The sequence below is a fragment of the Pyrus communis genome, chromosome 16 (genome assembly GCF_963583255.1).
Source record: "Pyrus communis chromosome 16, drPyrComm1.1, whole genome shotgun sequence".
NCBI lineage: Eukaryota > Viridiplantae > Streptophyta > Magnoliopsida > Rosales > Rosaceae > Pyrus > Pyrus communis.
In genome coordinates this window covers 8,231,079-8,351,012 of record NC_084818.1, presented here as the reverse complement: position 1 = coordinate 8,351,012, position 119,934 = coordinate 8,231,079, and the positions used below count along the sequence as shown (strand labels likewise).

At 37.4% G+C, this 119,934-nt stretch overlaps 15 protein-coding genes across 20 annotated transcripts; 8 read left to right on the top strand and 7 right to left on the bottom strand.

Annotated features, from left to right (window-relative positions):
* Positions 1-4,008: 4,008 nt before the first annotated feature.
* On the top strand, positions 4,009-7,216 carry LOC137720510 (uncharacterized). 3 transcript variants are annotated; one of them, XM_068459587.1, is made up of 5 exons: positions 4,009-5,013; positions 5,343-5,556; positions 6,224-6,305; positions 6,738-6,804; positions 7,053-7,216. In XM_068459587.1, exons 2-5 carry the CDS (start codon positions 5,424-5,426, stop codon positions 7,125-7,127), a joined length of 357 nt encoding a protein of 118 aa, XP_068315688.1. In that variant the 5' UTR covers positions 4,009-5,013; positions 5,343-5,423; the 3' UTR covers positions 7,128-7,216. The 3 variants fall into 3 exon arrangements, with proteins under 3 accessions (XP_068315688.1, XP_068315690.1, XP_068315689.1); XM_068459589.1 differs by lacking the exon at positions 4,009-5,013 and having other exon boundaries at positions 5,024-5,556; positions 6,914-7,216; XM_068459588.1 differs by lacking the exon at positions 4,009-5,013 and having other exon boundaries at positions 5,029-5,556; positions 6,933-7,216.
* An 822-nt stretch (positions 7,217-8,038) lies between these two features.
* Positions 8,039-10,778, top strand: LOC137720509 (vacuolar protein sorting-associated protein 24 homolog 1-like). Its single transcript, XM_068459586.1, has 6 exons — positions 8,039-8,392; positions 8,599-8,675; positions 9,137-9,239; positions 9,394-9,515; positions 10,061-10,252; positions 10,336-10,778. The coding sequence occupies exons 1-6, from the start codon at positions 8,281-8,283 to the stop codon at positions 10,414-10,416; spliced, it is 687 nt and encodes a 228-aa protein (XP_068315687.1). The 5' UTR covers positions 8,039-8,280; the 3' UTR covers positions 10,417-10,778.
* Positions 10,779-12,059: 1,281 nt separating this feature from the next.
* Positions 12,060-15,719, top strand: LOC137720056 (serine carboxypeptidase-like). The gene is made up of 9 exons (XM_068459060.1): positions 12,060-12,493; positions 12,772-12,940; positions 13,268-13,387; positions 13,625-13,768; positions 13,855-14,005; positions 14,335-14,423; positions 14,549-14,807; positions 14,924-15,057; positions 15,197-15,719. Exons 1-9 carry the CDS (start codon positions 12,141-12,143, stop codon positions 15,323-15,325), a joined length of 1,548 nt encoding a protein of 515 aa, XP_068315161.1. The 5' UTR covers positions 12,060-12,140; the 3' UTR covers positions 15,326-15,719.
* Positions 15,720-16,226: 507 nt separating this feature from the next.
* Positions 16,227-19,053, top strand: LOC137721044 (uncharacterized). Its single transcript, XM_068460164.1, has 8 exons — positions 16,227-16,465; positions 16,772-16,845; positions 17,129-17,170; positions 17,554-17,595; positions 17,771-17,854; positions 18,343-18,430; positions 18,657-18,754; positions 18,842-19,053. The coding sequence occupies exons 1-8, from the start codon at positions 16,267-16,269 to the stop codon at positions 18,866-18,868; spliced, it is 654 nt and encodes a 217-aa protein (XP_068316265.1). The 5' UTR covers positions 16,227-16,266; the 3' UTR covers positions 18,869-19,053.
* Positions 19,054-19,798: 745 nt separating this feature from the next.
* LOC137720988 (U11/U12 small nuclear ribonucleoprotein 31 kDa protein-like) lies at positions 19,799-21,934 on the bottom strand. Its single transcript, XM_068460118.1, has 2 exons — positions 20,982-21,934; positions 19,799-20,094 (listed from the first exon to the last, which is right to left on the bottom strand). The coding sequence occupies exon 1, from the start codon at positions 21,851-21,853 to the stop codon at positions 21,065-21,067; it is 789 nt and encodes a 262-aa protein (XP_068316219.1). The 5' UTR covers positions 21,854-21,934; the 3' UTR covers positions 19,799-20,094; positions 20,982-21,064.
* A 1,108-nt stretch (positions 21,935-23,042) lies between these two features.
* LOC137720907 (uncharacterized) lies at positions 23,043-24,927 on the top strand. The gene is made up of 2 exons (XM_068460028.1): positions 23,043-23,199; positions 23,910-24,927. The coding sequence occupies exon 2, from the start codon at positions 23,937-23,939 to the stop codon at positions 24,726-24,728; it is 792 nt and encodes a 263-aa protein (XP_068316129.1). The 5' UTR covers positions 23,043-23,199; positions 23,910-23,936; the 3' UTR covers positions 24,729-24,927.
* Positions 24,928-25,345: 418 nt separating this feature from the next.
* LOC137720821 (protein FLOWERING LOCUS D) lies at positions 25,346-30,043 on the bottom strand. Of its 2 annotated transcripts, none has more exons than XM_068459927.1 (5): positions 28,201-30,043; positions 26,847-27,608; positions 26,702-26,747; positions 26,453-26,574; positions 25,346-26,166 (listed from the first exon to the last, which is right to left on the bottom strand). In XM_068459927.1, exons 1-5 carry the CDS (start codon positions 29,945-29,947, stop codon positions 26,132-26,134), a joined length of 2,712 nt encoding a protein of 903 aa, XP_068316028.1. In that variant the 5' UTR covers positions 29,948-30,043; the 3' UTR covers positions 25,346-26,131. The 2 variants fall into 2 exon arrangements, with proteins under 2 accessions (XP_068316028.1, XP_068316029.1); XM_068459928.1 differs by having other exon boundaries at positions 26,453-26,571.
* Positions 30,044-31,891: 1,848 nt separating this feature from the next.
* Positions 31,892-47,018, top strand: LOC137720820 (exocyst complex component SEC8). 2 transcript variants are annotated; one of them, XM_068459925.1, is made up of 28 exons: positions 31,892-32,217; positions 32,313-32,369; positions 32,795-32,898; positions 34,192-34,404; positions 34,697-34,870; positions 35,414-35,518; positions 36,947-37,056; positions 37,501-37,668; positions 38,437-38,593; positions 38,688-38,794; positions 38,899-39,203; positions 39,328-39,491; positions 39,628-39,743; positions 40,117-40,187; positions 41,384-41,514; positions 41,616-41,665; positions 42,499-42,599; positions 43,097-43,209; positions 43,384-43,491; positions 43,767-43,964; positions 44,185-44,270; positions 44,798-44,984; positions 45,095-45,172; positions 45,390-45,491; positions 46,025-46,099; positions 46,219-46,314; positions 46,403-46,452; positions 46,541-47,018. In XM_068459925.1, exons 3-28 carry the CDS (start codon positions 32,857-32,859, stop codon positions 46,626-46,628), a joined length of 3,195 nt encoding a protein of 1,064 aa, XP_068316026.1. In that variant the 5' UTR covers positions 31,892-32,217; positions 32,313-32,369; positions 32,795-32,856; the 3' UTR covers positions 46,629-47,018. The 2 variants fall into 2 exon arrangements, with proteins under 2 accessions (XP_068316026.1, XP_068316027.1); XM_068459926.1 differs by having other exon boundaries at positions 32,308-32,369.
* A 134-nt stretch (positions 47,019-47,152) lies between these two features.
* LOC137720822 (kinesin-like protein KIN-UC) lies at positions 47,153-56,525 on the bottom strand. Its single transcript, XM_068459929.1, has 22 exons — positions 56,153-56,525; positions 55,924-56,024; positions 55,695-55,817; positions 55,363-55,548; positions 54,561-54,782; positions 54,301-54,463; positions 54,061-54,210; positions 53,652-53,740; positions 53,260-53,472; positions 52,967-53,101; positions 52,683-52,817; positions 52,144-52,323; positions 51,676-51,852; positions 51,207-51,326; positions 50,904-51,032; positions 50,698-50,836; positions 50,492-50,584; positions 49,973-50,098; positions 49,411-49,536; positions 48,957-49,100; positions 48,749-48,877; positions 47,153-48,000 (listed from the first exon to the last, which is right to left on the bottom strand). Exons 1-22 carry the CDS (start codon positions 56,439-56,441, stop codon positions 47,852-47,854), a joined length of 3,318 nt encoding a protein of 1,105 aa, XP_068316030.1. The 5' UTR covers positions 56,442-56,525; the 3' UTR covers positions 47,153-47,851.
* An 8,294-nt stretch (positions 56,526-64,819) lies between these two features.
* LOC137720741 (glycerol-3-phosphate dehydrogenase SDP6, mitochondrial-like) lies at positions 64,820-69,194 on the bottom strand. 2 transcript variants are annotated; one of them, XM_068459857.1, is made up of 7 exons: positions 68,671-69,194; positions 67,582-68,055; positions 67,127-67,458; positions 66,520-66,680; positions 66,156-66,411; positions 65,513-65,811; positions 64,820-65,408 (listed from the first exon to the last, which is right to left on the bottom strand). In XM_068459857.1, coding segments are annotated over exons 1-7 (1,890 nt in total). In that variant the 5' UTR covers positions 69,038-69,194; the 3' UTR covers positions 64,820-65,407. The 2 variants fall into 2 exon arrangements, with proteins under 2 accessions (XP_068315958.1, XP_068315957.1); XM_068459856.1 differs by having other exon boundaries at positions 64,820-65,811.
* Positions 69,195-71,761: 2,567 nt separating this feature from the next.
* LOC137719966 (vacuolar protein-sorting-associated protein 33 homolog) lies at positions 71,762-77,453 on the top strand. Its single transcript, XM_068458948.1, has 22 exons — positions 71,762-71,879; positions 71,995-72,034; positions 72,132-72,212; positions 72,490-72,684; positions 72,807-72,917; positions 73,052-73,117; positions 73,372-73,479; positions 73,600-73,644; positions 73,992-74,048; positions 74,489-74,586; positions 74,818-74,869; positions 75,007-75,063; positions 75,207-75,269; positions 75,355-75,461; positions 75,567-75,689; positions 75,778-75,859; positions 75,986-76,056; positions 76,146-76,226; positions 76,493-76,550; positions 76,651-76,712; positions 76,829-76,922; positions 77,075-77,453. The coding sequence occupies exons 1-22, from the start codon at positions 71,827-71,829 to the stop codon at positions 77,156-77,158; spliced, it is 1,788 nt and encodes a 595-aa protein (XP_068315049.1). The 5' UTR covers positions 71,762-71,826; the 3' UTR covers positions 77,159-77,453.
* Positions 77,454-77,820: 367 nt separating this feature from the next.
* LOC137719965 (U-box domain-containing protein 14-like) lies at positions 77,821-81,575 on the bottom strand. Its single transcript, XM_068458947.1, has 4 exons — positions 81,099-81,575; positions 79,700-79,816; positions 79,136-79,549; positions 77,821-79,045 (listed from the first exon to the last, which is right to left on the bottom strand). The coding sequence occupies exons 1-4, from the start codon at positions 81,363-81,365 to the stop codon at positions 77,963-77,965; spliced, it is 1,881 nt and encodes a 626-aa protein (XP_068315048.1). The 5' UTR covers positions 81,366-81,575; the 3' UTR covers positions 77,821-77,962.
* Positions 81,576-85,175: 3,600 nt separating this feature from the next.
* On the bottom strand, positions 85,176-85,613 carry LOC137719749 (SKP1-like protein 1). Its single transcript, XM_068458779.1, has one exon. The coding sequence runs from the start codon at positions 85,611-85,613 to the stop codon at positions 85,176-85,178; it is 438 nt and encodes a 145-aa protein (XP_068314880.1).
* A 5,248-nt stretch (positions 85,614-90,861) lies between these two features.
* LOC137720843 (ras-related protein RABF1-like) lies at positions 90,862-93,977 on the bottom strand. The gene is made up of 8 exons (XM_068459950.1): positions 93,691-93,977; positions 93,316-93,392; positions 92,776-92,859; positions 92,519-92,613; positions 92,218-92,323; positions 91,444-91,533; positions 91,260-91,346; positions 90,862-91,061 (listed from the first exon to the last, which is right to left on the bottom strand). The coding sequence occupies exons 1-8, from the start codon at positions 93,713-93,715 to the stop codon at positions 91,005-91,007; spliced, it is 621 nt and encodes a 206-aa protein (XP_068316051.1). The 5' UTR covers positions 93,716-93,977; the 3' UTR covers positions 90,862-91,004.
* A 25,440-nt stretch (positions 93,978-119,417) lies between these two features.
* Positions 119,418-119,771, top strand: LOC137719748 (uncharacterized). The gene has a single exon (XM_068458778.1). It carries the CDS (start codon positions 119,418-119,420, stop codon positions 119,769-119,771), a length of 354 nt encoding a protein of 117 aa, XP_068314879.1.
* Positions 119,772-119,934: the final 163 nt, after the last annotated feature.

The following is a 119,934-nucleotide window of genomic DNA, read 5'->3' as shown; positions in this document are numbered from 1 at the left end:
TCTATGTCAAGAAGGAGAAATGCTCCTTTGCCACAAAAGAAGTAGAATTTCTTGGCCACAAGATAAAGGAGGGGAAACTTATGATGGAAAAGGGCAAGATCAAGGCCATTCAAGAGTGGGAACCGCCGACCAAGGTACCAACACTACGATCCTTTTTGGGGCTAGCCAACTACTATCGGAGATTCATAAAAGGGTATTCAGCCATAGCGGCACCCTTAACAGACCTTCTTAAGAAGAATAAGGCATGGGAATGGACGGACCAGTGTCAAGAGACCTTTGAGAGGTTGAAGAAGGCCCTAATGGAGGAACCTGTACTAAGGTTGCCCGACCTTAGTAAGCCATTCGAGTTGCACACTGATGCTTCCGACTTTGCCATAGGAGGAGTGTTGATGCAAGAGGGACATCCGATAGCCTATGAAAGTCGCAAGCTAAACAATGCCGAGAAGAGGTACACGACCCATGAAAAGGAGATGACCGCCATCGTCCATTGCCTTAGAGTTTGGAGGCATTACTTGCTTGGTACTCCCTTCATCATCAAGACGGACAACGTTGCCACTAGCTACTTTCAAACCCAACAAAAGCTCACACCTAAGCAAGCAAGGTGGCAAGAGTTCTTAGCGGAGTTTGATTACAAGCTAGAGTACAAGCAAGGGAAGGAGAACGTGGTGGTCGATGCTCTAAGTAGACGAGTAGAGTTAATGGCTACGGTACTCAAGCCGCAAAGCCATCTCTTGGGCCGTGTCCGAGAAGGTTTATCACATGACGTCCAAGCCAAGAACATTGTGGAGTTTGTCAAGGATGGGAAGACAAGAAGGTTTTGGCTTAAGGACGGCTTACTATACACCAAGGGTAAACGGATCTACGTCCCAAAGTGGGGAAGCTTAAGGAAAGAAATCCTGAAGGAGTGCCATGACTCAATGTGGGCAGGACATCCTGGCACTCACCGCACGTTGGCTTTGGTGAGCGATGCTTATTATTGGCCACAAATGCGGGATGATGTAGATTCATACGTGAAGACTTGTCTTGTGTGCCAACAAGACAAAGTGGAACAAAGGCAACCGGGAGGACTGTTGGAACCACTTCCCACCCCATCAAGACCATGGGAGTGTTTAACCATGGATTTCATCACACATTTGCCCAAGTCTGATGGATGTGGTTCTATCTTCGTCGTGGTCGATAGATTCACCAAGTATGCCACTTTCATACCCGCACCTGTGGAGTGCACAGCCGAAGTAGCTGCACGCTTGTTTCTAAAGCACGTGGTGAAGTATTGGGGTGTTCCGAGGAGTATAGTCAGTGATTGAGATGCTCGCTTCACGGGCAGATTTTAGAATGAGCTCTTCAAGCTACTTGGCTCAAAATTAGACTTCTCCACCGCTTTTCATCCCCAAACCGATGGACAAACGGAGCGGGTTAATGCATTGTTAGAGACTTATTTGCGACACTATGTTAGTGCCAATCAACGAGATTGGGCTAAGTTACTTGATGTTGCCCAATTCTCTTATAACTTGCAACGTTCGGAGTCGACGGGGAAAAGTCCGTTCGAGTTGGCTATAGGGCAACAACCCTTGACCCCGAACACAGTCGTGACTGGCTACACGGAGAATAGTCCAGCCGCTTTCAAAACCGCTAAGGAGTGGTAATTAGCCCACGAACTTGCTCGAGCTCATTTGGAGAAGGCTTCAAAGAAGATGAAGAAATGGGCGGATCGTAAGCGAAGGAATGTGGAGTTCCAAACCGGCGACCAAGTCTTTGTGAAGCTTAATGCGTCTCAGCACAAGAGTACTTGTGGCTTGCACAAGAGCTTATTGAGGAAATATGAGGGACCATTCCCTATCATCAAGAAGGTTGGCAAAGCCGCTTATGTCGTGGAACTCCCACCCCGTCTCAAGTTTCACCCGGTGTTCCATGTGAGCAACTTGAAGCCTTATCATGCAGACAATGAGGAACCAAGCCGAGGTGAGTCTCATCGAGCACCCCCTTTGATGACGGAGGCATTTGACAAAGAAGTGGAGAGCATCGAAGCCAAGCGTGTCGTGGTGCGACCAAGACAACCAAAGCATGTGGAGTACTTTGTCAAATGGAAAGGGCTACCATACTCCGAAGCAACATGGGAGAAGGAGACGTCCTTATGGCAATATAAGGACCTGATTAATACATTCGAGAGGCAAGAGTCGACGAGGACGTCGACGGCTTAAGTGGGGGAGGATGTCACGGGCCATATGTTACAAACAAAAGAAAACGCCCAAGACATCATATGTCTAAGCCCATAAAGCCTTGTTTTCATAGAAGCTTCCGGAACCTCCCGGAAAAATCAAGAACATGACGGAGCGTTCAAGATAATCTAGGGCATTCCGGAACAATCCCCACAAGTGTACAAATTCAAGTCTCACCTAGAACAATCTAGATTAGGCAAGTTGTATCTAGAACTATACTAGATATTTTTGGATGTAAGTAGGGAATTCTAGAACCCTCCATTGAGGAGGTTACTTAGGCCTATAAATAGGAGGCAAGGCCATTTGGCCAAGCATCCAAGAATTGTAAGTAATTGTAAAGTTCTCCTAAGTTTCAATACAAAGCTTCCATTCTCCCATCTTCTAAGTGATCTTAGCATTCTCCAAGCTATCTTAGCTTTCTTTGTGATTCAATCCGGGGAAGCGAGGCTTCAAAGGCTTACTTAGCTTGTTCATCGAGGTTTTCAAGTCTAAGTGCCTCACGGGTGGAAGGCTTAAAGAGTCATCCCGTGACACTAGGAAGTTAGGATTGATCATGGAAACCAAACAGGTCGTAAGAATTTCCTACCAAGGTTAGGTGGAAAAGTGATTGTGTATCCATAAAATAAGTCACATAATTCCAATAACTCCATAGAAAAACGATTACAAGTTTATAATTTTCAACCTTAATGCCAATACTTCATAGAAAAACGATTTCAAGTTTATAATTTTCAATATATTTTTGTGCTAGTGGTAGATTGCTTGAATAGTCAGGGTCTTTCTATTCTATTCAATGTGTCATGTGTTTAACGACTTAGTGTAAATTGGGGTAAGAATATTGCTTGTATTAAAAAAAAGAAAAGTGACCAACTCGCAGATTAGGGCTTAGCTAAGTTCATTAGAGCAGTATGGTACATTCTCTGCACCAAAGTTCGAATCATCATTTTCGTAATTTAGATAAATTAGTGTAATTATTTTATCATTTGCTAAAAAAAAAAAGTCATACAATGAGCTACTTAAATAATTCAGTATTAAAACATTTCGATTAAAAGTAGAAACGAACGTCACTAACTGTAATATTAAGTGACATGAGAACAATAGAGAAATATTTGATCAACGATAGAACAAGATAATTTTGCATCATATGTAAGGAATTCCTTGGTTCAGGTTGAAGAAGCAATGTCACTCGACCATTATCAAACTGACTGCAATCTTTATGTCTGTGAGAATCCCACAGAAGGCAATAAGTCATTAACTAAATTGGAATCATTCTCAACAAGTTCATATGAAGTAATTTCATTTTTTTATTTTTTTATCAAATCAGAGTGGAGATCGAAGGTCTTAAGCGACGGATGCAGCAGAACAACTCAAAAAATAAAGAAGCACTTCGATTAAAAAAAAAAAAAAAAAAGTAAAAGTGATTGAAACAGAAAGGATTTCTGTGGTAGGTGAGACGAAAAAGTAGTCAACTACTTAATATAAGGAAAGTGTGTAGAAATCCTTTTGGGAAAATTACAAACTTTGGCGTCAAAATTAAATTTTGGTGTGCGAATAAATGGAGGACATGGTTTCCTCGTTTACTTAATTGCGTGGAAAGACCTTGGCCACCAATCCGAGAAGATTTACTTTCCGGATCTTTTTCATCAAGATCACTGAAACAAGTGATCCGAATTTTTTAAATTTCATTCAAATTACTCATTTATTTTGACTTTTTTAAAAATATGTAATAATTTTTTACCATTGAATGAAATTTAAAAAATCCACTTGATCCAATGACGATGGAAGAGATCCAGAGAAGATCTTTCTCCACCAATCCGACTCACATCCACGTCGCCAACAGAGGGTGACTGGAAACCATTTCTCCAAGCTACGTATACCATAAACAAATAAATAAATCCAGAAATTAATATTATAAATTGCTTTCTTCTCCATTCATCATAATCCAATCCATACTTTCTCTGTCAATCATTGTAATCTCTCAGCGCTTACAGTGATACGTCCGGATCAAGGTAATTGTTCGTCTTGCATTAAGTATAATTTCATCCCTTTTTCCTTTTCGAATCTCTGGTTTTTTGGTATGAACTGTGCTTGTAGATCTCAAGTGGGGTTGGGTTTTTTTTTTTATTCGACTTTTTTTTGGAATCAAATGCTAAAATCTTTGTGGGTTCTTTAGCATTCGGGATTCCGTGAACTTTTCCTTTTTATACGAATCTGTTTTTTATTTTAAATATTGTTAATCTCCTTTGGAATTTGCCTTTAAAGGGATGTTTGTTTAATTAACAGTGGAATAGATGAGAAGTAGATTGATTAGTTTGGGGGTGATTGATTATTAGTGGTTAATGAATGCAGATTAAGTTATTTTGGTTAATCCGGTGTTGGATTATCCGATTTTATGGATATGAAAAGAATTGTTGACATTTTGTTTTATATCGAAAGTAAATGTGAAGAATTTGTTGTTTCCATGAATTGGGTTCTTGTTTAAATGATCATCTTGTAGTTGGGTTTGTGTCGAATTAGGACGCGGTTCGATTAGGTTTTATTTGTTTGCTGAAAGTTTAGGGGTAGAGGAGGCTACCCCATCCCAGGCAGGGCATACCACAAGCCTTACAGAGGGGTCTTGGCCCCTTTTTAGGTTTTTACAGGTCGCCCACCAAGAGGGATTTCCGGAAGCGGGACTCGAACCTAGGCCTTGGTCTAGGGAAGAGAACGATCCTTACCAGCTCAACTCAACGAACCTAGGGAATAGTTTTTTGAGCCTCGTTGTTTTGCAACTTTTGTTGTCAAAGAATCAACTTTTAAGGTCCGTATAGGGTTGCTGGATAACTGCTGAAAAGCATGTACATAATGCTCGCTTTCGCAATTAACACGGGCAGTAAAATATGCAGATTTGAATTTGGAGGCTCTGATCTTTGAAAATAGTAAAGCTTGAGGAAAGTAATTTTTGGAGATTTGAACATGGAAGACTTTGTGATCGAATCAATTATTTGCAATTGTCGAGATTATGCTTTTAAATAGTCTGTATTGGTAGTTACTTATGTTTAACCAGCATCTGTCATCTCTGTTCGACCGCCTGTGGAGGTTTCTTATGCTAAGCAGTAGTTGCTTCAGAAATTTTGTCTTTCATTTCAGCTGGCCGTGTCTGTTAGTAAAACACTGGAAGTTGCTTTGCAACACTTTACTGTCGTTTGCATTAAGGAATGGTCACTCGATATGGAGACAATGTCAGTGAATACTGGAAATTCCCATTCCAATAAAAGGCAAGCGTCAGAGCATTCGGAAACTACTAATGAAGAAAAGAGGCCTGCGGTAAAAGAAGTGAGCACTCCTGTATTTGTTAATCATGGTAAGTTCGTGGATATTATGGCAATTAAGTGCTAATACTGATACATGTAAGACCTTTCCTACTTCGGTAGTAAGATTAGACTAACCCTTAATAAGAAACACTTGAATATAATCGATCTTATTACAACATCTATTGGGTTGAAGATATTCAAAATCCCTTAGGTTATAGAAAGGTACAAGATATTCAGAATCCCTTTATTCATTCCGGAAAAGTGTACAAAATTTTTATTTTCATGCTTTGTTGATAAAAGGAATGAGGGCGAGCCTTGGCGCAAGCCTTGTTGGCTTGGGGTCGCCCTTATTGTTGATAAAAGGTACAAGAATTGATATTTGAACAGATTCTCTTAATCTTTTCGTTTCTCTTTCATCGTGGTATCATTTCATAAAAAGTAAAAGCTAGCTTTTACAATTTAGTAATACCTATCTTCCTTTATAAGGGACGTCTTTCAAATTTGGATCTCCGCCCATGCAAGAGCTTTTTATGGTTCTTTTCTGGTTTCCTTCTGTATCATTTCCTTTCTTTGGGGCTGGGGAAAAGTGTAGTAAGAAACTATTCCGTCTGCCCAGTCATTACCATATCTCAGCAATTGAAAACAACAATTTTTTATTTGTTTTAGTTGGTATTAATCATTTGTTCATTGGAGATAATCGTGCTTTTTGTCTCGTAGCTGCAATTGCTTGGCATGAGAGGAGAAAAAAGTGGGTTGGGAATCAGCGGGTGCAAAGAGCGGAAAAGGATCCAATCATAAGGTATTTTCTCTTCACATAACTTCTTGTAAAGTAGAGAAAAAAGTTGGACAGCAGAATTTTTATAAGATCTAAGCTTTTAGCACACCTAAGAAACATCATGACTTGTACTTACATTTTAGCAAATTCGACTTTTATTTTTAATGCTAGTTAATTAGAAACCTCTGTCCCCATTCCTGAACTTCAGTTGGCGGGTTTATGAAAAAAAAAGGGTGCACATTTTCTGTTCTGGCATTTTATATGTGTGTTTTCGAATACTATCTTTTCTTTCAAATTTAAACACCGACATAAACCGAAGAAGTTCTTGCAACATTAAAATGGGGTTGATGGTTAATGATATCATATCGTTGGCTTTCTCCGATTATTTCCTTTGAATTCTAGCTAGTGAAAGAATTTCTGGACTCCGGAAGATGATGCAATCAATTTATTTTGCAGCTGGTCAACATCATATGAAGATCTCTTGTCGACAGATGAGTCTTTTCCTGAGCCAATCCCCTTAACTGTAAGTTTTTCATTTTCTTTTTCCGAAAAGATTGTTCTACGCGTTTCACATGTAGAATCTGGATTTATGATATTTTGTTACGACTTTTTCTTAGCGCCGTGAATTTTAGTTACCGGTGAACTGTGCAGGAGATGGTAGACTTTTTAGTTGATATTTGGCACGACGAAGGTCTCTTCGATTAGACGATGTGGAGACAGATAAAAGTTGGAGAAGGTCATTAAACCCTAATACAATCTAATTTCTTGTAGCTGATCAATCACACAAGGTTGGATTCCGGAAAGCGTTGCGATGAACCGAAGCAATATCCTTTTCCGGTTTCTTAATTCTTTGGATTGTAAAATCTAGATATTGTTCAACATTTACCACTTTAAATTGTGGGGAAAAGAAAGACTAATGCAGTAATTTCTTTTGGGAATACCAGTTAATCAACTGAAGATACAATTTTGGTAAATGATTAAAAGATGGAGTAGGATTCTCGTCCTTCCAAATCGATAATGTTGCTTTTGTAGTCGTTAGATCTACAATCATTGAAAATGTTTGGTGAGTATTTACTCTTTTCTTTTATGCAACTGAAGGTATTTATTCTGTGTTTACTTATTTGAAATGAAAAGTGGGAGTCTCACGTTCCATTTTGTAATCAAAATTATAGGGTGGTGTTATGTATAGTTATACACCTTTTTTTTTTATCTCTTAAACACCTTTCGTTAATTTCTGACTTTTGATTTTTTTATAATTCCTTTAACCCGACATCAAAAATTAAGAGGTGTGTGGAAGATAAAAGAGAAGTGTGTGAATAGCACCATTCCAAATTATATTGATTTGGAGTGGTAATCTCATATCCATTCGTTGCTAAAATATGAGTTTTGTGTATTTATTTTTTGAATCGTTTCAATTTCTAACTTTTTATGTGTTTGGTAAGCACATTTAATTGGGAAAAAATGTGAAGTTTCTCCTTAACATCGGGAAAATGAATACCTAAAATCAATAACCAAATTAATTGTTCTGATTTCTTTTCCTTACTTCTCCTGTTTAAAGTTTCTCGATTCCTTACTTCTCTCGTTTTAAGTTTCTCGATTTCTTACTTCTCCCGCTGTCTCCTGTATCCCTGACTTCCGAATTCACAATTTTCCCATTTAAATAAAACATTTCGAATTTGAACAGATCCTTTTTGGTAAAAATAAAAATAACATATAAAAAAAATAAATAAATAAAATAAAAATAAAATAAAAAGAAGAAGAAGAAGGAGAAGAAGGTAAAAACGCGGGGAAGGAACCGTCGGTTGGTCGTTGCTGGCTGCCGCTTGGAAAGTAAACGCGGAAAGGAAAAGTCTCAGTGGAGGGAAAAACGAAACAGAGATACACACCATACCATCGGATTATCCGATTGGATCTTAGAGAAACCAGAGAGAGAGAGAGAGAGAGAGAGAGAGAGAGAGAGAGAGAGTTCGAAACAGCGAGAAAAAGGAACGGGAAAAAAATGAACAAAGTCAAGAGCTTGTTGAAGCCGAAACCTAACCCGTCGGAGCAACTCAGAGAATGGCAGCGGCGCCTCCGCCATGAGTGCCGCAACATGGAGCGCCAAATCAGAGGCAAAAGCTTCCTCCTTTCATTATCTTTCTTCTCGTTTTCAAATTACATGTAATTTTGCGTTTTGGGTTCAATTTATTTGGTGCGGATTTCTTTTATTTTGTTCTTAATTCTTGTCAATTATTTGAATTTTTGGGCTGAGATGGGTTTGTGTGTAACTGTTGATTAATTTTAGTCTAAAAAGAAAGATGGGGTTTTTGTTTCATAGATATACAGAAAGAAGAGAATGCTGTTCATAAAACTATCAGAGAGGCTGCCAAGAGAAATGACATGGCTACAGCCAAGGTACTCCAAATTTTAGCTTTACTGCTGATCACTCGATCGTCAATAATTTTAGTTGCAATTTAGAAACACTGGTTACACAAAGCCTTCTTGTCGAAAACTGGAAGGGGAAAAGCTTTGCCTTCTATTAGCTTATGAAGGTTCAATGAATCGATAGTCGTTCTGTTTCAGAGGGTTTGTGGATTTTGGAACTCAGTGTCACTAATGTCAAGATGGTTTGTGTTCTCGGAGTTTGTATTGGTAGGAATCTGTTTCAGCTACGTTATGGTTTTGGGCCATTTGTAATGAAGTTCTTAAGTGTAAACCTGAATGCGGGTGTTTTTAGATTCCCTGGGATTTTCTGTGTAGGATGGTAGCGATGTGGTCTTTACGTTGAATGTCTGCTACTTGTGTTAGCTTATTGTTGTTTTGATCATCGCGTTATGCATGTTCTATGTGTTGATCGACTTGTGAATTGTGTTCAGGCACTTGCAAAGGAAATTGTGATGTCGAGGAAAGTTGTGAATCGGCTTCATGAGAATAAGGCACAACTGAATTCGATATCTATGCACCTTGGAGAAAGTGTTGGTATTGCTTCACACACATAAAATTATTATTTTAGTTCCCCTATGCTTATGTTGTCTTGAATTTGTGCCTAGCATGTTACTCTTCAATCCACCCTACCCCCTTCTCCATTGTTTAAATCAGCTTTATGGTATTGATATGTTGTATGTGCTTGCAGCACTTGCCCGTACCGTGGGTCATCTGTCAAAAAGTACAGAGGTTATGAAACTTGTGAATAACCTCATGAAAGCTCCAGAAATGGCCATCACGATGCATGAATTTACCAAAGAAATCACCAAGGTAAGATACCTTAAAGTGCTTTTTGGGTGGCTGTTAGAAGTTATAACTCCCCCCTGATTGCCCTATAGTCTCAAGTGTCGCACTCGTGTTTAAGCAGGGGATCAATCTCTTGCTTTAATTTTGTACTTATTTATTTCATGTTTGTTTATTTGGCTTAAAATGTTATACAGGGTTTCATTTCACATAATTTACAGCTGGTTCTATCGAATAAATGATTTGATTGAAATATCTGAACTCATTTTATGTAGAAAGTTGGGTGTTATTATTTTTTATTTTCACTTATTTAATCGATGAACAATGAGAGTGCTGAATGTTACAAATTCTTTTCTATAACATGGAGAGAACGAATTATATCCGAGTGCACCTTTTGACTGGCTCCCTGTTTTGGGAATGGTATATTTTTAATGATGAGGAGAGACGAGACTGAAGCATATCTGAAGCTTCAGAGTTTTTGCAATGTGGAATGTGTTTACGTGCCAGTATACTGTCTATATAGCTGCTTTATTCTTGAAATCTTTAGATGTAACACTCTATTGGTCATACAGGCTGGCGTGATTGAAGAATTCGTAGATGATGCTCTTGATACGGCATTAGATTCAGAAGATATAGAAGAGGAAACTGAAGAAGAAGTTGAAAGGGTCCTCAGTGAAATAGCTGGTGAGACGGCTGCACAGCTCCCAGAAGCTGTGCGGAAGGAGAGGACAAAGGTAGCAGCCCAGAGAGCCAGTGTGTCACAAGTATGTGTCGTAGACTCCATTTTTATATCTTTTCGTTGTTCCTTGCAAGATGCATTGAAATAACTTGTCGTGAATCCGTGCAGGAAGAAGCTATAGCAGAGGGTGCAGACAATGAGGAAGAGTTGGAAGCACTGAGGGCGCGGCTTGCCCAAGTGAGATCGTAAAATTTTCATGTAGTTCCCGCAGTTCGTTCCCTTCTTATTAGGAAAACTTCTTTGTGTATTTGTAGAGGCATCTTAAAGTTCAGAAGTTTATTGTTTTCTTCATTAAGGGCTATAGACACAGCTTGCTTTGTATAAATGAGACAAATGTTGTAGGGCTCGTTTGGAAGTGTCTTTAAAATGACTGAAAGCGTTTTTGAGGAGAGTGCTTTTGGAACCCAAAATACTTTCACTAAAAGCGTTTTAAGTTATTTTAAAAGCACTTTCAAACAAGCCCATACATTAATACAATTTGTTACATAGTTTTGTTTGTCTTATACTCGACTTTCAAAACCAAGAGGTCTAATACTAGTTGAATGAATTTATTTAACATCTTGTGAGTAGTGGTTATGATGCTGCAATGAATGATCAGCCGAGTTCATATGCATTAATGGCTGACAATCATCGAGGCATGCGTAACCGTCATGCCTTACCTCGAGCTGGTGTCAGACTCTGTTGTAAAGCTAAAGCTATATATAGCATTCTGACGGTGACTATATTTGGAATTGTTGCTGAATTGGAGTTGCTTCTTGTTCTGCTAACTGACGTTATGCTCGTGCGTTTGCTGAGTATATCACCTTGATCCAAAAAGTCACTCAATCAGCACCGTCCTTCCTACTTCACTTTCTCTCCTATCTTCATCCCCAATTTATTTGCAAAACTAGCCCATCCAATCTCCGTCCACGCGTGGCTCAAAATACTAAACGTGTAGGGTTTTATCATAAAAAGTCTTGTTATTAGTTGCAGCGGGGTTAGGATATTTAAACTCTTATTTTCATAGAAATATGACTGATGTGAGATATTTCAATACCTTCTCATGTGGGACCCAATTAATGAGTTACACGTGGAAGATCCACATATCGACAACCAAAGTCAAGGGGACTCACCCTACATGTGTGGCCAAAGGACCCACCATTATCGCGGGGGCCAAGGAGATCCACCAATCATGTGGTAATACAGCACGAGTCTGCTCTCTAACTCTAATATCATGCTGAATAGGCTGGAGCACCTCTTTCTTTGTGTAGCATTACCATGTTGGATAAAATACTTCTTTTTACAAAAATACAATCAATGTAAGATATTTCAACACTTATATAATTATAATTTGTCAGCACATGAATCAACCGCTAACAATCGTTCATGAACACAATTGATGCAAACGTAATTTTGTATGACAGCTCTGTCCTATACGACGGCCCTATCCAAGAATCCCTCCAGCATGAGGTCGGTACAACTTCTCCTTCACGTGATGTGAATGAAGGCCATGGAAAGGAATCATCCCCAACCTCAAAAGCCACCTCTGTCGCGTGCACTCCTCTAACAGTATGCCGCTTTACACGTAATTTCAACCCCACCTTCCTTCTTTCCGTTTTTATTTTTAATTTAAAGCAACTCCTTTGTCGCAAGCGAAAGCAACCAGGTCCAAATCCCCTGCATCCCCTTCCACAGGACTACCACCAAAACTCCAATAAACGGACCCCACAGAGCCAAAATCCAACGTCCCAGATCCGTTCAATTTCTGTACCTGCGATAACCGGAAACTTCCACGAACCCACTCGCCCCAACAACTTAACAGTCCACCTATAAATTGTCGTACCACGCGACTGTTAGTTACCGCCTGGCGCCTTCTTCTCCCCGGGAAATCTCTCTCTCTCTCTCTCTCTAGCCAAAACGTAGACGCACAAGCTATGGAACGCACGAATTCTCTCCTCCCTCACCTCGTCACCTTTCTCTCTCTTCACCTCCTCCTCCTACTTTTCTCTCCGATCGCCGCTGCCAAGCTCACGAACCCTCTCGGGCTCGCCAGGTCCAGCTTCCCGTCCGTGCACGCGAAGCAGCTGATCAGAGCCTTCAATCTCTTCCCCGAGGAAGACATCAACATCATCGACGGCCCCGATTCCTCGACCGCCGCCGTCGCCGACGCGCCGAGGCTCGTCGAGAAGCCACTCAGGCTCCCCAACCTCATTGAATCCGGAGTCTCCGTCGAGGACCTCGGCCACCATGCCGGGTACTTCAAGATCGAGCATTCTCATGCCGCCAAGTGAGCTTCTTAATCTCTTTGAATGTCGTTGTTTTTATGATACTTTGAACTGTTAAGTCGTGCTGCATCGTGAATTTGGAGTATTTAGGGGGTTTTATTTTGATTTCATTTGAATTTTAGGGTTTTATGCGGAAATTTTATGCTTAGCTGGGCCTTAATTTAGGAAAATAGGACCTCAAATTTGTTAAATTATGCGGAATTTTGGATTTTTTTGGCTTGTATAGTGAATGTAGCTGCTTGCTTGGTGTTCTTACTATTCAATTTGTGTGGTAATGTAGGATGTTCTATCTCTTCTTCGAGTCTCGCACCAACAAGAAGGACCCTGTTGTTATTTGGTTGACTGGCGGTCCGGGGTGCAGCAGTGAATTGGCTGTATTTTATGAAAATGGTCCTTTCACGATTGCAAATAACTTGTCCCTTTTGTGGAACGATTATGGCTGGGATAAGGTATCCATATGAGACTCTCTGTCAATTGACTAGTTCATTTTTGCCAACGTTGTACGTATATTGAAAATTGGTAGTTGTACTTGTTGTCCTTGCCCCTTATGTGGTAACATTTTCTTGTAATTATCGTTCATGGAACCTTTTTCTAAATCATGTTGCACCGGTATGAAACTGACTCGTAAGCACGTCTTCACTTATATTTACTTGTCCCTGCATGATATCTGAGGCCGTCACTAATTTAGAGGCATCCTGCTTCAGTAAGACATGTCGGTTCTTTCTTCATTTTCCTGAGAGGTAACCTTTTTTTTTTCACATTTTCCTGTTTTGCAGGCATCTAATCTTCTGTATGTTGACCAGCCTATTGGGACTGGCTTCAGTTATAGTAGTGACAAACGTGACATTCGTCACTCTGAAGATGGTATTAGTAATGACCTTTATGACTTCTTACAGGTGTGTCATTTATCCTTCACTTCTAAAGCAGTAATTTATTAAGTGTAATGGAAGTAATACGTGTGTGTATATCTATATATTAATTTCAATGTCAAACTTAACTGCAGTGTTTTTTAGGAGAAAACCTGCATGATTTTTATCTGGAGAATTTTGGAAGAAAGCAAACTTCTTAGATGTTTAAGGTTTATTATTGTAATGAATAGTAGCATGACTTATTGTGCCTTTCAATGATGTTAGGCCTTCTTTGCCGAGCACCCTGAGTTGGCAAAGAATGACTTTTTCATAACTGGAGAATCATATGCTGGACACTATATTCCAGCTTTTGCTGCTCGAGTCCACAAAGGAAACAAAGCCAAAGAAGGAATCCATATAAATTTGAAGGTACATATCTCAAGTATTACCTTGTTTTGAGAATTGTAACGGGTCATTTCGTGGTTTAATAAATTTAGAAAAAACTTGTTGAACAGGGATTTGCCATTGGCAATGGGCTTACTGATCCTGCAGTCCAGTATAAGGCTTACACAGATTTTGCGTTGGACAATGGCTTAATCACAGCAACTGAATATAATCGTATTAACAAAGTGCTTCCAGTTTGTGAAATGGCTATAAAGCTCTGTGGTAAGTGACATATTTTAGTGGCCCCTTCCTCATTTTCTGGTTCCCTTTTTTCAAATCTCTATTAGCTTCTCCTTAAGTTTAGACCCTAAGACATGCAAATTTGTTAATTAGAATTTGCAGTTCTTTTGATCGTTTTCATGTCAACATGGTGGGGGTGGCCCCTTTCTCTTTTATTGTATCCCATCTTTATGTATTTTTTCCTCTTTTCTAAGCTATGATTTTTTTATTTTTTTTAATTTTTTTTTATTACGCAAGCGTGTCTTTACATATTAGCCAATTAGTTGGTGCTTTTGTAAATATTAATAAACATGTACTTCCGGTTTTTTCAGGCACTGATGGTACAGTCTCTTGCATGGCTTCATATTTTGTTTGCAATACCATATTCAGTAGCATCATGGCGAAGGCCGGAAACATAAATGTAAGAACATCAGTTACTCATCATTGACAGAATGATTGCTCTTTAAACATTACGTTGTCATTTGGTATTCCACTATTGATCTGAAGTTTGATGGGAGTTTTTACTAATTTATTATGAATATGCAGTACTATGACATCAGACAGAAGTGTGAGGGGAGCCTTTGCTATGACTTCTCAAACATGGAGAAATTCCTGAACCTGAAGCCTGTTAGAGAGTCACTTGGAGTTGGGGACATCGAATTTGTTTCATGCAGCTCTACAGTGTATGAAGCCATGCTGGTGGACTGGATGAGGAACCTCGAAGTGGGCATCCCCACTCTTCTCGAGGACGGAATCCAACTGCTTGTGTATGCAGGAGAATATGATCTAATCTGCAACTGGCTTGGTAGGTCTTTAGGTTTTGTTTGATACGACATGCCAAACCACCTATCATTAATATTATTATCTTTTAATTTGTGATGTGTAATTCTTACCCATAGCATATAAATTTGTATGTGATAGGTAACTCAAGATGGGTCCATGCCATGGAATGGTCTGGTCAGAAACAGTTTGTAACTTCTCCGGAAGTTCCTTTTGTTGTCGATAATTCAGAAGCAGGAGTTCTCAAGAACCATGGGCCTCTTAGCTTCCTTAAGGTCTCTTTCTCTCTCCTTCCTCACTTACCTGGGTTTCCATCTCTCACATATCTGCATTTCTCTCTATCCATAGACGTTGATTAATTACCGATCCCGATTGCTGAACTAGTTATGTGTTACGTTGTCTTGCAACAAACAGGTCCATGATGCCGGCCACTTGGTTCCGATGGACCAGCCCAAGGCTGCACTGGAGATGTTGAGGAGGTGGACTCGGGGATCAATTGCTGAATCCGCAGGTGAACCAGAAAAACAGGTTGCTCAGATGTGATTTTACGCCGCAACATGAACGGAGTGAAGAGTATAGGATGGATTTCCGTGGTTTCTCAATGCGCTTGTAAATATTTTGCCTAGGCTGGTGAAGCTAATAGCGTTTCTAGACAATGCGCTATGTTTGCTTGCAGTATTTTAAGATGCATAAGAAAGACTGCTTGTGGGCAAATATCTGATTAGTCGTCTTTTATGATCGTTCTGTTCGAAAATTTCGATAGTTCATAGTTGAACGTAATACATCCTGCAACAGCGAAGTTATGGAGCTGAAGCGGATGAAAGCATTCACCTTTGCATGCAAGGGGAGATCTTACCACACAATATGCTATGTTTGCTTACACTACTTTTAAGATGAATAAGAAAGACTGCTCGTCGATAATATATGTATTCTAACATGATTTCGCCTTCGTTTTGTTTGCAAAAGTAGGTAGTTGAACGTATTATGACCATCCAACAGAGAGCATTCACCTTTGCATACGAAGGGAGAATTTACCATAGAAGCGGAGGGATATTCCTATGCCAGGATATCTCCCGTTACGAGAATTTATTATACACTCGAGCATTTATCCCGCACACGAGAGATTTGACCTAACAAGAAGGGTTAATATAAGATTTACTCTTTGAATGCCTTTTTATATCTCTATATCGATGATATAACATCCCATGATGAGAGACATAATGATCAAGAAAAATACCTCTGTTTCATCTAAAGAATATCTCCATCTTGTTTGAGATTCCCCTCCCTCAATATCGCCACGTCACTGGAGAATAAAATACAAAAGAATTGGGAGTAACGGGTTTAAGGCCCAATTATCTCAAAGTTTGGGCCAAAATAAACCCGAAACCCGTTTACACTTCCGACCAAGTTTATCAACTCCCATGGAAACGTGTTCGTAAATTGTGGAAGCTCTGTGTAGGCACAGGACTGCAAAATCTTCTTCAATGGCAGCTTCTGCTCTGGCTTTCACTCTGAAAACTTCACTCAACAATTCTCCTCTGCTTTTTATCCCTTCAATTTCCTCAAATCCTCTACTGCCTCCAAAGATTTCAACACTTTCTTCTTCTTCGTCGTCGGAAAATCACAGAAGCCATCAGTTGAAGCTCCTCAAGAGCACCCCAAGAGCCTCTTCTGAAAGAGAAGGTGCTCAATTTCTGCTGCTCCTCAACATTTTTGTTGTTGGAACTCTGTTGAATTCAGTTTTTGAAGCTAAACTGTAAATCTTTTCGATAACGAAAAAGAAATGGATTGGCTTTGGGATTTACTTGAAACCTTATCACTCAAAAATCACTAGCATAGTCTAAACTGAGCTTGAACAAGGGACATTGAATTCCCGAGAGTCGAACCTAAGACCTATAAGCGGAGATGAATATCACTAGACGTTGTACTATGTGACATATTGCTTAATTATCACTGCTTTTGTTTAATTTTCTTTTTACAACTTTACAGGAGTTCCTAGTGAGTTGATTGAAGATTCAAAATTCGTTCCTCTAAACGCAGATGAAATGATATTTGGTCCACCTGTAAGTTGCGGTTAGTTTCGCTCCAGTTGTTTTCGATCATAACAGTATGCCAATGTCTCTATATATTTTTGCAAGCATGCCCTTCAATTTAAAGACAAGAATTGATGACAGTCTTGTTTTGATTGAAGAAACGAGCTTTCGAATCAGAGATCGAATTCCCACTTTAGAATCTGATTTTGCAAGAAATTGCAAATGTAAATCATTGATCTGTTTATAGATGTATGCCGATCAATGATATTACAATTACTAATGAGGTTGAAGATTCAAACTTTCTCGTTTCTAGGCTTTGTTATTGTTGGGGTTTGAAGTGGAGGAAGCTGAGAAGGTAACTTGTTTTCCATCTATTTACTTTTCTTGTTTCTGAAGAGTTTATTTGTCTTGACCAATGCATTTTCAATTCTCCATCTGAACGTTCATGCTTGCCGTATGATCGATCATATGGGGCAGTGCAGGATCTCTTCAAGATCTATATAGTAGTAAGAAATTTCTACGAAGATCAATAGGTTATGGACTGAAGTTAGTGAATCTTAGAAAGCTAGAGAACATTCTGACATTGCTGCTTTCAAAAGTTTTAAAACCAGTTTTCTGAAACCGCTGCAAGTAACGTTCATCTCAGAGCGTTGCTGGTTGTACTTATAAATGGCTAGTGCTACACCTATGAATCATGGTTTGCACTCATTGTGTTATCTTATGTGTCTTCTCGTGCAGATCCAACAGTTTTTGAAACAACTAGACGGAGAATTCCTCAAGGTAATCTTGTATATTTGTTACTATGTTCGTTCCCTGTGGACGTTTACCTTTACAAGGTTGACCTACAAAATCGAAAACAGCAGCCAATCAATCGTACTGATACCATAATGATAAGGGAAATATGTCTGATTTCTTCACATGTTTGCCATTTTTCTGTTTAATGTTGTTAATGTAGGTTATTTATTGTACTGAAGACATGATCACTCGTTCACTTTGGGACGCGATGAATACAAGCCAGCCGAATTTGGAAACATTACAGGTTGAAAATCTCCACCTTGCTAATTACTAGTTCTTGCTGAAAACCGTACGTTGAATACTGGTCATCTAAAATTCATGTCTGTTTGATGAACTTTGGAAATGCAAAATTTAAAACATCTGGACATCTGAAGATACTCTACTTTGGCCTCCATGCTCGTGTTGTTATAATCTAAAGTATGTTTTCATCATCATAGCAGTTAAACTAATTAAAATTTTCCATCTATTCCCTAGTTTCTTTCTGTTCACGAAGTACTTAAGGCATCAGTTTACAAATCGTTTTAATGTTTAGTAATTTCATGCAAAATTAGTCAACAAAAGATGCGGTTTAGCATTTAAGCGCAGTGGAGCGGAGGCTACACAGTAATTATCTTTTAGATGAAACAACGGGTTTAGGGAGCTTACAAATTGAAGGATTATTAGCTCTTACCTGACCTGATAAGTAGGAAACTTGTAGCTGGTCTCCTGCAGTTGACATGTTCTGCTCTGCAGATTGCTAAGCCGCTGCCACGAATCTGTTTCTTCTCTGGTCTCAGTGGGGAGGAGATGATGGTGTTCATTGATTCTTTCCCAGAATCAGGTACCTTTAAGTTTCTCCATCCATCAAATAACTAGTTATTTAGCGGAAGACATTTGTATGTATTTAAGCAACATATACTCGTTCTTGTACCCCCGTATCGCTTCCTGCTTTTCTTATTTACTGCTCTCAGTATGTATTTAACTACTGAATTACCGTTCTCTGTTTGAAGACATTTGTCATGTCCATTTCCATACTGGCGTAACGGCGTTACTCTTTTGATATACAGGACTCGAACCAGCCATTTTTGCGGCTCTTGTTCCCAACAGTGCCGATAAACCTCTGGCGGAGTTGATAGAAGAGATCGTGGGGGACCATGAAATGCTAGTGAGTCTATTTTCTTGCCCCATTCCTAAATATACGAAAATCATCGGTCTTTCATTTAACCGGCAATACATTTTTATCTCCACGCAGACTGCGAAAGAAAAGGAAAATGCATAGGCTATGCGGATTCGACCATTCAAGATTCAGTTTTGTTTTTGCGCTTGAAATTTGCTTCTAGTTTATGCAATGTTTACATTAGAGAGGTAATGTAATCTTCAAAGTTATTGGAATTCTCGGTTTTGTAGCTCAAGCGATTATGAGTATTTACCCTGCACCCGAACTCCTAGGTTCGATTCCCCCCACTCCATTATCGCTTGTAGAAAGAAAGTTATTGGAATTCTCACAATTATATTGACTCTATAGAAACCCTCTTGGTATAAATCATGCCACTCCCCTAACGTGAACGAGAAGTCATTTGATTTCGCTACCGACCAAATTTGTGATCAGATATGCAGAGAACAGAAAATTCAACCTGAACTTGCCTCATCATAAGTTTCTTGCTCCTTTTATTTGTCCGAGTTTTGTCCGAGTTTACGTAACTTAAAGGAATTTAATAGAAGAGAAAATTGAAGTTTGGTATTGCTGTGCTTTGAAAAAAAATTACTTCTGCTGTACTATGAGAATAAACTCATTTTTGCTGCTTCACGTTTTCAACTTTTTTTTTCACCAAAAACTGTGAAAATAAGCTGTTTTTAAGTGTTTACCAAACACTTTTTTGAACTTAGCTTTTTTTTATATCCACTTTTTATAAAAACACCTCAGTACTAAACCAATACGAATTCAGCCCAACTTCACTCATAAATCATCGTGGTAACTTTATGTCCACCACTCTATTTCGATTGTATTACCGTTGAAGAAATGCTCACAAGCACTCATAAATCTTCATGGTGGCAACAATAGCGGCGCCAACAGCAGTGGTGGTGACGCCAGCGGCAATGGTGAGGGCATGATGGTGGTGCCAATTCTAGCGTGCGGTTCTTGGGGGTATAGAGGTAGCAATGATGGCAGCGGTGGCCGTGACGACAACACTGGCGGTGGCGTAATTAGTTGTGAGTTCCAAATTATATCTTTTTATATTTTAAATGAAATTTCAGGGTGTCCCTGCATACAAAACGGGTATAAATATACAACCCTACAAATCAAAGAGAAATGGAAACTGCAACCATACAAACCTTCTTATACAACTATATGAATGAGTGATAAAAAAATAAAAAGCTATGGCATAACACAAGAGGAAGCATTTCCGTTGCAAGTGCCGAAGCGATCCAAGCTATCAGCAACTCGACCGCATTGCAAATCAGCTATGATCAATTTGATACGATGATGAATGTTTCGCCTATCTCCTGCAAAAAGCATTAGAACCCGTATGAACATGAGAACCTTGGTGTTTAAGAGGCTAGCCCTAAACTCCGCAAATCCAATCAAGCATAACAATTTGTCTATGTTATGCCTTTTGACGCCCTCTCCACCCAGCTAACAAGATAAGGGGACGGAAAGGGCTTTAAAAGCATGAACGCGTAGGACGAGTTAGAACCCGTATGAACATGAGAACCTTGGTGTTTAAGAGGCTAGCTCTAAACTCCGCAAATCCAATCAAGCATAACAATTTGTCTGTGTTATGCCTTGTGACGCCCTCTCCACCCGGCTAACAAGATGAGGGGGCCGAAAGGGCTTTAAAATACAAAGTTTTCTGAAAATAAAAGGTGAAGTCGAATTTTCTCCTAACTTGAATGAAGAGTTCGAATCAACATTTGATTTCATTAGCGACCAACTTCTAATTAGATATGCTATGTCACGGTTTTCTTCTTGTTTTAGGTTGTTCAAGTTTTACATAGCTTCTTCCAAAAAGGAAATACTCTATGATCTAAGAAAACTCATGCACCGGGGAAATGTGGAAACACAATGGATGCTCGAAGCTATGATCAGATCGTACAATGTGGAAATATTATGCCATGACCCCATATGAAAATTAACAAAATGCATTTATTGCATAGCTTTAAGTATTTGTATGCAACAAGCAAAGCTATTTGATCATGCATTTCAAATCAACACAAATCGAAGCAAACTGCAACGAAATTTATGATCAAATCCCACATAATGTAAAACTGCAACTACATTACTACTCTGTTGCTCAGCTCAACCAGCATCAAATCGACTACTTTTCTCAATCAAAAACAGCACAAACTGAACAAATTATCGAAACATAAATCAAAAAACAAAAAGAACATACCTTGAACGATGCCCCATTTGAAATCCTCCATTTCCAAACAAAACCCACCTCCCAAATCCAGCTGAAACCCTTCACCAAATCACTCAATCTTCATCATCGTTGTCACTCTCATCACTAAAGTAACCAGCTTTCTTCGTAACCTTCTTCCTCTTCTTCTCCTCCGCCTCCTCCGCTGCCAACCGCAACCTCAAATCAGCCCCATCATCCACCACCGACGCCCAATTATCATCCTCAAACTTCTCACCACCACTATCATACTCCTCCTCGTCCACAGGCGCCGCCCCGCTGCCATTACCACTACCACCACCACCACCACCACCACCGCCACCTCTCTTCACCCGCTTCGGCGGCGGCCGCTCCCTGGGCCCCAGCTGGTTCTTCGGGCACTCGTACGACAAGTGCCCCTCCTCGCCGCACTCATAGCATCGGCTCTTGTCCTTGTACTCCCTCTTCCGAATGAACTCGGTGGCCCGGCCGTTGTCAGCCGCGATGGAGGCGGATAGCTTTCTCCCGTTAAGTATCTTCCCGTGCATCTCACTCGCCGCCGCGGAAGCATCGGTGCGGGACACGAATTGGACGAAGGCGACGCCGCGGCTCTGGCGGGTCTCGCGATTTTTGAGGACGGTGACTCGGGCGATCTTGCCGAAGTGGGAGAAGAGGGTGTGGAGGTCCGAATTGGTGAGGGAATAGTCGAGGTTGGAGACGTAGAGGGTCGATTTCGATGGTGCTAGGCTTCCTGAGCCGGACGCACTTAGCGGTTTTTGGTTTTTGGGTTTTTGGGTTTGTGGGGCGGAGGAGGCGTAGCGGTAGTAGAAGGTGTCGTCTTCGTCTTCATCGCTGCTGTTCTTCTTCTTCCTCCTCTTCTCCGCCATTGTCGATCTCACTCTCGAAGCTCCCAAATTTCAGTCAGAGCCTTTGTTTTTTCTTTTGTGAAATCCTTTACCAACGCCCTTGAACTATGGATACTTGTTACATTTGGCCCTTCAAATTTTTTATTTTAGTATTAAGCCCCTTAAATTTGCAATTGATTTCTATTCCAGTCAATTGTCACCATTATCTTTCACTCTGCCCTCCATACTTTTAATGGGCAATCAATAGTCTTCAATTGACAAATGGTTGCAGTTTTGGTCACACTTTTAAAAACTCTCTTGTGATCAAATTTGGTTGTGAAAAGTTTACGTTGCCCTTCATTAATCAAAAAGGAAATAAAAATGCAAAGATATCCTAACGACATCCAACGACACTCTTTTTTTATCAGTTTAAACTATTCCAGTTCAATGACTAGGAAAGTGTTTTGTTTTGTTTTGCTCTTGGTGGCGACCCCTTCGCAATTGAGTGTTTTGTTTTGCATGTGGTGGTTAAAAAATGAAGGAGACAGTTTCTTGAACTAATAAATGTTGTCAGTGCTATGTTTTAAAATCTGAGTTAGAGGATATAATTTGGTGTCGTTAGCGCGTTGCTATGTTTTTCTTCTTTACTGGTTAATGAAGTTGGGGGGTGTCATTAGGTATTGTTAGGCCTCACTGCATTTTCTTTTCCTTTTTGATTAATGAAGGGCGATGTGGAGTTTTGAAGTCCAATTTGTTCACAAGAGCAGCTTATCAAAAATGTGATCAAAAGTACAACTATTTGTCAAAATAGAAAAAATTCATTGAAATAAGATCACTTGTATGAAAAAAAAAAAAAAAAAAAAAAAAAAACAACAACAACAACATAATAGACACGAACCATGTGTATTTCACAGATTTAAATCTTATCCAGATTCAAATTGTGGAAATCCTAAGGATACTCACATCTTATCCATTCATTATGCATCGTGCAGTAAAAAATTATTTAATTTTTTTAATTTAAAATTAAATATAAATAGTACCTGACGAAAACTGTACAATGAACTACCAAGATCCCAGTGAATCCGGAGAGGGACTAGTCCAATTTTCCCCTTTCGTTTTGCCTATATCGGTTAATCCCACGTGGAGAGCACGTGAGATTGTCAAATCCAAAAAAAATAAATAAAACAAAAAGAAAAAAGTGGATTGTTTTGAGTGGTGGTTGGGTTATGAATGGACAGATGGAGAGATATCATCATCGGATTTACAGAATTGCTGTCTCCCGAACAAATATGCAGCTGCGAACAAAGCTTCAGGCGATTCAAAACCAGATTATTCTTCTGCAATAACACACCACCTCACTAGGGTTTTCCTCTGACCTACTACTAAAGGTACCCATGTTTTTTTGCTCATATCTTTCGTATTTGTTAGTTCTTCAGCTTTCTGTTTGGATAAATCAATGAAAAATCGGATTCTGGGAATTGGGTATTGGATAATTTGTTGTTTCCTGAGATGGGTATTGATTGGAATTTGAAATCTTTAATTTTTGTCTTTTGGGTCAATGGTTTCGTATTTTCGGTATGCGTAATGATTTGGAAGACAATAGGCAAGTAATTTGATTCGAAATCTGCACGCGAAAGATCGAAAATAATCTGTAAGAAAATTGATGGGGTGGAGTGGAGAATGACTATTTTGGAGTGCCAATCTGCTCCCCAAGAATATCAGGTCGCCGATAAATTTATCAATGTAGGCAGTTGAAATATAAGTTCTTGTTTTACAGTTGAGTTATCATTGACTTGGCGCAAAACCGAGCTCAACGGCGTTCTAGGATTCATAAAGCCGACTCCACTTAGTGGGATAAGGCTTTGTTGTTGTTTTACAGTTGAGTTCGTTCTACACATCTTGAACTGCATTTGATTTTTAAACCACAATAGTATAGATTAGTAAAGATGGCTCTCGAGTGCCTTTCGTTGTTTAATTTGTGTATACATTAGTAAAGACGCACGAAGCCACAAAGTGAATCTACGGCATTGATTTATTATTTTCAGGTTTACCATTTAACTTTTCTGACTGTCAATCTTCAATTTTTTGACAAAAACAGTGATGAACTGCCTTTGGCTATGAAAAGATGCATGAATTCTCCACCGCGGATGGCTTTATGGAGATAACTGAAGGCTTGGGAGAGATGATTAGCTACATTGCAAACGAACCGTCAGTAGGGCTTTTTTATATTCAGCAGCATGTACAAAATGCAGCGCCCAATCTCGTTAGTCTTAGAAGTAATGTTGTGGAAAAGTCTCGTCAAACAGCTTTGCACACCGAGGATTCAGAGGATTCCATAGCTACGGTGAGATCAATGAAAGAATGTGGGGTCCCCATTGCCGATGAGATGAGTAAAGATATAAAGAAATCTCTAGCACTTATGTCAACAAAGAAGCCGAAGAGAGGTGTAATCCATAAGCAAACATCAGGTTTTCAGATGGGAAGAACAAGCTCTTGGAAGCCAACAAGTTGGGTTCGTAACCCAAGCGATGCCCAACAGGATACTGAAAGAGGTTATTTTTCTAATGTGATCAAATCTGCCAGACAAAAAGCAAGTGGTTTCAAGTGGCCGCAACGTGATCCTGAAGAATTAACACAGACCTCTTATTCTAACCCATCACTATCGGTTGCTTCTGCAAGCACCAGTTCATCTATGCTGCCGGATGTAGAAGCTGAGGAGTTGCCCTTGTCGAGTCCTGTTGCTGACGAACCACAAGAAGAACAAGCTGATGAGAGCTTGTCGACTCCTCATTTATTACCAATGGCAGAAAACTATGATGAATTCAAGGCTGATAAAGAAAATAAGCTAAAGGAGTGGTTGGAAGGAGCCGGTAACCTAGATAATTGCAGAGCAACAAGCGATGCGGCAAGATTTTAGCTTGTCAATGTTACGATACTGAAAGAGCTTTAGCCTGTGCATACTGTCGCGTGTTATTTTCTATGGGTGGTAATGTACACATGGTATTCGATTATTATGTATACTGTAAGAGCTTACGGTATTTGATTATGATGTGTGAATAGAGTATAATGTGGATCGGCTATAAGGAATCTTGAATTCCGTCGTGGCAGGAGTTGTATATCCGCTGTGACTCACTCCATCTTGTATCGCAAAAAAACTAATGAAAAAGGCTTGAAAACTTTGAGTTTTAACGATCAAGACAATATAAAGGGTAAAATGAATAGTATCATAATTGACATTTTAGTGTAAAAATATAGTTTTTCGTTAAAGTGAACAATACCGGAAACTTTTTGTTAAAGTTCCCCTTGTATCGTAGGCTCGTGGCATTGTTGTGCTCTTGAAGGATGCACCGAGTCAAATTCAATGTAAAGCTAATGGATCGAAATGTGAGAGAGTTTTCTTATCAACAATTATCGTCCATGAGATTTGTCATCCTTGAACTGCAAAAGGTTAATAAGAATTCCCGTCCCAAATCCTCAAGAACGTCACGCCCAAAACCTAATTAATCATTCCATTGCTTTAGAAAAATGCTTCTTGCATCTTATCATATAAAATCTTGTCTAAATAGTAGTACAAGGAAAATCGTAAAATCATGATCAGAAATCTGTTTACATTGTTTTGCAGTTCGGGTTAAAAATCAAGAGTGTAAATCCACGAAGATTGCTTCCTTCACATATTAACCGAACAAGTTGTGGAACTGGAAAGATCACAACTCAAGTATCATTCCACCAGCCAACAATCACTGGCGTCTCATAATTAAAGCCTCGGCGATGGGCAGCACCCGATTCTGCTCACCGCAATCTGCTTGGCGACAATTGTCAGAAAGTAGGTATAATGGAGGCATTGTTCATGAGGTTCATCTGAAGTCCTAGGACAAACATGTCACCATGATTCTTATCTCCATTTTATTCAGGCTTGTTGAAAGACCGGGACCGAGTTGCTCTTCCTCAATCTTCAACTGGATGCCACATTTCTCTTTGGCCTCAGTGGTAGAGAGCAAGCGGCACAAATTTCTTTACAATTGGGAATGGCAGCAGTGGTAATCCAGCAAAAGAACATGCTGAGCAGAATATAGATCTTGCGAGGCTGGTAGCAGAAACTTGGTATAAAGTCTTCATGGTGGACGGCCACTAATCACGTACTCAAAAGTGAATGGGAACCGTCCCATATATTGGGCCAAAGCGTGTGCACCAGAAGGGCCAACTACCAAGGCCAACGGATATAAATCTCAAAGCTACAAAATGTAAAAATGCTCACTGATATTCCACGTTCGAGGTAAAGAAAATTTGATGATATCTCACCGCTCAACAGAAAAAGTTCATCTAGTCATTCTTCAACATGTCAGAATCGTTTTGCCCTAACAAAATACGGAAAACAATATGAGATGTTTATCGGCAGAAAGTATTATTGAATTTGAAAAACTAATGCAGAAGAAAGATACAAATTTAAATGCATTCAACTGAGAAAAAGTAAAGAACAAAACTTAAGAAAAAGAGAGACAAACTTAAAGATTAAGGGAAGAAAAAAGAAATCAAGGACTTTCTTGCACGCCGGCATAACAAATGGGAAGACAATTCGGTACCACTAAATCGTTTAATATGCATAGAGTGATAAAAATATGTAAAGGACCTCCCCAAGTTTACCTGGACCAAGTGTGCTGGGGGGAGCCTGACTTGTGGTAGTTTCGTCTGACACTTTACCATTAACCAAGTTTGAATTAGCAGAAGGGGCTGACCCATTACCAGCGCGTATTATTTTGGCCCTTCTGGGAAAATAAAGAAAAATAACAAGAGAATAAATTGATAAATTAATCGAGTATAAGAGATTTTTCTTGTGAGAAAAAAGAGACACATGAACTATATCTAAACAACACAAGATTTCAGAACACATACCTGACTAATTTTTTTTTCAAATTGCCAGCTTTCAGCTTTGATGTCCCTACAAAACCACTTTAATTGTTATTCCCATTTCTACAGTCTAATAATTCGCACATTTTTAAGGAAACCATACAGATAAAAAACAGAATTAACCACTCACCGGACTTTAAAGCCAATGAAGTTGAAGCAGGTTTGCGATTACCTCTCTCAGCTTTTATCAAGGCAATTACAGAATCAGCAGTAGGCCCCAATCCTTTTCTCCCCACCAGCTTCACTCCCAGATTTTCACAGAGGTAATTTAACCTCATCTCATCACCCCCTCGCACCTCTCTGAGGTCAAGAGCCTGCTGCCTAGATAACAAAGTGTAAACATGAAGCTGCTGTTGTTGATTGAAATGTGACTGAAGCTGTTGAAAAAGTAACTTATTTGAATGCGGCTGATCAGGGTTTGAACTGTCATGACTCTTCTTTCGAGGCTCATTAAATGTCACTCTTAAAACTGCCGTCGACTTAGGATCAGCATTCCTTCGACCAAAAATAACAGAAAAACTCCCAAATTCTAAATCAGGCTCCCTAAATAAATCTGCAAGGACAGAAGCACAAGAATGGGCGTTCTTTGATGGGTTCCTGTTAATTTTTATCCTCAGGGCTCGAGCATTAGCATAGTGAGCCATATTGGCGGCTTCTCTGAGCCCACTAAGAAAGGCACCATGCATGGTTGCAGGATATCTCCGATTGGTAGCCTCACCAGCAAAGAAAAGTTGTCCATCTCCTACACTTTCTGCTAAAATATCATAATCGTCTCCTGATGCCCCTACTGCAACATTAGAATAAGACCCTAGGCTGAAGGGATCACTTCCCCATCTGGTACAGATTGTTTGGATGGGCTCTGGGACAGTAATTCCTTGTGGTTCATAAATACCTGCATTGATTTATGTCAGCACCTCATAAAAAATAACTTTATAATCAGCAGCCGCCTAATGGTTGAAATTTAGAAACTTGAAAATGCATCACCAATGATACCCAGAATAGTGATTGAGAATAGTCGTGATTAGACATGGCAAAAATCCAGAACCGGGTTTAGTGATTGTTTGTTTATTCCCAAAAAGGGAATTGTTATTAGCACTCCAAAAATCTCATTTGGCACTCCAAACTTTCTATAATTAGAAAGAAAAATACACTTGTGAGGAGTGTAGAATGAGATTTTTGAAGTGCTAATAACAATTCCCCCCAAAAATTATACATTCTAACATGTAGATCATTATCTGTTATGACAACTTCTATTCCATAACTAACTGTTGGGTTAACTATCGAACTTGAGGAACTTCATATATGTATGGGAACTACGACTTCTGAACAGATCATATAACAAAATTCTTTAAAAATGAAATCATGTTGAAACTATATGTCTTTTTGTAATTTGTAGTCAAATATACGAGAAAATAGCATCCACTTATGCCAAAAAGTCAAAGCCACAAATCATACAATCAAAGTTCAAAGAATGAAAGGATTACCCTTGAGAATCTGAATAACCCGGGTCACAGCATCTGTAGGGGGCATGGTCTCAAACTTATGTGCTGCTTCACCTGCTACTAAAGCAATCAAAAGGGGACCGCCAGCAACTGTTGCATAGCTGTAAAACAGGAAGAACTCCCCACGACGGCTTGGATCATCGGAAAGGTGGCCAAAGGTCTCAAGATCTGTGCCCCAAAACACATGAGGAAAAAGCATTGCAACCTTATTCAACAGTCCGAACCCCAACCTCTTTATTCCATCAAGCTTCCTCTGAGGCAACTCTGGATTAAACTTGATGGACCCACTCTTCAAAACCCCAAGTGGAACAGTGCACAAAGCCATATCACCCTTAAAAACCTGGTTGCCAGCAATAACCTGCACTCCGTCACTACCATACCTAACGGTATTCACCACTCTCTCATATAAAATCGGCACATTCTCTGCCAAAGCCTGCACCAGTCTTCCATTACCTCCAGGCAAGAAGCAATGGTCCCCTCCCATATCATATGGATCATCTTGGTCCCAAAATGCAAGTGACAGTTTAGATATTAACCCTGCATTTGCATATTCCAAATTTGCAAGATGCCAATTAAACAAGTTTGTCTCCTCAGCATTCACTGCATCCCAGAACGTTTCCAGTGCTGCACCAAGAGACACATCAACTGAAACACCCCCCATTAACTGCCTAAGGGTACTTGCCTTATCTAACAGACGGTTAAAAGCTGCTTCCACCTTCATATCCATATCAGGATCTACAGGCTTCCCATCTAAACTATAAAGCGGGCACTTGTCTCTCACTTTATGAAGCGCGTCACCCAACTGGCGTGCAACAATGCCCAGTGGGTTCCCTAATGTGCCAGTTAAAACACTTCCACCTAAATCCGCAGCTGCACTTACCCGAATTCCTCCCTCCATTTTCTTTGTATAAACCCGTCCACCTGCACGCTTCCTGCCTTCTAAAACAGTCACTTTAAACCCAAAACGCATCATTTGCCTGGCAGCAGCCAGACCAGCGAGCCCAGCACCAATCACAATCACATGTGGTTTACTGGGTTCAGCCGGAATCTTCTCTTTGATAGCCGGAGCAACCCCAAAGTTAATATATCCATGTGAAACTAGATACTTGTAAGTCGAGTCCAAAAGGGAATGGTAATGCTTCGGTATAGAATCAACAAACATCTCTTTAGTGACCCAATTCGACACATTTTCGCGCCATCTAGCAATTATATGGTTTCTAATGAGAATGTAATTGACCTGCTCTATTCCGCCAATAACTCGAATTACCCCGAAATCGATTTCCTCTTCAGTGAGGGAATCAGCGGGAAAACCAGCCGAGAGCGCGATCAGCGCCTCGGCTGTGGAATCCTTATTGATCACAATGATCTCATCGGAGATATCAGGCACGGTTCTTGCCGAAGAACTAGGGTTTGCTACATTATGTCTAGTCGAATGAGCTGAAATTGAACTAGAAGAAGAAGCAAGACCGTTACCATTACCGTTCAAAGCCCCGTTGGGAATCAGAGGTAGCTGAAACGACGTCGCGACGCGATGAGGCCTGCCGCGTCTTCGTTTCTTGGGGACCGAGAAGGAAAGAAGATGGGCGGAGCTAGGGTTTTCGACAGTGTTTGGGATCGGCCCTGCGATTGAATTAGGGTTAGGGATTGGGTTTTCTGGGGGCACAAAAAGGGCGAAGGGGATCGGAGGGAAGGAAGAAAAATCATCGGGGAATTCGTTTGGTGGATCCATGGCAGTCCGGTCTGGCTGTGGTGGTGGTGGGGGCGGTCAGCTGCAGGTGGTGAAGGAGAACAAAGTTGGACTGCTTGGTTTCCGGGAAAAAATTTAGCGCGGTAGTTTTGCCAAAGGGGTTTATCAGTAATTTCAAATTATTTTTCGTCTTATCAGTAAATTTCAAATTGAAATCACTTTTTCCTTTTTGGATAAATTTATTACTAATATGTTTGGGAAATGTCCCCGGTTAATAAAATTCTAAAGAATAAGGGATGTATTCAATTAAGAATTTGAGTGATTTTAATGTGTTTATAAATTCATAGATGTTTATGGAATTTAATTGATTTATAGAGATTCCATGTAAATTTTTTATTTAATTCTCTCGAAATCTCATGACGAGATGTGAGATTTGTGTATGTTTAAAATACACTACAAAATCTCTCCAATTCCCTTTAATTCCTCAACTTTATCAAATTCTTTAAAATCAATTTCTAATTGAATACACCTGTAATGTTATAAACTTCTTTAAAATCATAATTGAATATACCTAGATTTCTAAGGATTTTAATAAACTATCTTAAAATTCTAATTAAATACATATTGAATTTCAGATAATCACTTAAAATCCTGATTGAATACCCCTAGATTCATTAAAAGAATTAAAATTCCTCAAAATCCCAATTGAATACACCCTCTAAACATTAGGGTCAAATTAGTCATATTAATAAAAAGTCTTAACCATGCGCCCTATATTCGATAATTTTTTTCTCATGACCCTTGATGATGATGCTTATTACTCTATTTATCATCATTTGATGAGTTTAAGTTTCGAGATTTGTGGAGTAAATAAAACAAATATCAAAATTTAAACTCATTACAAACATATCGAAATTTAAAACTCATCCAATTATAATAAATAAATGTTCGAAACTTAAAACTCATCTAATTATAGTAAGTAAGGGTGAACATTACCGCCACTTGAGAAGGATAAGCAAAAATGCACTACTATTGTCCACCACAACAACTCTACGTAACCACGTTGGCTTTCACTTTCAATTTCTTTTGCCCAAATGGTAATGTTGCAACCATGAAAAAAAAAAATTGAAAATTTTGAAAAGATCCCTTGGTTAATAAAAAGTAAAACAATAAGGTTCGGGGATGTGATATCCACACCTCTTTTTACTTTTTACACGCTCTTTTAATTTTCGGGAGTCGGATCGGATGAATTAAAGAAGATCAACGGACAAAAATTAACAAAGGGTGTGTGAGAAGTAAAAAGGAGTGTGTGGATAGCACACCCCTAAAGTTCCAACCAACCAAATTTAAAAAGTTAAACGATTTCAACTTTGTTGATTCAATTCATAGTTGGTAAAATTCGAACCGATATAATATATAAAAAATACGTATGAATATTATTAGACAATTTTGCTACAAAAATACTTTGAAAATTTCAACAATTTATTTAAATTTTTAATATTTATCTTTTTTAATATTATGTTAAAAAATACCAATAGACTAAGTAAAATTGATATGTATTATTAGAAATGTATTAGAATAATGCTTATTAAACATGAAAAGTACATATTTTTAGGTCATAAAAACGTGAAAACTATATATATAAGTGTATAATAGCACACATCATACTATTTGAACTTAAAATATGTACAATTTAACTAATTATTAAAAAATATACAAAAAATGAAATTATTTTTAAAAAAATACTTATTTACGTAATTACATATCATACGAAAATCTACTAATTGCCCCTAATATATCTAATTGCTTGATATTAATATCATTAAACAAGGACATTTTGGTATTTTCACACCAATTATTCCCTTTTATAAAAATAGCTATTTCATTATTTTCTCCGTAACAATCCGACCCGTCAATATCCAAATACTCCATATTTAAACTTAACCAAAATAAATAAAAAATAAAAAATAAAAAAGAAATTTGGTTGAAAGCTGCAGGCGCTTTGTTTCATACTTTTCTGTTCAACCTCTCCGTTTCTGGCAAACCACCGATCCAGTTGACCATTACACACCACCGTCGCATTCCGATCCGCTGCCACGAGCTCCGACCTTCAATGCGCCTCCGCCTCCGACGACCCGATCCATATCTAGCTCCCAACTCGACCCAACCCCAAATCCCAGCTCCGAAGCACTCTTCACTCCTCCACTAATCTTCCATTCAATTCACTTCCGTCCGAACACAGTTCTACATCTCCAAGACGACGCCGTTTTCCGTTCAAGATTCAATCACGGACATTGCCGCCTCAATAATCGGTGATCATTTGAATTTTTTCAATGAAATTTGACTGTTCATTTTTCAATGATTATCGAATTGACATATGTTATTTATTGGTTTGTTGGAAGCTTAGGGTTTTTTATTTCGCGGAATTGCTTTGTTTTTGGAGTTCTTCGTACGGGATCTAGAGGTATCTTTTGTTTCAAATCTTTACCTTCTGTTTGGTTGCTGAGAAAGTTTTGGGGAAAATAAAATTGAAGGGATAGTTTAAAGTGTTGCGGCTTCGGTTGCGTTTTTAGTTTTTGGGTAGTAGAATATTCAACTCAAACTTGTATAGTAAGTTGTCTCGAGCTCAGATGAAGATATTCCACCTCCACCGTCAAGGAGATATTGCATATGCATTCTGGAACTGGACTTTCAGTAATGCCATATTCGGTTACTCGCAATTTGGCGAAAAATTAGGAAAGAATTTTGAATTGGAAATAATTTTTTTGTTTGTTTTGGTTAATAAAGAGAAATTAAATAGCTTAATTCAACAAAGTATTCTGAAGATGGCTTATTTGAATTTATTGTTCCGTGCTTATTAATTGAATAAACCATGCCCTTTAATTTCAGTTGGGACTGAGTTGTGTGGGAATGAGGTGAGTTTTACAGCTCCGCCGAGGTGAAATCTCACTATGGGACTTTTTGATGGATTGCCCGTGTCTTCAGACAAGGCAGTAAGTTCAAGTCACTTATCTTATTATACCTGTTAATGACTATTTATTGGGTTGTGTGCACTGGATATGGAGCTCATATTCCAGTTTTCACATGTGTAATGTTTACCTATCGGAATTGAAATATTGTATTCACATCCTATAACAAAGAAGATGACACACAACATCACGAAAGTGAGATTTTATAATTTATATTATTTACAAAAAAATATATACAATGATTGATAAGATGATGAATTGGAAAGCCTACTAGATAGTAGTTCCAACTTTTTGTACTGAGAAGAAATTCATTTTATCTCTGGCAAAGGGGGTTTGGCGCAGATATCTATGGTAGGAATTTTAATGTGTAAAAGGGTTTTGCATAAAGTTAACTTTTGACTATGTGTAGAGTTGGTTCAATTTTCTTTATCCTTGAAATGTCTTCAGAATTCACGACATGTTCTTTATTCGATTGTAAATAAAAGACGCATGTTTTAGCTGCTAAAAACCTGGCGTTTTATTTTTCTTTTTGTTGCTGTTGGTGCATATTTCTCATTTCAGAGTTCTAATGAATATATCTGTTTTGAGTCAATACGGAAAAGGTTCTTGCTAAAAATTTGATTGACCAAAATGTGTTGTGTCATCAATTCATGGATGTTTACGGTTTGATATGGGCTTAAATTTATACCTGCTGTATGCTACTTATCAATAACAAAAAGGGATTTACTATATTTTGCAAGTTTGACTTGATCCCAACACTCCTTGCTTTTTTTTTTTTTTTTGAGGATGCAGTTTAGCTGGACAACACCCTGTTTCACTTCATCTTATTTGTTGTGACATTTTGATCTTTTGTGTATACTTCCTGCACACCCAGTGTCACCTGTTTGGCATATCTTACATAAAATTGGGTAATAAAAAAAATATCGTACAGAATATAAAAGGTGAAAATCCTTATAATTTTCTTCAGTAAAACTGGAGAGGAACAGTTTATCAGTGATTCTAAATTGAAAAATAATATTAGGAAAAAGTGTATGGAATCCACATTAAAATAATTCTGCTTATCAGAAAAAGAGCTGGAGGTATGTATTCATGCCTTGCATTCTTCATAATGTTACAGTATTGGAACAATAACAATACGCTTATGACGTAAAAATCTTTTACGTATGGAGAATTCACTGTAATATCTAGAAGCATGCACCAGCATATGAAAACAATCATTTCATACAGATTTTAAACTTTATCATGCATGCTTTGTTATGCATAGTGCTTCTTGATGTTACTTTCTCATTTTTCCTTCTGTCATAATGGTAATTTCAGTATCTGAGGGAAGAGATTGCAAAGATAGATGAGAGCTGGGCTGCTGCTCGTTTTGATTCATTACCTCATGTTGTTCATATTTTGACATCCAAAGATCGTGAAGGTGACATCCAGGTTTTGAAGGAGCAAAGTGATGTTGTTGAGGAGGTTGTGGATGAAGTTGTGCATAATTATCACAGTGGCTTCAACAAAGCAATTCAAAATTATTCTCAGGTCTTGTCACCTTTCTTGATCAAAATATGTAATCTATTTGTCCATTTTTTTCTGTAATTTTTTCAATTTCATATATTTTGACCATCTGTGGTGATAAGAAACTCAATCTTGTAGGTGCTCCAATAATTCATCTGTTTCCTGACAAAACAAATTATTTGTCAAAATATTTTTCTTTGAAAATGCTAGCGTTTTAATAGTTTTTTTGTTTCTGATTTTGGGGGAAGTGGAGGGTTGTCATAAACAAGAGTTGACTTTTGCATACTGCTATCTCACTCTACTCAATTCCTTCCAGATCTTGCGGTTGTTCAGCGAATCTACTGAAAGTGTTGGTGTCCTAAAGGTTGATTTGGCTGAAGCAAAGAAGCGTCTCAGTGCCCGTAGTAAACAACTGCATCAGTTATGGTACCGGTCAGTTACTTTGCGTCACATAATATCCCTCTTAGATCAAATTGAGGGCATATCTAAGGTTCGTCATATCTTTTTTTTTTTTAATTTATTAATTTTTATATCTTTAGACCATATCGGGCTCAGTAGTGTTGGGATTATTTCATTCAGTCACTAGTATTTGAACTCTTGACCATGAAGTTAGCTTTTTGGAGGGTGTGTCAACTGCACTCTGCTCAATCCATTGTACTTGAGTTGCAGTTGTATTAGTTTGCTCATTCGTATATAAATTCATGAGCATGCATACAGACATGAGTAAATTGATGAGCATGTATGCATGTATATTTTAGTTTGAATTTTGAAATAATTTGTTAAAACCCTGACCTTTACAGCTCACGAGATAGAATTACATGCCCACACGCTCACATCTTACAACTCATTATTACTTAGCACTGTAGCTTCAGATTTAACACATATGTTGTATGGTTTGATACGTCTGTATTGTCTGGTATCCATACTGTTGTTGAACTACCAGCGATAAAATTGTTCCAACTGAATCAACTTCATGCCATGAATGTTTGAATTCTAAAGATTTATCATCTATTCTGGTCAAAATGTGGCTCAGGTTCCAGCTCGGATTGAGAAGCTGATTGCCGAAAAGCAGTATTATGCTGCTGTTCAATTTCATGTTCAATCAATGTTGATGCTTGAAAGAGAGGGGCTTCAAACGGTAGGGTTTCTTTTATATTAAAGAATAAAATATTATCTTCTAACAGTACATTTGTCAACTACTTTATTTGTTTTCATGTTAAAATGTTACATAATGTTTTTCCTACTGTTTTATGGTGGCTTGGTTGAAACTTAGTTTCTTCTAACTATACTAGATCCTAAACAGTTTGTCCCATTGTATTCTCAAGTTTCATATATGCCTGTCCGTTCAGTAATAATGGTGTCAACTTCAAGCTTCAACCATTTTCTTCATCCAATATATCATGGCGTTTCACCATTTTGCTTCTATATATTTTTAAATTGTTAGCTTCTCTGCAGCGACAATGCCTGGTGGCACTATTTTAATGATATTAAATATTGCATTATTATCTGGTTGATGCGTCCTTAAAGGGACTCAGATCCTCTCTGGATCATTTCCGTGGGGATCCTCCTGACTGATTAATATCATCCGTTGATACTAATCCAAATGCCAAATGAGTTTTGCGTCTTTTCTCTCTTTCCGCTACCCTCTATTCTCCTTGCTCTCTTCCCCTCAACTCCTCTTTCTCCCTCAATTCGAAGCACCCGACCCGCCGCCACCATGTGATGAACCGGATTTGAATCAGCATCCCAAACTTCCCCAGAAAACTTTCATTTTTATTCTGATCGTGACTATGGTCTTTCACCAAGTGTTGGATCATTCTAATAGCCCTTAAAGAAATAGCCATTTTAGCCAATTCTATAGCTAATCTCCAATAGATGTATAAATACTTCAAAATCTTTTTCTGGACATCCACCCTCCCACTGTAGTTCTGCATCTTACACAACCCAGCAACCCACAACCTCCCCTGCTGCAAATTCTTCCTCTTCCTGTTGAATAAAGTCTGAATTAAAAGGACCTACAAATATATCACTGAACATACTGCAAAAATTAAAGATTCAGAGATAAGAAATACAAAAGTTAACAAGGAATTTAATTGGGGTGGGCTGGGGCTGAAGAAGATTGAGAAGATCCAGGTGTGGCGGTGGTGGGTGCTTCGAAGTGAGGGAGAAAGACGAAGAGTCGAGGGGAAGAGAGAGAGAGAGAAAGAGGTTAAAATAATTTGGCAGGTGTGGCGGTGGTGGGTGCTTCGAAGTGAGGGAGAAAGACGAAGAGTCGAGGGGAAGAGAGAGAGAGAAAGAGGTTAAAATAATTTGGCCGTTGGATCTGTATCAACGGTTGATATCAATTGGTCAGGAGGATCCTCACGGAAATGATCCGGAGAGGATCTGAGTCCTCCTTAAAGGTGCATCTGACACTAAAAGTTCTTAAAGCTATCAGAACAGGGTCTAATAGAATTTCACGCTCTCATATTTTTTTTTCTTGATGCAACTTAGCTTTGAAGAAATATTTCAAATGTTACTGTTCTAGTACTGTATATGAATTGGTAGTTATAATTGATTGGCCCAGGTCGGTGCCCTTCAAGACGTTCGCTCTGAGTTAACAAAGTTGCGAGGAGTTCTGTTTCATAAAGTGCTAGAGGATTTGCATGCTCATCTTTACAACAAGGGTGAATATAGGTATTTACTTGTGTTTTGGAGTTTTTTCCTTTTGGATACTTTCATGTATTTTGCCTTGCTTTAAAAATAGTACTTTTTAGGTGAAAAAAAAATGAAGAAACATTTTACTTTATAGTTTTCAGTTGTTTTGCATACTTATGGGGTGGCTGGGATGTTCTGGGTTTTAGCCATTGGAGGATTTGTTCACAATCTACAGGTTTCTATTTCATGTTAGCTGGGCATTGTCTGTTTGTTCCTGCTGCTGTGAGAAACTATACTTATATAAACTTGTGATGATTTTTATAGAACTCTACCTCTCTGGGGGCTTTTATCTTCGTCTTTTGGGGAAATTGATGATCGATCAATTTGCTAGCTTTGTATCTCTTTTTATCCTGTGCTATACTCTCAAAAGCTATTTCTCATATATGTTGTCCTTCTGCCGATTCGTGCCGATTCTTTCTTCAGTTCAGATGCTTTAAGTTTGCAAGAATTGGATGATGAAGTACCAACCACCACCGCTGCTGTATTGACTAATTCACAATCCTTGTCTCGAAGAACCAGGCTGTTAAAAGGTGACAATCAGTTCGGTATTCAAGGAGATGGATCATATAGGACAGGTTCTATTGATGGAGGGTAAGATTACAAAGTTATTTGTAACGGCTTGAACCTACTATGTTATTGTTGCTGGGATTTTCCTTCAACATGCATTATTATCGCATTATTTTCATATGAAAGTTCTATTCCTTTGTAAAGTGTGGATTCTTTTGTTTATACTCTATACTAGAATCAAAGTTCACAATGCCTCAAATTCTTATTTGGCATTTTTTCTGCTGCTGCACTATTTTATGTAGTTAATTTCTTCAAGACCCTCCTGGATATTTGTAAATTAGTTAGGAATTAGGATAATAGCATCCATCTTCAAGTAAGAGGAAGGTTCCCCATGAGGTTAATATATTGGATAGAATATTTTTTATTGGCTGCTAAGTATCTGTTTAAACTAGTTTTTGGAAAGAAGTTTAAAAAATGTCACTACAGTGTCTTGATGGTTATATGTGGCTAACTGTGGGTAGGCTCCATGATATTCTATAGGGGTGTGATATCCACACACCCCTTTTTACTTCTCACACATCCTTCTAATTTTCGGCCGTCGGATCAGATGAATTGAAGAAGATCAAATGACAGAAATTAACCAGAGGTGTGTGAGAAGTAAAAAGGGGTGTGTGGATAGCACACCCCTATTCTATATTGCCTTTTGCAATATTCTTTTTCCATCTGCTCAATTGAAAGTCTAAATCTAAAATGTATGAATTAAGCAATAATTAGAAGATTGAATTCTGAATATTATTATATTGTGCTTTTCATTTGGTAATTCTATATCTAAATTCTGAATGTATTATTCAGTTCTTCTTTTGATGGAGTTGATGAGGAGGTCACTTTGGAACTGCATGAGGAAGCTACCTCAGATGGGCAGACATCAGTGAGGGTCAATGGTGATGTCAAATTTGTTCCTCGTGAGATGCCAACATGGCTTCAGTATTCCACTCCGGACGAATTTCTTGTATGACAACTGTGATTGTTCATATCTCATGTTTTCTTTTCAATGAGTTTCTCTTCTTTCATTCTGAAAGGTCTGGGTTTTCATTTGGATTTAGGAAGCAATAAAGAAAAGTGATGCTCCACTTCATGTCAAGTATTTGCAGACCATGGTTGAGTGCCTTTGCATGCTTAGGAAAGTTGCAGCTGCTGGTGCTATAATATGGTTTGTTGTCTGGTTTTACTTTTGTCTCGTTTGGTTGGTCATCTGTTGTATTTCATCAAGAATACTTATTAACTTCTTTGATATTGTGTTCTTACCCATAACAGCCAAAGATTGCGACCTACAATTCATGAGATCATCACATCCAAGATTAAAGCTCATGCTGAACTTGCTAATTCTTCAAGGTCTGGCATTGGGCAAGCTTCCCGAACAACAGCTGGTCTACATTTCATGAAGGGACAGTTACAAAGTTATCAGTTGCCAAAACAGAAGCGTCAGAATGGGATATTACTGTCTGGAACTCTATTGGCAGTAAGCCCAGTCTCATCTGTAATGGCTCCTGCAGGGAAAGCACAAGCCATGGCAAAAGAACTTCTTGATTCAATTTTGGATGCTGTTGTTCGGATATTTGGTGAGATACTTTTCAGTTTTTAATGTGTTCTTATTTCTATTTTTGGGTTCTAATGATGTGAATATATATAGTATACATATATATTTTCAACATTGAAACTAATTTCCCTAGCATACTTATTCAGAGAACCATGTTGTTGTTGGGGAGCTTTTGGAATCAAAGTCCTCTGTTCAAATAGACATGAACACACCAAAATCAATGCCAACAGATGTAAATTGGAATACCGATTTGGAAGCATCTCAAGTTACTGGAGGCTATAGCATTGGTTTTTCCTTGACAGTATTACAGGTAAACTATCTGTTTCAAGTTTTTAATGGTTAACTTCCACATGGTGTATCCTCTAAAGGAAATGCTGTGGAGGGACATGCATGTCAGTTCTAAAACTGTCTTTTTATCTTTCCCTTTTTCTTTTCATGTGTTAAAGAGTGAATGCCAACAACTTATTTGTGAGATTCTGCGGGCAACTCCTGAAGCTGCATCTGCTGATGCTGCTGTACAAACAGCTAGACTTGCAAACAAGGTCCCTTCCAAAGACAAGAGGCAAGTAAATTGGTTTCATATTCATCTAACCATGTAGTGTCACTTAAGTTATTGATTCTGCTTGATAGGATGGCGGTTTTCTAGTTTAATAACTTATGAAATCACCACCAGGGGGCAGTGGTTCTAAAAAGCTTCATAGTAGATGTTTTCTCTACCACTTGGGTTTGCTGAATGAAACACATGTTTAAATGAAACAATTGTGACTGGTTGGAAAATTTTAATCCACCATATATGCCAAGGATTTATATATATCGTTCTATAGATATGATGTCACTTGTGAAATTAGGTCCCTTTCTTACAATTCAGGATATATCTCCTTTTGCAAGGAGTTACTGGACTTATGCCTTTTTTTCTTCATGATAATGGGTTACAGGGATGATGCAGAAGGGGGTCTTACCTTTGCTTTTCGCTTCACAGATGCTACTATTTCTGTTCCCAACCAAGGTATGCTTGATTTTGCGCCTGCAGTACTTAATAACACTTAACTATCTAGCGTAATGATGAGTCAAAGAACACCATGCAGTAATTTATGAACGTCAATATACTGTCTATCCGGGTTACAAGGTCAGCCTTATCTAGTAAATGTGAATGTTATGATTATTGCAAGGTTACATGGACTCTTCACTTCACCTTGTTCCTTGTACCTGTGTCAATAAGACATGATACTGTTAAGGGGTATGCATATGGCATTAGGAACTGCTGATGCATAGAAGACCTTTGGATAAATACAAACCATGATGTACTTGGGTGTGGACCCTCACAAGATTCCCATAATCAAGTGCATGGCACAAGTAACATCAATAATTTTATAAATTCCTTAAGAAATGAGTTCTTTCTCTGTACTTAGTTGATAAGCTACTTGTTAATTGTGCACATGAGAAGAATAAATTCACATGAGAAATCTGATGATAGAAGATTTTTACTTCTGAGGTTCTCATAGAGACTTTTGATATTCACGATAGACATGATACAGTTGGTCTGATATGTGTTACTACATAGGTACTGATATAGTACTTGCGATGATTGAGCTTGTCTGATGTGTGTTCAAGGTTACTCAACATATTAATGAATTGAATCATTGATTGTGTCATAAGACCCTGGTGTCCAAGCCCCAATCGAATTATTGCTTTGATTATTTATTTTGTTGCCGGTTCTCATATTTCTGGAGATTAGCATGACCTTGGACTATACATGGGTGGATTTTTCCAACAATGAATCATTGTGATTTTTCACCAAGAATAGAGTGACCTTATTGATCAAATCACTTTCACCTTTAACTTATATAATTGAGATGCTCCGTTGTATGTAACTGAAGATACAGTATATATTGAAGAAAGATGCCCTTTCCTCCTTCCACAAATATAAGTCAGTTTGTATGTCGTGGGTTTTTCAAACCATTGCTTTATGGTGTTTGATGTCACCACCAACCTTCAAGTTGGAGCGTTTTCATTTATTGACCAAAAGAATCACTTACTTCTTAGGGGTGCTTTCTAGTTTAAAAACTCTCTCAATAGGCTGGTGCTTTCATAAGTTATATATTTAAATTCTTCTAGATGCAAAGTTTTCTTCAGTTTTCAACATGTTGCATCTGACATTTCTGTTAGTTAGTAACATGTTATGGTGGTCTGCATCTTCTCCAGGGGTTGATCTCATTCGTCAAGGCTGGAGTAGGAAAGGTCCAAATGTTTCACAAGAAGGTTATGGGTCTGCAGCTATCTTGCCTGAGCAAGGCATATATCTTGCAGCATCTGTATACCGGCCTGTTATTCAGGTTGTTAGGATTGTTCTTAATCATGTCTTTAAACACGAGTTCTGCGATTGTACACAATGGGTTCGTCTTTTGACCTTTTTCTGACTTTATGTGCTCTTCAGTTTACAGATAAGGTCGCATCAATGCTTCCGAAAAAGTATTCCCAGCTAGGGTAAGCCGTAAGCCTCAAAATCATATTGCTCTTTTCTTTAAGTAATTGTGCATATCACTTTATGTTTAACATGCAATGGGCATGATGCTAGTTATTTGCTTTCACTCTATTTCCATTTTATTGCTTAAGCAAATGTTACTTGGCATGGGAAAGGATATGCAGAGAGAAGAAAATCCTGTTGACCTTAAATTTGAACTTCTGATCCTATTTTCTGTAGTTAGTCTTGTTGATGACTTATATAAATATATGTTGGTAATGGTCTCTATGTGTCGATGCCAAATCATCTTTCTTAATATATTTGAATCTACTCAACCTCTTATGTCTGTTGAATTATATTTAAGAGGATGGTAAAGGTTGCGTCTGTCCAGTAATCTCTCCTGTAGGCAGTCCAATTGCCCATCTGTCCACCAGGCGAGATCCAATTCAGTTGTGCCACTGTAGCTTATAGTTCCTCATAGTCATATTTGTACGTGTCTATCAAAAAAGATAAAATTGTTCAACTGTTTTTCAGTCTCCTTTTATGCCACTATTGATGCATGAGTTTCCGAATGTCTCAGCCACAAGTTGTAGTCTCGCTAACCCCACACATATAGGTTTAACTATAGTAATTCTTCAAAATTGGGATTCTTTTCTGTTTGAAGTTAGTTCTTAGGCTTAGTGAACTACTGGTCCTGTGATCCGTTTGCTTATTGATCCACAGATGAGTTCGGTTCATCTTCTTTGTTATCTCCATATTTTCTGTTATTATTATCATGAATTTGGGTGTTGCATTTCCTCTTTGTTGCCATTTACTTTTCTGGAAAAAATTGTAATACTAACTTCTGAATCTACAGTAACGATGGATTGCTGGCTTTTGTGGAGAATTTTGTGAAGGACCATTTTCTACCCACGATGTTTGTGGACTACAGAAAAGGAGTACAGCAAGCTATATCAAGCAAGTTCTATAACTAATTACTCTACAATGACTTTTTTTTATTCTTTTTATTTTCTTGCATAACATGAAACTACATTGATCAAATGATTTCACTCATATGTGCCCTAAACCCTGATAAAACTTGCTTTTAAAATAACGCAGATACTTATATGTATAATTATATAATTCATACATACATACTTAGTCGTAAGCTATATATTTTTCAAGTAATCATACTCAAGTAAGAGGTTGCAGGCTCATGCCCTTTGTATAATTTCTATTTGAATCCTGTAGACATGGACGTTATATTTTATATAGAGTTTTTATGGAATTGACCTTTAAAAAATAATACATATTCAAATAGATATGATCAGACACCATTTATGTCAACAATAAGAATTCTACTTTTACTGCCTCACTTATCTGGAGCGTTGAACAAAAGTTTTCTTGTACATAATAGAACAGTCACATTATTTGCACTTAAAATTTGATTTTGGGAAGCATTTTAATTCTTATAGGTCCAGCTGCATTCCGGCCCAGAGCACATGCTGCTGCATCTTATACTCCTTCAGTTGAGAAGGGTCGACCTGTCTTACAGGGACTGTTGGCAATAGATTTTTTAGCAAAAGAGGCAAGTTTGAACTTTTCCTTAAGAGAATTTCCTTTATAGTATTGCAGTAGTGTCTCTCTGCTCCACTGCAGATGATTTTTTTAACATTGTGCTCAAGTTATTTTAAATATATGGATGAATAATCTGATTTTAAAGATATGGATGAATAATCTGATTTTAAATTATTTACTGCAGGTGCTTGGTTGGGCACAAGCTATGCCTAAATTTGCCATAGACCTTGTGAAATATGTGCAAACTTTCCTTGAGCGAACCTATGAACGATGCCGGACCTCATACATGGAGGCAAGGATGTTTCCCTTCTAACTTTCCTATTATCCTAGCACAGCAGGAGTGATGCCAACCAGACACTAAAGATATATTTAATTACTATAATAGGTGCTTATAGTAAGACTTGAGAGAATGATGCCAACTGTAAACAAATATAAATGTCAACAATGTCCTAGATTGATTTTCACATTTTCTCCTTCATAGGTTCTTGATTTCTAATCAGTACCCTGACAAGTAGTTAGCACATGCCATGATAATTGATCATGAATCCAATTTTTGGTGTTCTTCAGGCAGTTCTGGAGAAACAGAGCTATATGCTCATTGGAAGGTATGATATCGAGCAATTGATGCGTCTTGATCCAGCAAGTACATGTTTACCAATTTCCCTTGGTCAGTCAAACATTGAAACCCATGCTTCGGATTCTGAAAATCTTGAGGTTGAATTACAATTAAGCGACCTATTATTGAATTTGCGGCCTATTAAGCAGGTATTTCAGTTGGCCGCCTGATGTTTACAGTTGTTCTTTCTACTCGAATGATTACAACTTATTGTTATCATTTATTGTTTCTGTTTTTTTCAGTAAAAGATGTTAGACTAATTTCCGTTCGGATTTTGTAGTAGTGAGGCCTTGCTGACGGAGTAATTGATTAATTTGTTGAATATTTAGATTATGGATTGACTTTCTTTTCCAACTCTGCCTCTCACAGGATAATCTAATTCGTGATGATAACAAACTAATATTGCTGGCTTCCCTTAGTGATTCGTTGGAGTATGTTGCGGACTCTATTGAAAGGTAAGCTCTCATCTGGCTGGATTTTTTTTTTTTTATTAGATCAGTGGAGTTTGTAAGTTATCACATAGTGGACAACAAGAAACTTGTTAGTTTAATTAAAAGCAGCAAGATCCTATTTTTAATCCCTATACTCCATATGGCAATGAGTTGTGTTATTTGAGATTAATGTGGTAAGAGTTATCTTATATAACAAGCTATTATGAAAACAGTCATGTATCTCGTGTGGATGCTAATGATACTGATTGGTGCTCCTTTGAAGAAAATGCTAATGTATACCCACAAAATTATGTTGTTTTTATGGATGCGAAGAATCTGTTTCCAGAAGTTTTTCCCTTCACTCCCTTTTGTGAAGTTTGTTATTTATTTTCAGAAGTTTCTACAACCCCTTTATTTTTCTAATTTTTTTTTAAAATTTGTACATGTCCAGTTTCAACCTCAAACGTAGAATCTTTTTTATGCTTGAAATCTTTTCAGTAGGCAATTTATCCATGATAGATGAATGAGCACAACTGTTGTTAATTATATAGGCTTGGGCAGACAACCTTCAGGTCTCCAAATGAAGTAGAAGAGAGTGGTACGAACCGTCATCAACGAACAACTAGTGCTGCTTCTAGGGATCTGGTATCGTTTGCAGATGAGTATAGAAAATTGGCAATTGACTGCCTCAAGGTTTTACGTGTTGAGATGCAATTGGAGACGATTTTCCATATGCAGGTATGTGATATTTAGTTTTCATATATAGAGTCTACTTTGAGAGTGATACTTGTTAGAATTGTCCCGTAATGAAAATAGCATCGGCGGACTGAAAATTGTGGTTTAAACAGGAAATGACAAATAGGGAATACATGGAAGACCAAGATGCAGAAGAACCAGATGATTTCATTATTTCACTTACTGCACAGGTCAGTATATTCATGTCCAGCTTAAGCAGATGGGAGACATCGGATCAATTGTACTTTTCTTTCTTGATTTGGAGAGAAATCCTAAATAGGAATTATTATACACCATGTCTTTTTTAAAAGGATATTTACTTTAATAAAAAATTAATTCTTTAAGGACCAGTAATTTCTGAGTGCCACATGCTCTTCTTACATAATATTTGTGTTTCTTTGCCTATAGATAACACGCAGGGATGAGGAAATGGCACCTTTTGTTGTGGGAACGAAGCGAAACTACATATTTGGTGGGATTTGTAGCATCGCTGCAAATGCATCCATCAAGGTTTGTACTTTTTATGGAGTCTTTAAGTCTTTGAATGTTCTGTATGATATATAAATATATATATATATATATATTTATTTATATTCTCTCATAATCTCGTGCAAAAGTCTGGTTCAAGTGATTCAGCAATTGGATTGGTGCTTGTTATGTCATGCCATCTGAAACATCATGAATAAATGCATTGGAAATGTAAAAAGGCTTTATTTTCTCAACAATTTTTGCTGTATTTTATTATCTTCTCTGAACTTCTTGATTCATCAATCATTACAAGTATAAGGAATTGTGCCGAGAAAATATTTCATTGCCTTACGTTACCTTTTTAGCTTTTTGTTGCACCATCATGGAAATCACAGCACGGGAATTCATGAATAGTATTCATCATCGCCCATTTTATTCATTTAATGATTGAAATCCAAAGAACCGCGTGAAAGAAGGCTTATTTATTATGTGCATTTTATCTATTCCGTCAGACCATAAGTCTTTTCCATCTGTTCACTGCTGAATGCTGATGTGAGATAATGCAATCTTAATAGGCTTTGGCTGATATGAAATCCATCAACCTTTTTGGCGTTCAGCAGATATGTCGGAATTCAATCGCGCTGGAACAGGTAAGTCATTTTTTAAAGCCTTTATTCGGACACCCCAAAATTATTGTGATGAGGCTTTCTGGTTCTGATCTTGAAGTTACAAATGTTACCACCTGTAATAATTATTATTGGCACTGCAGGCCCTGGCTGCTATCCCATCAATTAACAGTGAAGGTGTCCAACAACGACTAGATCATGTCCGAACTTACTATGAACTCCTAAACATGCCATTCGAGGCAAGTTGTTGGTATTGCATTTTTTGTTTTACTCTCTATATTTTGGTTTTCCCGTAGTGATCAACATTTTTCACCTGTTTGTTTGCAGGCCTTGCTAGCTTTCATCACAGAGCACGAGCACTTGTTTACGACTACAGAGTTAGTCAATACGTCCCTCTTACCTATGCATATCATGGTCATAGTAACTTTTATAGCTGCTGAATAACATGCAACATTTCTCTCGCAGGTATGCAAATCTTCTGAAGGTCCAGGTTCCAGGAAGGGAGATTCCTGCTGATGCTCAAGATCGTGTATCAGAGATTTTATCCCGTTAGCCATCTTCTGCATTTATTCTCTTTCATCGAGATCAAGAGTTCTTTGCTGTGGAAAATGTGGTAGCATTTATGTAAAAGTGTTGGTCGTACTCAAATTGGCGGATGCAGCGAAAGCAGATACAAGAGTGAATTTTGTGGAAGTTGCCGTGTCAAATTTTTTTCGCCGAACTGTATAATGACGGCGAGGGTTCAGGTTTTCTTTTTGTTTCCACAATTTGTTAGTGTAGTATCAATTTTTTGTTGTTGCAGTGTGTAAGAAGTTAATGCTTAGTGTTGGTTATGAAGAAACGAAAGCCGATGTAAATTTTCGTGTAAATCATTTGTATTGATTCTCAAAAGCGTCCGTTTATCGAAGAGCTAGGACTCGATTACAGCCCTGCCCGTTTCATCGTTTTGTTATTTTCGGGTTATGTTCGAATAATTTCAGTTGTCTCAACTAGGAGAATTATCATTCAGTACTACGGTCTAGTAGTAACAAATTCGATGACAAATTAGACTGTCCATTGTGTGGTTTTGCCGAACTCTTCCTCCTGTTAGAGTTACCCTAATACGGATCAAACCTTTGTAGTTCAAGCCTCAGATGAATTCTAGTCTACGGCCTAGCTCCGTGAGGCTGTGAGCCAAATTTTGGTTTCGGGTCTGAGCAACTCCGCTTTCATTTACTTATTTTTGCGCAAAAACGATCATTTTTTAAACTTCTCCATTGGTCATCCAGCTAGAGCTTAACCTGGAAACCTCGGCCGTGAGATTACTGTGTTAAGTTATTGTTTTTATACAAACGATATTCAACGATGGGTGAATTGAACTCGAGGCCGTAGGTTTGGGATTTTTATATCAAGCAATGTCTCCCAATGCAATTTGGTTAGACACAATAACAATTTCCCTCGTATACGATGAGACAACTTTTAGCTGTCTGGGCTATGCTTTGAACTTCAAGTTTTATAATAAGAGTTACCACCCAATCACGTTATGCACTTTGATTTATTCATTAAAAGTTTAAATTTATTCTCACTTTTACACATCAACCATACTTTCTGGCTTCGTCACCCTCCGAGTGTCGGCCAGCACATCACGATTCGGATGGACATCATTGTTGATTTCTCAAAACATGATTATATAGTGCAAAACTGTCCAGAATTCCAGATTCAGTTGATAAAAGCACAGATGGCTACTTACAACTCGAACAATTAGGCTACAAAAACAATGAGATTCTGTACATTTCGCTATTCACCGCGCCTCTGATTGTAAAGTTTCGGATTCACTCTCAACGCCTTCTTTGCTAAGTTTCGGATATCGTCCCGAATGGATTCAGTCGATATTCGAACGATCTCTTGCAGCCCTCCACCGGATATGAAATCCCTTGCATTGTCCTCTGCACGAACAACAGATAATATTACTGCCAAAGAAATTTCGGACCTCAACAGAAAATAGAACGAGTCATCCTTAGCATCTAAGGGCTTGTTTGGTACTCTACTTGAATCCAACTTTTTAAACTCAAAAACAATTCAAGTTTTAGGTCTTAAAAACTTGTTTGGTATGACTATTTTAAAAAACAGAACTCAAAACTAACTCAAAAATATAGTTTATTATCCAAAAACATAAAAAGTGAGTTTTTAGAGTTTTTAAACTTAAACCCACTCATTTCTTCTCTCTCCCTCCTCCCCTCTCACTCCAAATCTATCTCTCTCCTTTTTTTTTTTTTTTTTTTTTTTTTTTTACCTTTTTCGTCTCTTCTCCAATCTGTTCTCTTCATTATCTCGGTTCTTTGTCTCACTCCTCTTCCTCTCTATCTCGTCCAATCCTCTCTTTTCTTTCTCTTTCCTTCAATCATCTCTTACTTTCTTTCCTCCTCTCTCCTCTTTCTCCCTCTTCTGCGACCCCTTCTTTTTAGATCTCTTCATCCAGTTTAAGTCGTAAGATTTAAAAAATTTAAATCGTAAACCAATCAAGTTTTTGAGTCTTAAAGAAAATTGTTTTAAAGAAACGTTTTTAAGAAATGTTTTGAGAAATGATAAAAAATTTCAAAAAAGATACCAAACAGGCCCTAAGTTTGTTGTCCGATTATTTGGAAATATGTAAAATTCTCCGTAAAAAAATGCCCGAGCGCAGTCAGAGCTTACCGTTTTGAGCTAAATGGCAGAGAGCAAGCTCTATATGGCGTCGGGTTGAAGTTGAGGCAGTGTTGGAGTTGATAATCAACCAGGAAAGGGCACCATCGTCCATCAAAAGTGAACGACCTTTTCTATGTCCTGATATGTAAAGCATAATAGTCAATATAATGCAGCATAATACATGTACACAACCACAAGGAGGACTATTTCGACCAACCTTGAATAGTTCCGCGCGATTCACATTTTGCAAAGTTAGCCAGTCCTCTGGCAACCTGTGCGATCACGTCACTACTCCCCGACCTCGCCATCCCCAGGAGTGCCTTAATTCCTCCATCTTCTTTGAGCATTGTATGTAATCTTTCTGTAATTAACAAAAACTATGCATGAGCTTTCATACTAGTAACACTCAAGCAAGATGTGACTCCATCCGTTTAGACGTAAAATATATTGGGATATGTTGTGTACGCAATCTATGCAGCAAAGGAATGAACCTAAAATACATAACCTAAGTACTTAATAACCTCACGCTTAAACCACATGTTGATGCTAACAAGTAATTCGGTTCATGGAAAGGTCGGTACTTGGAAAAAATTAAACAACGTGCTAATATGAAATGCACAAAAGTTCCTGTGAAAACTCGAAAAACATACTCTCAACCATCTCGTGCTTACCATTTCCACATAAATTAGCAAGTGCACCTGCAACCATTCTAAGAGTTTGTGGATCATTTGTCTTGCTTGCTGTCTCTGCGAGTAGTTGAGCTCCGCCTCTGCTCATAATTACGCCTTGATTTACCTCTGAGAAGAGTTAAAAGAGAAACAAAAGACAAAAGACGAAGAGATAAGTACATAAAATTAGGAGAGTGATCAAATATTCAACACAGAAATATCAAGTTCCTCCCCCCTCCATTTTACTGCAAGGGTCCTGCTTTTCCTAGAACTCAGGAGCCATTTTCACCGCCTAAAAGCCCCGAGATAACAATACATTAAGTTTTATAGTAGTTAAAAAAAAAATTGCAGTTAAATGCTCATGAACTTCAGAGTAATCAGCATCTTTGGTGGTATTTGTTAATAATCAGTTTGGTTTACATTTTCCAAAACCATCGTAGTGTAAACAAGAATTTTTAAAGCAAGGTCTAGACGTGAAAAGGATGGACGATGGAAGGCACTGAACAAGTATAATTTCTTTACTAACTAAAATGCACAAGAAAGATGAATAAGGAATCAGGATTACCATTCATTGCCAAATTGGCAATGGCCCCAGAAGCAACTCTAAGGATAGTTGTATTTTGTGAGGATTGCAACAGAATAAGCAAAGCGTCTAAACCGCCTTCCTCAACAATCTTTGCCTGATTAGTATCTGAAAATAAAGGAAAACCTTAATTGGTACAACGGTATACACTACTAAATCCTCATGCTAACTGTTTGACCCCGTGACAGGAGCAGTGACAGATCAGTGATATAGACCATACAAATCAAATGCACAAACATATGACATATACTATCACTATTATGTGAAAATTGAAGCAGCATATTTAGTTTTGGGAAAAAAAAAAAAAAAAATTCCATGTGTGAAAATTGAAGTGGCATATATTTTTTTCCATTTGACTGGTTTTCTGATATCAACGTAATTACAAATAACACGTAGATTGATCCGTCTTTGGCACAGTTTGTAGTATCACCTCCTTTGAAAGGGGATGAAAAGCATGCATTTATCCGCTAATATAAATAGACAATACAGGAAAGTGCATACCTTCAGCTGCAAGATTGGCCACCACCTTCACAGCATGGGTTTGGACATCTGAATCTTCAGATGTCAACAATTGTACGATCTTTTGAAGCCCAACTGAATTATTAAGTAAATTAACTTGTCAACTGAGAGATATCAATGAGCGGAATTCGCAAAGGAAAAGATAGTTATTCAAACTTTATGAGGCTTTATTATATAATAAATCTTGCCTTCTTCACATATTTTTGCAGTTGTGGCCCTCTGACCAGAAATTGTATCTCTCGATGGATTCGAATTGTGTAACCCCATTGGATTCCCCAAAGCAGAAGATCCTTTATGTGTTTTTTCCTTCATATACAACTTCTTGTCCTGGAGAATTTCAAATGTAAGGTTGTATTGTCGAACCTGATATTTGTGAAAAGCACAAGCAACTCACCTCAAACTCATCTTCTTTCTCCTGTGCAGCCTTCTTTAATTTGATTAGCTCATTCTCTACAGACTTCCTCTGCTTCTCTTCAATTAGAAGTCTTTGCTTCACATCTTGAAGTTCTTCCTTGAGTATTGCCTTAATAGTCCCAATTATAGAAAATAACGTAAATCATTTAGTAATTCACACTTAACTGACTACTCATAGCAACTGGAGGAGCAATTGCGTGACCACAACTGAAATAAATATTAGTCTACATTTTGTGGGAATATAATATTGAACCACACTAGTTGCACTAATATGTCAACGTACCTTCTCTTCTGAGAGATCAGCACATTCTGATTTCAAGGACCAATATTTGTTTAGAGTTTGTTCATGTAGCTGATTCATTTCTTCTAACTGCACTCTAAGTTCATCAATCTCTTTCTTCCCCTGGATTTATTAAAGCAAAATAAAATTTACTGTATGATGAATACATGTGAAAAGGAGCCTTGAATATGAACAATCATTTCACCACATTTAGAGAATTATCAATTATCAAAACAGAGGGAATAAAGGCTGGTAGTAGCTGCATAAAAACTTTTCCCAGCTCAATATGAAGTGATATATTACCACGAACTACTTAGGGATCAATTTTTCTTTTTGCCTAATGCCTATATATACGTTAAAAGGAAAAAGAAACAAAGAATATCACAGATACGTGAAAATAGAAGAACACTGGACTCTTCCATGAAGCATCACAACGGGCTCATTTAGTAAAGTTTTAGGAATAAATTTTAACCTGCATTGAGTTTTGCCGACTACGTTGCTTCTTCTCCACTTCCAATTGTTCTTCTAGATCTTCAAAACGGGCATACTCATTTTCCAATTGCTCCATTAACTCAGCTATTTTTTTCTCATACATCTGAGTAGTGTCTGCAAGTGCTGATTGAAATGCAGAATTCTCTATCTGATGTTGCTACAAAAAATGAACAAAGCATTGCAGCTGGTACTCATGTTGCTATAACTTGTGGTAAAATATTAGCTTCAATTATTTGCAAGTTGCAAATGAAAAGAAGAGACTATATTTAAAGGGTTGAAGTTTGAAATTTTCTAATAAAGGTGGCCAGATTTTGAAGAAGAAACAATATTTAAAATTTTCCAGAAAAATGCATATTAAAATAAAAAAGCACTCCAAGGATATTACAGAAAACTGTTAGAATTAAAGATGACAAAAACAGGTCCTGTTCTAAATGCATAGAATGCTTACCTGAATAGTCTGTTGGCCATCAGTCAGAAGCTTCATTGTTAAATCTAACTGTTCCTCTGTGCTTTCAGCACGAGCACGCTCACCATCTAGCTGCTTAATCAACTTTGCTATTTTCTCTTCATACGTCTGAGTGCTATCAGCTAAGACTTTCTGATACATAGAACTTTCAAGCTGGTGTTGCTACTAACAGGCAAAACAACACTATAAACACCGTGCTCATAAAGGACAAAATATTTTATTATGAGACGGTATGCATTCAACATATGATGTTTGATGTGTGTGTGTGTGTGTGTGTGCACGCGTGCACGTGTGCCTAACTCCTGCTATAAAACTGATTTACTAGCCTATGATAAATTCTTTTGGTGTACATAGTGGCACCAACATTAATAACCATAAGCACTGTATAGCCTCAGCTAGACTGACAAGAAAACAACTAGACAAAGTCATAATATAAAAGCAAATTACAAGGCAATCTAACTGAGGCAATACAGCCATTATGGTATCAATGCTGGTGCACTGGATCGTCAGAAAGGAAATACCTTGCCGTGTTCTAAACTTGCTTCAAGTTCTGCAACTTTATCATGCATCAGGTCACTGTGTTCTTTCTCACGGTTCAGTTTTTCTGAAAGATCTTTCAGATCCAACTCCAAACGGGTATTTTCCTTCTCCAGAAACTTTTAAGTATAGAGAAGTATTAGATGGAGGGGAAAGACGTACCAACCCTCATAACAATCAGCATGACAAGAAAATAACTAGATGAATCATCAAAATGAAATGAAACTATAAGGAACATTTTTTCACCGAATCTTCAGAAAAGAAATACCTCTCCATGTTCTAAACTTGCTTCAAGCTTTGCAACCTTATCATGCATCAAATCACTGTGGTCTTTATGACAGTTCAGCTCATCTAAAAGATCTTTCAGATCCGACTCCAAACGAGCATTTTCCTTCTCCAATAACTGAAACATGCAGAAGATTAGAAGAAAAAAGTGTACTATACCTCTCATAACAATAGGTATGTCAAATGGATCATATGTGAGTTGAAAACAACCCTCATCATATGATGACCAGCGTTTCATCAACCAAATTACAAATGGTATCTAGGTGAGACAACTACCTCAGACCTTGTGCTTAGATTGTTCTTGGCCTCAGCAAAAGAATCTTGACACTCCTTCAGCTGTCTTTCCAATTCCAATTTGTTACTGTCCAACAACTTCTGTTGCCTTTCAAATTGTGCAGTAAGATGGTCTACTTGATTCTCAAGCTTCCGACATTGACTTTCATAATCAAATTCTTCCTTAAGTTTTACCATATTTACTATTCTCATTGCCTGCAAAATAAATAACAGATGGTCTTGTATGAAAGATTGTAAACTACCAATAAAATAAATGAGATAAACTAACAACAGGAAATTAGCAGTTGGAATTATTAAAGTTAGAAAATGAAAACAGATACTGGAATATATGGATAATTCAGTTCAGCAATAATGATTAGTATAAACTAGCTCACCCGTTGTCCAAACATTATTGTACTAGTGGTCTCTGCATAGTTCTGTGCTGACAGCCCAATCATTACTATGAGTGAGGTCCTCGCAGAGCCTGTTTCATGGAAAGTACATGGAATTTCCTTTTAGAAACATTAGGAAAAGAAATGGAGCAGAAATAAATGAAAGAAGGTATACATATGTGTGCATTGGGCCTTTTCATATTTTTCTTTCTTTACATATATGTGTAAATAGAACAACAAATATGAACAACATATCAAATTTGTCTCACTCGACACAAAATGTATTCAAGATATAGAGCATTGACTATGGCCTAAATACATAGCAAATACCATTATAGATGTAAGAGGAACGACTCAATAAAATCTATGCAATATCTAAATACAGAGCAGAATGTAAATATATTGGGACAACCTCCAAATGAATCACGAAGCAACCTTGTAAGCTTAGAATCTCTGACAGGGATATGTGGACTGTTTTCCGCCAACGCATTTATACATTTTCCAAGAGAAGTAAGTGAAAGATTTATAAATTTTGCCTCCTCAAGCAAGTGGCCCTCACTGCCTGCAACATGAGAAAAATAATGTCAGGAATAACAAATGATGGAAAAAAAAGTTTAAGTACTACTTCAGGTGTACAGTATCAATGACAAACCAGATTTATCTATTCTTTCAGATCCTGCAAGATCAACAATCAGCAACTTGCTTTTTCGAACTACAGGTACCCCACTTCTAACTGATAAATCAGCTCTAAAGGCTTTTTCTTGAGAAGTGATCTCATCTGTAGCATTTTCTTGCACAGATCTACGAACAAAAACCTGCAAGAGATTCAGATCATCGTTATTCAAAGAATAATATCTACAGATTTGAAAGTAAACATGAATTGATAAATCCAAAATCATACAACAGACCCACCATAAGAATCGCGTGACTGCGTGAAGATTCTGTATTCAGCTTCGTGTTAGCTGCATGACGGTTTGCCTCACCAATTTGCAGCAGTTGTAAAAAGTGATCAAGGTCTTTAATTCTTACTACTGAAGCACCAGGAAGTGACACCTCACCAGTCTTCGAGTCCTCATGAATAGGAATATTAATCTTTTCTGGTGCAAGCAAATCTTGAATAGATTCCATGTACAACTGGTGCGGAAAAAAAAATAAAATAAAATAAAAAAAAAACATTTCTTAATAAATGACCAATCATCCAACATGGTAGTAACTTGCCGCTCTACTTCAACAGGTACGCGATCAGATGACAAGCAATCTCTAGAATTTGGTAAGGATTGAAAAGGTTTAACTGAAAACACTATATCCCCTGTTATCCTTCTTTTCCTGGATAAGAAAGAAGAACAGAGTCCTAAAAGAGATGGTGGAAGTTCACCTTGCTGATAGTGATATCTCAATGTAGTCTCACACAACAAGGGAATGTGATGGGGCCTTACACAGTACGCAGCACGTCTCCAGGTTTTCCATTACTTTCCTAAGTTGTTATAAGACTTACAGATCTCTACTGAACTCCAAAAGATATTTGTTCCTTAGCAGTGTAGCGTTCAACTCATGAAATGAAACGTTTGCTAATGCTATTAAGTTCGTATGGTGCAGTGAACGATATCATGCCTACGATGGACTATGTACCAATTCACCTATATTTCACTGTGAACAGTGATGGTGGATAACAGTTCAACAAGAACGTCAAATCAAAACAACAAAACACACCCACCTGCAAATAGGAAACTTCCACACTATCAGAAGCAGTAGATGTAGTCGAAAGTATGTCCTCCAAAGCTCTAACCATAATGCCACGCTCGGATGCATCATCATTACCCAGACTGCCAACTGTGTAAGTTTTCCCAGTACCGGTTTGGCCATAGGCCATAACTGTTCCATTATATCCACTCAACACACTCTGCAAAAGTATATCAAACTCTACATTACATCATTAACCAATTAAAGAACCACAATTGCAATCGAAAGACACATTAAGCATCTCGACGCGTCAAATGCAACTCAAAAAAAGCCAAAGAAATAGTCGTAAATAAGCAAACACGATACCTCAACTACAGGTTTTGCCACCACTTGATAAACCCGATTTTGCGAGGCGGTTTCAGTGAAAACTTCATCAAATCTGTAAGACTCTGAGCTCCAATTGTTCTTTCTCAACTTTAGCCGCTTCAGCTACACAACAGGAAAAAATGAAAATTTTAATTCCATTATAATTTAATTAGTTATTCTGGTTTAAGATTAATAGAAAAGCTCGGAAATTTCAGCTTTAGAATCACACCTCGGGCTGCAACTCGACAATGTCTGCGAAATCAGAATCCGAAATGCGATCCTCCAGATTTCTTGGTCGAAGTCTGACAGCAACCCTCACTCTTCCGGCCTCTGTTGCAAAAATTAATCACAAAATCCCCAGAAATTTAAAAACTTGAAGTTTGATTTGAAATTAAAAATGCATTCTTCGAAGACAAATTCCAAAAATTCAAAATTATATGTGGGGGAGAGAGAGAGACCTTGTTGATATTCGGGGTTAGAGTGAGGAGTTCTCGAACTGGGTATGACGGAGCGCCGTGAACTGGAAGAAGAGGGCCGTGTGCGGTGGCTGTTGGCTTGCAAAGACGACGTCGTTTGTCTAGTGGAGTGAGTAGGAGGGACTTGGGCCGACGACGTCGTTTGCCTCTCGGACCTTCCACCGGTACTATTACTGCCATTAGTATTCCCTGCTGCCGTCGACGACGACGATGATCGTACGGACGACGATGATCGTACGGACGACGACGACGAAGAAGAAGAAGCGGCCATTGATTTGTCAATGGTCAGAGGAAAGTGAAAGGGAATGGCAGAGGAAGATTCTGGAGCTTTATTGTTGTGAGGAGAGAGAGAGAGAGAGAGAGAGAGAGAGAGGAGAGGAGAGGCCGGCACGATGGGGAAGAGAAAGAAAATGGTTCCCGCGTTGTGGGTAACGTTTGACTGTTTGAGCACACGAGTCGGCCCTTTTTTGTCCTTTTCTTTGATTTAATTTACTTTTTCGCTATCTAAAGCCTAATCGGATGAAGGTTCTTGGCGTACGAAAGTAATCAGAAGATACGTTAGTGGTAAGGAAAAAAAAAAAAAAAGAATTTAAACCTCTATGGTGGTACTCTATTAGTAAATTTAATCCATTTTTATCTTTGCATTTAACCGACATTTAATGAAAAAATCATTTTTAAACTAAATTTGTTAATGGATTATACTATGAGGGTTTAAAATCTTAATTTTTTTACCTGAGGCGTTATTTTCCAATTATCTTGTCACCACGAGAACCATTTATTCGATTAGAACTATTAAACTATTATATATTAATATAACCTTCTTTGTCTACAAAAAGAGGGTGAAAACTGAAAAGACTATTAATCTTCTATCACACTAAAAAGATTAAAGGTAGTAATGTAATTTCACAAAATAAAAAAAATAAAAAAATTTTAACCTCACATACAAATGATTTTAACATCTCTAATTTAAAAAGAAAAAGTTAAAAATTATAAAATAAAAAAAACAAATAAACCCATCTCCCACTCCCACGCCTAAACCATCAATTTTATTTATTTTATATTTTTTTTGTTAAAATTTATTTTTCCCTTACTATAACATCGAACAATATTTTCGTATTCTACAAAATATATTTTTGATAAATTTTTTCTTATAATTCATGTCTTGATCTTTAGAGCACGAGTTGCAACAAGTATGTTCTTGGTTGAATGGTTCTTGAAAGATCAAAACGGAACGAATGGGAGCATGTAGTGGCCAAGACAGGCCTAAAGGAAACGCACAGAAGGGTGCGACTAGAGCTTGAGGTTGCTGTCCTCACTGCGGACGATCCACAGGATGATGAGCTGGCCGGCGAGGGCATCCGAGTCGAGTTTGGCGAAGTCGGGTTTGGGCTTCGGCTTTAGTGGTGCAAGGGTGATGTTAAACTCTTGAGAGGAAGAGGAAGTGGCGAGGGAGCAGGTGAGTATAGAAATTGACTTTTCATTTCATCGAATAATTACAACAATACTAGATGATATATATAGCCACAGGCTTGCTACACTAGTGCCCTTAGTTTCTAAAGCTAATTACACAATTGCCACATCTAATTGTTTATAGTTATAACTAACTAGTGACTTGTTTGGATGATTTGGCATCTGTCTCAATACACCCCCTCAAGCTGAGCTTGGGATCAACCATTGAACCAACAGACAGCTTGGATTTAAGATAATTGAACCAGCTTTTGGATAGTGACTTGGTGTGTGAATATCAACAAATTGGTCTTGACTACAAACAAACTTAACCGTGACGAGATGAGCCAACACCCATTCTCGGATATAATGGTAGTCAATTTCAACGTGTTTAGTTCGAGCATGAAAGACTAGATTGGAAGCAAGAGAGATAGCTGAAATATTGTCACACAATAGATTGGGAACCTAAGAGAGTGGGAAGCCAATGTCACAGAAAATTTTGCAAATCCAAGTAAGTTTAACAGTTGTATGTGCCAAAGAATGATATTTTGCTTTAATGGAGGAACGGGCCATAGTGGATTGTTTCTTGGCACTTCAGCTGATAAGATTGGATCCCAGAAAGATACAATAACCATTCGTGGATCGTCTATCAAACGTACAACTTGCCCAATCAGCATCAGAGAAGGCAGTGAGATTGGTTGAACCATTTTTTAACCAAATACCTTCAGATATAGTACCTTTGAGATATCGAAAAAGCCTCTTTGCAGCATGTATATGTTGATCGAGAGGAGTATGCATGAACTGGCATATTCAATTAACTGCAAAGGAAATATCAGGACGTGTTCATGTTAAATAATGCAAGCCACCAACAATGGACCGATATTCAGTAGGATTTGAGAGAAGAGGACCCGTGTGATCAAGCTTTTGAGAACCAAGTGAAGTACAACATGGCTTAGCACCAACCATATTGGTTTTCTTGAGAAGATCCAGTAGGTACTTTGTTTGATGAAGAAAAAGACCTGTAGAGGACTGATGAACCTCTAATCCCAAAAAATAATGCAAGGGTCCTAAATCTTTGACTAGAAAAAGAGCACTAAGCTTTTGAATGAACAGATTGCATACAAAAGGATGAGGGCCAGTTACCAAAATGTCATTGACATAAACAAGAACAATAACGAGTGAATGACCTTTGAGAACAAATAAGGAAGCATAAGAAGAAGACTGCTGAAAACCAAATTGAAGTAGAGCTTGAAAGAGTTTGTCAAACCAAGCCCGAGGTGCCTGTTTAAGGCCATATAGTGATTGTCTCAATTTACAAACATGATTTGGCAAACTGGGATCAACAAAACCTGGAGGTTGCTGCATATACACATCCTCTTTTAAATCCCCATGAAGAAAAGCATTATTTATGTCTAATTGCTTTAAAAACCAATTAAACTGGATTGCAAGTGATAACAATACTCGAATGGTGACTGGTTTAGCCACGGGACTAAAGGTTTCTTGGAAATCAATGACTTCTTGTTGGTGGTAGTCTTTGGCTACCAACCAAGCTTTAAAACAGTCAACAGTTCCATCAAGCTGTTTCTTGACTCGGAAGACCCATTTGCAGCCAACAACATTGTGGGAAGATGAAGGTACTAAGATCCAAGTACCTGTGGATTGCAAGGCATTGAATTCATCTTGCATAGCTGATCTCCAATGTGCATGCTTGGAGGCTTATAGGTATGTAGATGGTACAAGATCAATATCCACAGGAAGTGGATGTTTGGTAGCTGCATAGACTTTAGGTTTATGTATTCCAGCTTTGGAACGAGTAACCATTGTATGAATATTGCTAGAAGGCCGTGGGGAAGGTGTGTCACTTGAAGACATAGGTACTGGGATAGCATCTAAATGACTGACAGAGCTAGTAGAATTCTGAGCTGCTTCAATGTTGGAATTGAAAGAGACATGATGCTGAGTTGCTGACGGATGAAGTGAACTAACAGAACCATAATTTGATTGCATCAATGGAATAGAGAACTGAAGATCCATAGAAAGAGAAATAGATTCTTGAAGTGTAGCTGCATCTGGAGAAATTGAGTGGAAAGGATATGAAGTTTCATCAAACTGCACATGACGAGAAATATAAATCCTACTAGTGAGAGGATCAAGGCACCAATAACCCTTGTGTTGTAAACTATAACCCAAAAAGACACAGCTTTTGCTTTTAGCATCTAGCTTAGAATGAACATAAGGCTTGAGTCATGGAAAACACCTGCAACCAAGGACTTTCAATCTAGAGTAGTATGGTGACTTTTGAAAAAGCAATTCCCACGGTGACTTAGAGAGCCCAGAAATTGGCAACCTGTTAATAAGGTATATAAGAGTAGAGAAAGCTTCCACCTAGTAGGAACATTAGAAGCAACAAGTAAGGACCTTGCAATTTCTACAAGATGTCTATGTTTTATTTCAGCACAACCATTCTGTTCAGGGTATGGGGACAACTTAATTAGTATAAAATACCATGAGTGCGAAGAAAAGACTGAAACACAGTACTTAGAAATTCACCCCTTGAATCGGAGAGTACAATCTTTATTTTATTTCCAAGTAGATTTTCTACATATTGTTTGAATACAACAAAAGTAGAATAGGCATCAGACTTTGCCTTTAATGGAAAGAACCAGCTATATCTACTATAATCATTGACGATTAACAAGTAACATTTAAAACTACTAAGTGAAACAATAGAAGCAGGGCCCCAAAGATCACAGTGAAGTAATTACAAGCTGTGAGTAGTAGTAGAAGTAGCCAAGCCAAAAGAAAGCTTATGATTTTTAGCAAGAGCATAGTCTTGACAAAAGAAATCAACAGTTGGCTTGCCTTGCATTGCAAGCTTATTGATAGAGAGAACCTTTCGAAAAATAGAAGAAGATGGATGACCCAATCTGCGATGCTAAACCTTCACAGAATCTGTGACACTTATTAAAGCTGATGGTGATAAAGTTAGAGAGTGACAAGAGCCTTGCAAAGGATAAAATCCATCTCTAATTTTTCCCTGCAAAAGTGTCTTCCCCGAATCATGATTCTTTACAGTGGATCCATCAGGTCAAGAGTCAAAGCACAATTATTGTCTTTGAGAAATTGATAAGCAGACAGTAAATTGTGCTTCATATGTGGAACATGCAGGACATTACTCAACTTAAAAGAAGTATAAGGAGTATTTAAAGAAAAGGAACCAATATTATGGATAGATATACCTTTACCATTTCCTATGTAGACCTTGTCTTCACCAGTGTAGGGAGAAGCGACAGAGAGATTAGCAATATCATTTGTAATATGTGTAGCTCCAAAGTCCAGTAACCAAGATGGAGAGCTTTGGGAGAGTAGTGAGCACATAAAGCAGCAAGCTTAGCTGGTGGTACCCTTCCAAAAATCTCAGGATTCATCTTGTCAAAACAATATATGGCTTCGTGGCTAGTAGAATCATAAATTTAACATGGAGTTTGGCTACCAGATGAGGATGAATAACCATAAGAATTGGACCTGGAGCCTGGATTAGGAGAACAATTTGAATTGCCACGATAGCTGTCATGGAAAGAACCTCTATTGGTGCGGTGATTTCGATTCCCTCTGTTGAAACCACGCTTTTGTCTCCCATGATTAGAATTATAGCGGAATGAATTCTGGAGTGACTAATGAGATGCAACAAGAGCCTGTGTAGAAGGTGTTGGCAGCAATGGTGCATGATAGTGAGTAGAAAAGGCCTGAAAAGGCTCAGTGACAGAAGATGACACACTGTGCTTGCGACGAGCCATGGAAAGTTCTTTAGTAAGTAGTAGACCATGCAATTCAAAAAAGGAGGTCGAAGACAAGCGAAGCATGATGGAGTCAATGAATGACTCGAATTCATCAGGTAGACCATGAAACGTTGTTGCAATTAGATCTCAATCTGAAATAGGGGCACCAGCAGCTATGAGAGAATCCGAAATCTCCTTAATCTGTTGAAGATATTCCGAGATCGATTAAGAACCTTTTTGAATAAATTGAAGACGAGAGCGTAGTTGATGAACATGAGCATCAAAAACTCCACCAAAATGTTGTTCAAGCTTCTACTATAGCTCACGAGATGTAGACACTTCAACCGTAAAGGGAATTAGATCTTCAGAAAGTGTCGAATTCAACCAAATCAGCATATTTTGATCTTTCTTAAACCACTGCTCAAATTCTAGATTCACAGATCTATCTGGAAGAAGCAGAGCCGGACATGGCTCAGTTCCATCAATGAGACCAATGAGCTTGTAGCAACAAAGGATCGGAGCAAACAATGTCCGCCATGGGAGATAATTGGTGCACTTGAGCTTGATGGGCACTATACTACCAATGTTCTGAATTGTAAGAGACATATACGAATTTAGAAAGGAAGAATTGCCAGAGGAATTAGGATTTGACAATGGCGGTGGATCCATCGGAGACGAGGATGCAGATAGAGAAGCCATGACTATCAGAGACAATATTCAGAAGAAAAGAGAAATAATTGTGAATTAGAGGTAGAAATTGATCGAGAAATAGAAGGAATCGATCAAGAAACAGATCGAGAAATCGAGGCGGTGAGCGAGTCGGTAAGCAGAAGAAAAGAGGATCAGCACCGTGAGGCAATTTGGCGAGATACCATATAGAAACTGACTTTTCATTTCATCGAATAATTACAACAATACAAGATGATATATATATCCACAGGCTCGCTACATTAGTGCCCTTAGTTTCTAAAACTAATTACACAATTGCCACATCTAATTGTTTACGGTTATAACTAACTAGTGACTTGTTTGGATGATTTGGCATATGTCTCAATAGTGAGGTGGGGGAGTGGGTGGATGGGGATGAAAGATAGTGAAGGTTTGGAGAGTAAGGAGAGAGAAGCTAGTGTTGATGCTGCCACTGACGTCATTTTTGGTTGCCCGGTTTACTGGTTGATGTTTTTGCCGGCAGTGGATATATTTTTTTTGTTTTTTATTATTTATGAAAGGAACTGTTATTGACATTTTAAAAATCTCATTTTGCACTCCTGTATTTTATATTTTACTTTCTAAATATATAAAATTTGGAGTGCAAAATGAGAATTTTGAACTGTCAATAACAATTCATTTTTTGAAATGAATTTGTAATTGGGCTATCTTTGGTCAAATGATTGGATGGGGTGCTCTCAACACCAAAAGGATCCTCTTCGCATCCTTTTGGTTAGGATTCTAGGGATTAGTAAATCGTATCCGTTCATCGTTTTTGTCAGGTATTGTTTATATTTAATTTTAAATATTTATTTATTTAAGACTTCAGAACTCGTTTGAAACTGGTTTTGCTGTAAACATTTCTCTGCAAATAATTTGTAACTCAGTTAGTTAAAAACATACGGAAACTAACTAAAAGGACTTCTGTCGCAATACTTTTTATTGACATTAAATATTTTGAAATTTTGTAACCAAAAAAGATGTTCAAATTTTAATTTAAAAATCAAGTACTTAATAAAGAAGTGCTTTTGAAAAAGCATTCAAAAAGCTACTCCTCCAAGAACGCTTTTAAGCGTTGTGATATCAGAAGCCTTTTAAGTTGGCATAAAGGTTTCTCAATCAGCTCCGTGCAATCGAGATCTTTGAATGAATTAACGAATTACTGGATTGTTTTTTGTAGAAATATACCGAGTTTGGAGAGGAGGACAAAACCATAAAGGGCATAAAGGCTTCATGATATGCTTGCTATCTTTATTGAAGGTCAGTCAAGTCATTGCAAAGGTTGGACGTCCCATGCATGATGCATGCAACGTATGAGGATTTTATTTTTTTATTTTTTTTATTTTTTAACAAATAATATTAACTACACTAATTATTTTTCATGTATCGTGGTCTCCAAATGAGGATTGTTTTTCAAGGAAAAATGTTATCTGAACTTAAGCATCGGATAATAGCAAGTAAAATGGGATAAAGCTCCAGGAGCGTGGCTCTGGAACTTATCAGCCAAAGTATAGTTGTCCTACAAATACAGGAGGTCGTGCAATAAAAAAAAAAAAAGAAGAGACATTCAATTCAACACACAAATCAACGCTTTACGCGGAATTTTTCGCACATTTTTGTGAAAATTGACTTACTAACCATCAACACAAATTCTGATTGGATATAAGGTCAGGTTTGGGTTCAACTGGATTAACGGGGTTTTCCAAAAGCAATCAGTGAAGGCGACTGACTAGATAGATGGGTTCGGAGTTATATTTTGCCGTAGGAGTCTCGACTGATTGGATAGACGGGGATTCACTCTGAGTATGTAGTTGTCTATTTATCTTAAGTCTCAACTGACGAGGAGTCTTTGATTCTTTTGTCGAAAGATGTCACTTCATTAACCTTTTCGGTGAGGTAGGAGTTTTATGATTGGTTACTCTCCGGTTGCATTCAGAGTTCGGCGCACAAACAACTGAACCATTTTTATGATGAAGACACTTATCTCTTTTGAATATCTTTTTCCACATAGTTTAATACCGATTCAGCGAGCCTGTATTTTCACCAATATAGTTGAGGTTGCCGAACCCGGTGCACATGATCCAGAACTTCAGAATGATTTACACAACCTTGTCTTCAAGCTTCAAAACTCAAGGCCAAGATTGTTCATTCCTCGGCCGAAGTGGCTCGATCAGAAATTAGCAGCATATTGCATCAGCATTTAAGCCACTAAAACACGTAGTTAGCTCCTAGTTACGTTTGCACACCACGTAGGTTTTGTAACTTTTAGAGTCAACAAAAAGTCAGAAACTCTCCACAGATTGACTATGCATTTGGAAGAGACGGTTTGGAACATTTGTTGAAAAGCATGTGTTTCAAACAACGCTACTTTTAAGATGACTGACGCTTTTGTTCTTAATTCGTTGTATTGATCCTATGATGCTTATTTCACATTAAATAAATATCTTTTTCGCAACAATAAAGTAAAACAATAAAACTCTCATGGGGATATTTATTTCGGTAGAGGCAAAATAGGGAAGAAGTTCAAAAATCACAAGCATGTCGAGGGTTTGGTTTTATCAACTTTTGGACCCAGAAAATCAGCACCAGGCCGTGAGTCAAGTAAATACGGATGGATTGAGGTTTTACGTGAAACATCTCGTGAACAAGGAAAGAAAACGTTGGACCGGACGGTCGGTAATCTTAAAAGTTCAAAATTCATGAAGTGTCAAAGTTTGCAATGTGACACTAGAAATTTCAAATTCCCGACACTCACCATTTCCACCCCCACCCAAGCCATCGGCAACCCCTCCAAGTCCGGTAACTTAAGCGAGGGCAGAAATGGTGGGTATGCGGGATGAGGAATATTAAATGTAAATAGAAAAGAAAGGTCCTTAAGACTGGGTCTTACAAGGCAAATATGCAAGAAAAGCTCGAGTTTTTAGGTTAAAAACACATCGATCAAAATTTGTATTAAACTCATTACCGTTGTATGTAACGATGTTTGAACCAAGAATAAATCACTTTATTTGTGCTTGCAAGGAAAATTGCAAACGAAGACCGATTATTGCAATGCGATTTCTTTTCCTAACATTATATTAAACCCGAAAATATACCGATCAGAATCAATCGAAATTTTTTACCAGCAACTCTGCACAGAGGGGGTGAGAATCTGGTAACAAATTATTTTGACAGATGACTTTAGTTTTCATAGATGTGTAACTATAACCCTATGCTGTGTGTGGTAGGCAAACTCCTTGGCACCAGAATTAAGGCCGGAAAATTTGCCGCCAGTCAATGTACCTGTGAAAAATGAATGCACAAACCTACAGCGGAGACAACCACCCGATCAAGATTATTTACACTACCGACTAATTTGATAGAGGAATTTGTTGATCGTGGATGTAGAACGAAAGAGAAAAGTACTTACTAAACATGTTTCCCGTCATGGAACTGAGCATTTTTTGAAGATTTGAAAGTTTTCAAAAATTCCTTGGCCTTCTCTAACTCGTACTTCTGCCTCGAATCATCCCAGTTGTGTTCGGTCGCTAAAATTTCAATCACACGTGGCAATGCCCTGCTTGCCGCATCAGTGTCGAGGAAAGCAAGCCGAGATCTCCGAGCAAGGAAATCAATGGCAGATTCACAGTACTCGTTTCGAGCACAGTAGGCAACCTCCGCCTCTAGAAAAGGGTATCCATGGGCAAGCCTCTTCCCCAGATTTTCGTTCTAAAAATTTGAAAATATGAAGTTATAAGTAAACCGTTAACTTCAAAGCACGTGACTAATCCCAAAAAAAATATGAACACAACACAACGTACTAAATTGCACAATGACACCGGTGGATTATAATTCCAAATTTTACAGCGGTTACAAGTTTATACATTAAACATATCTAGAATGATAAAATATGGACCAAGACATGAGTATACCGAACTTCGACAATAATACATATGAAGGATGTTTAGGAATTGGCGGTAGCATTGTAATATAAGGACATCAGCAGTATATGAGACCCATAAATTATGACAGATTACATGTATACAGTGACTTTTGGAGCAAGATAAACCAACCTGAGCAATAGCAGCAACTCGTTCAGCCAAAGTACCATATGCATGGGATAGATGCTTTGCTGCAGCAGTGTCCATCACTCCAGGAACAACTTTACCATGACTGTTCTTCATGCGCACATATTGTTGAGCGATAACTGTAAAAGATGCAGGATCCCACCCGTCTCCACCGACAATTTGCAGCTTGGAGGTTAAACATCCATTTTCTGGGGTCAGCTTTCCAGACTTTATTGCTGCATTAACCGCATCTTCTGCCATGCTGAAAAATTTATAGTTAGCAAAATATACTGTTGCTTAGTTTCAAACGGAAAACCTCTTACCTATAAGTATAAACTAAATCATCTCAGCTCAACCAAATAAACCTTACCCACGGTAAGTGGTCCACTTGCCGCCCGTGATTGTTACCAAACCAGGATAATCTTCACATACAACATGATCTCTGGAGATGCTCTCAGTGCTTTTCGCAGATGGATCCGTTGCCAATGGGCGAATACCACTCCACGCAGAGAGAACATCCGTGCGGCGTACCTATATTTTCCCAGCATTGCTTTAGTCTCAACAAGACAACTAACAAGAAAAAGAAAGAGAAAGACATCTAGATTGAGTTACAGCTCTAAATGTCTTCCATTACCTTCCGCATTTGGATATCAATTATCAACCCGAGTAAAAAATTCAACTAGTCAGAGAAGTCCTTAAGGAGATGTGTTACACTGAGGAAAATAATAGACAGTCAACTGATCAAGCAGCTCGTGTTGATAATTAATATCCAAATACAGATCATAAGATCACACTGAAATCTACAAACAAATTCTGACTAACTGACTAAATAGAAAGAAAGCAATCGGTGAAAGAACAGATACTTAATTTTGTAACTGTTCATGTCTATTTGACGTGTGATAAACATGGTGCTGCGTCATAAAGCTTGGATTAGCAATGCAGGAAAAGATGTCACGCATGCACAGAGAATCACAAACCTTGACATTAAGGTAATCACAAATAGCATCCAATATGAATTGAATCTCATCCTCATGTGGTTCAGGAAGCAGAGTAATAGGGGTGTTGGAATCTGTGGTGCCAGCAATTGTTCGTCCCAACCATGGAAGCATGAAAACAACACGTCCATCCTTAGTTTTAGGAACAATCAAACCCATACCCTCAGGAGAGTAATAGTCAGGAAGTACGATGTGTACACCGCTGCTTGGGCATATCATTGGTTTTGCATCTTGATCTGCCATCTTCCTTAAAGAGTCACAAAATGGCCCAGCAGCATTCACGACGACTTTTGCATATGTATCAAACTCTTTCCCTGGTAACTTAAGAAATTCAGTAAGAATCACAACGTTCAAAAAAGGAAACCATTATATCATCATTCACTTAATTACATTACAGTAGCATATAAGCCAGTTGTGGAACTGTGAGCTCATTCTACCTGATAAGTTGTCTCGGATTCTTGCACCAATTGTCCGATTGCTAGCCTCATCCCTCAACAAATCAACCACTTCTGCATGGTTAAGCACCGCTGCACCAGCTAAGGCAGCAGTGCATGCCAATCCAACATTAAGACGCGCGTCATTCATCTGCCCATCATAATACACCACAGTGCCCTTCAAGCTTTTATTGTTACCCTTCCTGGCAAGGGTGGGGAAGAGCTCAACAGATTCTTGTGCAGAATAATATCTGGACACATGTAAGAGCCGTAGTGCTGCAACCAAATCGTACATTTTCAAGCCCATCCAGTAGTATACTACCTCAAACCAGTCAAAACATGGTGTCATGCATGGCAAAGCATGGCAGAGGTGTGGTGCATTGTCAATAACCTGTTTACGCTCCTCAAGCGCATGAAATACCAACTTCAGCTGCCCGTAGTCAAGATTAAAAACAGCTTTCTCCAAGTACCGAACACCTAACATAATAATTATCTTGCATAAGCAACCAAGATAGTTATTTTACATAACCCGCCAAGACGGAAGTCAAAAACTTAATTATAAGCAATTACCTATTAGAAACTAAAATCTTAAAAATCTTTTTAGACAACTCAATGATTACTAAATCCAAACGAAAAAAGCCGAACGTCATGTCATATCTTACAGCTAATTCAATTGGAATTAATATTTATCGTAGCAATATGAATCAGCCGAATCACACTGAAAGATAACAACAAAATCTCAGACTATTCCGTCTCGATTTACAGTTATGATCAATATAGACAACGTTATAATGCATCATTCTACAAAGTTAACGAAATTACAACGGTTTTGTACATTGATCCACTCCTGCAGCTCAATTTCTCTTCAACCACACAAATGCTAACAGGAGGCAAAAACGACCACCGAAACAAAACAAAACGTCAACAGCAACAGCAACTTTAAGGACCGGAAATGACAAATTGAGACGACAGGGAGATCCATGTAATGCAATTAATTACGCAACACAATATATACAGAGAAGTATGAATTGTATATATACGGATACGGATACGTATACGTATACATGTATTGTACATACGCTATACGCCTACCTCCATGAATTAGCTTAGTGGACCGCGACGACGTTCCAGAAGAGAAGTCCTCGCGCTCGACGAGGCCGACGCGGAGGCCTCTGGTGGTTGCGTCAAGGGCGACGCCGCAGCCGGTGGCGCCACCGCCAATCACGAGAATGTCGAGCGGGTTGGCAGCACTCGCGCCAATCAGAGCTGCCTCCTGAGCCGCCCTGGACGGGACGACAGCGTTCGGGTCGCTGATCTTCTGGCGGACAGCGCCGAGAGAGGAGGGCCCGGCGCCACGGTCGCTGGCGGAGAACGAAGGCTGGAGGAGAAAGGCGCCGCTGGCTGAGGTGGCAACGACGGCGGCGGCTCCGAGCCGGCGTAGGCGTATAGCTGTGGCCATAAATTGAGGAGGGAGGGAGGGCGGGATCCGTTCGGTTGAAGAAAATGGTTTTTGCGTTGGGAATCGTTCGCGGGGTATTTGGATTGAGAGTGAGATGCTACGATATGGTGTCGTACGTGTTCGTTGAAGGAGTGACAGTTTCTTCAACCACGCTCCTTTTATTTTCCTTTTTTTTATTACAATTTCACTAGTTTTTAGGACTTTTCAATTTCAACTCTTTTTTTTAGTACATTGATATACTTGACATTAAGGTGGCGTTTACGTAAGGGTAAGAAACAAAATTGAATTCCGATTACAGCATATTCCAGTATTTATCAAATTTGGAGAAATCAAAATTTAGTGGGTCCCACGTAAATTTTAGAATTCAATTCCAATATTTGGCTGATTTGGATTCTCAACATAAATAAGGTATTTGGATTCCGGATTGCTTGGGCAATCGAAATGCTAATTTGTTTTCCTTTATGCCCTCACTTACTTTCATTATTTCCAAGATCATCTTTTTAACCCTAAACTGTATTTTCCTTTTCATGCAGCTCCTTTCTCTCTTCTCTGCATGCCTTTCATGTGTGATTGCTGCTTACCAATTCGAAGTTCACATCCACCAACTTGGAAGAATTTGCTAAAGATTTTTCGAGTCTCCATTATTTCCTTAAAAGACAGGAAGTTCTCCACCTTCCATGTGAAGGAACTTCTTTTCCTGTTCTTTTTCACCTTCTATGGAAAATTTTCATCAGTTCACTCTCGAAAACACAAGCTGAATAGTTGTTATATTGTCTAACACATTTATAAAACTGTATCATTCCACCATATGAAATTTCAAACTGTTCATAACATACACAATCCTAAGAACAAAATGAGCACGCCTAAGCATAACTCAAGTAACATTGAGCACAAAGAGTAGGTTATAAACAATATATGCAAATCATGGTGGTTTATGCTATCTTGGCTAGCATTAATACATATTTGATTTGGGACAAGACATTTTAGTAATCATACTGGTTTATATTCCGATTCTGCTGAATTAGTAAACAGTTTTATGAAATTCTATTCCGATTCTAGAACATTTAAGTAAACAGTTTCAACAGGAATCCAATTCTAACTTCTCCTCATTTCAACTCCTCCTCAATTCAATTCCTCATATTTTCATTACAGTTACGTAAACACGCCCTTAAAGAGTTTAAAGGAGAAAGGTGAAAGGGAGTTCAGTCAAGATACATAATAAATAATTTAATTTAGAATCGAACTTGTCATCTATGAAATTTGAACTTAAAACCTCTCAATTACAAATAAAAAAGAATATCACTAAAACGTAGTACTAAATGACTTCAACTTTTTTATGTTAAACTTAAAAAAAAAAAACATTCTTTCTAAATAAAAAATGCTACGTTTTCGTATATTTGTAAATTTTAAAAAGTGAGACTTACAGTTAAATTTTTGAAGCCATCCCACCCACCACCCCAAAAATAAAATTAAAAAAAAAAAAAACCAAAAAGAAAAGCCAAATATCTCTTGTGACATCCCACATCATCAAGGGGGAGTGATCCTTAAATGTATATTCTCATCCCTACCTAGCACGAAGTCTTTTGGGAGCTCACTGGCTTCGAGTTCTGTAAGAACTTCGAAGTTAAGCGAGTAGCGCGCGAGAGCATTCCCAAGATGGGTGACCCACTGGGAAGTTCTCGTGTGAGTCCCCAGAAACAAAACCGTGAGGGCGTGGTCAGGACCCAAAGCAGACAATATCGTGCTACGATGGTGGGGCAGGCTCGGGTTGTGGTGGGGGTCCGGGCCAGGATGTGACAATTTGGTATCAGAGCCTAACCCTAGCCGTGGTGTGCCGACAAGGACGTCAGACCCCTAAGGAGGGTGGATTGTGACATCCCACATCACCCAGGGGAGTGATCCTTAAATGTATATTCTCATCCCTACCTAGCACGAGGCCTTTTGGGAGCTCACTGGTTTTGAGTTCTGTAGGAAGTCCGAAGTTAAGTGAGTAGCGCGCAAGAGCATTCCCAGGATGGGTGACTCACTGGGAAGTTCTCGTGTGAGTCCCCAGAAACAAAACTATGAGGGCGTGGTCAGGACCCAAAGCGGACAATATTGTGCTACGGTGGTGGAGCGGGCTCGGGTTGTGGTGGGAGCCCGGGCTGGGATGTGACATCTCCTATTCAACGACCACCCATCTCTAAATTCCTTAACCATAAAGCCCCTTAGTACTACATTGTAATGATATTCCACTCTTTTTTTAATGTAGGCAATATTATTTATTCCAAAAAATAAAAATTGACAATATAAATATATTGTAATGACGAGAATGTCCCAATCTCCAACTATGCAAATGAACCTCATCAGCTCCTCAATCAAACATAAAATATCTTCGTTAAATAAGGACTAAAATAATAAAAATACCCTATTTAATAAAGAAGGGGTCAAAATGATTTGTAAACAATTGAGAGTATTTTAGTCATTTTATCATTATTTAATGAAGATTTTTTACGGAGGACCAAAATGATCAATGATGGAAAAACTCATAGATAAGTTTTATTGATTTTAAATCTCACAATCAAAGAGAGGAGTTGTGTCATTTCAGAAACTCTTTTATCTAAAAAGCCTATATTATTTTTATGGCACGGGCCTAATTTCGATAGTACTAAAGCAATCTAAGTCCTACACAAGGCCCACAATAACGAGTCCAGGCCCATTATAAAGTTGCTTCAAGCAAGTTTCATCGTCTTCGTCTTCGAGCAGGAGAGCCAGCTCCGCAACTGAAAAATTGGAGGTTTTGGACTGCCATGGCTCAGATTCCCAACTTAGACAATGCTCCGATCAATCTCACATCCCTCAGGTACTATCTGATTACAATCTCCATGTAATTTCCAATTAATTTTGTATTTTCTTCCTATATATCTATATATGTGTATATATTATTTAATTTTTGTGTGGATATTGTGGTACAACAGGGAACAGTCTCAGAGGGAGCTTGTGAACATCCTCAAGAATGTGAGCTCCAATTCGTTGATTCAATTTAGTTTCCGTTGAAATTCAAATTAAAAAATGTCTTGAATTTTGATATTTATGATTGTTCTTGAATTTGCAGATTCGAGGAAAGAAGTGTTTGGTCATCGATCAGAAGCTCAGCGGCTCTCTCTCATCGATCATCCAGACTTCGATCCTCAAAGTAAATATATCACACTGTTTCCATAGAAATTCAAATTTTCTGCTGAATTTTGTATGGTTTGTGTTTGTGATGCGATTTTTATGCTTGTTAAGCTGGAATTTGAAGGGGAACTCGCATTCGAAATTGATTTTCGGTTCTTAATTTCGGAAAAGCAGTTGTTATGTTCAACTGAAATGAGCTGTGAATAATGCAGGAAGCTTTTTCTGGTGGAATTTAGATTGTAATTGTTGTTTGTTTGTTTTTTTTTCTTTTTCTTTTTGCTGGTGCATGCAAACAGGAACATGGGATTGAATTGCGACATCTTTCGGCTGATCCCATTCAAACTGACTGTTCCAAGCTGGTTTACCTTGTCCGTTCAGAGCTCACTTTGATGACGTTGATTAGTTCGCATATTCATAATGACACGTCAAAAGGACTGCAGAGAGAATACTATGTTTATTTTGTCCCTCGACGTACGGTTGCTTGTGAGAAGGTGAGAACGCTTTGGCTATTACAGATGTACTTACTCGCAATAAGTTATGGTTTTTGATAGATAGATGCAATGTGCGTGTTTTTGGATATTGAATGATGATAGATACCATTTTGGTTTTGCAGATCCTTGAGGAGGAAAAGGTCCATCACTTGTTGACTATAGGGGAATACCCGCTATACATTGTTCCTTTGGACGAGGATGTTTTGTCATTCGAACTAGATCTTTCTTACAAGGTACTGGAGAAATTCCTCATTTTATATTTGTGAATTTATTTTAATTATTTTGATTTGAGCTTCAGATGTTCTAAACTTGTTATAAACCACTGATTTATATTTATTTACTTTCTCTTTTTGTTTATGCATGGTAGGAATACCTAGTCAATGGTGATACAAGCTCACTTTGGCATATTGCAAAAGCGATTCACAAGCTTGAGGTTGTCAAAAATACATGCACAATTTGCTCCGTTTACTTTAACTTTAAGCTTTCGCTTTTAAAGATATTTCTGTGATTTATTTGAATCACGTAAGCACGAATCCTTTCACCATATGTGTGTGTGTATATATATTTATATGACAGGTATAAGGTTAGAGCAACAATTATGAATGTAGCCAGAAATATGCTTCTGGTTACTCTAGTTATTGTTCTTTGCCTGTGGGTGAAAATTGTGCCTTGTTTATTGTTTTGTAGTTTTCTTTTGGGGTGATACCAAATTTGAGGGCGAAAGGCAGAGGTTCAGTGCGTGTTGCTGACATTCTAAACCGCATGCAAGCTGAAGAACCGGTTAACTCACCTGATGTAATTTATACATGACTTTAAGCTCCTTCTCTTATGAATTAGTTTAAAAAGAATATAAACTGCATGCTGAAATGTACGTTTCATATTCCCTCCACTAATATATCTTGCTTGTGACTTCAGATGGTTGTGCCAGAGATAAATACTCTCATCCTGTTAGATAGGGAGGTACTCTCTCTCTCTCTCTCATCCTCTTAAAGTTACTTAGTTTGCCACACAACATGGCATGTTCTGGCCATTTCTTGTTGGTACATTTATTTGCAAGACATGCAATAAATAACTTTAGGTTAATTTCATGAAGTATGCCATATTAATCAATTTGTTCACGATTTAAAATTTTTATTTGGAAAGGAATAGAAAATTGCAATAGAGAAATTATGAACTCTTCTTTATAATTATGGCATACCAATCCATTATTCAGAAAGTTACAAACTCAAATTCTGCTACTGCATATTTTAATGCAAGTGTACTGTGAATTGTGGTTTTTGCTTACATCGACTATTCCTTGGATGTAGGTGGACATGGTAACTCCCATGTGTTCTCAACTAACATATGAAGGGCTTCTTGATGAGGTAAGTCATTGTAAAAACTGGAGGAAGTATATATTCAGTAGAAAAATCAATCACATGTCATGGTTATGATAAAAAGCTGCATGGGTATGGTAGGTAACTAGGAATAGCAAGCATATGTTAAAATTTTGAGTTGCTCGTGAGGTTTTTTTAACTGGATTATAGCATACCAATTCAACTGGCATGCTAAGAATGTATGCAAGTTTTTCCAATAACTTTTTCATTTGTTTTTCATTAAATCATTATTTATATAATATATCTACTCTTATTAATTAATTGCCTAAGACATAGATTTGTAAGTCAACTGATCCTAAGTCTTTTTTTGTATTAAACCTAAAACGTTAACGAGAAACCTTAAATTTTCTGAATTGAAAGTAAAGGAGAATTCTTGTTTGTTTGTAATTTGAATTAGTTGTAAGCTATCCCTAATAGTTTCAGTGCAGTTTCTGCATATCAACAATGGTGCTGTTGAGCTAGATGCATCTGTCATGGGGGCTGCCCAACAAGAGGGAAAGAAGATGAAAGTTCCACTTAATTCAAGGTGTTTCATTGTTTGCTTGAAAGAATTTTTATGTAATTCAAGGGCATCATGTCACACATATACTCATATGAAGTCTTTTTGCCCATCCATAACACTCGTTGCTCTCAAATGCCTATACCATCGTAGTCTTTTCTTTTCTTAATTGTTTTTCTTTAATCATTTTTCTTCCTATGTGCTTCTTTGGTCCTTTGTCTTTTCATACTTATTTACTGTGTATCGTAATAATCACAGTGACAAGCTGTTTAAAGAGTTACGGGATCTCAACTTTGAAGTTGTTGGCCAGGTTGATCTATATTCACCACTTTAAATTGTTCTGTTTGTTTCTTTTTCTAAAGCTATTTCTTCTAAGTTCTTATAAAAATGAAAAGAAATTCTTCCCAGCAATTCCATTTCTCATTGCTACCTGCAGTATGATTGCAGATACTACGTCAAAAAGCACAATCAATGAAGCAGGACTACACCGATGTGACTAGCAATGTAAGTGAATGTTATAAGACCTAAATACTTGCCCTTCTGCAATCATGAGATGATTTCGACTCAATTTTCTATTCATGAACCTAATGGTATTACCAGAATTTTATTTTATTTTCTAATGAAGTGCTATATAATATTGCATATAGAACCAGACAGTTTCTGAATTGAAGGACTTTGTCAAAAAACTGAACTCATTGCCAGAAATGACTGTAAGTAATTCTTTAAATCATTTATTCATTATAAGAATTCATCCAGGGAGTTTTATATTCTGATTTGCTACAATTATTGCTTCAGAGGCACATAAATCTTGCTCAGCATCTGTCAACGTTCACGTCAAAGACATCATTTCTTGGACAACTTGACATGGAACACACAATTATTGAGAGTCAAAGTTATGACATGTAAGCTGAATTTAGGCTGCTGTTTAGAACTTACATGTTTGGGCTTTTTATGCTTCTCATTTTCTTTAGCCATGTAATTAAGACTGAAAGAGTTTATGAATGCAGATGCTTTGAGCATATTGAAGAAATGATCCATAAGCAGGAGCCTCTTGTGAATGTCCTACGTCTTCTCATATTATTTTCTATTACAAATTCTGGGTTGCCCAAAAAGCATTTTGACTATTTAAGGCAAGTGCTCTTCATCACACACTATGTTTAAATTTAATCCTTTTTATTTTATATCTTATATTAAATGGTTTTTCTATTCTTGGTTTAGGAGAGAACTACTCCATAGTTATGGATTCGAGCACATGGTTACACTGAATAATTTAGAGAAAGCTGGATTGCTTAAAAAACAGGTTCATTTTTATTTTACCCTCACAAAATAATGCACTAGTTTCATTGAATAATTTAGCAACTGGTGAATGGACCTGTGTGCATAAAAGAATAAATGTGGATTCATTGTACAAGTCTGAACTTTGCAGGAGACGAAAAGCAACTGGCTGACGGTTAAACGTGCCTTGCAACTTGTAGTTGAGGACACTGACACTGCAAAGTATTATTCTTCTCAACTTTTGATTTTCTTTTGGTAGTGTTCCCTTTTCTGTGGTACTAACTTGGGGATGCAATTTTCTTATATCACAGCCCCAATGACATCTCCTATGTGTTTTCTGGATATGCACCTCTTAGCATTCGCCTCATCCAGCAAGCTGTTCGATCTGGATGGTGAGCCTAATTCCTTAACTAAAAATTTTTGTTGCATGTTCGTTTTCTTTCTGTATTTGTTTGTTTGTTTCTTATCTTTTTTCAGCAGATCCCATCAATTCTACTTCACCAGGAGTATATATTCTGCAAGTCATTTGCCCTTTGTTACAGTCGAGCTCTTAGAAAACCACTGGAAATGATAAAGATATACGATCTTTGGTTGTAAATTTTCATGATCTCGATGCGTGTTTAATTTGCTCTAAAACATGCAACTTTATTACTTTCAGGCGTCCTATTGAAGAGATTCTGAGGCTTTTACCTGGACCACATTCAGAAATAAAGAGAGTAAGTACATTTCTTGAGTTATTCGTTCTAATCTGATCTTTTGTGTGTGTATATTGGACTACATGTTAAGCTGCTTTTTTCTGTTGTAACAATTTTACAGGGCAGATTCTCAAGCAGCCCGTCGGTAGACACTTTGCAGGGGCATTCGGCCAGTGTAGACAAGTATGTCCCAACTGGTCCTATTTTATAAGAGTCTGCTCTGAGTACTGTATTTCTTGATTTGTTGTTTGCTAATGCTGCATTTATACTTCAATGCAACATTTCTGAACATATCACAGGGTATCTGATGGAAGGCGTTCTCTAGTACTTGTTGTCTTCATTGGAGGTGTAACGTTTGCGGAGATCTCTGCTCTTCGATTTCTCAGTGCTCAGGTATGTTAATTGTTTTGCACGTATGAAATCTACGACATTTCATTATGTTATACAATTTGGTAGATGGATGGGTTGAAGCACATTTACTCCTCTCATCTGTTATCTGCGTCTTGTCCTAATTCCTGATATCTATAGTAATTTGGATCTTGCAGGAAGGGATGGCATATGATTTGATAATTGGGACCACGAAAATGGCCAACGGCCGCACCTTGACCGAAACATTCATGGGAAGTTAGATTGACGAGTAAAGTTTTGCTCGGTTTCATTTTCTCCTCCTTTCTGCCTCATATAAGTAGATCAATCCCGTGTGGGCTAGGCTAATGCTGTGTTTGGTGCTTGCTGAGATCAAACTGGTTCTTGTTGTTCCATATATTTTCTCGTAACGATTTAGTGGCAGCAATTTCAGTATTTTTTCGCGTATTTTGTTCTGTTTGAATATACATTTTAAGTGTTTTTGTATTAAGTTTATTGAGGCGAAAACGGAGAAGCTTAAAAGCACTTCTAGATGAGTTATATTCAACTTTTTTGTTACTGCTGTTTTTCTAATACATTTAATTATTCACTCAAAGGAAAAATTGGAATTTTTTTTTAAATAATGTTTTTTGACAAACGATAGCGTTAGTGGTTAAATTGTTAGTTGTTAGGGGAAGGGAGATTTGTGGGGATCAAACCCGCATAAGGTGCATAAACATGATTGTTTTACATTAATGCGGTAAAATGCCATTTTCATAGTTTACAAACCTACCGTGTTTGACCTGGAAGAAAAGCACATATTTGTTCTAACAAACGAAATCGGAGAGATTGCGACGCTTCCATATTTTTTCACAAATAAAAATACTCAATTTGGAGTTCCAATTAAGTTGACAAATTTGTTTTGCTATTGTGGAAAAGCCGGCCACATTGAATTGCATTCCTGCCTTCTTTTATATTACTCTACTTATCCCCTTCTACAAGAAACACCAATATGTCACCACCACAATATAATGCAGACGTCGTATAGTACGCGTAAAACTACACTTTCTCCATCCTAATAATACGTACTAGGATTGTTGGGGAACAAAATCATCGTCGACTTGTTGAAGGAGCTCCAAAAAACTTACAGCTTTTCTCTTGGCCCTGTCAGTGCCATTTTCCGACAGTTCCTTCATTGCCTCTTCTGCGCCAAGTTCCCTTGCTAGTTTCAACTGCTGCAAATCGCCTGTGCATAACGACCATAACACAGCAGAAGCATTCTCCCGGTTGCGTGGGAAACCGGTTCTTATAACTTCCACCAAGACCGGGATTGGCTCAGCTTGGGCAATTGCTGCCTTCCCTTCTTGGTGGCTAGCCAGAATGGCGAGGATCGCTAGTGCTTCATCCACCATCCCACTTCCCGCATCCTTGAGCAAACTCATCAGTGGGGGGACAATGCCTGCCCTTACAGCCCTGGCCTTATTTCCCTGATAGATTGAAAGATTAAAAATAGCGGTAGCAGCATCCTTTTTCCCCCTTGGAGTCCCCTCGCACAGCAATTTTATAAGGGCTGGGAGAGCCCCAGCAGCTCCAATTGCCACCTTGTTTTCGTCTACAACAGACAAACTGAAAAGGGTTGCAGCTGCGTTTTCTCTAGCCTCCATGCTGCCATTTTTCAAAACATCTACTATATCGGGTATAGCTCCTGCATTTACAATTCCTACCTTGTTGCTGTCGTTTATTGAGAGGTTGAGAAGTGCTGTAACAGCATGCTCTTGGGTCCGAGGATCAGCGGATGATAAGAGCTCAACAAGGAGAGGAATGGCTCCTGCCTCAGCAATACACACTCTATTATCTGCGTTCCTCTTTGCCAGCAAGCGGAGCTCACCAGCAGCTGCTCTTTGTTCTTCTGAGTTTCCCCTTGCTAGCCTTTCTAACAAGGAAGCAATAGAAGTGCGATCACAGTCTGAAATACAGCTTCCAGCTTTTCTGTTCTTACCATTCCCTTGCTTTTTGGGTAGCTCAACGCCATTGCTTTCACACCACAAAGCAATTAGACTCTTCAAAACATAGTTTGGTGTTATGGCCGTGTGCAACAATGTCTGCTGCGTTTTGGGACAGGTTTTGTGTCCTGCATCCAACCACTTCTGAATACAGGATCTTTCGTATGTCTGCAAAAATAAGTGAAATCATCAACCACGATGAAGTACAATAGAGAAACTGACAAAACTGTATGTTGTTAAAGAAGTTCAAGGATGTACCTGTCCAGTAGAGACAATCACAGGATCCTTCATCAATTCTAATGATATTGGACACCGAAAATCATCTGGGATGACAGGAGATCTGTGTTTGATCGTGCTCTTGTCACGTTCAGAGTTCTCGACTTCTGGGTTTTCTTTAAGCACCAAGTCCTTTAGCTTCTTAAGCAGAGATTGCATGTTTTCAAAGTGGTCCCCTATATCTCCGTCACTTGAGATAACCAATTCATGGAAAGCAAGTGACTCTTTCTTTAGATCGTTGATGGTTCTGAGGTACAGCCTCTCTGAAAGTCTTTTTATTACTGCAGGGTCAAGATCTTTGTCTCTTACTGCTATGGCTAAATCCATCTCCAGTTGCGAGTCAAGGCAGTCCTTTTTTTCTTTTGCTCTTTTGAATTGAGCATGCACTAGTTCAATCTGAAGGAAATTACAAGGTATAGTGCTTGTTAAATACTTTGAAAATTAACAGCATTAAAAAAACGCAAAGAGAGAAAAGATGAACTATGAGTCATTTTCTGCTAATAATTTTCTTCAGATGCAAATATGGAATGCAGGTTGTAAACGTACCTGTTCGGAAACTTCCTCTGACATGTCAAATTTCTCATAAGGAATTTTACTCAATGCTGCTTCAATTTTAACCGTCATTTGGTGAAACTTATCAACAATCTCGTCCCTTTGCAAAGCCTGTTACATAAAGAAAACAGTCTACCATTAAATCAACTAAATCCGTTTGCAGGGCAAGAAGACCAATGCAGAGTCTTACAGCAAATGTGTTACATATAGATAACATGCTCGTATCTAGTGCTACCGCACCACACTTCAAATATGCAAGTTATTCACATATACATCCATCTTGGAGGATGCCAATCTTACTTTCTATATGTTAAATAAGGAAGAGAACAATGAAAATGTAAACAATTGTACTGCATTTGATCATTTTATTTAGTTAAAAAGTAGGATATCACAACAGAGCGAGAGTACATGCAACTTATTGTTACAAAACCTCCTTCGTATGAAAGCGCAACACTCTAAAAGCCAAACTACGAGGTCCTTGACAAGAAAAGCTATCACCATAACTTAATTAAGCTGGCAATGAATTATGTCGTGGAATGTTCACTTGCGAATCACATAGATGAGAAGTTTTCAAGTCAACAAACATGGAGCTCGAATCTTAACTTGAGGCTAGCACGAACATTTTGAAGTCTTAATGACATTTGGTTATGGAAATGTCAACAAGATTCGGTTCATTTCCCACTAGCTAACATACTTTTTAGTCGGTTAAGGGCTATGAACTAGGCAACGGGTACGATTGAGAAACTGTGTACCATTAAGTTCTTGGTTGTTTTGTGTATTTTACATGATTGAGTAGAGTTGTCTACTTATTAGATTAGCAACATGCATAATTTGTTGCTAATTAATTAAGAAATAAAACATATTTCATTGCAGCATTATGCTCCATCCATCAGAAAACAGAAAGGACAGAACTTGAGTTTCAGAATCCTTTTCGAATTAAAACTGCACTCGAAACTACCATGTGTTCCTAATTACTCTCCTCCTCGGCTAAGAACTGTAAATCCTGCAAACTGGAAACTTCGAATGCTATGGGAAATGCTACCAAAACCCAAAACTTTAATTTTCTCTCTCCACTTTCCTTCGTTTTCTCAGCAACCAAACAGAAAATAGAAAAACACAAACCAAACAAATTATGCTCCTTCCATCAGAAAACAGATAGGACAGAACTTGAGTTTCAGAACCCTTATCGAACTAAAACTGCACTCGAAACTACCATGTTTTCCTAATTACTCTCCTTCTCGGCTAAGAACTGTAAATCCTGCAAACTGGGAACTTCGAAAGCTATATGAAATGCTACCAAAACCCAAAACTTTTCTTTTCTCTTTCCACTTTCCTTCGTTTTCTCAGCAACCAAACAGAAAATAGAAAAACACCAACCAAACAAAGCGAGTACCTGATAAAGTTTGCTCCCTTGGTTGACCGACTTGATGAGCTCCTCAGCCGAATTCAAAGCCTCCCCCAGCGACTCCAAAGCTACAACTTCTTCTTCCCCCAGCGCTTTATCGCTGTCCCTCAACTCCTCGAACAGAGGACTCAAAAGCTTGACTCTCCGCACGAAGTTCCCGTACATCTTCCTGAACGCGTTTCGGCACTCGGGCAACTCGGAAATCGCCTTCACCGACTCGGCAAGTTGACTCAGTACTGAATTGCACGGAACCATGTGAGATTGGGAGCCGAATTGGAGCGGGAGGAGTTGGAATTGGAGGTTTGGTGGGAGATGGAGACGACCCAGAAGAGGAAACTGAAGGATTGGGAATGGGATGGCGGTGTCAAGGAAGAAAGGGGCAAAATTGGAATGTAAAAGTAAACGGCAGGTCTGGTGGTTCCAAAATTGGAATGTAAAAGTAAACGGCAGGTCTGGTGGTGGTGGTGGTGGAAGAAGGTTGGTGTAGATTTTTGGTAACGTGAAGAGTTGGAGTTTGGTCTGTCTGTCGACTGTTCGACGATGGCTAGAGTTGTGGAAGTTTTTAAAACTCACAAATAAATAAACAAATAAATAAATAAATGAAAATAGTTTTACAATTTTCTCCAAGTCTGCGATTTATAGTGTTATTTGTTCGGATAATTCTTCACAGTTTAACATTATTATCACGTAAAAATTATAAAATAGAGAATTTTAACGAAATGCTCATTGTATTGTTTATTTTTAACAAAAAAAATCATATTTTTACTTTTTTCTATTACTATTCATTACACATTTATTTGTTATTTTCATTAAAAGTAAAATTTTTTTAGACTTTTCATAATTTTCCTTATAAAATATGGTACAAAAAATATAAGGTGACAGATTTAATAGAAACTCTGACTTTTGAGAGTCGCCTTATCATTTCTCGTATGCAGAATTATGAGATTTATTTAATACAACAATCTTATTTACAATAAAAGTGAGGAGAAATGCTAAGGAAATTCTTAAAAGTATAATTTTTCATAAATTCTATGACATTTCACAATTTCAATTTTTGAGTAGTACTTTTTATAGTTGAGTTTGAATCTCTTGCTTGTCGTATTTAGGGCAATTTAAGTTAATATCGACTTTATAAAAAGAAAAAGAAAATTCATCCAATACAGAATATAGTTTTTGTCGCAAATGTTCTACAAATGGTCGTTACTATATTGATAACAAGGTTTAATGGGCCCCAATTTAATATTAAACATATATCGTCATCATATTTGTATACCTTAAACTTTGAGACATCCTTTCCAACTAGGTAGAAATTTTGTTTAAAGAAAAAGTGATGTCATTGAATTATGGCATCATGGTAAAGTTAGGAACTAATTACTTAATCCTTGTATGGTGTTAACTGCTGAGCTCAGATTAGATCACTTATGACCAAATTTTTGTTGCCTTTTGACGGAACTACCCTTTGCAATTGTGTTGCAAAACAACTATTCAAAGCAGATATCAAGTACAAATAAATAAATAAATAATCACTATATTTGGGGCCAGTCAGTACTACCGATGGTATTTCTCCTCACTTGAAAATAAGAGGTCTTAGGTTTGAATCTCATGAATGACGAATTTGGGTGGATCCGATACCAAATTAGATTGCCCATTATGTGTGGCTTAGCTGAACTCCTTCTCCTCCTAGTGTAAAAACATCGATGTGCTAAAAAAAAATTCACTATGTTTGGGATGATAATGAAATAAATTAAGAATTTACTTTAAAAATTATGTTTGGGCGAGAGACATTCAAATCATGAGACTTCTAGACAGTTAGCTTAGTAGCTATACCTATATTTGGGCGAGAGACATTCAAATTCTAAGGTATTTAAGCAAAACAAAGAAAAAATAGATCACATAAAGTTAGATGAGAGGAATTAGAAAAATATACCACATGAGCATTACAAATGTATGAAGGGGGCATTTGTAAATGATTTCAACCAAGTAATCATTTGCAAATCCTTGGCACATAACTTTTGTAATGCTCCTCTGGTGTATTGTTCTAATTCTTCTCATCTAATTTTATGTGATACGTTATTCTTCATTACTATGCCTAAATCCCTTGAAATTTTAAAAGTTTCTCACGCGAATATGCCCTTAGATTGTGTTTGGTATGCAAGAAATAAAAACATGGGAATGAGAAATTATTTCCTTTCCCATGCTTGGTGAATCTGGCTTGAAAAAAAATGTAATAAATGTTGGAAAATGAGGTGGGAAAACCAAACTTATGAGGAATGAGGGTTTGTATATTTTACTTATGTGAGAAATTTTTGTTAAATTGAATGTATTTTTGTCAAATCAACTTTTCAATCTGAACTGATGATTTCTTCCATTTAATGAAAAATTTTCACAGAAAGATCATAGTGATTAATGATGGACAATTTCAAAGACAACTTTTGATTTTAAATATCAATGACCAAAATAAAAAGTTATAATTATGCCAAAATTAAGGACCATTTTAATTAAAAAACCATAGTCAAATTTTGACAGGAGCCAAATAAGAACCCGGCTAGCTAAGCTTAGCCAGTTATGACGAAGCCACCACGGCTCAGTCAACTACGCGTGCCAAAGAACAGGTTCCCGCCGGCCTAATAACCAACCGCAAAGTGTCTCAATCATGCTGACGTGGAATAGTTAACCAATCCGCGGCCATGAAAATTTAGTTATGCGGGGACCCACGACACACGTTTTCTAGATTCTTCGTTTACTAGTCTACTGGGCAGATGGAGAATTCCATCACCATCCGCCGGTTCCTCTCAGGCCTTCGATTCGATCTGGACCGTCCAGCTACCTTTGTCAATTTGCTTGGCTACATGCTCTTATCCGTATAGAATGTAAGGTGTTTACTCAAGGCTAAAATGATAATTGAAGGGTTTTTTTTTTTTTTTTTCCTAAAATGGTCATTGAAATTGATAACTCATCATTTTAATTGTTGATAATAAAAATAGATAGGAGTGGTCACTAAGTTTGTGTATTGTAAATTATTTTAGTCTAAAAACTTTGTCAATATCCTCGTTTAGTGAAGGTGTTGGTTTAACAAAAATACCCTTAAAGACGTGGTCACGTGGTCGTTCACTTGACTATTTAACGAGGATATTGATATATTTTTCAAGAACTAAAATGATTTATAATGGACAAACTCATAGATCACTTCTAATTGTTTTCATTGTTAACTTCCAAAATAAGTAGTTATACCAATTTCAGTAACTTGTTAGCTAAAATACCTAATTGAATTTCTAAGTGGTGGATTGTCTGATATATAGAGACTTTCTTTTTAACTCGTTAAGTCTCAGATTCAACTTTTTTATTCTCTTTTAGTCTAATTTAGAATAACAAATATCGCTAGTATATGAAAATTTTAATCACAACTGACTGATCGAATTTTAGTCTCTTACTAGCAAATTCATATGGTTTGCACAACCGAGAGAGTGTTTTTCACTAAGGCCAATTATTAGTTATTATGCCCCGGTATAGCTTACAAGAGACCAACTTCTATAATGAAACGTCACAGCTATTTGCATCATTAGTACGAGATGCCGCGATAATATGTACGTTTGTCATATAAATCATTCTCTTCCCATAAAAAGTTGAAAATTAATAATGTAATTGCTTTTGTAGGTTGTTAGTCTTAGAATAGGTCATGAATTCGATTAAATTTTGAACTCGGCTCATAATGACCTAAAACCACAAGAATTTTGTTTGGATTAGAATAAGTCATGAATTCGATTATATTTTGGGCTCGGCTCATAATGACCCGAAACCACAAGTATTTTGTCCACGAGATTAGATTTGATATTATCGTTATCTCACGAAGTTGAAATTTAAAATCTTAGAGATAATTATTTTGATTTTCGTAAGTATTATTATCTCAACCGTGCATTCTTCATCCATATCATACGTAAGTATTCAAAATCCCATATAGAAGTGTGCTTGAGATTAACTTGAAGAATTAGATTTTGATGCCATTTGAGAAACAAAATTGTATTTCGAAGGAGATAAAAAGGGAACAACAAATTGCAGATACATATTTTAATGCTTGCTGGGAAACAACTCGCAAATCTCCTCAACTGTCTTGACCTTAATCAAATCTGCAAGCTTTTGAAACATAAGATCTTGCAATTCCTTCACGGATAAAAAGTTCGCAGTGCATAAGAGATCAATGACAACGTTGGCTTGGTCCAGTTCCTCTACAAACTCAGCTTCCCACTCTTTGATTAGTTGTGTGTTGGACGTGCTTTTTGTAGTACCCTGATGAGAAGCATTGCTGTGCTTAATCTTCCACCACTCTATCACCATGACTAGGGTTTTGGAGTTGACCTCTGGCAATGGTATCAAATGGTTGACACCGATCACGTCGACTAGGGATTTTATGGGTTCCGACAGCGCTGCCATAGCTTCTTCTACTTCGAATATTTCGTTGTTTGAGCTCCTCAGTTTCACAACCCTACTCTTTGAGACCGACAACATGGTGATTGATCGTTGAAGTACAACTGAAGAGAGGAGAAACTATTGTGTTACGAAATAGTTATCAAGCCGACTCTAATATGTACTGTGTGTATCTAGTTATTAAAGAAATAAGTAAATAGAAGGCACTTGAGCAATTGTTGCTCATATAGTATTAAATTGGATTTGATAGGATTTCCTACCTAGGTTTGGAATTCCTTTTACTTTTAAAAGAAAAGTTTTGAAATGTCATAAGATTTTGGATTCCCTTTTTCTTTGAAAACGAAAAGTTTTGAAATTCCATTCATAGAATTTCCTACCAAGATTTGGAATTCCTTTTACTTTTAAAAAGAAAAGTTTTGAAATTTCATAAGATTTTGGATTCCCTTTTTCTTTGAAAACGAAAAGTTTTGAAATTCCATACATAGAATTTCCTACCAAGATTTGGATTCCATTTTTTATATTTTTGCATGTGTTTCACTATGAATAGGGTGTTAGGTCTTTATCCATAAATTTCGAGTCTGAAATTCCCTCTCTTCAAAATTATTGTAATATTTTTGAACTCTTTCTCCCACCCTTAATAATAATAAATTAAAAAAAAACACCAGGGAGTATATCTGTATTACCAGGATTAAATACTGTTTTTGATCGGGAAAAAAAAAAAATCTAAAATCATACATTTTACCAGGATTAAATACTGTTTTTGATCGGGAAAAAAAAAATCCTAAACCCTATTTATGTTAATAAATAAGTAAAAATATATCACAACAATTCCCACAGCATATAGCAATTACACTCTTTGCAATTTTTATTTTATTTTTATTTTTATATATACCAATTAAGCTCTTGCAAACTAAACAGTTTATTCTCTATCAAGATGCAATCTAAACACTTAACAGGAGCAGTATAACTATTGTAGAGTGCTAACAACAATTTTCAAAATTAATGAGATATTCATATTGTTAGCATATCTGTTTTTGACGAAAAATAGAAATACGAAATTCCTAGATTAATCAGTTTGAGAGTTCGAGAACATATCAAACAAAAATATTCATTTATCACAAAAAGTTTAAAACATGTATTCATAACTTAATACTCAAAACGCAGAAGAGATAGAGTACTTAAACATTATGAAACGATGTATTAATTGAAATATTAATGCGTAACTTTCTTCTATAATTTTGTAAAGTAAAGAAAAATCACCTTTCGAATTATCTTTGTTTTCCTATTGCAATTTCGTAGGTTGAACTTGAAGTACTAGAGGTTGGCAGAGTGGACCGTGGCAGAAACTGAGTAAAAAAAGAGGGATAAAATTAAAGTGAGAAATTGCAAAAGAAGGGTAGAAAGACAGTCACACGCTGATACTTGTGAGGCTTGTTAGGGATTTAGTACAACCACTTAAATATTTTTTAAGATTAAGTACGAATAATTATCTAAATAGGGAACTGACAACCTTTTAAAACATTCAAAAGAACTATTTAAAGATTTAGTAGTTATCCGTACTTGATTAACACTAGAAGTCTTGATTAAATAAGTTTTTGAAGGAACTTTTAAAATATTAATACATCCCATGGCTTACGTTCTGTGCAAACTGAACCGAAGCAGTCGACCAAAACTTAACGGATAGGAAACCCTAGCTAGCCTAGGGCTTTTGGGTCGATATATACCAATTAGCATTGGGGAAAAGGAAGCGCCAGCCGCAATGATCTGGTGGTACAATTTCCTAATTGAATTCTATTTCCGTTGTATGCATACACTAAAAATGGGGGATGAACAATTTTGGAAACAAAAATCCTGGAGTACCATACAGAATTCCTCAAACCTATTCTCCATCTCTCTAGTTCTCTCTTTGCCGTCCCTCTCTTTCTCTCAGATAAATAGGTCACAACACTTTCGAGGATATGTTGTCAATTTCGTTGTTTTTGTATTTTATTTCACATTAGGATTCCGTGCAAAACCTACTTTGCTATCAGTTAGGGTTGTTATCCTTCTGTTGTCATATGTTGAGGAGAACCCAGAAGAGGCACAGCTCATGCAACAACATGAACAACAACAGAGAGTTGATGGACCTTCCCATTGAAATCCTTATCAACATCCTTCTGAGACTGCCTGTAAATTCGCTTCATCGCATCCAATGTGTATCAAAGGCCTTCTTAAACAAGGTTGACGACCTCTCTTTTATTACACTGCACATGCATCGTTTACTTGGTAGTAGTAGTGATTGTACCAGTGATGTTCCTCATCAAGGCCTCGATTTATGCTTCTCATCGAATCCTCAAAAGGAAAAGCAAATATTAAGCACCCATTAATATATAATGGCGACAGCAACACTTTGAGAAAGATAAAAAATGCAAATATTTCGGGGGTTTAGTCCAGACTGCCATATTTCAGTCTCTGGTTTTTTGCAACTTGACCTTGCTTATTGGATCCTCTTAAGGGGGAGTTCTAATGCTTCCCTGCAGCCAATAACACTGGTCTTAGCTGCCAGTGTGATTCGTACGGCATGGGACTTGACAGCATAACCAACAACTTCAAGATTGTTCGCATTTCCCAACATACCAATGAGAAACCGGCCCCCGTGGAACAAAATGGTGAAAATGGTATCGGTGGCTGAAGTTCTTGTACTTGGCACAAACTCATGGCGAGAGATAAATTCGGTTCTTCCTCCTTGCCTCCGGTTCTCCAACGAAACATCTGCATATGATATGGAGACACACATTGGTTGGTTCTTCGTCCAAATGAGTGCTCAACTATTGGGGTAGAAAGCGATCTACCAACTTGGATTTCAAGAAAGAGGAGTTTTATTGGACTCCTCACCCGACCTTAGAAAAAAAGTCGGGTATCTCCCTCGCGCTTCTTCACTTGCTTCATTTAAGAGGATCTTTAGCCCTAGTGATTGTTCGTCAGATAGTCATATGGAGATATGGGGATTGAAAAGTTAATGACAAGAAAGAGTGGGCTCTCAACTACAAAATAGATATGAAACATCCTTTTCGGAATCCTCATGTGTCGGCATGTGGTGAATGGGGAGCACGGTATATATTTCCAAGATACTTGCCATGACCACACCAGTAGAAGTTTATTTCTTTTGGATCTAACATGTATTTCCATGAATCGTGCAAAACTCGAAGGTAGTCAATATTATAAGAGGATCTTTGGTTGTACCGATAGCTTGATTTCTCTAAACAATTGTGGAGATTTGGTTGAAGCAAAACAAGTTACTGAAATCTCTACGTCTATTGAGAATCTGGCTGAAGCTGGAAAAGCACGCGGGAGAAATTTGGTTTACTTTAGATCAAGAGGAGCTTTATGATCTTATTATATTATCATATTCGGGGTTTTTATGTTTTTTCTTAATAAATATTAATAACAAAAAGTGCTCAGTTTCTAATTCTCGGAGATCTTTCTCCCCACAACCTTGTCCAAATTACTTTGTTAGTTTCTAGCTATATATATACGGGTTGGATTCGGGAACACACGTTTTTAGCACATATTTTAACATCTATTTTGTAGGGTCCGCTTCATAATGTATTTCAACGATCTGAACCGCGTCTATATTTTAGTACATCATTCATAAATGTTAGTCTCAAAATTAGTATCAGCCGCACAACCGATGATTTCGAGATCTTTTTGTCCTTCAAGTTTGTGTTGCGAGCATGCCAACTCGCGGCCTGGAGGCCTAGCGAGTAAGGCCGCGAGTAAAATGTGATCTGCGCTTTGTCTGACTTCTTTCAAAACGACAGTGACTGAGGAGGGAAATAATAGAACTATAAGTAGCATTATTACTTTTCATAATAATTGACCATGAGTATGGTTAAGATGGTGTACGTCTTAACTAGAAGTGTGCAGTGACAGACATCCAACTGGATAGCTTTTAGTTAGAGTTGCACCTTGCCTCTCTAACTCGTCTAGGACTCTTACTTTAAACATACTCTATTATAACACCTACACCTCTTACATGCATATGTACCTGTTAGAATCGATGATAATATACTGAGAATTATCAAACCCTACAAGGAGTGGGAGAGAAATATGTTGACGAGCCAGAAGAGGATGAGGCACGGTACCTGCAACAACACCATCACCCACACCACCACCACAACACAACCGAGTTGATACGCCTACCCATCGAAATCCCCATCGACATCCTTTCATAACTGCCTGTAAATTCAGTTCGTTGCCTGCAATGTTTATCTAAGGCGGTGTTAAACACGGTTGACGACCTCACTTTTGTTACACTGCACAGCAACGTTTACTAGTATTAATTGCCCGTCTGGTGTTCCTCGACTTATGCTTCTTATTCAGCAAACGAGCAATTGTTTCCCAGTTTTGGTCCAAACTGCCATGTAGTTTGTACTTTGCTTTTGTATTCTGCAACTTGTTTTTCTTTGAAGGGAGATTTTCTTATTGGTATGGATCTGTCTTGTTGAATCCTCTTGAGGGAGAAGTTCTATTGCTCCCACTCCAAAAGCCAAAGCCAATTATACAGGTCTGGTCCCCTATGATTACTACGAAATGGGATTTGACAGCATAACCAACACCTACAACATTGTTCGTGTTTCCCCACATGAAACCGATGACCGAGATCGGGAATGCCCGTGGCACAAGAAATTGGAAGTTGGTGGCTGAAGTTCTTGCCACGGCGAGAGATAAACTCGGTTTCTCCTTACAATTTATGCTACAACCACCACAAAACCGCATTTGCATACACACACGCATTGGTTGGTCAGTCCCTCACATCACTACTCCACTATCGCAAGCAATCTACCAAGTATATTTCATTTGACTTGAGGAAATAGTAGTTCTTTTGGACTCCCATCCCACCTTAGAGAAAAAGTCCGGTACCCTCATCGAACGTTTTTCACTTGCTTAATTTGGGAGGATCGCTAGCCCTAGTAGATGCCTCATCAGATGAATATATGGAGACAGTAGGTATCATATGAGGGTCTTTAGCTGTACAGGGAGCTTGATTTCTCAACAGAATCACGAACGAGGAGGGGTAAGCTTCATGTCACTCTGACTAGCTGTAACTTGTGTTTTTCCGTATCAATAGAATATTACGTACCGAAAAATCACACCATGTTCTGTTTGAATACATATCAGACAATATATTGATGTGCGACAATTCATCATTGGTCTTAGTTGGTTTTGCTTTTCGGAATATCAAGAAAACCGACGATATATGTCAGATTATCACACTTTGATCAGCTATAAGCTATGGTCGATTCACAGGCATTCACAGATTATTCGTGTGCAAATTACGATCATGTAGTTCCAACTGAAACTATCGGCTGAAACCCACAGCCCAGTAAAAAGCAAAAGCTACAACCTATTTCACAATATACACAAACTGAGAAATTACAGAAAGGTAACAAGGTCTTTATAGCATGAACAAGTTCCTTAGTGAATCGGCTTTCATGGATTCTGCTGCGTTGATGAAGGGGCTGGACGGGGTAGTCGCTTGGCAATTTCCTGCCAAAATAACTCACACTGTCAGCAGTCCGAGCAATAGATAAGCTTTGGATTTAAGGGTTTATAATTTGGTTTAAAGTTCTGGTTTATAAAGGTGTTAATCTGAAGTTTGTATGGAGTCTACTGTAAAATAATAACATTTCAACGGCTAATAACAGAACCATCCTATGACCGAAACGTAAATGTAATTAGGGTTACCTCAAACAGCTGATTAATATTATCTGCTGTCTTTGCAGATGTCTCGATAAAGAACATTCCATTCTTTTCAGCGTATTCAATTCCCTCCTTCATAAATAAAAGAGATGTTTATTTAGTCATAGGAATGTCTACTTTACAAGTACATGGAATGAAGATGCACTAGATTGAGTGGTAAAGAACTCACTTGAACAGGAACTTCACGTTTCTCATGAAGATCAGCTTTGTTACCGACCAAGGCCAAGACAATATCAGGGCTCCCATGTTTCTGTAGCTCCTATAGAGAGCTAATACTTATCAATTGTTGGCAAACGCAAATTCGCACCAAAAGAAACCGGTTATTAAAAACTTGAAATAATAAGTGTAATCTAAACAAAAATTCATCTTTGGTAAAGTCCATGTAGCAAGGCAATGTTGCACATTCAATAGAGCTTAAGCTTCCACAATGCACATTGATATGCAACCATCCAATTATTAGCTCCTTGTTCAATACAGTCAGCCGCTCTTCCTCCATGGAGTAGTTTTACCATATTATGTTATCATTTAAGCATCGACAACAATCTACCTTAGAGGTTCTTAGTCAGCCAACTGGGAACTCAGTGTCCCACATGTTTAAGTCTCAGAAAAGTTATTAAAAAAATAAATAAATAAAAAACTAAACCATACTTTTGTCACTGTTAATAAAAAAATTACAAAAATTTATCACAAGAAATAAGATTTTGATTGTAGACTATAACTTATGCAACCGGTGAGGTATAAATTCTGCAATTGGGCCCATTTTAAAACCTCATATTTTATTCAACAGTTTTTACCTCCCTCAAACCTGATGCTTGCTTAAATGTGGAGGCAAGAGTATAAGGATCATTTCCAAAGAAAAAAAAAAAAAAACAAAGGATGTACACCTAAATAATTAAAAAAAAAAGATCACAATTTATGATTTTGTGCCCTTCAGCAAAGATACCTTAACCCAATACTGCGCTTTGTTGAAAGAATCAGGACTTGTTATATCATACACAATAACTGCAACTGCAGCACCACGATAATAAAGTGGGGCCAATGCAGCATACCTGAATATGAGTTAATCACAATCAATACTCTTCTGCAAAAGGATAATACTGCAAGAAAAAGTATCCAGGGAAGAGTAAACGAGAGGGTAAATGCGGATGCCTTGGAAACAAGAACATATGATGAAACTTCGCCATAAAATATTATATATGTCTTAAACTAGTGTTCATATATCCAAAAATGTTTGGCCAAAATACCTCTCTTGTCCTGCAGTGTCCCATATTTCAAATTTAACTGTTGTAGAATCTTGCAAAGCTATTGTCTGTGACAAGAATGAAGCTCCAACAGTCACCTGGAATCATTAAATAACAGAAAATTTGAGTAAATGATCATCATAATAACTTCTATATATTGAAACCCAAAAACAGGGTACATAGAGAAAACATTTCTCGGAAGTGAAAAAAAATCATGAGACCTACATGCGGGTTAACATATGCAGTAACATGTTCCTAACCTTGGATGTGGGGTCAAACTGACCACGAACAAAACGCAGAACAATACAGCTTTTACCAACACCAGAGTCGCCCAACAATACTAGCTGAAGAGTGACAAGAATGAAAGGTTAGATGGATTCGGTTGTATGCCTTATATAAATCATAACAGCTCCGCTAAAATGCTCAGCTCCTCCTACTACCAGTTTGCAGAAGACAAGTTATCTTATGAGTTTCATCAATCCGATCCAACATAAATAACTGACTCAAGAAAATAGTTTTAATCATAAATCTAAAAGATGTCAAGAGTCGAGACCATATTTTCATTCTCATGCCATTGGGACGCATTTATGTAATGTATCGGTTCAGATAGAAAATTAGAAATGCATCGAAACTCACTAGTCATATATGTTTAGTTAAAGTTAGCATTTTTCCAAACCCACAGTAACTTTCAAATGATCAGAAGTTAGTAATGAGTACAATGACTCAAGTATCACACACTGTCAACTCCAGATAAGTGACAGTAACATCATTAATTGAATAAATTTACCCTAAATAAATACCTTTACGCGTAGATTTTTGGCATCAGAAGCTCCACCGTTTTCGGAATTTGGCCCGGCCAACAGCCCAGAACTCCTATCTGCAAGCAAACAATCCCCATTCAATCAAATTCAAAGAAAAAAAAAAAAAAAAAAAAAAAACAGAAACAAAATTCACAAAAGGGTTATCGCAATCGAAGCAATTAGTGAAAACCCAAATCCTAATTAAGCAAACAAACAACCACTCTATCTCCCCTCTCTCAATGTTTCAACTCAATCTCGCTGAGCTTAGAAATCAAGGATATTGACCAAATCAAAAGAACCCAGACAGAAATTTCAATGTGATAAAATTGAAACAGTAAAACCCTAGAAATTAAATCCCTCAGAGGATCCATTTACCTGGAAGGGAGGCTGAGCAACCCATTGCGAGCCTCTGATGTTCTTATTGAATATGCAACTGTAAATTATCGGTGCCCGCGTGTAGGTAGGTGTGTGTGGATCTAGGGTTTATGTGGAAGAGAGGAGAGGAGAGGAGAGGAGAGGAGAGGGAACAGGGAAGGTGAGTGAAATTGCAGAGAGGGTGGGTAATTGGAGGTAAAAGTCTAGGTCGTTAATGGCTGGTACAAACAAACTTTTTTTTTTTTTTTTTTTTGGAAACTGGTACAAACAAACTTTGTAAGGAAGGAGACCGCACGTTTTTACAAGCCTAGAAGTGTCTTTATATATCTTGAATTACACGGCAAGATTATGACAATTATCATTCATGTTTTGCTTTTCTTTTGAGAAACATGATGATGATATATTTTCTAGCAACTAAATTTAGGGGCACATCTATGCTCTTAATCAATTATACATTATTGAGTTTTCACGTTTACCGAAATGTGGTGCGAGAACAATTTTCACTTCGTAACTTTCGCTTGTGTTCGTACCATAGAGAATTAGAAATTGTGAGTTTGTTTGAAAAATCTATAATCAAATATCTAAATGTTTCAAGAATTAGATCGACTATAACGACTAATCAATCGTTTTTTCTTTCTTAGTTGATGTGACTAATAAATCGCGTTCCTTTTTCTTATCATATTTCTAAGTTTTGTAACTCCTTTAATTTATTATTTTTGTTAACCAAACATGCCCTAAAATTTAACAATCATTTGTCACTCATTACTACGGTCTAGTGGTATTCCTCTTTACTGGTAAGTGAGAGGTCTTAGGTTTGATTATCGCCAAAGGCTAATTTGAACCACATTATTACTAGCTTATTGCGATGCTAAGTCCAGCCCCTCCCCTTAGTGTAGATGTCACATCCCGGCCCGGGACGGATCACTTCCCGGGCCCGCTCCACTATCGTAGCACGATATTGTCCGCTTTGAGCTTACCATTCCCTCACGGTTTTGTTTTTGGGAACTCACGAGCAACTTCCCAATGGATCACCCATCATGGGATTGCTCTAGCCTCCTTCTCGCTTAACTTCGGAGTTCCTACGGAACCCGAAGCCAGTGAACTCCCAAAAGGCCTCGTGTAAGATAAGGATGAGAATATACATTTAAACTCCCCTGGGCGATGTGGGATGTTACAATAGATAATATCAATTGTTCAAAAAAAAAAAAATTAACAATCATTTCACATTTCCTTTCATCATTTTTGAAATGCTAATAACAATTCCCTTTATTTAAACACATATTTTAGAAGAAAACTATTTTGTATAGGGCAAGACTCAAGAGGGGGATGAGCACAAACAAAACTACAATTTTACAAATCTGGCCTTCAAGATTCTAAAATACTAACTAAATCACTTGGAGTTTCGCAAAGGTTTATGAAGACTCAGATTTAGACTAACTTTGCCAAAAAATTCAGCACCATAACTCAAATTTTTGTAAGCATGTTGAACAATGCTTTCCTCAAATCTTTGCTGAAAACCTTGCAGAAGCACAAACATAGGGTAATCACTCTCTCAACAACACTAATGATTTTTTTATTCTTTTTTTTTTTTTAAGGGGGACAATTAGTGGCAAACCACTGTTATTCACTCTTTTCGGCCCTGGAGAGGCTATGGAGAACTCTGCATGTGACCATAGTCAAGCAGACTCACCAGCTTGGAATCTTGAACCCAAAAACTCCCATATTTTTTATTTATTGGAGAGTCTCAGTTTGCACTCTTATCACTGACCACTTGTGGTGGTTACAATTCTAATATATTTGGGAATGACTCTAAAACTCTGGGCTAGGTGTTCTTTGGGCTCAAGCTAGTAAACAACAGAACTTTATGAGCCAATTTTGTGTTGCTTGTTCAATTTAGAAATCCTTTATTGGCCCAAATCATCAAGGGGTCCAAATTTCTATTCGCACAATGCTTGAGGAGATTCAGCGTTCTTATTTCCTGGCAGCCGAATCTCACCCCAAAACTTCCCCATATACAAAATACAACGTCTTGCATTACTTTGTTATATCCCTTTAGAAATGTTTTTAGTATAAGTGATTTTTATTGATAGAAAAAAGAAGAAGTTATACTCAGTATTTAAACCATTGTACTGTTAGAAATTTTGATATGGAAATTTATGGAAATATCGATGATATAGTGATATTGATATCGGTTATCTTTGATAAAAATTATGAAAATTTACAATATGGTGGGTATGACAACTCATTATTTAGTTGAAATTGGAGAAAAAAATTCTCAAAAATTTTTAAAAGTTTGAAATCTGCAATGGCTTTTGGCAAAATTCTTATAGTAAATAGATAAATATCGTCAACATTCATTTGTTTTCCTATATCTAGCCGATATAGGATGAAGTTTGGGTTTCACCCCTTTTTCAATATCAATACTAGTTATACCTAGTCAGAAGAAAAATAAACCTTACAACCTCAAATATTTATTTTTCTTTTTCTAATTTTTCTAAAAGATAAGTCCAAATTTGTCATGACTGGCATCATATGTACCAAATAGATATCCAAGTCCTAGGTAGCTGGTCATCTATAGACTTGTCTATAGTGGAAGGTACAGTATGGAAATGGAATGCAAAGGAATTATGAAGGATATATCCCATCGGCAGTGGGGTGGCAAGTAGCTCAGAAATATGAGGTTGGAAATAAGCAAATATAGACATACTTCGGTGATATTTGGATGTCCTGAGGATTAGACTAAGCAACTTCCTGGGGGACAATCCCACCTGAAGTGAAATAATTGGAGTCCTTCTTTAAGCAACATCGATCGTTGATTTTTCAGCTACCAAGACATTTTGCTTATAACTACATCCTTCCTTGTTTAACATTCCAATCTTTAAACTGTTGTAGTTGGTGGTACCCAACAATTACTCTTCAATAATAATAGAGCATTTCTAATAGTTTCTTTCATTTTTGGGTTCAATATCTAGTTTCAACTTTTGGAAATGGAATGGTTCAGAAAGAGACATCGTGGCAGAACTATGTGGAGGGATAGACTGGTTTTATTCAATGTTTAAAATATCAGTAGTGATGGATTATAAAAATATCTACGGATACAGTGCATATCGATATCGGTTGCTTTCGATGGAAATGATGAAAATTTAAAATGAAACTTTAGTGATTATCAAATATTATTTTGGACGAAATATAAGTGTTTCTCCAATATATAATAAATGTGTCACAAATATTAACGATATTTGTCGATTTTAATCTAAACTTAGTAGTTTCTCTAATATGAGGTGAAATTTAAACTTCACCTCCTATTTCCATATCTTTCTTTGATTCCTTGAATATTTCTTCAAAATATTAACCATATCGAAATTTTTTTAAACATTGGCTCTCCGTCACCCCGACTTAGACCAAACCTCTACCTTAATTGTCGGCTCCAAATCTCTAGCCCAACCTACTTTACCATCTTAATTCTGCTCCGAAGACCCTAATAATAGTTACGAATTGGATTTCCCAAGAATATTTTTGTAGATTTCTTTTATTTTTGGTTTCTCCCTCTTTAACTTTATATACAACTATTTTGAAGCTCCATCTAAACAGATTTTCAAACATGTCACTTACTCTATGAAGGGAATATATCTGTATTTATCCATCTAATTTGGCTTTTGAATGTGGTGACTTTTCGTGAGACCTCTCAATTGCTAATTGGAATCAACATGTTACAAGTTTATAACCACATTGACATGTCACTTACTCTATGAAGGGAATATATCTGTATTTATCCATCTAATTTGGCTTTTGAATGTGGTGACTTTTCGTGAGACCTCTCAATTGCTAATTGGAATCAACATGTTACAAGTTTATAACCACATTGAGATGCTGAAAAGACACCACCACAACCCCCCCCCCCCCCCCCCCCCCCCCCAAAAACAACAACAAAAGGCTCGCTCTCTACTTCTGTCAATGGCAACAACTGAGGCTAAGCCTGAAGCCAGACCAGAACCAAAAGAAATTGAAGAGAGTTCCCAATACACGTACAGAAACATACACATACTTTCAAGCTCTCATTTTGCCGAACTCAATTGGGAGATTGTATATGGACATTTTGTCAGCCATTTCACGTTACAGTCTTACAGACCATACATGCATGGTAGGATGCTCGTCTCGTCACGTAGACAAACCATCTATCATGTCCTCTAAGGCGCTATCTTGATTCCTTTGTCATGTGGGTTCTTATTTATCTAAGCGTTATTCGCTTTTTCGGTTAATCCTCTCTTTAGTAGAAAGAAGTCCGAATTGATGTAAATACCGCAAATATCGAATTTGAAGGACCACTTACAAAGTTATTAGCCAAAATAAAAAACTTTTTTTTTTTTTCTATCAAATGTAGAATGAGAGATTCGAATGTAAAACTTCTTGTACATCTAAAAAAAATTACCGCTGAACCAAAAACTTTCTCGTTCGGAAGAACAATTAGCTCTGTGATATATGCATAACTAAGCACTGCTGGTTCTGCCGAGTTTTAATGAAGATATAAATAGAACAACAAGAAGGCCTGCATATTTAAAGTGACAAGAATATTAGGTGACATGAAAATAACGTGACTGTGGGCACATGTAATTAGTTTCTGAAATTCCGCTAAAAGATCGACGTAACGTGCCATTGAAGTTATATGTATGGCATTGCTGATTAGACTAACCCACTTTAAGGGGAACAACTTCTTTGAAGACCGAAAGCAAATGGGTCCTTTCCTTCTGGTGATACCACTGTTTCTCAGTCCTTGATATATAGTAAATATAACCTACACCTAACCCTGCAACTGTAGTTAATTAGAGGAGGAATAAATATTGCATATGATATATGGAGTCCTATAGATTAATGCAGGCACATGAGATCAAACTGGTGAAGGAGGAGAATTTCCCAATAACCCTGATATACATGTCTTTTTTTTATCATCACGTGATACATATAAAGTGTATGCACGTCACAACTATATGTACGTTTTCTTATAAAGGTAGAAACATCTTCTAAGTTCATTTGCATGAGAAAAGAGAACGTCACAAAAGGTGTATATCAACGTTACATATATGTAAGCTAGCTCTTTTATTACGTATGTATATATAACGGTTGAGGACTTTCTCTCCAAGAGTGGGGACTTCTTCTTCTCGTAAATAAGTTACTTGGGGTTAACTTTTACACAACAAGATTTTATGCTCATTTTGTAAATTGGCCACGAGACTTTTATTTCCACATATTACGTGATGTAGTTTGTGAATTGCACTAATTTAACTTCTTTGGTAATTTTATCGTCTAGTTAGATATTAAGTGATGACGTAATAAAGATTGGGCTCACATTTGAAGGACATACACATTGCACCAATTTAACTCCTTCGTCACAATAAATTGGAGTATTGGCATGCTTCAAATGTGGATAGTCTACGCCACGTCAGCACTCAACATCTATCTAGAGGCTAAACTAATGGAAAAGTTAAATTAGTGCAATTCATAAATCAAGCAATGTAATATATGAAAATTTAAAATTTCGTGGCTCGTTTTCAAACAAACCTAAAACTTGTGATATAAAATGCAATTAACGCAAAAACTTACCAATTTGCATTATTGTTGCCAACCTAATTGTCAAAGTTGGATAATACGTACATCCCATGTGGTGGATGCACACATTCCCTGTTTGCAAATAACTTATCTTAATGGAATAGAATCAACAATCAGGACCACTCGATTTCGTAATTTTTATTGAAGATTATTTTTATAAAAAATCATTCGAATTGGATATTATTTAATCTTCTAAACGTATTAAATAAATAGACGGTTTCTCATGAATATATTACTTAGTACTTACATCGTTAATTTATTCTATATATTTAAACAACTAAATAATTTTCGATTGAAAAGATTTTCTATCAAAATGATGTTCATAAAATTGAACGATTTCGATTATGAAATTTGTACGATAAAAAAAAACCTAATTTACAAAAAATAAATGAACTCATGGAGCAAAATGCTAGTATTATCGTTCAAAGTTTTCTGTTGCATGGTTTGGACGTATCGCAATTGGTGGAGTAGTTACCACAGACTCACATGCATTAACAAGTATGGCAATGCACGTAACCCATTCAACCCTACTTTCCCAAATCAATAACCATTATGATTCCACTGACCAATCCCTGCCACGGATGTGACACTCTGACTCCATCAGGCCTTTGATTTTAATCTGCACGTGTCATGCATTTAAACTGGCCCCACGTTCTTGGATCCAATACTGCCTACAATTTAATACTAATCTGTAGCAATTAGTGGTGTGTTTACATATGAGGAAAGGATATGGCGGAATGAAAATCATTCCTCATTCCTGATTATTCCTTTGTTTATTAACTTAATTGAAATGAACAGTTTTGTAGGTTCCACGTAAATTTAGGAATTCAATTCCTGATATTGTTGGAATTGGATTACCTAGAAGAAGGTAGTGTTTGGATTTTGGGGAGAAGGCTCCATCCGAAATCAAATTTTCCTTTCCAAAATGCCCTGCACCTTCAGTACTCCGCCATCCTCTCCAGTAGCTCTCTGTTGCTCCGCCACCTCCTCTCGCTCGACCTCAAAATCCTCCATGTCCTCCTCCATAGGATTCGGCAAATCGTCACAAGAGGATACAAGGGACTCGCTATCAATCATAGTGCCTAGATCCCTCTCTGCCTCCGCATGCATTTCCGTGTCGAACGGTTTCGATTTGGGGCTTGGCTGCTATTCAACCCAACAAACCCATCGCTCCCTGTACTTCACCTTCATCGTCTGCGCCACACCTTCTACCTCCCCGTGTAGCCATGCCTTACTCCCTTGCCACTGCCTCACACAACCCAACCACATTTCCCCCAAATCGGATTCAAGAATTTATCACCCAAACCCCAGATAATAAACCCATAGATCCGGTGAAGAAATCACTCAAAACCCAGAAAATCTTGAAATTGAAATACTTGGCTGGGAGGAGCGGTGATGATTATGGGGTAGGGTGAGTGGGAAACATGAAAAGCGAGGGGGAAAAGGGGAGGGAGGAGTTCTTATTTTCTGCTGGGGAAGTCTGATAGATGAAGGTTTAACATTTTGTGAAAATGTTATTAAAAAAAATATATGGGAAAGAAATGAAATAAAAAGAATAAGGACATTTTAGTAATCATAGTGATTTCTATTCCGATTCAGGTAAATTAGTAAACAACTTATATGAATTTCATTTCATTTTTACTCCGTTTCCAGAACATTTAAGTAAATAGCTTCAACAGGAATCCGATTCTGACTCCTCCTCAATTCAATTCTTTCTCAATCCAATTCCTCTATTTTGATTACGGTTACGTAAACAAGTCATAGAAGAGTTCAATTGATGTGATGAAGAAGAATATGAACATATGTATATATTCGCAGCCACATGAACCAAGATGAAGCAAAATTAACTTGGAACAAATGAAATCATGCTTTTTAGATAATATCAATTGTTAAGTTGTTTGATACAGAATGCTTTTTTTTTCTTTTAATCGAATTGAAATTACTAACAAAATTTTTATCAAAGACCGGTTTTGCACCTTATCCTCTATTTGTATGTTTTCTTCCATATACAATGAATATCGTACTTGAATTAAAAAAAAAAAATTGTATGTTTTCTTTCATATACAATGAATATCATGCTTAATTTTTTTTTTTTTAATTTTAAAAAAGCAAACTAATTGTAACCACATTCTCATATCGTTTTACGATGTCGGTTTTAGTAGTGTTTACGTTTTTTTTAACGAAAACAGTGAAAGGGTAATTAATGAAAGATTAGCCAAGCAGAACACACTGCTCATTTCTCAAAACGACGCTAGTCAAATTTTATTGAATAAAATAAACTATAGTCAGAAGGACATAAAACTAAACTTCGTCTTCGCGAAAAATAAAATACAAGAAATAGCTGAAAAAAAGGATTACAAGTAGGATTTACGGTTTAATCACGGATTTAAAAATATGTCTTCATTGAGTAGATCCTTAGTATCTTTAAGTTGATTAGTGAGGTTAATTTATCCAACAAAGTTTGCCCCATAAAATATACATAAAAGAAAAATCTTAGAACTTCAAGAAATTGATTAAGTTTAATGTGATATAATATCTTCAGGGTCTCCATTATGTGTAAACCCACTTGTATAAATAGAGATACCATGGATCTAAAGGTGATCAAGTCAAAGACTTCCCTTCAAATTTCAATTTTAATCTCGTAATTATGGAATGTTTGGTAGATAAGTGAGATGACACACCCCGACCGAGATCAGGGCGTGCTGGCCATCACACGGAGGTGACTTAGCCATGTGCACGTGCGGAAACTAATAAAATAGTAATATAAAAAGTACGAATAATTTAAAAACTAGCATACGAAGTACTAAAACAAGTGCTAGTAAGTGAGATACAAATTCAGAGCAAGACTATAGCAGTCCAAAAGAAAAGTTGCGACATAAGTACACCCAAAGGTGACCCTACGCTGGTGAGTATCTGTCAGAAAAGCCGGAACGCCCACTGGGAAAACCACCAAATCTGCTAGACCACTAGAACCTGGAGGGGCGCAAAACAAAAACGTAAGTGGGCACAAACAAAGCTCTTTGAAAACCATTTAGCAAAATACATTCTAACCCCTCGCCGTAAAACCTGTATACTTCCCAGAAATGAACATATATACGTATGTATAGATATGCCAATCATGCTCAAGGGTATGCCAATCATGCTCAAGAATATGCCATGTCGAATTCTCATAATGAAATGCAAGTGCTCAGGTATAAATCACATCAATAGCATAACATCTGGCAGCCGGAGTCGCCTAACGTGACCTGTACGGCTGCATATAGAGCTCAAATCTCAAACTCAATAACTGAACCTGCCCACGAGTCGGAACCATCTAAAGTGGTCTGTACGACAGGCCTGGGTGTAATACATATGTACGCTCTAGTGCTACGATCACGTGAAGGCTGTGCGAATAATCGTGGGTCACCTACGAGTCGGAACAACCTAAAGTGGTCTGTACGATAGGACTGTGCACCTAACTTGGATCCAAGCTGAGCGTGTGGTGCGGGAGGTGAACATCACGTGAAGGGCTGTGCCCTACTCTGGGCGGGAGCACTAACACCGGGGGTGCAGGTTATGAGCTCTCTAAGCATCTCAAACCACTACTGAATATAAACTTGTATACCACTTACCTGGCACTTACCTGTGCGCCCACAGTACCAAATATGCATATGTATAGGTGTACCACTACTAATGTATGCAGTGATGCATAAACGATAATAATATGGTGTATGGCATAAAACACTTAACCCTTTTTAAACAATTTCTGGGAAACTAAATGTATATAGGTATATACGGAAAACAAAAGCCCACTCACTGGTATGTGGAAGGGTCGTAGCCCCCCTGTCTCGAGTGACCACGCTCGTCCTCGGGGTACGTGTCACCTATATGTGAAACAACTATAAAAATGTTAACTTTAAAGCACATAACCAACTTCTCGTAATAACTTCTCATACATTGCTCAAAATGGACAAACGAATATACCAACGTGCTCTACACAACCTCAGGATCACAACCATATTTTTAGAAAAATTTTCCTCCGCCGCACGTGCCGGCCACGCGCAGGCACGTGCGGTGCACACGGACGGCGTCAACTGACGCCGTGAGGAATATTCCGTTATCTTTAACGGATTCCGTCAACGGCGTCAGGAATATTCCGTCGCCGGCGCCGGAAAACTGGAAAACCTGCAACTTACGTTTTCTCACTCGTTTCTCAACCGTTTTTCACGTTTCTTGCACCAAATTAAAGCTTAGGACTAGTAGAACACATCCATACAAGTTTTAAGGGCTAAAACCTACGAAAACTTACCTATCACCAACCTCCAAAACCGGTCAAGTTCGAACAGGGCGATCCCGACGTCAAAACACTTCCAACGAAGCACTCCGAGGCTCCTTGGGACCTCACTAAGACACCTATGAGCTTCAAAAATCCAAAAACATGCTAGATTAAGGTTTACATGAACAGTACACAAAACTGCCATTGTCGAATCGACGTGAAAACGTTAAAGTTCTTACCTGAAAATGGTATGATCGTGCTCCTCTCAACCTCACGAGTTCGATAGTGACCTTAGTTTCCTCGATCTGTTAAGGTTTGAGGGGTTTGGTGTTTGTCCGTACGTATTAAGGTGAACGGGAAGGGAGAGTGAGATGAGAGACAGAGACAGAGAAAGGGCAGAGAGAGACAGTGAGTGTGCATGTGTGTGTGTGGCCCAACACATGCCACAACACACAAGACAACCAATAATGTCAAAGAAACGAACTAGGGGTAAAGTTGACAATTCACACGTGCGTTTCGATATTTCCGGGACGGGATGTCACATGAGAGATCTTAAGTTCAATTATCGCTAGAGACGAATTTGAATCAAATTATTATAGTTAATCCATTGTAAAGCTTAGTTCACTTTATCATCCCTTAATGTAGATAAACAATGTGTCACCAACAGTGGCGAAGCTACGTGAGGGCGAGGAGTGGCGGCCTCCCCTTCTTTCACTGGAAAACATGCCTTGGAGCGCTAGTTCAGCCCCTCTGTTCTCGTCAAAATCAAGGGTTAGGTGCTGGTTCGGTCGGGATTTGTAGATGAAGGCGTCAGATTTTCAGAGGAAGGGCGATAAGGGAGAAGGTTGGATGGAGGGAACGAGGGTGGATTCGACAGAGGAAGGAGGTTGGAGAAGGTTGCGATGGGATCGATGAAGGGCTTTGAGTTTGTAGATTTGCCATAGTAAGGGTAATGGTAGGAGATGGGGGTGAACAGATCTCTTGCTTGCTATCAAGTCGGTTCAAATCGAGTTTATATCGATCGACCAGATCTCTTCCTTGCTTCCTTAAACCAAAATTTACATGAAATTTGTTGTTTGATGGGTTAGGAAATTGAACAGGCAAAAAGACGAGGAGAGAGAAAATGAGGTTTCGCTAAGATGAAGAGTTCTCAGGTGAAGGATTGGTGTTTACGTTGAATCGTTGATGGTCAGTGGGAGTGATGATTGATTTTATTTTTGAACTTTTAGTTATTTAATGTTATTAAACATTGACTCTGTTAAACTGAGAGTTAAAATAAAGACACATGTCGAAATATTAGAAAGGAGACACAAATTTGGAGACACCAGATTCCTAGCCTTGGGAAAATATTAAATAGACAGATGTTATAATGTTATTAGACCACCTGTTATAATGAGTAAATTGAGTACTGACTTCAAGTATTGTCCTTTTTTTTTTTCTCTTCTGACCTTTTTGTGGTTTGTTAACCCATTTCCCTTTTATTTTTTATTTTTTATTATTTTTATTTATATATTTATTTTAATTTTCTTATTCTTGTATGTATTTTTTCTCCTTTTGTTAAGACCCCAGTGTATTTATCTTAAACTCTTACATTATATTGTATTAATTTTTAAAAAATAATGTAAATATTGTTTAATACTTATTTTATGATAAAAGAAATTTATTTAAATCCATCTAGGCTCCTGCCTAAATATCGCCTAAGCGCCTAACTGCTAGGCCCCAGTCTGCTGCCTGATTAGCGCCTAACATTTTTTAGAATCTAATCATAACCAATTTAAGCTTCTTACATGACTTTGTTATTATTGCTTACAACTGCTTTGATGAAAAGATTATTTTCTGTTATGAATATTGACTCAAAACTTTGCATTCTCCAATGTGAAAGTAACCGTTTCGATTGAACCTTGCACTCTTTTGAATTTTGCCCCTTCCCTCGGCAAATCCTAACTTCACCACTGGTCACCAATAAGCATGAGTACATTTATCAACACTCAAGTAATAAATTAATCATTAGCTTATATGTTTTTTAATTTTTTTAATTTTTATTTACAAATTTAATCTCTCAGACATTACCTATAAAAAAATAAAAAAGAACATTTGGGAGAAAATTTAAGGCAGGGCAAAAGTTGCGGGGCACAGACCTTGGGAGTGAAAAAGTATTCTTGTAAAAAAGTGGAAAGGGCCGCGCAAGGGGGAGTGGGATAGGGATAGATTCCGATGTCCAGCTGTCGACTTTGCGATTCCCATATTCTGTTCCCATTTTCTTTCCGATTTTTCCTAGATTTTCCTCCAAATAGTTATGATATTTCCAAGTCTTTAACTAGCTTATGATTAAATTTTTATTTTTTAAAATTCAATGATTAAAGTTCGATAGCCCCTTAATCACAACATTTAAACAAACAAAACTAATTATCATCCATTTTCCAAAAAAAAAAAAAATAAAAAATAAAAAAAAAACTAATGATCTCCACACATTAATCACAACATCAAAAACTTATTTTTAAGTTTTAAAATTTCTTACTTTTCAAGTTCTGATAAGTAAACATCGGTGATCATCATCCACACATAAAATGTCACATCTCTAGAGACTAAATCTCCAAATCTATACTTCCAAACCTCGTCAGATAGAGAGCCTTATGAACCACTGAGTTAAGATTAACCCAGTTAAATATATTAGAGATTTAAACATTGTAGTCTACTTTTTTTAGTTGGCTTATAATCTTAGCCTCTAACTACATGTCTTCTCCAAAGTTCTCCCTGTGCATATATGGAGACCGTTAGAGAGAAATTTTATAGTCAACTCAACGGCCCCTTCTCTTTGGAAGTAATCATCAAATATGGCAGCTTAACATTTTTGGAAAATATCTGTCTCCTGAGTCATGGCCCTCACCAGATTAAAAAGATCAAAGGGAAGAATGAAAGAACATGAAAATCCCTGTGATCTAGAGCACAAAAGAATCCAAAATCAACCTCAATAGAGGACTATTTCCTTACCGATCAATGATCACAAAAACAACCTAATTGAAATTCTATCAGCAAATCTAGAGAGACAGAGAGAGAGAGGAAAATAACACATAAGAGATGGAGTGAAGACAAAATGTTCAGCAGTTAAATAAGATTGTGGCATATATGAAAGTTGTCTAATATTTTTGTTCAAAATTTCTTTTCATGATGTGTATGCTAATACATATGGATATGTACACTATCATAAAAATGACATAATTTTGTGAACACGAAATTGAAATTATGAATCACCACGCTCATGCCAGCATAGGAGCATTGTGACACATCGCCTGAGGATATAGAACCTTGCCCTCTGCTCCTTCACCAGCATATTGCATCTCCGCCCAAATGATTGACACGGCTCTCGAACACGCTTACAACAGAAGTTGTTTCTGCTGCTGCCACCACTGCCGCTGCCGCCTTGCCCTTGCTTCATCGTACTTTTCCTTCTTCTTCTTGGATTGGAGGCGGTTGCTGTGTATCTTTATTGTGCTTGAATGGTTGTCCGACCCTTTCATATACAGTGAGAGAAAAAGAGAGAGAGAGAGATTGAGATTGAGATACTCTTTTTATTTGTTTAGTGGGTGAAGACTGAAGAGTGAGTGGCTAAGGGACCATTTTATAAGTTTGATTTGGTTAAGCCCTTTATTCAAAAGACAAGTATATCCATGCTAAATTTCAGATTTTGGGAAATTTGATAAGGTTCCAGGAAGGGTTTCAGGGTCATTTGGGAGATAGCCTACGCTGTCATCAACTTGCACACGGGGTGCTCCCATTTTTAAATTGAAATATTATTGTTTTTTACAGGCGTTAGTACTGTTATTTTGGTTGTTGGAGAATAACGAGGCTATCATTATTGAATTTCTAGCCAAGAGCACACATTTTATATGTGTACTACTCACCTTCTTCCACGTTCTCTTCAAGCGCAACCGTTTCAGTTCATTCAAACTATTTTGATAAGTGCATATCTTTTATCTTATGTAAATATTTTGATATAAAATTACTATTTTGCCCTTCTTATGTACATATTGTGTATAAAAAATGAGAGCAAAATAAGAAAAAAAGGAAAAAGTTCAAAAGATACAAAATTACTATTTTATCTTTCTTATGTCATCATTGTGTATTCAAAAGTGAGGGCAAAATTGCAAGAAAAAAAGGCAAAAAGTTGACAAGCCCTCTTCTCATAATAGAATAGATTATTTGAAATATTATTTAGTTTTTATTTACATGTAGACAATCAAGGATTAGAATCGAAAGCTATTTTGGTGTGAGAAAGTTGAGTTTCAGTGTGAATTATGAAATGAAGACTTATTTCAAGACAAAAGTTCGACTCACACTCGCATCACTTTTTAAATTAAAAAGTAACCCAGCTAGTTCTTGCATGAATCATGCTCACGTGTGTTGGGGTGATTTTCGATCGGATGGAATTGGAACCAAGTATTTCAATGCCAATCTAAAAAAATTTGGAATCAAACATTAGTTTCAATTTCGAAATTTTAGATTATTGAAATTGTTGAAAATTTCACAATTATTTTTATCTCGGAATTTTTCGGAACATAATTTGGATTTTCTACATTTTGTAAGATCTTAAAAAATTTCAAACTTTTATGCATACACCAATCAATATTTTTTTTCTAAATTTTTACGACATTGTAGGTTGTTACGTGTGTATGACATAAAATCATATTAGACAAGATAAAGTAGTATGAATGTTTACACTCTTTATTTTTAATATATAATAGTTATATCAAATATACAAAATAAATAATAAAGTATATTTAAATATAACAATAAAAGAAGGAACAATTATCCAAATTGTATGACTATATTTTGGAGAGAGACCAAGTTTTTGACTTGTAAAAACTTATTCATGTGGTAGGTGATATCATGGTTGCTTTTTAATTGTTTTTGTATTTACAATTGTACTCGTATATAACGATAATCCACCATGAGACAAACAGGGTTTAGGCTAAATTACACCATTGGGCAGCCATAACTAAGTTATCAATATAAATTTGTATATTAATACATTAAGAGAAAAAAGACTAACAACAATATAAACGTATCAATCAACAATGTGTAAGAATCAAACGTATCAAAATCGAAAATAATGTACCAAAACAACAAATAAACATACAAATCAACAATGTTTACTAAATCAAAACCCAACGATAATCTATATATAATGCGAGAAGGCAAAAAGGATGAAACTTTTTGTGACATCCCACATCGTCCAGGAGAATGATCCTTATATGTATATTCACATCTCTACCTAGCACGAGATCTTTTGGGAGCTCACTGGTTTCGGGTTCCATGGGAACTCCGAAGTTAAGCGAGTAGCGCGTGAGAGCATTCCCAGGATGGGTGACCCATCGGGAAGTTCTTGTGTGAGTTCCCAGAAACAAAACGGTGAGGGCGTGGTCGGGGCACAAAGCGGACAATATCGTGCTACGGTGGTGGAGCAAGCCCGGGAAGTGATTCCGTCCGGGGCCGGGATGTGACAATTTGGTATCAGAGCCTAACCTTGGTGGTGGTGTGTCGACGAGGACGTCGGGCCCCTAAGGGGGGTGGATTGTGACATCCCACATCGTTTAGGGGAGTGATCCTTATATGTATATTCTCATCTCTACCTAGCACGAGGCCTTTTGGGAGCTCATTAGCTTCGGGTTCCATGAGAACTCTGAAGTTAAGCGAGTAGCGCGCGAGAGCATTCCCAGGATGGGTGACCCGTCGGGAAGTTCTTGTGTGAGTTCCCAGAAACAAAATCGTAAGGTTGTCGTCGGGGCCCAAAATGACAATATCGTGCTACGGTGGCCTAGGACGAAATCACTTCCCGGACTCGCTCTACCACCGTAGCACGATATTGTCCGCTTTGGGCTTACCATTCCCTCACGGTTTTGTTTTTGGGAACTCACGAGCAACTTCCTAGTGGGTCACCCATCATGGGATTGCTCTAGCCCCCTTCTCGCTTAACTTCGGAGTTTCTACGGAACCCGAAGTCAGTGAGCTCCCAAAAAACCTCGTGCTAGGTAGAGATGAGAATAAACATATAAGGATCACTCCCTTGGACGATGTGGGATGTCACACTTTTAATTTTCCTACAATGCCCTCACTTTAATAGAGAAAATAATGAATAACTACCCAAATAAAAGAGGAACAAAATTCAAATTTTTTATACTTTTTAAGTGAATCTTCAAACCCACGTTGTGGGGAGTTAATTGTTCTTCTTGTGTGTTTTGAATTTTTTTATATTAAAAATATGTAATTAGATCTAAAACATAATTATTATATTAGAAAAAGACCTCCTGTCACACATGTACACGTGTGCCAGGAGATTACATAATCTATTGTACACAATAATAGTTTGTCAAATTGAAAAAACTACATGGTACTTTAACTTTTACGTTGGAATTTTTTTTTGAAATGTCATATGAATTTATACATTTTTTTTTAATTTTTCATATGAACTGAAATTTTAAGCAATTTGTCATATCAATTCTCTAAATCATTAATTTGTCATTTAATTTCTGTTGAGTTTTTCATAAAAAATAAATCATCTACAATGCACGTGACTTGTGTTTAGGTTTAATTTAGACTTTTCATATCTTTTCACAAGTTTTTTTTTTTTTTTTTTTTTTTTTAGTTTTTATTCTTATACATAAGATGTATTACACATGGGTGGGGGAATAAATTAGTTTAAGACTTTTGACCTCATTTTCAGAAGTTCTCTACTTTTATTTGGTACGAACAAAAAACTTTTGGCTGGTAAAAAGTAAGGTTCTAAAAGATGATAGGCGCTAGTCGGGCGACGGGTTGGGGCATAGCGCCTAGGCTGCTAGGCGGGTACCTAGACGGATTTGATTAAATCTATTATATTTCGTGTAAATAAGTGTCTGTTTATACTTAAAATATATATAATTTCATCATAAAATACAAAATAGAATGACATATATATTATTACCTATTGGAACATAATGAAAACATGGGCGGTGGCCTTTCTTAATTTTCAAATGCCTATGCATTAATCGGGGCGGTGACCAACTGCCTAGCGCCGGCAGGGCCTAGGTGGCTCTAGGTGGGGATTTTTAGAACAATGAACATGCCAGGTTCATTTCAAAAACTTATTGTCAACTATTAAAAAAGACATTAGGATCACTAACATGAATTTTAACTAATTGCAAGCTTTGAGAACTCAATGCTGTCATTTATGTCTATAAAAAAAGGAGTTGATGTCTAAAATAACTTTGAAACTTTCGAAATAGAATTGAAGGGGAATGGGGAATTGAAATGTCTAAAATAACCTTGAAAATAATTCATGTGCAAGGCACATGGCTTATTTTGGATGGAAAACGTAATGCAGTTAGAGCGAGATGAGAAATTAATGATTTTGGAAAATTAATACGACAAATTGCTTAAAATTTTAGTTCATATGACAAATAAAAAAAAGGCGTGTAAGTTCATATGACACTTTAAAAAAAATTCCCTTTAATGTTTGTAGGACAAAAAAAAAAAAAAATACTTTGATAAAATATATATATATATATATATATATATATATATATATTTGGAAAGAGAGATAAATGCTACACTTACCACATTTTTTATACCAAAACTTTTATGCCACATTTGTACTATTTCTCTAATAGAGGTAGGGTTCACAAACACATGTGTGTCTCATCTCTACTAGAGATGTGGTATAGATGTGTTATGAAACATGTAGTAAGAGTAGCATTTTTTAACTAATATTCTGCAAGTACTGGCCCTTACCATAGTGGTGGGAAGGAGTTGAGCCCTTGCACGACGGCGTGAGTTCGAACCATGTCAGTGGCTAATAAAAATATATAAAAAAAAGACACAAATGTTTAGTCCAAAATATATGAAAAAATTGTAGGGGATTTTAATTTCCTTGTTTTCCAAGACTTCTTCTCTTAGCATGATCTGAACGCCACAATACCTTAGTGCCACTTAGACTAAAACTTATGAACACTTAGGGGGTGTATTCAATTGAGATTTTGAAGGTTTTTGAAAGACGAATAAATCTGTGAAGTTTGATTAAGTGGAGTTTCATAGACTCCATGTGAATTCATTTAAAATCTTAGGGGGAGATAAAGGCATGATTTCCTAAAACCTAAAAGATACTATAAAATCCTTCTAAATCCATTTTTTTTTTTTTGTCAAATGATAGATTTTGTTAGATTAGATGTTAGATTAGCCATCAACGGAGTTTGAACCCACGCCGTTACTCAAGAGCTCAACACATTTTCACCATTGTGGTAAATGGCCACTTGCAAATCCTTCTAAATTCATCAAAATCCATAATTTTTTAAAATACTTTAAAATCAATTCCTAATTGAATACACATAGAGTTTTATGGACTACTTAAAAATTTTGATTGAACACATTCAAATTTATGTAGAGTTTTATGAACTCCTTTCAAATTTTGATTGAATCATAAACTTCCATGGATTCATTTAAAACTTTGATTGAATACCCTTGAATTTGTAAACTCTTTTAAAAAAAAATTGAACTCCTAATTAAATACAACCATTTAATCTATTAAACGGAAGTATTTGATGTAATCCAATTTGCATAGCAAATGGTAATAGATTGATAATCTTCTTTCCACGAGTACTAATTTCCTCTTCGCCACCATTCACATCTTGTGGCAATAAAAAATTTGTGATCATTAACATGATTAAGTTTTTTATTTTTATTTTTTTAATCCAAAATTCAAAAAAAAAAATTGTTAATGGTAATGTTAAGGACACTAAATTTGAATACCAATGTGGTATGCATTATATCATCACTTATAAATTGATGAAATATCCTGAAAAAAATAACATTTGATTTAATTAACCAAAAGTCCCAAACAACAGTGCTCCACCGTCTTTCACCACCACCCAAACTGTTCTCAGTCACCGCACCGCGCCACTACACAATAACATCTCCTTTCATACATGAATCCCTATTTTGGGAGAGATCTAAAAGATTGTTGCATCATCATTGTGATTGAAGGGAAACGGTTTGTGGCCAACACATTTGTGCAAAAAAGTAAAATACGAATCAAATATATTGGGAGATGGAATCAAAATGGAGTTGGCAAATAAGAGGATTTGAAGACTAAAACCCAAAAAAAACAAAAAATTCAGTCAACACGGGCTATGAAAGAATGAACAAGGTAATCTGCAATGGGTGGCGGCGTGGTGTTGTGGCGAACAAAGGGGAGGAGAGTTTGAGTGTCAACATGGGCTATGAAGGAATGAACAAGGTAATCTGAAATGGGTGACAGCGTGGTGTTAAGTTTTACCCTAAAAGATCTCTATGTTATTAGGAATGTAATCATACACTTATTTATTGTATTTTATTTTCTTAATTCTCCGATGTGAACATTATCTACATTTTATTCATTCTGGTATAATCGATTTAGGAAAATATGGTGGAATTCACCTGCCAATACATCGTAGAACGCAATCACTATAATATTATTCCACAGAAGTGGCAGATTTTTGGCCAGGGTGATGAACATCTTGAGTATTGCATGTCTTTCACCCATGAGTTCAAATTCTATCTTGGAGATCAGATGCTTTGCTTTAGGTTGGAACTTTCAAATCCAAATATTCCTTATTAAATCAGCATTCAAATAATCAACTATATTTGATTACAATTCTCAACAATGATACTAATAAAATATGATGAAATATAAATCTCACCAATTTTAGTAGAAAGACTGAAATAGTAGTCGAAGAGCTTAATTTAGGAGTATAGTACTAGGAAATGCATTTCCAACAAATTGGTGTACCAGATCGTATTCTTAACACATTAAAAAAAAAGTAGTAGGAAATGCATGTGAGAGGAAGATTCCCAATATGTGAAGTAATCTGATCACATGCATGGAAAAGAAATGCCACATTTTTATCCAACTTGTAACTATTTTTTATTTTTTTATAAGTACAAAAAGAATACATATATTGTAATTTCCTTCCCCTTTTCAACTTCATCTTTAAAGCTTCCAAGCCTTCCATGGCTAGATATCAAAATATATGTCTAAGTAGCCAAGGTTGGAATGTGTTCTATAACTTAGGGAGTATTGTAGGTCACACCAAGAAAGCTTTCTGTTTGAGGTGTGAAGATTCTGCGGATAGACCCTTAATTTACAACTTTATAAGTTTCATTCCATGTACATAACTTTAGGCTTTTCCAACCTTTTTGTGCCAAATCTTGTTCCATTCTAATCTTACTCTCCCACCCAACTAGTTCTAGTGGGAATAGGATCTTACTGGCTAGCCCCTCTATCTCGTCTAATCCAAAACTGGACGACTATACGGTGTATAACCTCCTTGTGTTTTCGCAAAAACGTTTTACCGATTAGTATTTAGTTTTTTCAAGCTTTAGTGGCGAAGCTTATGTGATAGATGATGTGTATATTATATCTTTACATTTGAGGTCCAAATAAGTTTGATGCTTCATGCACCTTTTTCTCTCACTCGTCGTGTGCGCGAGAAAGGAGAGGGTATGCCCGGCACATGTACAGAGTTTTCCTCCGAAAACTGATAAAGAGTCGGAGCATAAATGCTTGGATATTACAAGGAAACTAACTATGTACCGACCCCCTCCATTATCATCATGGCATAGCAATATCTAGCTGTACATTAATTCCTAGGCGAGAAAATCCCAGTTCTCTATCGTCGAAACTATTAATTAAGCTCTTAGACCATCTCCAAAGGAGATATCAAATCCTAGGTGGAATGCCATGTAATCAAGTTTGAAGGTAGGAGCGAGCTCCAACCAACATGTCAATCCTATGTGGATTGACATATGAGTTTTCATAAGTCAAATTTGATATATGAGAAAAGGTGATGTCAATTTTTTTTTTAATTATTTTATTGTGTGGGTCTCATTAATGCACCAATTATGAATCTTGAAAATCTATTTTAATTGATTTCTTTTTAAAGTGGGTCCTACAAATATCATTTACAACAAAGAAACATATCAGTTGGAAAAAGAGAAATTTTGACATTGCCATGTTAGCTATCAAATTAACATTTGACATTAATTTTTTGACATATCCTTTGGAGATGCTCTTAGGTGATTAAGCAATAGGTTAATTTGATCACCAAAATACTAGATCTGTAAAGACTTAAGGTGCAAATACCAACCATGGATCCAGTGTCAAGCTTATGTCGATCGACAATGGTTATGGGAGATACGAAGTGCAGCCCACCAAGTGATCGATATTATTGGTGGGTTTGGACGCTGGAATGGACAAAATACTTTAACATTTCACAAATGCCAATCAAGTTACAATGGATAACACTTAATAGCTCATTCATTTATGGTAGTCTACAAAACCCTAATCTAATTGATTAAGGAAATTAAACCATAGGAGAATATGGCTAATTTAAATCGTTGGGGGGGGGGGGTATGATAATCTACAAAACCCTACTCTAATTGCACAATTTGACTGTTTTCTTAATCTCTTTTTGTCTCTTTTATTTAAATTTTATACATAAGAGAAACTTATACAAGATGTCGTACCACATCACCATGTTGACACGGTACGACTACCGAGAATGTTAGGTAATATTGTAAATGTTGTATAACGCAAGAAAATTCAATTTATTTTACATTTTTGTGAAAGATTGTTACACATCTTAAGTTTATCAAACTTTGTATAAAATAAAAGTTAAGACTACTCTTCATATTGTTGGTATAATAAAACATCAATTTATTTCACTTTTCATGATCCTGCTTATAGAATATTGACAAATCCTCATGATGCTCAAATAATGTGGTTTGCCTAACATTAACTATTTAAATGAGAGAGTCTTTTACGTATGAATAAATTCAAATGGAAAATAGAAGCAAACCCCATCATAGACGTATGCATGCATTTCAAATAAAGAACCTAATGCAATACTGTACGTAATGATATATTAGTCTTGCGGTAATTTAATAAAACTTTATACCAAGGCGAATAAAAGAACATTCTGTCATTACTATAACTATATATACGTAGCTAATGGAAATTTACATCTCCATTATCGTCTTTAACAACAAAGCTTATCAAGCATATATATCAATCAAAGACACAGTTCTCTTTTTATCACGGACTATTCTTGCCCTTGCTTGAAGAACACAGCTCCGACCCAAAAGTGTGACCATTCACGTAGTGGCTAGGGGCAGACGAGCGACGAAAACCTTTAGGCAGGCAACTCTCCACAATGTGGCTTCCAAACCCATTTGGAGCAACCTCATGGCCGCCCTTATTCTCATAAGGTACTTTAAGAGGCACATAATTTGAAGGGCTTGATCGAATTGAATCCAATGGTCTTATGGCAGCCACAACTCTGCTTTCAACGCTCATTTGGAGTATTGTTGGAGGAGGAGCCAAGAGAATCAAGAAAAGATAGAGCATGGCCATGAGATAGAAACTAGCACTCTTGAAGGGCATTGTGATCAGAATTTAGGTAAGTTTGATTTGGAGAAGAAGATGGTGAAAATTGAAGAGTAAGGAGGAGGCCTTAAATAGGGTCATGAGAATCATTGGATATAAGCTTAGACCGATATGACCAACTCATAGCTAGCTAGCGAAGCACTTGCTCTGCACTTTTTTGACAATTCAGATAGGGAAGCTCGTGTACTCAATTATTATTTTTTGAGCTTCTTGTCAAAATCAAGTTCTTTTGACTTTTCTTATACAAGTTTCGTTCTTTTATATCTTATTTTTTAAAGAAGATATAGTCTTTCATTGTTGGATTAATTCAGTGATGGAATAAAATCTACAACAAATTAAACAGTTAAATAACCTCGTACTGTTGAGATAAGATCGAATAATAAGTGATTGCAACATTTTTGAACAATGAAATCTAGGAGAATGAGACTGTTTCTTATATATATGTATTTGAACAAGCTGTAATTACATCAACGAGCCAATAGAGATCTTAAATTCTTAATGACTTTTCCTTGTACTACCAATACCATGGTGAAAATAACAATATATATATATATATAATGATATTCTAGTATTAATAAAATAACGTAATATTTAAAGTTTTTTGTATGTAACATTATATTTAACACAAACACCACGAAGACTGTGACACCGTTAGAGATGCTAAAAGTTAGCTCTCGCTAAATTGACATCAACTATAGCCACGTCAACCCTAACAGTCTATCACCTTCAAAAGCAACACATGGGAGCATCTTATTGGTCCATTTGGCAGTAGTAGCTTACCTGTTTGCCGACTGTACCTTGTTTATCCCTCCAACATCATCTTGTTACAACTGACCAAGTTATCTTCTGCCACGTCTTATTACCCAACTTTCAATCTGCAAATGCTTTCGGCATTGTGCAAAATCTCAACAAGCCCTTGCAAATCTGTAGCGGAAGATGTTACAGTTTAGTGAAGCAACAAGTGTCTTGCTTTATTGTGTCTTGCTTTTTGGTTTAAATCTGGTTGATAGCATGAGGCTGTGGGAGCAAAACACACCCCGATGTTATTTCTATCTTTGTTAACTTTTTAAGGGCATACAATTGACAGCCATACTTCATCAGGGCCCTGCCATATTTATTTGGCTGCACTATTTTTTATGATAATGTTTGGACCCGATTTTACATCATCGGTCCGAGCAATCGAAGTCGTTGAATGAACAAGATTTCAGACCGTTGGATGACTTTGAACATTAAAAGACCGTGATCTTGCACGCACTCGGCCCGTATATTTAAAGTCTTTGAATGAAGGAAACTATATTAGATGTTACTATTTTATTAGTGATTTCAATATAATGATTTATCTTAGGATTATTATACAAAATGGTCCATGAGATTTGCATGATCAATAAAAATGATCACTGAGATTGAAAATCAATAGAAATGGTCCTTGAGATTGTCCATCATCCATGATTTTGGTCATTCCGTTAAAAACTCTTTGGGCAATTTTCAAAGCTTCGTAACTCAATCGATTCTTAACCAAATTCGACCCATAATATATCAAAATGAAGATAAGAAAGTGTAGAACAAGATTATTTGAAAGCCAGGAAATAGCCTGAAAGGTGACTGGTCCGCGGGAAAACTGAAATACTCACCGGAAACTGGGTAAAATTTAAATAGTCATAACTTCTTCAATACTCAACGAAATCGAGTGATTCAAAAACAAAAATCATACTTCTCGACGAGACGAAGAGAATGGTATCTTTATTTACTGCTAACTCACCGTGGTTTGGCTGGAAAACTTCTTGAAAGTAGCTAACTCGAAAATGGTTCGCCACTTTCGAGCCGTTGTCTGACCAAACCACGGCGAGTTAGCCTTTGAAAAAGGTACCATTCTCTTCGTCTCGTTAAGAAGTATTATTTTTGTTTTTAAATCACTCGATTTGGTTGAATATTGAAGAAGTTATGAACGTTTAAAGTTTACCCAGTTTCCGGCAAGTTTTACAGTTTTCCTGCGGATCAGTCACCCTTCAGGCTATTTTCCGGCCATCTCCGGAAACCATTGGGCTTCCAAATAGTTATAATCTTATTCTAAATTTTCCTATCTTCATTTTGATATATTATGGGTTGAATTTGGTTAAGAAACGATTGAGTTACAAAGTTTTGAAAATTGCCCAAAATCGTTTTTAACGGAATGACCAAAATCATGGATGGTGGACAATCTCAGAGACCATTTCTATTGATCATGCAAATCTCAAAGACCATTTTGTATAATAAGCTTTTAATCTTATGGTCAGATCTTGAGAGTCAAACAAACAAAAGAGGTTGTATTGTAATAAGGGCTCTACGTGGTTACACGTTGTGCAGCTTGGTTTGTTCGCGGCTTGATCAACGCAGAAAATCAGTACTTATCAGAATTTAGGGATAAGACAGCATGCAAAAGTAGGAGGTGTGATCAGATTGAACCTTTTGATAATGCATGGGTTGCATTTAGTTGGAAAAGGGCGGGATAATGCAAGTGAATTGAGGCAATTATTTTGCAAATTGCGTTGCATGTATGAATGCATCTAGACAAATAGAGATGACGCATGCACTTGGTAATTGGCGAAGAACGGAAAGTTATATTCCGTGTGCGTGAGAACCCGTATTTTATAAAATGTATATACTATTATTCACCTAGTTTTGGTTTAGAATTTCCACAACTTAGCCATTAAGTTACAATTGATTTATGTATATTTATCATACTGAAGTTTCGGTACATATGCTGTTGACTCAACATATTGGCTTAGCAAGAGGTTATGCTGTTGACTCACCATATTGGCTTAGCAATAGGTGTTAGTAGGAGGAAGAGTATAATGGAGCTGTGTCTACGTGGTGGCATTCTCTCTATCTAAGATTTCATTTTTTAGCTTGAGGTGGCAAGTATGTGAACAGGTGTCCTTAGCGTGTAGTTCAAACTACAACGCAGAACCAAAAGAGGTGTATGATTCATGGTTTTAGAAGCAGGAGCTGTCGACGTAAGGAAAAAAAAAAAAAAAAAATTATCCCTCTTTGGTTTGAGAACCAATCCGAAGCCCCAGCTACTTGTTGGAGAGTTGATCTTTTGTAATTAGTTTAGTTACCTATTTGAGTCCTTATAATCTGATTGTAATTAGGTTATTTGATGTTTATTTCTTTCCTTGTAAATCACTCTTGTACATTATATATTTTCCTCCTTGGTGAGAAGAATGATATTAGAAAATTAAGCCCTAAAGATAAGCTCTAATTAGCATGGTATTAGAGCAGAGATCCTAGGATTTCTGCTCTGCCCGTTCCCTCAAGCAAACTTGGCCCTCCCATGGAAAACCTACCACCACTCCACGGTGGAAACAACCCCATCCTAACCGATTCTACCTAAACACTACAACCCTAAACACTACTACCCTAACCGACCCTACCATGAATCCTACCCTACCTATACCGCAAGTTGTTACACAGATTGTCCATCATGATTCGTCTACTGCTTCGATTGGCATCAAACTCAATGGTGCCAATTATGGAGTTTGGTCTCAGATTGTTGAGATGTTTGTTGCTGGAAAAGACAAGTTGGGCTACTTGTTTGGGAGTAATCCCAAACCACCTATCAACGATCCAGCCTTCACCAAATGGCGTACGGAGAACACTATTATGAAGGGTTGGCTCATCAACTCTATGGAACCCAATTTGATTGGGTACTTTCTTCGACTACCGACAACAAAGGAAGTGTGGGATGCGGTTGCTCACACGTATTATGACGGCTCCGATATATCTTAAGTCTATGATCTTACCTGTAAGGCTTCTCACATGAGGCAAGATGGACGACCGGTGGAGACATATTATAGTGATCTTCAATCTTTATGGTAGGAGATTGATTATTGTCTACCTAATCCGATGAAGTGTGGTACTGATATTGAAATTTTTAATAAAATTTTTCAAA

Coding starts and splice junctions, on each gene's coding strand:
- LOC137720820 (XM_068459925.1), top strand. CDS start 32,857: ATGGGACTTTTTGATGGATTGCCCGTGTCTTCAGACAAGGCA. Junction 38,594..38,687: donor CCACTCCGGACGAATTTCTT/GTATGACAACTG, acceptor ATTTGGATTTAG/GAAGCAATAAAGAAAAGTGA. Junction 43,492..43,766: donor GCCGGACCTCATACATGGAG/GCAAGGATGTTT, acceptor GGTGTTCTTCAG/GCAGTTCTGGAGAAACAGAG.
- LOC137720821 (XM_068459927.1), bottom strand. CDS start 29,947: ATGGATCCACCAAACGAATTCCCCGATGATTTTTCTTCCTTCCCTCCG. Junction 27,609..28,200: donor GGTTATTCAGATTCTCAAGG/GTAATCCTTTCA, acceptor AAATCAATGCAG/GTATTTATGAACCACAAGGA. Junction 26,748..26,846: donor TTCATTGGCTTTAAAGTCCG/GTGAGTGGTTAA, acceptor GTGGTTTTGTAG/GGACATCAAAGCTGAAAGCT.
- LOC137719748 (XM_068458778.1), top strand. CDS start 119,418: ATGAATCCTACCCTACCTATACCGCAAGTTGTTACACAGATTGTCCAT.
- LOC137720843 (XM_068459950.1), bottom strand. CDS start 93,715: ATGGGTTGCTCAGCCTCCCTTCCAG. Junction 92,614..92,775: donor AGTTTGACCCCACATCCAAG/GTTAGGAACATG, acceptor TAATGATTCCAG/GTGACTGTTGGAGCTTCATT. Junction 91,534..92,217: donor AAGCGCAGTATTGGGTTAAG/GTATCTTTGCTG, acceptor AGCTCTCTATAG/GAGCTACAGAAACATGGGAG.
- LOC137721044 (XM_068460164.1), top strand. CDS start 16,267: ATGGCAGCTTCTGCTCTGGCTTTCACTCTGAAAACTTCACTCAACAAT. Junction 17,596..17,770: donor TAGACGGAGAATTCCTCAAG/GTAATCTTGTAT, acceptor TTGTTAATGTAG/GTTATTTATTGTACTGAAGA. Junction 17,855..18,342: donor CGAATTTGGAAACATTACAG/GTTGAAAATCTC, acceptor TCTGCTCTGCAG/ATTGCTAAGCCGCTGCCACG.
- LOC137720509 (XM_068459586.1), top strand. CDS start 8,281: ATGAACAAAGTCAAGAGCTTGTTGAAGCCGAAACCTAACCCGTCGGAG. Junction 8,676..9,136: donor ATGACATGGCTACAGCCAAG/GTACTCCAAATT, acceptor AATTGTGTTCAG/GCACTTGCAAAGGAAATTGT. Junction 10,253..10,335: donor AGAGAGCCAGTGTGTCACAA/GTATGTGTCGTA, acceptor GAATCCGTGCAG/GAAGAAGCTATAGCAGAGGG.
- LOC137719965 (XM_068458947.1), bottom strand. CDS start 81,365: ATGGTTCCGTGCAATTCAGTACTGAGTCAACTTGCCGAGTCGGTGAAG. Junction 79,550..79,699: donor CAGAGGAAGTTTCCGAACAG/GTACGTTTACAA, acceptor AATTTCCTTCAG/ATTGAACTAGTGCATGCTCA. Junction 79,046..79,135: donor TGATTGTCTCTACTGGACAG/GTACATCCTTGA, acceptor TTATTTTTGCAG/ACATACGAAAGATCCTGTAT.
- LOC137719749 (XM_068458779.1), bottom strand. CDS start 85,613: ATGTTGTCGGTCTCAAAGAGTAGGGTTGTGAAACTGAGGAGCTCAAAC.
- LOC137720510 (XM_068459587.1), top strand. CDS start 5,424: ATGGAGACAATGTCAGTGAATACTGGAAATTCCCATTCCAATAAAAGG. Junction 5,557..6,223: donor TCCTGTATTTGTTAATCATG/GTAAGTTCGTGG, acceptor TTTGTCTCGTAG/CTGCAATTGCTTGGCATGAG. Junction 6,306..6,737: donor GAAAAGGATCCAATCATAAG/GTATTTTCTCTT, acceptor TTTATTTTGCAG/CTGGTCAACATCATATGAAG.
- LOC137720822 (XM_068459929.1), bottom strand. CDS start 56,441: ATGGCCGCTTCTTCTTCTTCGTCGTCGTCGTCCGTACGATCATCGTCG. Junction 49,537..49,972: donor TGCCAATTTGGCAATGAATG/GTAATCCTGATT, acceptor AACTCTTCTCAG/AGGTAAATCAAGGCGTAATT. Junction 48,878..48,956: donor ATCGCGCGGAACTATTCAAG/GTTGGTCGAAAT, acceptor TTTACATATCAG/GACATAGAAAAGGTCGTTCA.
- LOC137720988 (XM_068460118.1), bottom strand. CDS start 21,853: ATGGCGGAGAAGAGGAGGAAGAAGAAGAACAGCAGCGATGAAGACGAA.
- LOC137720907 (XM_068460028.1), top strand. CDS start 23,937: ATGCATGAATTCTCCACCGCGGATGGCTTTATGGAGATAACTGAAGGC.
- LOC137719966 (XM_068458948.1), top strand. CDS start 71,827: ATGGCTCAGATTCCCAACTTAGACAATGCTCCGATCAATCTCACATCC. Junction 75,270..75,354: donor ACTCATTGCCAGAAATGACT/GTAAGTAATTCT, acceptor TTATTGCTTCAG/AGGCACATAAATCTTGCTCA. Junction 75,690..75,777: donor AAGCATTTTGACTATTTAAG/GCAAGTGCTCTT, acceptor TTCTTGGTTTAG/GAGAGAACTACTCCATAGTT.
- LOC137720056 (XM_068459060.1), top strand. CDS start 12,141: ATGGAACGCACGAATTCTCTCCTCCCTCACCTCGTCACCTTTCTCTCT. Junction 12,494..12,771: donor GAGCATTCTCATGCCGCCAA/GTGAGCTTCTTA, acceptor GTGGTAATGTAG/GATGTTCTATCTCTTCTTCG. Junction 12,941..13,267: donor ACGATTATGGCTGGGATAAG/GTATCCATATGA, acceptor CCTGTTTTGCAG/GCATCTAATCTTCTGTATGT.
- LOC137720741 (XM_068459856.1), bottom strand. CDS start 69,037: ATGGCCACAGCTATACGCCTACGCCGGCTCGGAGCCGCCGCCGTCGTT. Junction 66,412..66,519: donor AAGTGGACCACTTACCGTGG/GTAAGGTTTATT, acceptor TAAATTTTTCAG/CATGGCAGAAGATGCGGTTA. Junction 65,812..66,155: donor GAGTTGCTGCTATTGCTCAG/GTTGGTTTATCT, acceptor TCAAATTTTTAG/AACGAAAATCTGGGGAAGAG.